This window comes from Equus quagga, chromosome 15 (assembly GCF_021613505.1).
Source record: "Equus quagga isolate Etosha38 chromosome 15, UCLA_HA_Equagga_1.0, whole genome shotgun sequence".
Classification (NCBI taxonomy): Eukaryota; Metazoa; Chordata; class Mammalia; order Perissodactyla; family Equidae; genus Equus; species Equus quagga.
In genome coordinates, this window is record NC_060281.1 from 90065650 (window position 1) to 90196430 (window position 130781).

At 50.2% G+C, this 130781-nt stretch overlaps 6 protein-coding genes, 1 long non-coding RNA gene and 1 pseudogene across 25 annotated transcripts in view; 5 read left to right on the forward strand and 3 right to left on the reverse strand.

Annotated features, from left to right (window-relative positions):
- The window catches only part of SNAP29 (synaptosome associated protein 29), a 24287-nt gene extending 19169 nt beyond the window's left edge, over positions 1–5118 (forward strand). Inside the window, exon 5 of the mRNA XM_046640120.1 lies at positions 1928–5118. Coding sequence (XP_046496076.1) covers positions 1928–2085 — 158 coding nt within the window. The 3' untranslated portion in view covers positions 2086–5118. The remainder of the gene's footprint in view (positions 1–1927) is intronic.
- Positions 5119–22046: 16928 nt separating this feature from the next.
- On the forward strand, positions 22047–57486 carry CRKL (CRK like proto-oncogene, adaptor protein). Its single transcript, XM_046639884.1, has 3 exons — positions 22047–22838; positions 33198–33663; positions 53929–57486. Exons 1-3 carry the CDS (start codon positions 22528–22530, stop codon positions 54061–54063), a joined length of 912 nt encoding a protein of 303 aa, XP_046495840.1. The 5' UTR covers positions 22047–22527; the 3' UTR covers positions 54064–57486.
- A 7575-nt stretch (positions 57487–65061) lies between these two features.
- Positions 65062–79853, forward strand: AIFM3 (apoptosis inducing factor mitochondria associated 3). Of its 16 annotated transcripts, none has more exons than XR_006885318.1 (20): positions 65062–65101; positions 67642–67814; positions 71584–71797; positions 72033–72142; positions 72391–72500; positions 72590–72634; positions 72883–72979; positions 73052–73164; positions 73450–73536; positions 73989–74080; positions 74190–74320; positions 74435–74550; positions 74651–74722; positions 74816–74879; positions 75478–75774; positions 77057–77155; positions 77417–77492; positions 77718–77840; positions 77999–78103; positions 78966–78999. XR_006885318.1 is itself a non-coding variant. In XM_046639871.1 (20 exons), exons 2-20 carry the CDS (start codon positions 67784–67786, stop codon positions 79446–79448), a joined length of 2316 nt encoding a protein of 771 aa, XP_046495827.1. In that variant the 5' UTR covers positions 65062–65101; positions 67642–67783; the 3' UTR covers positions 79449–79853. The 16 variants fall into 16 exon arrangements, 13 of the variants coding, with proteins under 13 accessions (XP_046495827.1, XP_046495828.1, XP_046495834.1 ...); XR_006885319.1 differs by having other exon boundaries at positions 77999–78098; positions 78966–78994; XM_046639871.1 differs by lacking the exon at positions 77718–77840 and having other exon boundaries at positions 75478–75554; positions 75657–75774; positions 77918–78098; positions 78966–79853.
- A 311-nt stretch (positions 79854–80164) lies between these two features.
- Positions 80165–95384, forward strand: LZTR1 (leucine zipper like transcription regulator 1). 3 transcript variants are annotated; one of them, XM_046639864.1, is made up of 21 exons: positions 80165–80509; positions 80979–81041; positions 83864–83920; positions 85377–85456; positions 85881–85989; positions 86558–86641; positions 87551–87608; positions 88279–88418; positions 89071–89272; positions 89682–89837; positions 90239–90349; positions 90724–90816; positions 90998–91093; positions 91183–91348; positions 91615–91784; positions 91908–92064; positions 92898–93024; positions 93114–93263; positions 93954–94059; positions 94147–94227; positions 94516–95384. In XM_046639864.1, the coding sequence occupies exons 1-21, from the start codon at positions 80310–80312 to the stop codon at positions 94630–94632; spliced, it is 2523 nt and encodes an 840-aa protein (XP_046495820.1). In that variant the 5' UTR covers positions 80165–80309; the 3' UTR covers positions 94633–95384. The 3 variants fall into 3 exon arrangements, with proteins under 3 accessions (XP_046495820.1, XP_046495821.1, XP_046495822.1); XM_046639865.1 differs by having other exon boundaries at positions 91953–92064; XM_046639866.1 differs by lacking the exon at positions 80165–80509 and adding an exon at positions 83415–83529 and having other exon boundaries at positions 81027–81041.
- Positions 95385–96933: 1549 nt separating this feature from the next.
- Positions 96934–99490, reverse strand: THAP7 (THAP domain containing 7). Of its 2 annotated transcripts, XM_046639882.1 has the most exons (5): positions 99392–99490; positions 99140–99219; positions 98568–98723; positions 97850–98008; positions 96934–97649 (listed from the first exon to the last, which is right to left on the reverse strand). In XM_046639882.1, the coding sequence occupies exons 2-5, from the start codon at positions 99217–99219 to the stop codon at positions 97085–97087; spliced, it is 960 nt and encodes a 319-aa protein (XP_046495838.1). In that variant the 5' UTR covers positions 99392–99490; the 3' UTR covers positions 96934–97084. The 2 variants fall into 2 exon arrangements, with proteins under 2 accessions (XP_046495838.1, XP_046495839.1); XM_046639883.1 differs by lacking the exon at positions 99392–99490 and having other exon boundaries at positions 97850–97990; positions 99140–99385.
- Positions 99474–102063, forward strand: LOC124226524 (uncharacterized). Its single transcript, XR_006885321.1, has 3 exons — positions 99474–99589; positions 101004–101155; positions 101944–102063. It is a non-coding gene; the product is annotated as an uncharacterized LOC124226524 (long non-coding RNA).
- On the reverse strand, positions 101164–105032 carry LOC124226523 (tubulin alpha-3 chain-like; annotated as a pseudogene).
- Positions 105033–130023: 24991 nt separating this feature from the next.
- Positions 130024–130781, reverse strand: part of LOC124227194 (cationic amino acid transporter 4-like) — a 45139-nt gene continuing 44381 nt past the window's right edge. Inside the window, exon 5 of the mRNA XM_046641050.1 lies at positions 130024–130301. Within this exon, the coding sequence (XP_046497006.1) occupies positions 130024–130301 (278 nt within the window). The remainder of the gene's footprint in view (positions 130302–130781) is intronic.

The following is a 130781-nucleotide window of genomic DNA, read 5'->3' on the forward strand; positions in this document are numbered from 1 at the left end:
AGTGCCAAATATTTGTGTATTCTGACCTTTTTTTCTCCTAGTGTTTTATCTTTAATTTAGCAGTAAGAAGGCCTAGGATGCAGCACCTCTTCTCTCTTCCCTCTGGCTCTTTCCTGGCCGGCTGTTCCTGGTAAAGGACAGAGAGCAGCTCTGGGCATGACCCTGTTCCCACTCCCCGTCCACAAGTGCGTGCACGCACACTGCCATGAAACCCCGGAAAGAGGCCGTACCGTTCCCACGGCAGAATCGGTTAAATCGGGACTCATCTCTGCAGTGAGCACAGCCCTCTTAGGGGACCCTAGGATCCCTTCAACGTGTCTCCTCCCCCCACACCCTCAGTTCTCTTTATGTAGTCTCTGCCCAGTCAGCCTTTTATGGACTCCAAGGGCTGCCCATGTCCTTGATCCCTCTTAAAAAGGAATGTGAGATTGATTTTTGCAAATTTTTAAAAACAGAATTAAAATATTTATTACAAATAGCGGAAAAGCCTAAGGAAGGAAATAGAATGAGCTCAGAAGGAAACCGGCACCAGAGAGGCTAGTTGTGGCCGGGGCCTTCCTCTTGCAGGGGCTCACCTTGGCTGTGGTCTGGGTCCTGGGCAGGCCAGAGCACACGTAAGGGACAGGGGCAGAATTTGAACTTAGACCTGTTGGAGTTGCCCTGGATTCCCCCCAATACCACACTTCCCCTGGGTGGGAGTTAGGTTCTCACACATCGCGTTTGAACTTGAATTTCAGCAATAGTCATGCAACCTCTCACAAGAGCTGAACCTTTGCCAAAAGTAGTATATTCCACAGTTACCTGGGGCGCAGCCCAGATGGCACCTCTGAAGGAACTCAGCACCTTCAGCACTCTGTTCCTTCTGACACGGGGACCCTGGGCTGCAGGGATCTCTGCACCCAGCTTATGCAGAGGCCACTGTCTTCTTCGTGACCACAAAGTAAGCGAAGGAAGTGGTGCCAGTCCGGTTCTAGGAATGCAAGCTGATTGTCATACCCCAGAACGTGACAGCATCGATGTATTCCTGGATCTGGGAAGTGGTGGCAACACATGCGTGAATGTGGGGAAATGTGAATCTTTGGAACATAGGTGAAGGGACCTCGCGGCCTTTGGGTCCAGTGGGAACATTTGTAGTTCGTGTGTTTTCTGGGAGAGCACCCGAAGTGGCAGGGCGGGTTCAGGGCCCTCATTGCTCCTGCCATCTGCAGAGTGGACTGGGGGGTCCTGCCTTCTCCAGGGGAGAGCCTAGTGCTGGAACAACCTGGATGCAGGGGCTCCCTTTGGACAGGGCTTCCTAGGTCTGCCTCTCAGATATGTTTCCAAATGGCAATCCTCATATTTGCCGCTCTGGATCTGTGCTTGATTTAGCTTTGGGAAGCTGGAGATGGAAGGAAGGAAAGCACTGTTAAGTTCTCCCTACTGACGTGGGGTTTTTGCTCCTGAAGAGCAGGCCAGCGGGTCTGGCTGTTAGTAACCAGCCTAACTCTTCAAGGTACTCACTGTGGGGTCTAGGAAGGCAATGTGTTTTCCAGGCCCTTCTGTGCTTCTCTTTTCCTTAGGTACTAACTGATCTTACGATATGCAGCAACCTACTAGAGGTTCAGAGGCAGCTGAAAACTTATGTAGACCTTTATGTATTTTTTAAAGCAGTGGAAGGACAGACACCATTATATGAACAGTGGTTATCTTGGGTGTGTGGCAGTGGGAGGAGTGGCTTTCACATTAAACACTATTACTTTTTGAGTAAGCAGATTTCTTTTACTGGTATATATTTTGGAAAATGTAACCAAAGCCCTGGATTTAGCCTGTCTTATGAGAAAGAGGACTCAGTAGTCCAGATGTTGCTGAGCATCCAGGAGGGAACAAGAAGCCGTTTCTAATGCTGTTTCTGTATGCTCAGGCCTGTGTGTGCTTCCCTCTCCCACAGATGAGCTGTCCTTAGGACTGGGCCGGCTGAAGGACATAGCCCTGGGGATGCAGACGGAAATTGAGGAGCAAGATGACATTCTTGACCGCCTCACAACCAAAGTGGACAAGTTAGATGTCAATATAAAAAGCACAGAAAGAAAAGTTCGACAACTTTAAAGACACAGAATGATTTTCACTCCATTGTGATGAAAAGATTTGAACGATCCTCTTTTAAACTCCCAAGAAATTTCATGTATTATTTTAGTATGTAATTTAACATGTGTTTGCAAATGTTATAATAGAGTGAGTCTTAAGAGATTTTGTTGTGATGAGGAAGTTGTGTCTTACTTTTTCTTAGAGCCAACACCTCTGTCAGTTCTGAACTGAGTTCGCAGAGTTTTAATCTGAGCACAGTAGCCTGGCCCTGAATATCCTGGGCCTTTGATTACCATGCTGGAATGAGAAGGAAGAGTTGCATTTCCCACTTTAATGAGCATATGGAAAGATATGAGCCGAATTTAAGTCTTGGAACCACCAACCTCTGTTCCCCTGTCTGCTATATTTCTCATTCCTAGGCCTTACCGTGAGTCAGTACTAAGGGACTGTGTGAGCCGGTTGTTTGTGGGAGGAGGGTCCTTCCCACATCTTTGTTTAGCAGTCATCATCTGCTGTGCGCCCCGCCTCCCCCTCACCGCACACACAACCTGAGCTCATTGTGATTCTCAGAACCTCCTGGAAAAGGATCAGCGTGAGATTTAGGGATGGAGTGTGTCGACATTCTTTGCTATTTTGTTGACAGATGTCACCTCTTCCCCTCCTGCCCTCTGGCTCTGGCACGTATTTTAGTAGGAGGAGTTTAGACCAGCACTGCTCACTGTGCTGCTTGGAAATGTGTAGGGAACTGGGTGAGCCCTTCTTCCTCGTGCCCTCTCCTCTCTAACTCTGTCCATGGTTAGGAACAGCTTCTCCACTGGCTCGAGGCTGCCTGGCTGGCTGCCCAGGGGCCCTGTTGAGTTTGTGGGATGGAGCATCACACAGACTGTGGCCAAGGGGTGGTCTTCCTCCACTGAGCTCTGCACCCCTGTGGGGATCACAGTCACCAGGCCTTGGGTATGACAGTGTTTCTTCAGTGCCTGGGGTCTCCAGACCTGTCCTGGATTCCCACCTACTCTTCTTACACTTCTTGCAAAATGATGACGCATCACTTGGTTCTCTGCCACCTAGTTTTAGGACTGGCACTCCACAAATGATGCTGACTTTGTATGGAAGGATTTAGCTGAAAAAAAGCCCAGACATTATCACTATAACTAGCCCAGCTGGTTCTTTTCTTTCATTTTATAAAAAGAATCATTTAAAAGCATTAATTAAAATTTATTTCTATAATTAAATTTGTGTTGGTATCGCCAACAAAATAATTGAAGCCCCAAGGCTCTTGTCTTTTTTAAAAGCAAATTAAAATATTTTGAAGATGGTGTCTTTAAAAAGAGAGGTTAGATCAGACACTAAAATAACAGTGCCTTTCACCTTGAGGCATGGCACTGGCTATGTGACCTTCACCACCTATATTCTATAGCCTATCAGCAAAGCAAAGGAAACCTCTCTTTTTAAAGTGCTACAGCAATGCATCAATATTTATGTAGCAATTCCATCCCGTAATGCATGACTGTCCTGAAAACACTGACAGCCACCATTGGCAGACACAACTTTCCATCCTGTTCCAGCCACCTCAGAGAGTCTGAGCCATGTCACCATGAATATCCCAGGACGTGAGGACACGTTAAAGGTAATCAAATTAGATGTTTACCAGATGAGCTCATCATGATTATTCTCTTGGTAACTGGTAAAAGGAAAAATTTTAAGTGTATACCCAGCCCAAACTAAACGAATTCACAGGGCTTTCAGCAGAAAGGCAGCTCAAAAGCACGAAGCCAGAGTGCGGAGCAGCTGTGTGTGCATTTCCGCTCATTCTAGTTGTTTCCATTTTTTTCTCCTAACACCTTCTTTCATGCTTCTGTTTATCATCATCAGGTATAGAGTCATGGAGATGAGTCATTATACCTCAGACCTAAACTTATTTTTTCGCATAAATACATGTGAAGGCCACTGCCAGACAGTCGCTTGGCGGCCTGCCATCTGCATAACAGGATTAGTAATTTAACCGACTTGAAGCAAAGTAGCACCTTATTTTATGTACCTGCCCGGTCTTTTGTTGGATTTGTGAAGCCAGTCACCCCTCTTTCCCCTCAAGCGTATGGAAGGAGAAATTTGTCTTCCTCTGACGCATTAGTGGGCCCCATGCATGTTGTTCTGTTCCTGTTCAGACCCTCTTATTCTAAGGCCTTGGCCGAGGTACTGTCACTAAGCAGTGTGCTGGCCAGCAGCTTCTTTCCGCTGGGTCTTCACCCCTGCTGCCATGCCCACCAAGGACCAGCTGCTAATGCTACTTTATAAAGCAAGGTTGCTTGCATTTGCAGAAAATGAAGACCTGAGGAGCGTCCAGAATCTTTGCACATGATAATTATGACCAAAAAGAAAACACTCTACCCTCTAGACTTGTCACTCAGAGGTGCCTGGGCTGGGGTTGGCTGTAGGATGGGCTTTGGTATGACAGACAAGACCAGTGAACTTGTCCTTGCCAGATGGGGTCCCTAAAACAGATTTTTATTTCCGCAATCAAGCTGGAAACAAGCTGTGCCTTCAAAAAAGTGGCTTTTCTAACTTTAGTTTTATGTTAAGTATGCTACTAACTTAAAAATAAGTGCATTCTCCTCAGAGGAAACTATTTCTAACATCTGGTGATGTGTAACTCAGCAGTGAGTTGCCTGTGGCTGTCTTTTTTTGTATTCTGTAGGAAAGGAGACCTGAATTTAACTCAGGTGGCAAGAAAAAAAATACTAAGTGCTTTTTAATTTCTCTGACTTCTTTTTGTGAATATGTAATTTTAAGTGTACACTACACCAACTTAGTAAAACTCTTATATTTTGCCTATATAGGCCTTTTCTGCAGAATTTTTAAAGTTACCAATGTCTTTAAGCATCTTCAGCTCTGATCAATGAAATGTCTTGCGTATGGAATGATGAGCTAGTCATTGGAAGTGCTCATGGGAGGGGGCTTTTTGTTCAGTCTGTATCAGAACAGCGTTTGTGCTCCATGCCTTCAACTCAACAAATGACCATAATCCATAAAATAAAATGTGAAGTTTTTAAATCAGATTCTGTCTTCTACGTAGTCATTTTCAAAGAGTTGGTGGAGGGGATGCTCCTTGTTGAGTCTTCATGTGTTGGGTTCTCACTGCCCCATTTAGCCCTATGAACAAGCTTCCTTCCTGAAATCTTCATCTCATCTGTCAGAGTGCTCTTCCAGTCCGTCTCCTGCCTCCCTGCCCGCTCTGCAGCACTGTCTAGATCAAGGCTTGGGAAACTGTAAAGGGCCAGAGAGTAAATGTTTTAGGCTCACAGGCCGAACAGTCTGTTGCAGCTACTCAACTCTCACCATCGCAGCACAAAAGCAGCCAAAGACAGTATATGAGTAACTGAGAGTGGCCATGTTCCAATAAAACTTTATTTACAGACACTGAAATTTGAATTTCACATAATTTCCACATGTCACAAAACACTATTCTTTTGATTTCTTCCAACCACTTAAAAATGTAAAAACCACCCAGTTCATGAGAGGCACAAAGCATGGTGGGCTGAATTTAGCCCATGGACCATACTTGGCCACTCCCTTTGTAGATTGCTGATGAATAGATATGCCTGTGAGTAGGGGCATGAAGGATGGCTGGCCACTTTACTCTGCAAGTGAGTTCCCCATCAAGGCTCTAGGCCACTCTCCTGGGCAACACTGCAGCCCACCAAGAAGAGAGAACAGGCTGGCCTGGCTTTGGCTCCACTCTCCTGCTTCCATCTTCACATCTGACCACAGGACTAGGAATTGCTTCTAGATCCAAAAGCTCTGAGAAACCCATATAGGTGGGGTAGGCCATCTTGGAAATCTTACCTGTCATTGGACTAGCTGCCCATGTTCCAAAGGCCACTCTTGTTTTAGTGGGTATCATTTTGGGGCATCATTATAAATAAAGAATGATGAAGGTCTGAACATGGGCAGTGGACTTTTCTGGGAAGACAAGGGAGAGAACTTTACATAGAAAGAAGCACAAATGAAAAGATCAGGGTGGCTCACATTTGGGAGCTGCTAGTGCAGGAAAGCCAAATTTTGGGTTGTGGATGGGAGATGACATGAGAAAGGTAGGCAGGTCCCAATATGAAAGGCTCTATGGGCCATATTGAGAAGTTAGAGCACTGATCTTCAATGTTGGGGGGGGCATTTAAGGATTCTAAGCAAGAGAGTGACATGATCAGGTTTGCATTCTGAAAGGTTCATCGTAATTGTGTATTTCGGCGGGGGGGGGGGGGGGGGAATCACCCAGGGGTCCAGCCCAGTGGCGCAGTGGTTAAGTTCGCACGTTCCACTTCAGTGGCCTGGGGTTCGCTGGTTCAGATCCCAGGTGTGGACCTGTGCACTGCTTGTCAAGCCATGCTGTGGCAGGTGTCCCACATAAAACAGAGGAAGACAGGCATGGATATTAGCTCAGGGCCAGTATTCCTCAGCAAAAAGAGGAGGATTGGCAGCAGATGTTAGCTCAGGGCTAATCTTCCTTAAAAAAAAGTATTTAAAAAAAAAAATCACTCTTACACGTACTGGTTTGCTTTGCCACAAAGTTGGGACCCTACTGTGTAGTTATGTTTTTAGTCCATTCTTTCCCCCATAATGTTCATCTTGCAAGCATTATCCTATATGCTCTTTGAAAACTTTTCACAGCTGCAAGTGTCTATTGCAGCTATGGGTTTTCTATCATTTCTTTAATCACTTAGGTCGTTTCTAGCTTTTTTTGCTCTTATAAATAACGTTGTGATGCATCTTTATAGTCCTTTCAGAGGACAGAGAGCATTAGGCGGGGCAGGCTCTAGGATGGATTTGCCAGTGAGGGAGGTATTGGAGATAACACTCAGGTTTCTGGCCAAAGGAGCTAGTAGCAGACAGTTTTATTTCACCAAAGGAATACAAAAACAAGCAAGTCTAGGGTTAGGGGCAGAGGAAAATGACGAAGTATTGGACATGTTGAGTTTGAAGAGCTTTGGGACATCCAGACGGATTCCAGGTGCCAGGTCAATGGTTGTGCACAAAGCAGACCACAGACCCTGCCCTCATGGAGCTTACATTCTCATGGGACAGAAGACAATATACAGGACGAATAAGAAAATTAATAGGATGCTAAAATTGACCACGCAGGACTGGGGCTTGGGAGAGACGTGGAGAGGATTTTGGAGTTGTCAGAATACAGATGGTAGTTACAGCCGTGTAGGTGAAGGACAGTGTCCAGGAAGATGAGAGGAGAGCCACAAGCGAGTCCTAGAAATACAGACATTGAAGGCCAGAAGCAGCACCCAAGAACCTAGCTCAAGAAGGGAAGAGAAAAGTGATCAGAAAGCAAAGGCAGAGTTACAAAGAGGGGGTAGTCAGTGTCCTCAAATATTGTGGAGAAGTGTACTAAAACAGAAGAGTGCTTTCAATGGAGTGGTGTAGGGGGAATCCAGATTATAAGGACTGTGGAGTGAATATGCACCAAAGGGGGAGAGTATTCTCTTAAACTTGGCTGTGAAGGAGAAAAACGGGGTGAGAAACTAGGAAGGGGGTGGAGGAGGGGATCAAGGGAGGGCCTAGACCTTGTGTAAGGGCTAAGGAGAGCGAGCAGGTGAGAGAGAGGAGAAATCTGCCACAGAAGGAGAAAGGTCGCCACAGACCCAGGAAGAGAGGCCTCTTTCCAGAGAAAGAAGTAAAGAAAGAAGGTGTGCGTAGACACTCTTAGTTTGCTAGGGCTATTGGTTTGCTAAGCCACCAGGTGGCATAAGCAACAGAAATTTATTCTCTCAATTCTGGAGGCCAGAAGTCTGAAATCAAGGTGTTGGCAGAGTTAGTTCCTTCTGAGGGTGATGAGGAAAGATCTGCTCCAGGCCTCTCTCCTTGGCTTGGAGGTGACCATCTTCATGTTCACATGGCATTCTCCCCGTTTTCTTTTTTCTTCTTTTTTTAAAGATTGGCACCTGAGCCATCCTGATGGCACAGCAGTTAAGTTCTTGTGTTCCGCTTTGGCAGCCCAGAGTTCACCAGTTTAGATCCCAGGTGTGGACCTATGCACCACTTGGCAAGCCATGCTGTGGCAGGCGTCCTGCATATAAACCAGAGGAAGATGAGCACGGATGTTAGCTCTGGACCAGTCTTTCTAGCAAAAGGAAGAGGATTGGCAGCAGATGTTAGTTCACTGCTAATCTTCCTCAAAAATAAATAAATAAATCAATAAAGTGTTAAAAAAATAAAATTAAATAAATAAAGATTGGCCCCAGAGCCCACACCTGTTGCCAATCTTTTTTCTTCTTCTTCTTCTTCTTCTCCCCGAAGCCCCCCAGTACACAGTTGTATATTCTAGTCGTAGGTCCTTCTGGTTCTGCTATGTTTGACGCTACCTCAGCATGGCTTGATGAGCAGTGCTAGGTCCATGCCCAGGATCTGAACTGGCGAAACCCTGGGCCGTGGAAGCAGAGCACGCGAACTTAACCACTCGGCCATGGGGTCAGCCCAAACTCCCCATTTCTCCATGTCATCTTCCCTCTGTCAAACTCTCTGTGTCCAAATTTCCCCTTTTTAGGAGAACGTCAGTCATAGTGGATTGGGGCCTACCCGAACCACCTCACTTTAAGTTAATTACCTATGTAAAGGCCCTATCTCCAAATAATGTCACATTCTGAGGTACGAGGGCTTAGAACTCCAGCATATTAATTGGGGGAGGATCCACAATTCAACCCGTAAGAGACACAAGTAAGTGTGTAACTGGGAAGGAGCTGACATCTGAGCGCCTTTACTTTCTTTGTGAGGCTGAAACTGGGGGGAGCTGAGAAAGAAGATGGGAGAGAGAGATTATCAAGGGGAAGGACTGTTGAAGACCCACTGAGATGGGGTACTCAGGAGGATCCTGGCATTTAACACATTTCACAGATTTTAAAAAATAGAGTAGCAAAATGCCTAGCCCTGGAGTCACTGGTCGGTTTCAAGGCTGCTTGGCAGCCAGTAGGAGAGGCCCCTGCAGTGCGGGTGGAGTTCAAGAGCAGGCCTCCTGCCCCATGGCCAGCTAGCAAAGCCAAGGAAGGAAAGGTAGAAATCAGAACTCTCTGGGGCCAGCCCCGTGGCCGAGTGGTTAAGTTCGCACACTCTGCTTCAGCAGCCCAGGGTTTCGCTGGTTTGGATCCTGTGCACAGACGTGGCACTGCTCATCAGGCCACTTTGAGGTGGTGTCCCACATAGCACAACCAGAGGTTCTCACAACTACAATATACAGCTATGTACTGGGGGGCTTTGGAGAGAAGAAGAAAAAAGAAGATTGGCAACAGATGTTATCACAGGTGCCAATCCGAAAAAAAAGCAATCAGAACTCTGGCCTGAGACCTAGAGCAAGGGTCTGGTTCCTTGATCAGGGCCACAAGGGTGCTAATACCAGAGCTCAGATCAGAGAAGGACTGGGAACAAAGATTACTTGACATTGATCTGTACACCCCACTTCCTTAAATTCTCCCAGAAAGATGTCCCAAAGTCTAGCCAGGACTCAACTTAAATGTAGGCTAAGAGCAGGGAGTGAAGCAAGTCGTTATAGATGTACAAGAAAATGCTTACCCCACAGAGGCAGCATTTAAAAGAATATAGCACCCACTGAGGCCAGAGACAAACCTCTGAGACCAAGAGCACCTCCAGGCTGGCTAGAAATTAAGTCAAAATCAGGCTGGCTCCATGGCATAGTGGTTAAGCTCGGTGTGCTCCACTTTGGCAGCCCAGATTAGTGGGTTGGATCCTAGCAGGGGACCTACACCACTCATCAGCCATGCTGTGGTGGCAACCCACATACAAAGTAGAGGAACATTGGCACAGATGTTAGCTCAGGGCTAATCTTCCTCAGCAAAAAAGAAAAAGAAATTAAGTAAAAATCAAGTTCTGCTGTGGGTTGATTTGACTTTTTTTTTTTTTAATGTGTTTTGTGTTTAAGTTCTCTGAGACAGGCTAATGCTGATCATATCATTCCACCACTTAAAAGCTTCTCTTGGCTCCTGTTGTGTTTATGACAGAAGTGTCATTTAGGGAAGACAGTTGGCCAGCTGAGGCAGCACATGACACAACCTCCGTGGCCCCAATGCAGCGGTCCCCAGGTCCAGACATGGCTGGTTTCTTACAGATACTAACCAAAATTACGATGAACTTTAAAATGAAAAGGAAGGCCATAATCATTTACAGTAAGAAATATAATTGTCAAATAAACAGGTTAAGCTAGAATGTATGTTCTCTGAAGACGGGACTCTAAAGCACTGTGCTTGGCACAGAGTAGGCACTCAGTAGGTTTTTGTGGAATGGGTGGGGGGAAGGAAGGGAGGAAAGAGAGAGCCAGACAATGGAAAGTGAAATTCTCAGCCAATAGACACATGAAAAGATGCTCAACATCGCTAGTCATCAGGGAAATGCAAATCAAAATCACCATGAGATATCACCTCACACCTGTCAGAATGCCTATTATCAAAAAGACAAGAAATAACAAGTGTTGGCGAGGATGTGGAGAAACTGGAACCCTTGTGCACTGTTGGTGGGAATGTAAATTGGAAAACAGTATAGAGGTTCCTCAAAAAACTGAAAACAGAATTACCATATGATCCAGCAATTCCACTTCTGGGCATATATCCAAAGGAAAGAAAATCACTATGACAAAAAGACATCTGCAGTCCCGTGTTCATTGCAGCATTACGTACAGCAGCCGAGACATGGAAGCAACCTGAGTGTCCACCAATAGATGAGTGGATAAAGAAGATGTGGTGTATATATACAATGGAATACTATTTAGCCATAAACAAGAAGAAAATTCTGCCATTTGCAACAAAATGGATGGACCTTGAGGGCTTTATACTAAGTCAGTCAGAGAAAGACAAATCCTGTATGATCTCACTTATATGTGGAATCTAAAAAAAAGCTGAGCTCAGATACAGAGAACAGATTGGTGGTCGCCAGAGGCAGGGGGTGGGGGTTGGGCTAAATGGATGAAGGTGATCAAAATGTATCAATTTGCAGTTATAAGAGAAATAAGTTCTGGGGATACAATGTACAGCATGGTGACTAAAGTTAACAATACTGTATCATATATTTGAAAGTTACTAGGAGTAAATCTTAAAAGTTCTCGTCACAAGAAAAAAAAATTGAAACCATATGTGAGGTGATGGATGTTAACTAAGCTTACTGTGGTAATTATTTTCAATATATACACATATCAAATTATGTTGTACACCTAAAACTAATATTACAATGTTATATGTCAATTATAACTCAGTAAAACTGGAAAAAAAAAAAAAGGGAAATTCTCATCACAGCTGAAAAGCCCATCCTCTTTCTGTAGGAAGCTGTTTGAGGAGCCAGGTTAAACTGAGAAGCTCACTTAATGCTTATTCCTCCTCTAGACTGAGCACCACCAGTCAGGGCCCCAGAGTAGTCACCTCTGCATCCCCGATCCCAGTTCCCAGAAGATGCTCAGTACAGGGAGCTTTGGTCCACGTTAGCTTGAATGTCTACCCAGAAGTCATTGTTCCTTCTTCCCAATGCCAAAACTAGTGTCCTGTTCAGTCTGAGTCGGGCCTGGGTGGCCCCTATCCTGCCGGCGTTTGCTTTAGGAATGGGTACGTGACCTGACGTGGTGGAGATGGGAAGGGGAATCTCTTGGAAGTGTTTTGGAGGAAGTGCTCTTTGTTCTTAAAAAGGGACACAAATAACAATCCTTCTTCCACTGGGCATTGCCATGGCTGGATTGGGCGAGACCTGGGGTGACTGCAGCCATCTAGCCACCAGCCTGAGGATGAAGCCAAAATCTGAAGGTGATCAGAACTGAGAAAAATCACAGAGAAGCAGACCCAGGGTCTGGATATCCTGCATCTTGAGCTGCCCTACTACAGACTTCGTGTTATGGGAAATGACAAATGCCTTTACTACTTAGACTATTTTGAATCAGGTTTCTAATTATTGCAGCAGAAATCTTGCCTAGTTAAGACAGTTACACCATGAATCTGTGGTGAGTAAACTTGTGAAAATCACTGAGTCACTCTCGTGTTGCAGGTCTGGACCGATCTGATTGCCTAATCTCAGGAGGGTTAGACTCTGACCTAAGTCAGATGAGTTTTTGAATAGACTTTGCACTAGGAATTGAGTAAGAGGATCCCAGGTGATCTCGGGGTTTAAACAAAAACAAAGTCTCCATTTTCAGAAGGACAGATGTTCACAGGAACTGCTATCACGATGGGTAGGAAATAAAAATGTGGAAGCAGGGACCTAAGTGGGAAAAAAAGTGTTCATGCTTTTACACCAGCTTTTGAGGTTTTAGTTTTGTATTAGGGAAGAGGGACTTGGGACTGAAGACTTCTAGCCATTGTCTGCAACATTAGAAGGAGATTTTACCCTTATAGAGATGAGAGTACAATGAAGAGCAATTATGGGATACTTTCTCCCTCAAATAGAGATGGTGATCACAGGGGTTGATGCAAAACCCTCATAACGTGTAAGCATTGAGTCTTGGTCATTTTTAGGCAAAGATTTCTAGTTCTGGCTCTTGATTATTACAGAATGACCGTCTGCCTCCTTATGGTACCTAAGTTATATGGCATAAATGCTATGGTTATTGATTGAAAGTTATTTTATAATGAGAATCAAACTATTACAGTAGTCCCTCCTTATCTGTGGGAGGATATAAAGACCCCCAGTGGATGCCTTAAACCATGGATAGTACTGAACACTGTTTTAAGTAGTAAGCACTTATTATGCACTGTGGCCATAACTTTTGTAGTTTGAGGTGTGACAGCAAAACTAGCATGAATTTCTTTTTTCTTCTTCACAATTTCATAGATAGAAGATTTGTTCTTATTGTAGATCTTAGCAACGTCACCATATGATTTTTTTTCTTTCCTTAAGAACTTTTACCTTTTCACTTAAATAAAGCACTTGACAACTTCTCTTTGACAAATCCGAATTGCCAGCATCACTACTCTTGCACTTTGGGGCCATTATTAAGTAAAATAAGTGTTACTTGAACATAAGTTCTTCGATACTGCCACAGTCGATCTGATACCGGCAGGGCTACTAAGTGACTACCGGACAGGGAGCGTATACACACAGCATGGATCTGCCGGACAAAGAGATTATTCACGACCCCAGCCAGACCAAGCAAGACGGCTTGAGATTTCATCATGGTACTCAGAACGGGAGTGCAATTTAAAACTTATGAATTGTTTATTTCTGGAATTTTCCATTTCATATTTTTGCACCATGATTGACTGTGAGTAACTGAAACCATGGAAAGAGAAACTGCAGATAAGGGGGGACTACTGTACTATACTTAAAAGGCAGGGTCTCCGCTGTAGGACAAGTTCTCACAGGGTCAATCACCACCGTCCTACTAATCATGGAGGGGAAAAGACGTTTCTTTCCAACGGCAAATCTAAACTGAGTAGGAAGTCTCCAGGAGGTGCAAGTCTGATGGCATATGAGAATTAGCTAGGAGTTTTAAAAAATATTGATCATGGTCCTCAAACACATGAAAAGATGCTCAACCTCACTCCTAATAAGAAAAATGCAAAATAAAACTATTCTGAACATTTTTTTCACCTATCAGGTTGGCAAGAATCTGAAAGCTGGATATATAATTTCACCAGTGTCTGGTTCTCCTCTCCTTCTGGGGATATGGAGAATGCAATTCCCTGCTCTCTCTTGGGCTTGGCATGTGACTCATTCTCGTCCATAAAATGCAAGCACAATTAACATACTTCCTCTGGGTTGAAGCATTTAATAGCTAATGCTATTAAATTAAAGAGACTCTCCAGTTCTGTTCCCCAACTCAGCTACTGAGGGAGAAAGTCAAGCAGCCTCAGCACACTGGCATTTCCACCAGCCCGGACTGCTGAGTTGCTGCACAGAGGAACATTGCCCTGCATGAGTCAGAAATAAACCTTTGCTGTGTTAAGTCACTGCTGCCTGAGCCCAGCCTAGTCTGACACACACTGTTGATGAGGCTGTGGGGAGATAGGCATTCTCTTACCTTACTGCCGAATTACAAAAGGGTCAACCGTTAGGGAAGGCAATTTGACCATATCTATAGATGTGCATTCATCTTTTAATATGCAGTCCCATTTCTGGAAATTCATTCTACAGAAAAACCTGACGTTATAGATTGAATGTTTGTGTCCCCCTAAAATGCATATGTTGAAACTTAATCCCCAATCTGATGGTATTTGGAAGTGGGGCCTCTGGGAGGCGATTAGGTCATGAGAGTGGAGCCCCCATGAATGGAATTAATGCCCTTATGAAAGAGACCCCAGAGAGCTCCCTCACCCCTCTGCCATGTAAGGACACAGGAACCAGGAAGTGGGCCCTCACCTGACACTGAATCTGCCAGCCCCTTGATCTTGGACTTCCCAGCCACCAGAACTGTGAGAAATAAGTTTCTGTTTACAAGTCCCCCAGTATACAGTAGTTTCCTATAGCAGCCCAAACAGACTAACATACCTGCATACATATGAAATTATATATGTACAAAGTTATACATTGTGGCATTGTTTGTAACAACAAGAGTTCGGAAATAACTTGCATATCCATCCAAGGAGACTGATTAAACTATGGTATATCTTCACAATGGAATAGTATGAAAAGGTAAAAACAAACAACGAGGAAGCTCTCTACATACTGATATGGAAATATTTCCAGGATTTCTTACTAGATTTTTTTAAAAAGCCACATGCAGAAGAGTGGATATAATGTTTCCTCTAGTGTAAGAAAGGAGGAAAATAAAAATATTCTTATTTATTTTCACTTGCATAAAGAAATCTGTACTACACAAAAGAGGCAAATAAAAGTGGTAAACTATAGGGGCCTCCAGGATACATGGAGTGGGAGTTAGACTTCTCAATGAATACCATTCGTATCATTTTAATATTGAACCATATGAATGTATTACCTATTTTTTTAAAATATAGTACTCAGGTCTTCTCAGGTCTATTAGAGACTCCTCAGATGGGGCCTGGACATTTTTTTTATGCTGCCCAGGTGATCAAATGTTCAGCAAGTTTTTTTTTTAATTTTTATTTTTTAATTTTTATTTTTTGAAGAAGCTTAGCCCTGAGCTAACTGCTGCCAATCCTCCTCTTTTTGCTGAGGAAGCCTGGCCCTGAGCTAACATCTGTGCCCATCTTTCTCTACTTTATATGTGGGACGCCTACCACAGCATGGCGTGCCAAGTGGTGCCATGTTCGTACCCGGGATCCCAACCAGTGAACCCCAGGCCGCCGAGGCGGAATGTGTGCACTTAACCACTGTGCTCCCGGGCCAGACACCAGAAAGGGTTAATCACCACTGCTTTATGTCTCAGTGTCGGATGAAACCAGGGATTAGAGAAGTTTTGTGTTGTGGCTGTGAGTAGTATTTGGCCTTTGTTCTGTGTTCTAGAACCTAACTCTAGTGGCTCAAGTCACCCCATATGGATGGAATACTATATCTAGATGAGGGAGCTCCATCTGGGATCAATGTCGACAGTCCTGTGGGATTAACAATGTATCATGTGCCAGGCTGACTGTGGCTGAATACCATGAAAGAGGGAACTGGCCAGACGTCGAGATGGAGCAAGATGCAAAGCAATACTGAATTCATTTATTAGGGGTGTGTGCTTGTCATCAGGGGCCTTTTTCAGGGACGAGAAGTTCTATTAGAAGTTGTGGTAGTGACCCTAAAAAGTCCTAGGTCACACTGGGAACAGGACAAAAGGCACACATTCCATATGGAAGATTTTTGGTTTAAAGATGGCCAACAATGGCCTATGGGCCAAATCCAGCCCACTGACTGGTTTTGTGTGGCCTGTGAGCAAAGAATAGTTAAACATCTTTAAATGGTTGGAGAAAAAATCAAAAGGATATTTCATGACACATGAAAATTACATGGAATTCCGATCTCAGGGTCCATAAATAAAGTTTTATTGGATAAAGCTACACTCACACCCATTGGAATAAAGTCACATGCTGTCTATGGCTGTCTTCCCACTATAATGGCAGAGTTGAGTAGCTGTGACAGAGACCACATGTGGCACTCTCATCCCTTCTCACTGCTGCTTGACTCAGCATACTACACATTGCAGTTACGGAGTTATAACTCAACAGTGTTTCGAATGCCACGTGTTGTCATCACACCACAACATTTTATTTTTTTTATTGCCAGTGCACATCTATTGTCAAAAGAAGAAAAGTGGACTTTGAATATCACAAAAGCATTCTCTTATTGAATTAGATGGCAAAACATTGGGTTTATTATGCAATGACACTCTATCTGTGCTAAAAGAATGCAATATATATCAGCTTAGACTAAGCAGTCATCATAGCACCTAATAGCATTCCCAACGCACAGGACAGCAACAGTCAGGAAAAAATAGAAAATTTCAGACGGACTATCTCACCAGAATTTCTTCACAAAAATAAAAAATGAAAATGAAGTTGCAACTAAAGTAGGTTTCCAAGTGGCTCATTTGATAGCCAAACAAAGAAAGCTGCTTATTGATGCTGAGTTAATTAAATTGTTTGATTTTAGCAGCCAAAGAAATCTGTCCAGAGAAAATAAATTTGTTTTAGACTCTTAGTCATTCAGTGAGAACAGTTAACCAAAGACTTGAGAACATTGTGAGCACCATCAATAGCCAATTACAAAACAAGACGAATGATTTTGAGTGATTTTCCTTGACTATCAATGAGTTGCTCAGATGCTGTTGTTTATTTGAGGTGTCAATGCCGAGTTCGAAGTCACTGAAGAATAAGTCTTTTTGAAGAATCTGCATGGAACGACCACAGGCAAGAATATTTTCAAAATAGTTGAGAAAACACTAGTTAGATACAACCTGAAGGGGAATCTGCTAAGATGTGTTAAATAAAAATGTGCGAAGCAGAAAAAGGCTATCATGTAATATTGAATTAGAATTATCCTTAGTGAACTTCATTTGCTCTTGTATTTAACCATCAACAGATCTATGAATTTCTGTCAGAAATAGAAGCTGAATATCCTGACTTGCCCTGCCACACTGCATTTTGATGGCTTAGCAGTGGTAAAGTTTCATTGCAATGTTTTTCAGCTCAGAGCCAAGACTGAAATTTTTCAGAACAGAGAACCATTCTAAACCATTATGACTGAATGGCCTTGGAAATTAGCTTTTGCTACAGACTTGATAATGTTTCTTAATTAACTCAACCTAAAATTACAGGGCAAAACAGTGCATATATGTGAAATGTCTACTGCATTTTGACAATAACTATTGTTTTGAATCACATATAAAGTTGCTTTATATGCTTCCTGTGCTGCCAAAAGTTAAAACAAGCAAAATCTCTGTTCCCAGACAAATCTGCAGCAGATATATTTTCTGAGCTCAAGCTACAGTTCCAGCAGCATTTTTCAGACCTTGATGCCAAGTGCAAGGGAAATTTCCATATTTCAAAATCTATTTAGTTGTGCAATTGAGGAGCTTCCACCTAACCTTCAATTGAAGATGATTAAATCTGCAATGTAACGACAAGCTAAAAGGCAAATATCAGAAGAATTAAAAAAAATTCTTTACATTCCTTCCAACAACAAATATGCTCAATTAAAAATCATGCTCATGGACTGATAGAAGTATTAACAGTACCATCTGGTGAAGACATTTTCAAAGATGAAATGTGTAAAGGCCCATCAGCAGTAATGATGATAGGGAACACTAACATTGAGCACCAATTAAGCAAAATATTACCCCAAACAAAAGAATTCCATTCTTCTCATTAGAATACCTGCATTACAAAAAAGTTATACTCAATTGCTATTGTATTTTGAATCTCATTTTTTAAAGATTTGTAGAAAAATTTTTTCTTGTTATATTCATACCTACATAGTATTCTTGATTTTCCTCTTGGCCTGCAAAGCCTCAAATACTTACTCTCTGGCCCTTTACAGAAAAACCTGGGTGACTCCTGGTTTAAAGGGTTGCATAGAACGCTGTCTTTGAGATAAGTGTGAGAGGGAGTCAGTATCCCCTAGTGGAAGGATCATCCTGCTCAGAATTTTACTAATGACATCCAGAGTGCTCCGAAATCCAGGAGAACAGGAAAATTTGCCTTTTAGCCCACAAGTAGCTAAGTGACAAGAAAGCGGACATTTTATAAAAGAGGTGACAGAGCAATTAAAACTACATTAGAAAATGACAGGGGGAACATGAGCACACTTTAAAACACTGGAATAAAGTAGGCCAATGCTTTCTATAGTAGTCAACAGAGCTGCTGGATACTGTAGTTAAGCCTAGTTCAGAGATACCATCCTATGAAAGAAGCGATTATTAAGTTGATATTTTAAATAGTTTGGTACAGAAAATTATAATGGGGATATGAACACTATTCTATTAGTATTAAAGCCACAAAATAATAGGAGGGAAAAAAAGAAAATCATCAAGGGCAGGAAGAAAGGACAGACACTTGTTCTCCTGGTGTCCTCAGTAAGGCAGCAATCTAGGAAGACTGCCTGGCTTTAACCACCACCCAAACGGTTGGACCTACTTACAGGAGAACAAACAGTCAGTAGTGGGCCCCAGTTGTGCTCTCTGTACAGAGGCAGCCTCAGGGCTAGGAAGTAAGGAATCTGGGCAAGTTGCTTAAAAAGCCTTGTCAATCCTTTGAGTCTAGCTTGTAAATATCTTATAAAATGAGTAAGTATAATGCCATCTGGAAACCCTGGGAATGAGCAAGCTAAGACAGAATCACAAATCTTTCTGTTAACAGCCCTTTTTTAAATGCTTCCTTGTTGCTTCTCCATTCATTTTCATTTTGGTATCTCAACATCTAAGAACATTTTTTGGAATTTTTTTTAAGGCTGTCTCAGATGTGCTAAGGAAGAGTAAAGGAAAGTACTTAAAAAAAATTTTATTGTGAAAAATTCCAAACATACACAAAAGTAGAATAATATAATTAAACCCCACACACATACACATCATGTCACCCAGCTGTGGCAATTATCAACACAAGGCCATTCTTGTTCTACCTTTATCTAATCCAAACCATTTTCCCCACTGGACTATTTTGAAACAAAAGGAGAGGTATTTTGACTCATTTTTAAGAGGAATTTTTAAAGAGGGGAGCATGGCCCTTTGGCAGCAGAATGGTGGTGGTATCTGAAATCCAAGCTGGGGGACAAATCCAACCACTCCTCCCTATTCCAAGATTGATATTCCTCTCTTGTGCTAGAATTTACATGGGAAGGCCTCAGTTTCCCTATCAGCAAAACAAAGAAAGGGACTAAATTATAGGCAGTTTGTGTAACAGTGAGATGAGACCTTGACTTCTAGTCAGAAGACTTTGCTTGAGTGCCAGCTCTGCCTCTTGCAAATTACATAACTTAGAATAACTTATGTAAGCAAGTCACTTAACCTCTCCGAGCTTCTGGACCATCTATTAAAGGGTACTTCATGGGACTTCGGTTGGATTAAGTAAAACAATCTATTATGTGAAGTTCTGTGAATTGAAAAGCAGTATATAAATTAGGTATTATGGAGTTCTTCAGTTAAGTAAAAGATGACAGATTTGGGTCTGCAAATTAGGAAAACAGTGATGCTATTGACAGAAAAGGGGAAGCTTAAGAGGCAAAATTTAATCCAAATGGAAGATTAAACAGAGAGTGATACGGGGCTAAACCTTGGGTCCAAATATCTACTTTGAATACATTATGTTAATAACAGGAAACAATCACATAATCTCCTTACCTTCACTAAAATAAATTTTTAGTTTTCTCTAGCTTCTTCCCATCGTTATCCACCTACATTCAAAAACCATTTACTAGGTATATATTATGCGCTAAGCACTGGGAATACAAAAAATAATACTACAGTCTGTCTTCAACATGCTCAGATTAGGAAGGGAGACACTTATAAACAATTACAATAGAATATGATAAGAATTAATTTAGGCTGTGACCACAGCGTTTGCATAGTAATCATAGGGTGCGGTCAGTTTTCGTTCTACTTTTAGAATATATGTCTTTGGAATCACAGACAAGAGGCCAATCTTCATGAAGACTGGCCTAGCAAAGGAGAAGCTACCACAGGAGAGAGGTTAAGGACTGAGTTTCTACACTTTGAGGCTGGAGACAAAAGTGCCAGAAAGAGACTGAGAAAGTATATTTGGAAAGGTAGAATAAATTATGTTAGTGTCCCAGGAGCTTAAAAAAAGAAGAAGAAAAAAAGGAGTACTTTCCAGAAAGAGATTTTCAATATAAACACATAGGGTACAGGTAGCTCAAAGAAAATGATGGGATCAATGGAGATCAGAGATGGTCCCCAAAGGCAAGTTTCAGGCAAAGTAAGGGTAGAAGCCAAATGAAGAAGTCTGGGCAAGCAGTGGGTGATGATGAAGTGGTAAAACCTGGCAGTGAAAAGTAGCTAGAAAATCAAATGGAGATTTTTCTCCCTACCCTCACCCACCCATCTTAAGATCCCCATGCTTGTAGGCAATGGAGGTATAAGCCCAGGGAGAGGCTGAATAATAATAATGAAAAACTCTTAAATGATGCTTAATATGTCTCAGGCGCTATTCTAAGCACTTTACATGTGTTAGCTTGTTTAATAATATATGAGGCACGGATGCAATGATTAAGTAACTGGCCCAATCAGCTAGTCAACTGACTAAGCCAGGATTGGAATCTAAGCAGTCAGTTTCAAAATCTGTGCCATTCAAACTGTACCTGAGACTAATACAACATGAAAGTATTTGGGGGGGGGGGAATGAATACCTGTTATACTGAGTCACAAAAGGCACTAGACCTTGACATTTCCCGGATAGTCTACCCTAGGATGGACATCACCTATCACACTACACTCTAGGAGGGTGCAAACGGCCAGAAGGGAATTCCATTGACACAGGGATCTAAGCATGGGTTTGTACCGCCTGCATTTCCCTTTTTGGACATACTTTCTTGTCTGTCCAGTTTCGGGGGGTGGTGCTACTAATAATCGGACACCAGTAGCCTGGAGGTTTTTTCAAGTCATTCATTCAACAAATATTTGAGCATCAACTCAGGGCCAGACATTGTGCTAGGCCCAGAGCTGAACGAGACAGACAAGATTCCCGCTCTCTTAAAATTTACATTCAGGGGCAGGGGCGGGAGCGGGGCGGGACGGGGAGGCGGCTAGGAGGGCGCTGCAGGAGCCGGGTAAGCAACCGGGAGCCGAGGGTGGTTAACTCAGAGCCGCGGGCAGAATCCCGAGCAGGCGAGGCCTTCAGGCCACGCCCGAGAGGCGTTTGCATTTTACTTACAATAACTCGGCGCCAGCGATGGATGGCCAGAATACCCAGGCTGCAGACTTCCTAAACCACTTAATCCTGCCAATACAACCTTCACACCCTATATCTGCGTCTGTCGGGTCACCTGGCCACTCTAGGTCCCTTAGCCTACCAGGCTGTATCGGGCCTGGGCCACCTCGTGCCCATCTGGTGGTCACCTTTGCCTCCGCAGTCATTTCCCTCCTGAGCCACCTCGACCAATGAGGGCCTGTCCGCCAGTCGGTCTCCTAAGGGCCCCTCGGCCAGCCAGGTCACCTCAGTGCCACGCCTCCCAAGCCGGAGATTCGGCCTGCACGTTACGCTTTGTTCCCAGAGCAGGTTTTCGAAATGCCACTCCCTCTGCTCCAGCTGTTTTCCTGCCAGCTCGAGGAGACCCAGCAGCGGCAGCGCCCCCGGCGGCACACTGCCGCCCAGAAAGGGAGTGCCGGCCGCCGCCGCCGCCGCCGCCGCCGCCGCCTCCGCCTCCTCCGCCTCCTCCGCCTCCTCCGCCTCCTCCGCCTCCTCCGCCTCCTCCTCCGCCGCCTCCCGGAACGCGGGAGCTGGCGAGAGCGGCGCACGCCCGGCGGTCACCACTGAGTTCCTGATTGGCTGCGCTGCTTGACGTCACGGGGAGGGCCCCGGCGGCCGCTGGGAGGCAGAGCCTGCGCGTGCGCAGACGGAGCGCGCTGAGCGGAGGGGGAGGTGGCCGGCTGCTTCTCCCGCGTCCGCCATTTTGTTGCTGTGGCTCTTGGGAACGGGCTGGGCAAAACCGCTCGGGAGGCGAGACGCTCCTTGGAGTCCGGTGCTTCGCGTGGCGGCGGAGGTCGGTGCAGAGCCGTAGGGGCGCGAGGCCGGCGCGTTCCAGGTCAAGAGTGACTGCAGGCACCACTGGTACGCCGGGCAGTCCGAGAACCCCGGGGCGGCCTCCGCGGCGGCTCAAGCTTCGCCCGCCCCGACCCCGGGCTCTGCCTTGCATTCCCCGAGCCGGCTTCCTCCGTGAGGCAGCCCCGGAACAGGCGGGCGGCGGCGGCGGAGGATGCTGCGGGCCCGGAGCCGAGAGGAAGGTGCTGGCTCGGCCCTCTAAGCGCGCCTCGAGGTGTGCCGAGGCCCCTCTTCGGCCCCAAGGCCGTCTGTCGGGCAGAGGCGTCTAGAGCAGGCGAGAGCAGCCGCAGGGCTCCGGTCCGACACCATGTCCTCCGCCAGGTTCGACTCCTCAGACCGCTCCGCCTGGTACATGGGGCCGGTGTCGCGCCAGGAGGCGCAGACCCGGCTCCAAGGCCAGCGCCACGGCATGTTCCTGGTCCGCGACTCCTCCACCTGCCCCGGGGACTATGTGCTGTCCGTGTCCGAGAACTCGCGCGTCTCCCACTACATCATCAACTCGCTGCCCAACCGCCGTTTTAAGATCGGGGACCAGGAGTTTGATCACTTGCCGGCCCTGCTGGAGTTCTACAAGATCCATTACCTGGACACCACCACCCTCATCGAGCCCGCGCCCAGGTACGCGAGCGCCCGCCCTCCCCGGCGCGCAGCCCACCCCGGCCGCGGAGGAGGGTCGAGAAGGGCCGGGTTGGTTCGCTCGGGGTCAGTCAAAGAGGGGGGAGGGGTGATTGAACCTGTTTCCCCCATTCTGAACCAAGTTATTTCCAGAAGGAAAGCTCCGAACGGAAAGCTCGTGTCGGGATCTGGGTCACTGGGTGAGGGGATGCATTTTTAACATGCTTAACGGCGATTGCATAGTTAAAATGTACACTTTTTACTTTCGTTACGTTCTCTATTTGGCTATAATAAGCAGCGTGGTGGTGTTGATTTTGGGCTATAGACTTCTTTGAGAATCTGAAGATAGCCATGAAGATAGCCTCCTCCCCCCCAAAAATGCACGTACACATAGATGTGCACACCATTCGGGGTTCTTGGGACTCTGCAGATCTCTGAACTCCAGGTTACTGCAGATCAAGAACTGGACTGCAGCCTTTGGAACAATCGACAAATGAAAATGCTGTAGCGTTTAGAAACAGAAACCTTTAACTGAAATTTCAACTATATATTGATATTTTGGTGCCACGTTTGAAATAAGCCAGACACGTCCTTTTTTATAATAAATTAATTACAAAATGTTAAAAGAAGGTTCATTGGCTTCAGCGGGAACATTTTTTTGAAATTATTATTTTTTAGTTTCCCCCCAAGATGGACCATTAATAAGCTAGAAATTAATTTGGTTAAATTCCAAGGAGGAATAAGGCTATAGTGTTACTAAGGGAAATTTTTGAATGACACTTATTTTAATTCTATCCTATTTCAATTTCAGATGTCCTTTTTGTATTAGCTCTAATGATTTAATATCTGTTTTAAAGTTAAGAACCCAAAGTGATACTGAGCATCAAGCATCCTCTTTTCTAAGTAAAATGCATTGTTTTGTTTGATTATTTGCTTTAATTTGCCTTAATCAGTATTCTATCAGAGGTTTCTTTTATTTAAACTATACCAAATTTGAGCCGAAAAAATTGCCTCGAAATTTACAAATAAAAGATATTTCTTTGCTCCCACAACTAGAAGGACCTGCAACTAAGATATACAACTATGTACGGGGGGGTTTAGGAAGATAAAGCAGAAAATAAAAAAAAGAAGAAGAAAGATATTTCTTTGCCTAATTTGTTTCTTAAGCATCTATTTAAAAGGACAGGATGCTAATAAAGATTTTTCAGAATGAGATGTTTCTGACTTTATACATTTGCTAACAAGATACTACTCTGAGCTTTAAACATTGAAAGCTATTATAATTAATTAAGGAGCACCCACTGGGTGCCTAAGTGTTGCTTCTGTGGAATGGAGATAGAGAGGAAACAAAGCCATGACAGTTATTATGACTAGAAGATTAACTGCTGAACTAAATGGACTTTAAAAACTGGGAGAAAGTGATTATAAATCAAATACTGTGTAACAAAGGCGTAGACATCAAGAATCTGATTGGTGAAACCTCTAGGTCCCCAAAGATACTGGTAATTGGAGTCAACTTTGAGCACAATGTAATTCCAATATAAGGAGAATTATATTGGAGAGAATTTTAGAACCCACTGTAATGAGATTTTTAATATGTTTACTTTCCTGACTTGCGGAGGTGAGTTATAGCATTAATTTCAGGCATTTATTAAGCCATATTATGTGCAGGGCATTGTGCTTGCTTTGACGTGACAGGTACTGTAATACAGCTGTTTGAAAAAGTGTGAGTAAGTGGCTTGATTCCCTTCTAAAGGGAGAAAAAGGGATATGCTGCAGTGGCTTCCCAGTACCCACAAAAACGACTCCAAATTTTCCATACATGCATCTTCCCAGGCAGCAGATGTAGCTTTCTGTCTTTGATGCCTGTCCTCGCCCCCTCTCGTCCTTCTTTTAGTGCAGCCTCACTAAGCCACTCACTCATTCCCTGGTAGCCATTCCTATGCAGCTACTCACAGCTTTGTACCTTTGCTCAGGCTGTTGGCTCTTCATTGACTGCCTAACTCCACTCCTCACCAATGAAATCCTACCTGTTGTTCCAGGCCCCTCACAAATAATGGGGCCTTTCCCTGACCCTCTCCCTCACATTCAGCTTTAATTGTCTTCCTGCCCCCCATGTTGCTGTAATTTAGTTTTTAATTTTCCCTGGTATCTTGGAGGGCAATCGCAATGCTGGCTGAATTAGATCCTGACTGTGTTTACTTTGTTATACTGAATCTTTGGATTGCCTCTAAATTCATGGATTTGGAACTTATGAATTTAAATTTCAGGAAAGCCTGAAATTCATGGATTTGGTTTGAAATATTATTAGCCTTTGTAGAAAACTAGAGGCTAAAAAAGCCTTGGCCAGATGCAAAAGTCAACATAATACTTCTTCACACCCCAAACAGGATAAATTAAGTTGTTTAGCTTTAAAAAGTTTCACGCCTCTTGGCTAATAGTTCATTTTGCTTAGTGAGTGGTCATAGATGTATGACTTCCTTAGAGTTTAAGTACTGGTGCTTGTTCTAGTCTCATCTTTTTTATCACAATGTTCCTTAACTTTTAATTTTTTATTAAAGTATTTACAAGAGAATTATATCCCAGTGATAGGTACTGGGAAAGATGGGTGACAGATATACTTTCTCCATGATGGAACTTATATTTTAGTGGAGGAGGCAGACTAAAAAGTAGAAAAGTAAATAAAATAGTTATAAGATTAATAAATGCTATGAATGAAATAGACCTAGGCTGAGGGAATATACTAGAAGGGACCTACCTGAGGTAGTGTGGTCAGAGAAAGCATGAAGGATAGAGAAGAAGCAGGCCTCTGGAAGGCTTGGGCTAAAAGGAAAGTGAGAGCCTTCCACGCACAGGTAAGAGCTTACTCAAAGTCCTGAGGTGAGAAAGACAGTCAGTGTGTTGGGAGTGTGGTTCTTAAAGAAGGGGGTCATATAAGAAGAGTTTGAAGATATGATGGTCAAGGCAAAGAAATTGGATTTTATTTAAAGCGCAGTGGGTGCTGTGGACGGAATTTGAAGCAGGGGATTGACCTGGGACTGTTACTGTAATCCAGGTGTAAAATGATGACTGATTACGTGTACATCATAGGTCATATAGATATGTAGACTGACAGAGCTGTGGCTTGGAGGTGCCTATTTTGATGTTTCTGATGGGGGGGGATGATGGGAGAAGAGAAAGGAAGAAACAGGTGACTTGGTATATTTATTTGTAACTTTGAGTACTCTAGGTTTATCTTATTAATTGCTTTTTGCGTTTGTGGTATTCCTTAGTGGATTTTAAGTTTAACCCCCGAAAGGCATCATATCAGGTGGCTTTTGTTGATTTTGCATGACCCTAAAGGATTCTCTTTCTGCACATGGATGTAATTTTTATATTACAAATCATTTGGTAAATCCTGTGGTGGTTTTCACCTCCATTTTATTTGAGTATAAACCTTCTTAAGATTCTGTTTATTAAGTTACCTTTAGTAGGTAAGCGCTAGTGTTTTTTTATTTAATAGAGGCTATTTCCTGTTTAACAAGAGAAGGTTTCAGGTTTCCGAGTGGATTATTTAGATATGAAATACATTTTCCCATGGTTTAGAAACTTGAAAGTGTTTTGCATAGTTTGCTTGGCTTATAAAATTTTCCAGTTTTGGCTTATGTAGCTATGTGAAGGCTAGGAGGAAAATTAGGAGAAGTAAAAATTTAAAAACAAGCAGGGGCCGGCCCCGTGGCCACGTGATTAAGTTTTCGCGCTCCACTGCGGCGGCCCAGGGTTTCCCTGGTTCGGATCCTGGGCGCAGACATGGCACCGCTCATCCAGCCACGTTGAGGTGGCGTCCCACATGCCACAACTGGAAGGACCTGCAACTAGGATATATAACTATGTTCGGGGGGAATTTGGGGAGATAAAACAGAAAAAAAAAAAAAAAAGATTGGCAGCAGTTGTTGGCTCAGGTGCCAATCTTTAAAAATAAATAAATAAATAAATAAAATGAAATAAAAACTGAAGCAAATTGAGCCTTAGAGAAAATTTTGTTTTTTGCTCAACATTTGTAGCACATCACACGTACCTGGAAACATGGATCTAACATTGAATCAACATTCCCTGTCATGCTCTTGCGGAGCTTACTGGTTACTGGGATTTTTTAAAAGGCCATTTCCATGCTATCTAATATGGTAATATTAGATAATTAATATGGTAAAGTAGGCTGTGGGAGAAGGGAGAAAGGATGCTCAGCCTAAGCTAAGTGCCCGGAGGAGGACCTTCACACCTGTGAAGCAGAAACCAAGCCTTGCGTGGACCAGAGGATGTCACAGGCCACACGGTCACACCTCCTCCCACATCCCCTGTTGTAAATATTTAAGGGAACTCAAATCTGGACTTTTATAATTAGGAGTAGGGGAGAAGGATTACCGATAGTTTTGATTATCTTAGAATTTAGCACATAAATAAACCTTTGCATTTCTTCTTATCAGTAGTTTAAATCACCTGAATTCAGCTCAGATGAGATACAAGAATATTGTCATCATGCTGGCAGTGGAAGCTTGCCCAGTTAAGAGTTGTGTTCCCATGGCATGTAATGTACTCGTAGCTGTCTGATCTGTGACTTTTCTTGTTTAAGACTCAAAATTCAGAATTTTTTACCCAAGAAAGAATTTTCCCTTTGATCTGAACAGTTAGACTAGATTATTTCTAAGGTTCCTTCAGACTAAAATATTTTAGTTCTTTATAATAAGTAAAAGGGGGCAGTGCTTATTAGTGGGAGTTCAGATTATCCTAGAGTCTGAGCTAAGATCATAAGTTAAGGTGGGGCCACCAGGCATGTGGCAGCTAGTCTGGAATGATGGCTAAGAGTGCTTGTGAAGCAGTGGTGAGGTGAAGAGGCTTGGATGGCACACCAAGCGGCACACAGGATTTGTCTGTGTAACAGAATTAAACCAGGTTTAGGGAATTGGAGTGCTGAAGCTTTTGTGTTTTCAAGAGGAAAAAAGGATAGAAATAGGAATGGGAAATGCTTCTCTGTGTCTTTGGCATTTTAGTTTTATTGGTAGGGATTTTAATATATTGATGCCTACGCTATACCAAAGTCCAATCTGGGAGTAAACCATGGTTCTACACTTTGAGAAGCTCAGTATATTGAACAAATTAAAATAGAATACCATGGGAGCTTAAAAGAAAGGATGATCAACTAAGAGGTCAGGGAAGGATTGAAAGAGGAGGCGCTCTTTTAACTGATTCTTGAAGGATGAGAACAAGTAGATGAGGTAGAAAAGGTGGTGGCAGTACCTGTCAGGAAAGGCAGAGAATTGTAATTATTGTGATTGATGGGCAGCAGCTAATGTAATTTAATGCTGAATTGTAAAGGGCCTCCTGTGCTTTGTAAATGAATTTAACAGTGGGAGCCATCTAGAGTTTTTAAGAGAGTATTGTCATGGTCAGTTTTGCTTTTTAGAAACTGCTCTGGTATGGGACTGGGTAGGGAGAGAGAGAGTCTGGAGTGTGGGACTAATTAAGGGCTGTTACAGGAGAAGGGATTGTGAGAAGCTGAACTAATATCAAATGTGTTGGAAATGTAAAGTCGAAACTGACAGCCTTCACTTGGCAATTGCATGTAGAAGATGAGGGAAGAGGTATAATTTCAGGGATGCTTGAATGGTGCCTTTAATGAAGAGAAGAGAAAGGATCAGGGTGAGGGAGGTGATTGTTTACAACACGGAAGCCAGGTGATGTTTAGCAATCTGATGGGTTTGTTATTGAGAAAAGAGTTGAGGCCTAAATATACAGATTTGGGAGTCTAAGCTTAGATGGTATCCCCAGAATGAGTATAATGGGAATAAGCAGAGGAGCTGTGGAAGGAGGTGGACAGGCAGCGACAGACATAGAAGGAGAGCACAGGGGTGGAAGGGAGAGGTCCTCAGTATTCAGTGCCACTGAGTCATGAAGAAAGGATTACCTTACCTAAAAGGAGTTTCACTAGAGAGGTACTTAGTCTTCTTGGAATTGATTCTTTTACCAGCTGTTTTGCTTTCCAACTTTTTATCGTGAAGTATTTCATACATACGAGAGAATATGTATAGACATGTATACAATTTTTAAAAATCTTCAATATCCAGGTACCCCCTTTAAAAAAGCAGAACATCACCAGTACCTTTGAGACTCTCTCCCACCAGAAGGTGATTGTTTTACTACTTTAGCATGAATAAGGAGATTTTAAGCTTAGAAGGTATTAACACTCAGATTTAAAGAAAATGTTTTTTGTTTTTTTTTAAAGATTGGCACCTGAGCTAACAACTGTTGCCACTCTTCTTTGTCCCCCCCCCCCCCCGCGCTTATTCTCCCCTAGTCCCCTCAGTACGTAGTTGTGTATTTTTAGTTGTGGGTCCTCCTAGTTGTGGCATGTGGGGCGCCGCCTCACCATGGCCTAATGAGCGGTGCCATGTCCGCGCCCAGGATCCGAACCAGTGAAACCCTGGGCTGCCAAAGGCGGAGCACACGAACTTAACTACTTGGCCACGGGGCAGCCCCTAAAGAAAATGTTTTATCTATGGTTTATACATGAAAGTGAGAATGCTTTTAACCAAAAGAAGAGAGAGGTTCATTGTTGTTAGCTAAGAAAAGCCAGTTACCAGTTAGTCATCCAGGCCCTGCTACTCAGTGTACCATGGACCATAGACACGTGAGAAGGAGAAGCATGGGTCTAATGTGTTTGAAGGGGCTTGGAAAACTCTTAGTATGTAAACTTTAAAAGGGGAGTTGATGGGTGCTATTTACAGTCTTGATCAAGGAATAAACTGTGAAATGATTTAGAAATGATGAATTGTCCTACTCTTATGTTTCATATTTCTTTGGGGAATGGGGCCTAACCGAAAGGGCAAGCATATCTGACCTGTGATCATGGTTTCATCTCTACAGTGGAACTCATATGTAATTTGCAGGGGATTTTGATAAATACATGAGTTGAGAACATGGGGTGGAAGGCTTTGAATTTATGTCAGGAATGTGGCCTGAGAGATTGATTTTTATGTCACATTCAGGGAAATATGTGCATGTACTGAGTCAGAACGTGAACCCCAAGGTCGCGATAGCAATATAGTGGTGGAGAAAGTATAAGCTACCCTCCATCTTTATGAGATTTGTACACACCCCCCTCACCTGGGGAGAGTTGACAGTGGAAAAGTCCTCTCTGGCTCCTTTAACCCAGTTATCTAGACCAGGAATCAGCAAACTTTCAGTGTAGGGCCAGATAGTAAGTATTTTAAGCTTTGTGGTCCATACAGTCTGTCACAACTACTCAGTTATGTCCTTATAGTGCAAAAGGAGTCATAGATAATACGTAAGTGAATGGGCTTAGCTGTTTTCTAACAAACATTATTTACAAAACTATGTGGTAGGCCCTGTGGCCTACAGGCCGTAGTTTGTGGAACCTTAGGCTAGACTCACAGGTAGTTTTTGTAGAGTGTACTGGAGCTAAGAATGGTTATTACATTTTTAAAGGGTTGTGTAAGAATAGGAAAAATATACAACAGAGGCCATATGTAGCCCTCAGAGGCTCAAACGTGCACTGGCCCTTCAAGTTTGCCAACCTCTGGAGGGCGTCACCACCAAAAGCTCCTGGTCTCTGCTTGTGGAAACCAGCTCTGTGCCCTGTGAGCTGTGGGGAAGTTGGGGAACGGAGCGTTTGGACCTTTGGGCCTCTAGTCGTTTTCTGATGCAGAACCAAAATATATAAGCATGTCTTCCACAAAATCTTTCAACTTCACAGGCGTAGTCTTCAGGTTGTTGTGCATCACCTCCTTGCCTGTTCTCCTGAGTCTTAGCAGACGCGCTCCTTCCTTTGAGTGCTCCTTGACCCCTCACCTTCTGTCGTGATACACATTAATTCCACTTTGTGCTCTCGTTTTGCCTTCCAGTCTCTGCTTCTACTCAATTGGCAGTCTGTTGAGAGCAGGAACTGGTTTTAATTAATTGTTTGTCCCTCACGTTCTTGGTGCATAGTAAGGCCAGTGGATACCTGGGTAAATGGATTACTAGTGTTAATCCCCACTGAAGCTATAGTAGTGTCCTGACAGTCTGTGTTGTAGAACTAACTGCTTTTTCCTTTTCACTGTACAAACAGTAAAATACCCTTGGATGGGGTCTGAGATGAACCAGTTGTACTCTTAGTAAAGTATCTGAGACTTATGTACTACAACCCAAACTTTTCACAGACTCTCTATGGCCCTTGAAATAGGAACAGAGGTGTACTTTAAAGGGGGTGGGGAGCTAATTGGATGCTCGGTGCTAGTCAGGAACTGTCGTGAACATTTCACACACGTTGTGACGTGACTACTCATACACCTGAAAGGTGCAGGGTTTATCCTTGAGGTTGACTAGCTTAGAGGTTATGGCAAGGACTCTGGGACCATACTGCTTGAGTGCAAATCTAACTCCTGCTTTGGCTTCCTCATCTGTAAAGTGGGGATAATAACAGGATTGCTGTGAGGATTAAATAATTTAATGTCTGCACACAGTGCCTGGCACATGTCATAAGTGTCAGCTATTACTGTTGCTCCTACTACTCCTGCTCTCTCTTTTTTAGATATATTGATATTAAGCAGTTTTCCCCTTAGTTATCAGGTTGTTAATAAGGTCTTTGAGGTTTTAAATCAAGCTCTAGATCACCATGGTATTCTGACTATTGTGAAGTTAGTCATTTACATTGACAAGATGTAAGTTTTGCCAAATTATGAAGACTACCTTTTGTAAAGTAGTGTGGCAGTATGTATCAAGGGCTGTGAACATGTTCCTATTCTTTAATCTGGGAATCCAGGCTCTACAAAAAATCTAACATAGGGAAAATATGCTCAAAAGAATTTGTGACATTGGTGATTAAATAGGAGGAAGAAAAACCACATATCCAGAAAGACAGGGATGCTTCATTGCAGCCGGCTCACAGAATGAAATGTTGGCTGGCTGTAAAAGTGATCGTGAAGACCAGTGATGTGAGGAGATGCCTGTGGTGTGATGTTAGGCAGAAAAACTGCCGCAGGCATACACAAAACTCTCTTTTAAGAAAGCTATAAACTCGGCTCTTGGGAGGGGAGAAGGAGGGAAGAAGAATTGTAGTTACGTTAGGGTAGGCACTATGGGATTTTTTTCTCTCGTTTTCCTTTTTTTTTTTTTTTTTGCTGAATGTTGTAATCTGGTGACACTTTATAAAGGAAACTTTAAAATACTTCAACGTAGGAAAACCTGTCCTTACATGAAATAACTCTTTAGATCATTTTTTGGGTGAAAGAAAGAAAGAGAATGGCCATGAGCTAATTAAAGATAAAACAAATTGGAAACCATAGTCAGTGGGAAGGCATATCCTATCCTGGCATACTCCCTCGGGACTGCTCTAGGACTGAGCGGACCCTGGTGATGGTCCTGCAGGCTGTCACCTCCTGAAGAGTCGCAGGCTCTTTGGATGAAGCCCATGGTTTGTTAATCTGCTGTAGATTCTATGCTTCAGAAAAGTTGGAGGGGGGGGGGAAGGCTAATGGTAAAATAGTTTTTTCCAAAACTTGGTGTATTTGCAACTTTTCAGAACATTTCTTAGGTGAAGAGAGACCTCTATACTTCTTTTGCAGAAGTGTTATTCAGATGAGGTGTTGCTGGAGAGCAGGGGCTGTGCTTTATAACTGACTCCGGGAGCGCATCCTACAGCGTACAAGGCAAAAACATGTTGAATCTGTGAGCGCAACAAAGGGTGTGGTGGTGTCTGTGGACTGATGCTTAGATGAATGCTCTTGCCTGTGAGTTTTGCAATGAAAACTTTCACGTTTTCATTTTGGTGCTCAGATGTGATTCCTGTACAAGATGCAATATGGGTCTTAATTTTTTTTTTTTTTACTTGGCAAGTGTATGAACCCTTTTCTGGTTTGTATATTTTGAGGGACACAGACAGAGGCCTTTGTCATCTCTCTGGGTGCACAAGGAGCTTTCCTGTGCAGGGTGCATGCCATAGATTAGGACCAGGAGGAAGAGGGTGTGGTGGAACGTAGCTACTGAACTTATTCCAGATTTTAAAAATAAATTCAGACCAGGTATCTCTGTGTGTAAGCAAAAGGTTCCTATAAGAGAGATATGGGTGTGTGTGTGTGTGTGTGTGTGTGTGTGTGTGTGTGTGTGTATGTATGTGTATACACTCGACATGTGATTTAAAAAGGCAAATTGAGGATATTAACTTCTCTTGCAACACAAACAACAGAAAGTAAAACAGTGTGACAGAACCTTCTTAATTGAGAATATGGAGGGAAATAATTTGTTATAGAGGAGAATGGTTTATTAAAAAGTTTGAAACACTCGTGTTATAGAGTAAGATTTTTCTCTTAATTTTCTTTCTCTCTTAAGGTATCCGAGCCCACCAATGGGATCTGTATCAGCACCTAGCCTGCCTACAGCAGAAGAAAATCTGGAATATGTACGGACTCTCTATGATTTTCCTGGGAATGATGCCGAAGACCTGCCCTTTAAGAAGGGTGAGATCCTGGTGATAATAGAGAAGCCTGAAGAACAGTGGTGGAGTGCCCGGAACAAAGATGGCCGGGTTGGGATGATTCCCGTCCCTTATGTTGAAAAGCTCGTGAGATCCTCACCACACGGAAAGCATGGAAATAGGAATTCCAACAGTTACGGGATCCCAGAACCTGCTCATGCATATGCTCAACCTCAGACCACAACTCCTCTACCTGCAGTTTCCACTACTCCTGGGGCAGCGATCAACCCTTTGCCATCCACACAGAATGGACCTGTCTTTGCAAAAGCAATCCAGAAACGAGTACCCTGTGCTTATGACAAGACTGCCTTGGCATTAGAGGTAAAATCCACTAAGGCTAGTGTTTTGGGTCCTTTGACATTCGGTTTTCGTTTTTAGTTTTAATGTTTCTGCAAAGTAATGACTCCTCATTTAAGGTTATATTCATGGGAATAAGAGAACTGGGTGATTTTGGAAGATCCACCGTGAGTGTTCCGCATGATTTTTTTTTGTCTTTTCCTATTCCTTTTTTTTTTTTTTTTTCTTGAGGAAGATTAGCCCTGAGCTAACATCTGCTGCCAAGCCTCCTCTTTTTGCTGAGGAAGACTGGCGCTGAGCTAACATTCATGCCCATCTTCCTCTACTTTACTTTACTTTTTACTTTACTCTACTTTACTTTTCCATCTTCCTTTACTTTATATGTGGGACGCCTGCCACAGCCCGGCTCGACAATGCATAGGTCTGCACCCGGGATCCGAACTGGCAAACCCTGGGCCGCCAAAGCAGAATGTGCAAACTTAACCGCTGCGCCACCAGGCTGCCCCTCCTATTCCTTTTTTCTCCCAAATTCTCAGCCTGCATGCTCTTTTCTGTTCCCAGAGCCTCATAAAGTTAGTCTCACAGTAGTTGGTTTTCTTTCCAATAAGGAAAGAAAGGTTAAGACACCCATGATCTAGAGATAGACTCAACATAGCGACACATAGCCACTTGTATAGTTCCATGTTTCTAACACTGTGATCAGTTGAGGAGAAATAGAAATAAATGTCTTAGAATTCCTCTTCAGCTAGGCAGAGGAATACTAATTAAAATATCTCAGACTTTACTTACTAGAGATTTTGTAAATTATAGTAGCATGAAATAGAACTTGAACATTTTAATTGCCAAGTCATGTTCTTCTAACTAAACATTAACTACCTTTTCAAAAAAAGACTCTTGGAAAGCTTAGCATATTACGGTGGCTTGCCAAAATACAAAGGAGTCCTGAAGACCAATGTTGATGCACCTTTTGGGAGGGGTAAAGCTGTGTATCACAGAAGGTAGAAGTTTGGTGAGACCTCTGTTAAGTCCAGAGTGACCACCCCGTGGTGGGCCTGGGGAGAGAAAGGACAGAAGGATCTGAAAAATAAAGTAGATTTAAAAATTTTATATTTTTAGAGCAGTCCCATATATTTTTTGTGGTGGTGTTTTTTACTGAGGTAGTGCCTAAATCTTGTATCAGAACATGGGATTTGGTGCCAGATTCCCAGCTCTTGCATTTATTGATACCTTGTGAACCACAAACTACAATGTAAGTAAATATCATTATAATATGATTACAGTTGAATACTCTTTCTTAGTATTTTCAAATTGCACGTATGTCAGAGAAACAGATTAAGTTAGTGATTGTTCTCTGTGTATTCACCCCAAGGTCAAAGTAGGACAGGTTTGGGTGACAGCCCGGGTACATGGCAGAAGGATAAAGCCTGTTGCTTCCAAAAAGCAAAACTTAACCTACAAAACAGCCTGCCCACAGATGAAAGCTAGTGATAATTTTTGTGTGTGTGTTTCCATTGTTTATCCTCAGTTTTCTCTGGGCCAGCAGTAATATCTGAGTGAACTGCACCTGAAGATTTATTTCAGAGTCCGTGGTTACTTCCCCCTCTCGTGTTGGCTGTAAGGAAAGAGTGAGCATCTGAGGCTAGTAGTAGGGACCAGGGTCTGAGGAGAGTCTGGGTGCTTTCATACTTCCAGGGGAACATCAGGGAAGAAACCAGAAGAAGCTGCTTCCACGAACCAAGCCTGGCTGAGGAGGCCTTCCGGCTTTTTCATTCCACACACACCTGCCCCTGCATAGGCACATGTCTCTGGCCTAGTTCACACCTCAGTGTTCTAAAATAGCATGGAGTGTTCTGGGCTCCAAATACCTTTCAGTTTGCATAGTGGTTTCAGCCTTTTGAGGCATTTTCACATCTGTGGTCTCATCATAGGAAGAGGGTGTTAGGATTCAGAGTTTGTGTGACTTGCGTGTGTTAAGCAGCTGATTGTCTACACACCAGGGTGAGAACCTTGGGGGTTGAGGTTCCCAGTCAGAATTCCAAGCTCCATAAAGGAAGTCAGTGGGGCTGGCTCCGTGGCTGAGTGGCTAAGTTCGCGCCCTCCTCTTTGGCGGCCCAGGATTTTGCTGGTTTGAATCCTCACTGCGGACATGGCACCACTCATCAAGCCATGCTGAGGTGGCATCCCACATGCCACAACTAGAAGGACCCACAACTAAAATATACAACTATGTACTGAATGGCTTTGGGATAAAAAGGAAAAAGTAAAATCTTTGGTAAAAAAAAAAAGGAAGTCAGGAACTGGGTTCTTATCCAAGCTAGGGTTTAAAGCTTCACTCCATTTAGGATGCTTACCTGTCAACCTCTGTCTAAGACGTGCTATTTAGAAACCCCTATCTCTGGGTGTTCCTTGGAGTGTACACAGGGAGTTATAGAGAGGAACACCAGGTACCGTAGAGGGGATCACTTAGAGCTTGGTGAGTGGATATGTAGGTAGATGCCTTAAACCAGGATGAGGAGAAAGCCTGGTTAATGATGCATATTTTAAGATGACCCAGGTATCTGGCCATTGTGCAGCTCTCCTAGTCTCTCATACCCCAGAGAGAGGCCTCCACACCTGAGCCTCCTCATGACACTTATCCAGCCATGTAAGCCTGGTCAAAGGCTCGCTTTAGTGCTTCACCAAGAGAGTGTTAGTGGGACCCGAGAAATAGACCTTTGCCAAATTCCACTTAATGGTATGTCTCCTTCTGTATGTTTAAATGAGACTTTCAGCTGTAGAAGTACATATTTTTATGAATTATGTTACTTTCTAAAACTTAGAATAGTGGTGCCTGTCTGATCTTGTTAAAAACAACTCTCTTGGGACTGCTGCAATTAGGTTACCAGGAGAAGTATAAAAATTAAAATGAGAAAGGTGAGACAAGTAGGACAAAATGTGCCAGTAATTGAAGCTTCGTTATTCCCCTTGCGGTGGTATTACAGAGAACGGTGATGGCTTAGGTGAACTTTATTTCTTGAATTATTTCACAAGGGTTTTTTTCCATAAAACTGGGTTTCCAAAAGAACATTCCTGCAGGTATTATAAAAACAAGTCTGTGTTTACCCACTTTCCTCTCTTGCTCACCTCTTTTCAAGAAGCAAGTTGATCCATGGGATTTGATTTGAAAATGAACACTTGGTATCTGTGTAAGGTGAATCGTGGGGAGTCTCCCCACTCCTTTAAAACAGCAGAGCTCTGCCATGCCCTTGGTGTAGTAGGGCCGGAAGGGCTCCTGGGAAGCAGAACATTCTCAGGTTGAGGGAAGTGATCTGGCCCTTTCCAAAAGTAGATCATTGGTCAGAAGAGAATGTTTGGAGCTAGGCTCCTATTGTTACACAATACCTGTGGCCAAAGTTGCATTGTTCTCTGACACAGCGGGGAAGCAAGATGGTTAGGGAAAGATCATAGGCCTGCATTCAAGTCCTGGCTTTTCCTAGTGTGATTTTGGGCAAGTTGCTTAAATTCTCTAAGCCTAAAAGGCAGTCAGCTCCGCAGGTTGATATGAGTTTGCTCATTAATCATCCATTCGTGCAATTAACCTGTGAGGGGTGCCTTGTAGGGTCCTGCTACCAAAGAGTTTACCAACTAGCGAAAATAGAGACAGAAACCAGCAGTGTATAAGTGCTCTGATAACACAGAGTAGGAGGGAGAGTGGGGATGGGGGTAGGAGATGGAAGTGTGGGTGGGTATTGGTCTGGGAAGGCTTCCTGGAGGAGGTGACCCTTGAACTGAGTTTTGAGGGATGGATAGAAGTTAGCTGGGTGAAGTTGGGAGGAAGACATTCCTGGCCGTGGGAAGAGCTTGCGTGAACAAGACTAACACCACTGAGTAGCTGCAGGTTAGTAGGAGCACAGGGTGTGTTGGGCAAAGAGCAAAAGTGGCAAGAGACAAAGCCGAGGCAGTGGGTTGTTACCATACCACCAAAGGGCTAGGCTGAGGAGATTACCAGTTTTCTTGTGTTGCCTTCATTGAGGCATAAAATAGCCAATTTCTCACAATTGCTGGAGGTTCTGAAATTTGTGGGCAATTCACCTTTTCACTGATTGATTTTTAAATAATTTAGAGCAAGTGCGTGAGTCTTCCTGTAGAAATGTTGTTCTCACACACTCATATTCCAGTATACTTAACTGACTAGAAAAGAAAGGGAAGAAACTTCTTAGCACCTTCAGAACTGTACTTAACTCTGGATATACACACCCATGAGTATTTATTGTGTGAAAATTTGTATCCTCGTGTCTATGTGGAGCTTCAGTGGAGCATTCCCCTGTGGTATGGGTTAAGAAAACAGTTGGTGATATGAGGTAGGGGTCTGTGGTAATCAACGTCGGTGGAACAGAGGCTGTGTAGGAAGAATAACAGTTTCTCAGGCTGCAAATGAGGCTTAAAGTGATTCAGGATGGAATTGATGTAAATCAAGGAGAAGGGCAAGTTGTAATGATACTTAGATCATTTAGTCTAACCAGCTTTCTAAAGCTTTTAGCTTTCTATAGCATCTAAATCCATTGGGCTTCCAGCTCAACCTGGACACCTCCAAAAACATTCACTCGTTCAGGAAAGGTTTATTGAATGTTTATTATGTGGCCAGCATTGTTTAGGAGTTTGACATACAACACTGAACAAAACAAAAGTCTCTGTCCTTGTGGAACTTCTGGAACATACAGTCTCATGAAATGGTTCCTTCCCTATTGGATGACTCAGGTAGTTAAGAAGTTCCTTGGGGCCAGCCCTGTGGCCTAGTGGTTAGGTTGGGCACACTTCCCTTCAGCGCCCGGGTTCTGCTGCAGGTGTGGACTTGCACCACCTGTAGGTGGCCATGCTATGGTGATGACCCACATACAAAACACAGGAAGACTGGCACAGATGTTGGCACAGAGCAAATCTTCCTCAAATAAAAAGAGGAAGATTGGCAACAGATGTCAGCTCAGGGCAAATCTTCCTCAGCAAAAACATAAAATATTAAAAAAAAAAAGTTCTTTGCGTTCTAGCCCTTCATCAGAGAGAAACAAACCGCTACAATTGCCCTTCCTGTATTTGCGTAGCCCAATGTTTAGACTTCAGTGTGTGGCCCTATAGTTGTCTCTCTTAAGGTTTTTGTTTGTCTTTTTGATTTGTGTGTGCGTGTGGGGGGGTCTTATACCGTCTGTAACTTCTCTGAATCTTTTAAAATCCTAATTGTGTCATGTAGCATATTAATTACTCCCCTCAGTTTCATGTTAGCTGCAAATTTCATAAAAACACGATCCAGATCTGTATACTAAAGTCCTCCTCTGTAGCCTCTCCTGATCTATGTTTAATATCTAAAAAAAGACAGTGAGGTTGGTCTAGCATGACTTGTTCTTGATTGAGTCCATGCTGCCTTTCAAATACCCCATTTCCCATTCTAAATCATAGTAAACCGTCTCTTTGCTAATTGCATCCAGAATTTTGTCCAGGTTTGATTCCAGACTAACCTTTTACATTTTATAGAATTTGCCATCATCCCTGTTTTAATGGAAACCAAAAGACTTGACCCTTGAAGGTCCACCAGTGTCCCATGATGTAGTTCTCCATGGCAGGCGACCAGTGTTGGACTCTTATTCCTGCTTGCTCCTATGTTTGGTCAATACTTGTCCTTACTGGTATTGATATTTGTCCTTACTGGTATAAGGCGTGCTTTCATCTTTGATGCGTGTTCTTTTTAAGGAACTCAGAGTTCCTTGTGTGAGCTCACCAGCATTCTCAAAATACTTGCTCTTTGCTCTCATTGGGCTCGTCTGTTGATTGTGTTGTTCAAATTTCTTCTTGGATTGTCTTTTCCCCATTTTGAAACTCCTAGTTGTTGGATTACATGTGGTCTCGGACTCTTGAATTGGCCTTCCTAGGACCCATGGTACCACTTCCTTTACTGACTGGCCTGGAGTTCTCAGAAGTCTACCTCAACTACTTTGTTTTGCTTCATTTATTAGAATTAAATTCACATAAAGAGATTCTTTATCGCTCCTTCTACTTACTGAGATGAGGTTGTGTGCAAACTAAGTCGGGGTTTTGGGCCCAGCCTCGTGGCCGAATGGTTAAGTTCGTGCGCTCCGCTGGGGCGGCCCAGGGTTTTGCTGGTTTGGATCCTGGGTGTGTACATGGCACCGCTCATCAGTCCATATTGAGGCGGCATCCCACAGACCACAACTAGAAGGACCTGCAACTCAGATATACAACTATGTACTGGGGGGATTTGGGGAAGTAAAGCAGAAAAAAAAAAAAAAGTACATCTAGGTTTCAGTAGTACTAGTTGTATTTTTTAACCTCAGGGATCATCTGTGAATTCTTCTGGCTGGGTGACCTGTAGTTTATACAAACCACAGTGATGTCAGGTCTGTACATGTTTGTTATCAAGCATCCAGCTCAGCTCTGGAGATCTGTACAGAGTCCTAGCTTCCTAACCAACAGGACCATTCTGTCTCACCTCCTGTCACATTCCAGCAATGACCCCACCCCCTCACAAGGCTTGTCAGAGATGGCTTCATGCCTGACCGGCTCCTCCTCTGCCCTTTTGTCATTGATATTATGTCCTTAACAGCATCTAGTTTTCGGAATTTGATTTATTCTACTTCTGTACTGAAAGTGCTTTTTTTCTTAATCGCAGACCGTGTCAAATCCTTAGAAATCTTTAGAAAGTCCTATAGAATTTTAGAAAGTTCTCATATTTTTAATAACATTTTTTTCTTGTAGCATATCATATTATCATTGGGTTATGAATTAGAGAAGATCATTCTTAAAAAAGGTTTCGTTCCTTCCATAATATGTAAATTGGGAGAGAGTACCATGAAATTGAGGCCCTAGTGAGGTTCATGCAAGGCCTGTCCCGGCCTGATCAGTATGCCAACCTCAGTTTTCTTTTTTTCTTTTTTCTTTTTCTCTTTTTTTAAAATTTTTTTCCTTTTTCTCCCCAAAGCCCCCCAGGACATAGTTGTATATTCTTCGTTGTGGGTCCTCCTAGTTGTGGCACGTGGGACGCTGCCTCAGCGTGGTTTGAGGAGCAGTGCCATGTCCGCGCCCAGGATTCGAACCAACGAAATGCTGGGCTGCCTGCAGCGGAGTGTGCGAACTTAACCGCTCGGCCACGGGGCCAGCCCCTAACCTCAGTTTTCTGTATGTAGTAATAGCTGTTGAGTAAGAGGAACCATCTGCTAGGGGCTTCACAGAGTATTCTAGTTAATCGTTATGGCTGCCCTATGGGGTAGGTGCCACCAGTCTCGTTTTATGCACAAAACTGAGGTTCATGTAATCTGCTGACAGTCTCACAGGTGGTATGTGGCAGAGCTAGAACTCTTTTTTTAACAGCTTTCTTGAAATATAATTCACTTATTATACAGTTTATCCATTTAAAGTCTACAACTCAGTGGTCTTTGGTACATTACAGTATTCATTTTCTTTAAAAATTGTGAAATACGTATAACAAAATTTTCCAGTTTTTTAAGTGTACAATTCAGTGGCGTTAATTACATTCACACTGTTGTGCAACCATCACCACTTTCTGTTTACAGAACTTTTTCATCACTCCAGACAGCAACGCTGTAACCGTGAAGCAATAACTCCTCATTCCTCCTCTCCTTAGGCCCTGGTAACCTCTAATATACCTTCTCTCTATATGAATTTGCCTATTCTAGATACTCATATAAATGGAATCCTGCAATATTTGTCCTTTGGCTATGGCCTATTCCACTTAGCATAATGTTTTGTTTTGAGGAAGATTAGCCCTGAGCTAACATCTGTGCCCATCTTCCTCTTCTTTGTATGTGGGATAACTACCACTGCATGGCTTGCCAAGCGGTGCCATGTCTGAATCGGCGAACCCCCGGGCCACCAAGCAGAATGTGTGCACTTAACCACTCTGCTACCTGGCCAGCCCCAGCATAACGTTTGAAGCTTCCTCCATATTGCAGCATATATCGTTGTCGTCATCTTTTTTTTTCCTGAGGAAGATTTGCCCTGAGCTAACATCTGTTACCAGTCTTCCTCTATTTTGTATGTGACTTGCTGCCACAGCATGGCTGCTGATGAGTGGGTAGGTCTGCACCCAGACAACCAAACCTTCGAACCTGGGTCACTGAAGCAGAACATGCCAAACTTAACCACTAGGCCACAGAGCTGGCCCCTCTTCATTCCTCTTATAGCCACATGTTCCATTGTATGGCTATACCAAATTTTGTTTATCCATTCATTAGGTGATGGGCATTAGACTTATATCCACCTTTTGGTTATTGATAATAGTGTTGTTATGGACATTCGTGTACAAGTTTTTGTTCAAATACCTGTTTTTGGTTCTTTTGGGTATATGCCTAACAGTGGAATTGCTGGATCATATGGTAACTCTATGTTTAACTTGTGGAGGATAGCCAAACTATTTTCCACAGTGATTGCACAATTTTACAATCCCATCAGCATCAATGCACAAGGGTTATGCTTCTCCACATCCTCACCAACACTTATGTTCCTGTTTTTTGTTGTTGTGTTTTGTTTTTGTTGTTTTTTACTATAACCAGAAAATTCTACTGGCTGTGAAGTGGCATCTCATTGTGGTTTTGATTTGCATTTCCATAATTTTACTAATGATGTTGAGCATCCTTTCATGTGCTTCTTGACTGTTTTTGTATCTTTGGGAAAATGTTCAAGTCCTTTGCTCAATTTCTAATTGGGTTATTTGTTGTTTGTTGTTGAGTTTTAGGAGTTCTTTATGTACTCTGGATATTAAACTCTTATCAAATACATGATTTCTAAATATTTTTTCCCATTCTGTAAGTTGTCATTTCACTTTCTTGGTAGTGTACTTTGATGCACATCCTTAATTTTGATGAAGTCCAACTTATCTATTTTTTTCTTTTGCTGCATGTGGTTTTAATGTCATATCTAAGAATCCAGTGCCAAATTCAAGGTCATGGAAATTTACCCCTGTTTTCTTCTAAGAGTTTTTATGGTTTTAGCTCTTATGTTTAGGTTGTTTATCCATTTTGAGTTAATTTTTGTATATGGTTTGATGTAGGGGTCCAAATCTTTTCTTTTGCAGGTGGGAAATCCAGTTGTACCAGCACCATTTATTGAAGAGATTTTTCTCTCCCCTTGAATGGACTTGGCACCCTTGTCAAAAATCAGTTGGCCAGAGATATATGGGTTTATTTATGAACTTTCCATTCTATTCTATTGGTCTGTATGTCTCTCTCTATGCCAGGACAACACTGTTTTGATTACTCTAGCTTTGTGTAGTTGTTTTGAAGTCAGGAAGTATGAGTCTTCCAACTTTGTTCTTCTTTTTCAAGATTGTTTTGGCTATTCAGGGTGCCTTGCAATTCCATAAGAATTTGAGGATCAGCTTTTCCATTTCTTCCAAAAATAAAAAGGGGGCTGTTAGAATTTTGATAGGGATTGCCTTGGATTCGTAGATCACTTTGGGTAATATTCCTGTTAAGTCTTCTTATCCATGAACACAACGTGTCTTTCCATTCATTTAAGTCTTCTTTAATTTCTTTTAGCAATGTTTTGTAATTTTTGGTGTACAAGTCTTTCACCTTTGTTAAGTTTATTCCCAGTTATTTTATTCTTTTAGATGCTATTATAAATGGAACTACATTCTTCCCCCCCCCCCCCCATTCTATTTTTGGTGAGGAAGATTGGCCCTGAGCTAACATCTCTTGCTAATCTTCCTCTTTTTGCTTGAGGAAGATTGTCACTGAGTTAACATCTGTGCCAGTCTTCCTCTGTTTTTTGTATGTGGGACACAGCCACACAGCTTGATGAATGGTGTATCGGTCCATGCCTAGGATCTGAATTGGTGAACCCTGGGCCATTGAAGTAGAGCATGCAAACTTAACCAATATGCCACCAGGCCAGCCCCTGGAATTGCATTCTTAATTGATTACTGGTGTATAGAAACAACTAATGGTTGTGTGTTGACCTTGTACCCTGCAACTTTGCCGAATTTTATTGGCTTTAATAGCTTTCTTGTGGAATCTTTGGAACTTTGTATATATAAGATCATGTCATCTGCGAATGGAGATAGTTTTACTTCTTTCTTTCCGTGGCCCACATTTTCTTGCCTCACAGCATACTGGCCTGTGATACCTCTAACCCCTGGCCCATCCTAAAATAAAATCCTTGTGTTTTCATAAGAAGTGTTAACCAGTAAGCAGCCCTCTTGAGCCAAGTTACTGCCCTGAAGATAGTGGGAATTTTAAAGACGAGACCAAGTCTTCAGTATTAAAAACCAGTCAATAACATCTGATTGTAGGTGAGAGTACATGAAGCTACTTGACTGCTACTCAAAACACTTGGGGGCTGGCCCCGTGGCCAAGTGGTTAAGTTCGCACCCTCTGCTTTGGCAGCCCAGGTTTTCGCCAGTTTGGATCCTGGGCATGGACGTGGCACCATTCATCAGGCCACGCTGAGGGGGTGTCCCACATAGCACAACCAAAAGGACCTGCAACTAGAATATACAACTACGTACTGGGGGGCTTTGGGGAGAAGAAGGAGGGGGAAAAAAAAGAAGATTGGCAACAGATGTTAGCTCAGGTGCCAATCTTTACCAAAAAAAAAAAAAAAGACACTTGCACAAGGAGGGTCTTGGCCCTCTGAAGCCTTTCCAGCTCCAGTAGCTTTGACTCAGGTACAGTTGTACAGAGAACAAGAGGGCAGCTGTTAAAACAAATGAAGGGGGGCCAGCCCAGTGGCCTCGTGGTTAAGTTCACAAGCACTGCTTTGGTAGCCCAGGGTTCGAGGGTTTGGATCCTGGGCATGGACCTACACACTGCTCATCGAGCCATGCTGTGGCAGCATCCCACTTACAAAATAGAGGAAGATTGGCACGGATGTTAGTTCAGTGACAATCTTCCTCACCAAAAAAAAAGGTGAAAGACCAGGGCAGCTCCATGAAGATGGGGCTGTCTGCCTGTCTTGTTCTCTGTTGTATCCTTCCGGGGCCTGGCACATAGATATTCAGCATTTGTTGAATGAAATGAATGAAAGCCACAAATAGTAGGATGAAAAGTGCCTGGTGATTATAGTACATTGGTTTCTGTTTTTTATGTCTTTTTTGGGTTATGGACTGCTTTGAGAATCTGGTGAAAGCTGTGGAATCTTCCTCCAGAAAAACAGCATACATGAATGCATTTACATACAGTTCTGCCTTTACTTTCAGGATGTTCTTTGCTGTCTGAGACCTATTTATGTCACCCAAATTAGAACTTCTCATTCCCATGTAACCTGTTGTGCTCCTGATCTTATTTTTATGTAACCTGAGAGTGTGCAATCTCAAAATATCAGTATGGGAAATGGAAACTGATTGGGGAAGCAGAAGGCTGCTGTGACAACCAGGGCATGGACCCTCCAGGGCTTTGACTGCTCTTCGAATCAAGTGCCAGAAGTCAGGCAGTAGAGTTATTTCCAGAGCCCTTCTGTTCACACTGTGGACAAGTAGAGCTATAAGAAATTATTGTCAGCATCAGGAAGTGCCATCTTGCCATTTAACTCTTACCTTCTCGGTGCATGGTCCTAGACACAAAGAATGGGGCTGACTAGTGTCCTGCCAGTGTGCACTTAATTTTAGAATTAATGTGTGCACTCCGCATGTACTAAGTGCAGCCAGGCACAAAGATAGTACTGTGGCAGTTCTAATAATGATTAGGATTGTCATAGGGTGACAGTTGGTAAACATGGTATGTAAGATATGTGTCTCTTGTTGCTCTGTTGATAGAGTCAGCCACATCTTCTAGGCTTAGAGTGCTCCTTGAACCAAGTTGATACCCAACCACTTAAAGACTGATCTGCCCTCCAAAGTGAGTGCTGCTTTGTGCTCAGTCCTTCTACCATGAAGGGCACTGTACCAGAACTGGGAGTGATGAGCAGCAAGATGGCTGTGAAGCTACTGACAATTTAGGATGTGAGCCCACACGCTCTTCGGTAGGGCCATGGAAGAAGCTGGTCCACAACCTGGCGTGTAACTATGGGCAGCGGGCAGCATAACATAGCCAGGGCATCCCTTCTGTCTTGGGTTCTGGGGCTTGTTCCTCATATAAAGGGCTTTGGACTGAGATAGAAAACAGCATGAGGAATAATGTGCTATGTGGGTTTTTTTGTTTGGTTTTGTTTTGTTTTTGCTGAGGAAAATTAGCCCTGAGCTAACATACCTTGCCAATCTTCCTCTTTTTTTTTTTTTTTTTTTTTTTTGCTTGAGGAAGAGTGGCCTGAGGTAACACCCATCTTCCTCTATTTTTTATGTGGGACGCCTTCACACATGGCTTGATGAGTGGTATAGTTCCGAACCTGCAAACCCGGGCCACTGAAGCGGCGTGCACTGAACTCAACTACTACCCCACCGGGCCGGCTCCTGCTATGTTTTGACATGTGAGAGCTCCTGCAAGTCCAGAATGAGGCATTAATGGTCAAGTGGCCATCAGAAGTCTCCCAGCCATTCTCTCTTCTTAGGCTGTACCTTGACCTTTCTGTGCTGGTCAGGGTTCCCTCAGTTGAAGCAATGGTTCTTTACTCCTGTGCTCTGCAGCATTGACTCAGTACTGTTTTTCTGTCACTTGCTGCTTTTTTTTTTTTTTTTTTTAACTATTTTTGTTATCTGACACACATTCATTGACCATCTACCATTTCTGGGCAGTGAATCATTTATTGTCTATCTCACAATGAAAGTAGAATTTCCTTGAGGATAGGAACTGAGCTTCTCATTTTCCATGCAATAGATATGCAGTAAATCTTACTAAATTGATTAGGTAGAATCGTGTGGAAAGTACCCTGTAAAGACTGTCAGAATCACAGGTTAATTGGAAAGCATGAGGTTTGAATGTTCTTGGCAGTTTTCAGTACTTAGCTCCCCTTCTCCATCTTCCCATTGTCTTCTTCAGCTGCTTAGTATCCATCACAGTAATTTATTAGATTCCCAGTTTTCAGGCCTGCCCCTCATCTCCTCTCCTTCTAAAATGGCATCCTTCCCATCCCCTCATCAGTTTTGAGAGGACCCTTGTTACTCACAAGGTTGAAAACCCACTTTAATACAGTGCCTCTGCATTCTGATTCCACTTCTTCCCAGAGTGCTTCCAGAGGGCAGTGACCAGCCAGGGGCATGAGTGTGGGGCTGGAGGCTGGGTTCTGTTCAGGAATCTCTACTCTGATAACAGCTACTGTTTACTTAGCTGGGTGTTCTGGTTAACAATTCTCATGTAGTACTTCCTTTAATTATTGCAAGAACCTTTCAAAGTCAGAAGTGAGACTTGGACAATTTGAGCAGTTTGCCACGGTCATGTAGCCACTAAAAGTGGCAGAACTAGGACATCAATCCAGTTCTCCCATGCTCCAGAGTTCATAGTGTGAACCACCACACTGTGCCACCTTATACCTGTTTTAAGCAGACAAGAGATTGCTTATGTCCTGTTGTAGATCTTAGATCTTAGTTTTAGGTGAGTCCGATATTTGAGTTGTGTTTTTATGTATCCTAAGTACACAATATAGAGCCTCGCACAGTGCTCTGAGCAGAATAAAAACCCCATCTAGAGTGGCTACCACCTGGAGGTCCTTCCTGCCCTCATTGTCTGCATGTGTAGCTTTATAAGGGGGCTTGAGTTGTCCTTGGGGTTTACTTGACTTTGATCCGGGTTGCTTATGTTTCTTCAACTGTGAAAGAAGAGCAGAGGTCCAAGGTTTCTTAGGACCAACTTGGTAATTAATAGCCTGGAATGTGATTTTTAACATCTTAAGCTGTGCGGTTGTATAATTGCATTTCCAGCACATTGTGTTCTTCCATCCGTCATATAGTCCATATCTGGGAAAGGGCTCGGCAAGTTTGACAAATTGAAAGGAAGTCAGTATGATTGGAGGGGAAGGACAGAGAAGCATGAAATGAGGTCAGAGATGGGAAGAGTAAGGAGCCAAATCAGACAGAGCCTTGAAGACAGGAGTTTTGGGTGTTACTCTTGTGCAGAGAAAAAGTGTTGGGGATTTAAAAGACAGCAGTGACCCAATTCTATTTATATTTTTAAAAGGTCTGTCTTCTACTCTCATTATGCCCTTGTGCCTGTCACTTCTGTCCTCAGATTATCACTCCTCTGCTTGGCCATCTATCCCTAGCATGTGGGGCCATCAGCCTATAGTTTTCTCTTTTCCTTGATTCTGCAGGCTTCCTGTAGTTTCTGAAAGTAATTTACAAGAGACCTGTGACAAGGAGTGCAAAATGAGCGAAGCAACTTCCCTCCTAAGGAAAGTGCTGTATGGTGGTAGTATGTGTGTTGGGGGCGGGGAGGTGACAGGAAGAGCAGAGAATGGAGCCTCGGTGGATGAGTCGCTGGAATCCTGGAGAGCCTTGCTTTCCACAAATATCAAATGGGAAGTACCCACCCGGCAGGGTTATTTTACAAAATCCCACAAAAAGGCGGGGTGGGGGCAGTCTCCCACTTCAAGTGCCATAGAGCATCAGAGGTAGAGACTTGGACTTGGGCCATCGGGAGTTCAGTGTGGTAGGTAGGGTTTGGCTGTAGGAGAGGAGGGTGATTGGGCGTTGGACTGATTGGCCTGGGGTGACATAGATGATGGAAGGTGGCTTGGCGCAGGACAGCTGGGCTGGTAGAGCCAGGTAGTGACAGGCTGGGGAGAACCAGAGGTGGGGGCATTAGCAGGAGGTCATAGCACGTTGCTAGCCCTAAGGCTGGAGGGATGAGCTCACCCAAGATGTGAGAGAGGGCTGTCTGGGGCCAGGATTTCAGGAAGGTGAGACTGTTTTCTTCCACATTTATCAGACGTCAACTAAGGCAGACTAAGATTACAAGCCTTAGGCAAGATGTATGCTCTCTGGGCATCTGGAGTCCAGTTGAAGATAGAGAAGGCATAGCCAAATACACAGAATTCTCTACACGTTTTTTGTGGAAGATCAAATGAGTGGGGCAAACAAAAGCTTCAGTCTCATTGAGAAGCCTTTGATCTCAACATTAGTTTGTTTCTTTTTAGTCTTAGGTCATTCTTGCTTTAGTCTTTTTTCTTTTAACATCTTGTCAGGGTCGGATCTGGCTCTGAATGCTGGACTGCCCAGGTGCCCACGGGCTGTTGTCCCTTCCATACAGCACAGAGTTCCCCTGGGTGTTGGCTCGCGCGATCCCTCTCCCCTTTCCTCCAGAATCCTCTCTGCAGGTGTACGCCCACACATGCTCTTACTTGTCCTTCCCTTTTTGTATATTTATTATTGTATTTTCTGTGTTTGTAATTATTAACAATAAATAGAAGTAAATTTGGAATGATATCAATAGTTTTCTACTGATGAGTTTTCATTTCTTTCCTATTTCATTATTTTAAAAATAAAGACAGAGGCAGTTTGTTTTCTTAGGTGAAAAGGAATTGAGGATTGTGATCATATACTGAAGAGAAAGGCTGGACAGTGAAGCTCCTCGTCTCGATGGCCTCATTGTACTCCAGACATGAGACAGCAGGTTCCTGCACTGAAAGCCTCAAAGAGGCCAAGGGTCTAGAGGAGACACAGTGCAGAGTTTGAGGAAACCAGGGGGAGTGTGGTCCAGCTGCAGGGGCCTAGATTTGAAGCATCCCAGTAACTCCTGCCTACGGAAGGATTTTCTGCTCACCTAGGCCTGATTTTAATTGTGTTAAATGTTTCCTTATTATGTCTTATGTTTGTGCTTAAATGTATGTATATTTAGTGGAATAAGATGATCAGATTGGACACAAATCATGATTCTAGATTTCTGTTGACTTCAGCTTCCATCTATGTGATTTCTGCAAAGTCTCTGCTATAACTCAAGGTTCTCATTTGCAAGAGAGCTTTCCTTATATGCAGATCTGAAAAATGTCTTTACTGGAAACAAGTGTGATCATAATTAGAGTTTTCCTGTTTTATGATTTCTGTATGGTAGAAAACGTGTGTACAAATTATAAAACTAAATCCTTGGTCCACTTTGAAGAATATGAATTTTTCATAATTATCAAAAACATTTATGTGATTATCTCAGTTATGAATAAGAAAGACATTTTTCTACCACCTACAAATAAAAACATTGTTACTTGGAGAGAGGGAGTAATGCTAGAACTCCAAGCATTAATCTTAAAACAATCTTATTTCAGACGTCTTTAAAACTTAGTTCTTATATTAAGTCAATTTACTCTCTCTCCCAAATTTTTATATCCTTTTAAGGCAAAAAACCAGAGAAAACATGTCTTTTCAATTGTCGGTTTTTTTCCCCACTGAAGTATTTTACAGCTTAATTTTTAATATAAGTCTCAAAAATAGAATTCTCCATTGTTAACCTTCAAATTTTAGTTCACCCAATTTAGGTGTTTCAGTTGAGCCTGCGTTAATTATTCAAAATAATTAACTATAATAATTTAATTTATAAATACATGCAGTTGGCTTTTTACCTTGTTTTTCTTTTTCTTTTTTTTTTTTTTTAATTTTTTTCCTTTTTCTGCGCAAAGCCCCCCGGTACATAGTTGTATGTTTTTAGTTGTGGGTCCTTCTAGTTGTGGCATGTGGGACCCTGCCTCAGCGTGGTTTGATGAGCAGTGCCATGTCCGCGCCCAGGATTTGAACTGACGAAACACTGGGCCGCCTGCAGCGGAGTGCATGAACTTAACCACTTGGCCACGGGCCCAGCCCCTACCTTGTTTTTTTCTTATACATATCTAGTACTTGGCTATAAAAATCTAAATATTAAATTGTTTTATTTTTGTCTTAGAACTTTTCGTTGTATATAATCTAATTCTTAATTACCAGATTAAAACTCTTCACAAGCCATCCTACAGTTAAGTTGAATTAGTGATTTTTCTAAATAGAGGAGTTTGAGTCAGAATTCAGACAGGGAATTTAGGGCAATTTTTTTTTTTTTTAACTGAATTTATACTGTGTTCTAACCAGGGAGTCTCAGGGGATAAAGTTTTTTCCATTGTCATTTTGGCAAGTACTCAGAAATAAGCCAGTTTCCACAAGGTAAGAGGTTCCATTTGGTAATAGTGCTATTTCCACGTGTAAGTAGTGACTCATGCGGGGTCGGTGAGCCGAGGAGTCGAAAGAAAGATTTCTTGGACTCTCAAGATCTGGCAGTAGTGCTCTTTTTATTTAGAGAATAGTGTGGAATAGCATGGGGACAGGACCCATGGGCAGTCAGAGCTCCTGCTGCTGCCCTGAGTTGAGGATTAGGGCTAATTTTATAAGGCATGGGTACGTGACTTATTTTTACTGGAAAAAGAAAAGATGATGTAAAAAGTCATTAAATGATTTCAGTGCAGATGCGGTCTGGTTATTGTGTGGTCATATAACTTTTAGATAAGAATCTGGCCATATCGATCGACATGTAGGTGAGGATGCCCTGGGCTTCTCTCCCTGGGGCAGCCCTAATTCATACCATAAAAAAAATCCACCTGGTCACCTAGGGCTTCTCTAGCTGGGGCAGCCTTAGTCCATATCAGTGACTGTGTTCTTACTTCTCAGTAGGTTTGGGGAATTACAAGTAGTTTGATATGGCTGAGCCTGTACATCCCAGTAAGCTAGTAAAATGATCAAAAATGGAGTATGGGAAGGTTAGAAAACTCATGGCCTGTCTACATTCACAGGGGGAAGTGAAGAGGATAGGACATTAAGGGCAGAGGGTGGGTTGGTGAGAAGAGAGGGAGATTGAGTGGTCCTTCATGTGGGTGGGCCATGCTGCCTATGCACTATGTGAGGTGGCAGTGACACAGGCAACCAGGACTGGTGCTGCCTGGCTTTGTACTCCTGCTCCATGGTGGACCAGCTTGTGACCTTGGGGAGGACTCCAGCCTTTGGCTCTGTTATCCCAGCTTCCCTTACAGGAGGTTGGTGTATGTTGAGGATCAAGGGTGATAAAGGGTCTGAAAGAGCCCTGCAGGTAAGAAACCTCTGTGAAAACAGGGCTCAAGGTCAGCTCCATTGAATTGGAAACCCAGGCCCACGCAGCATACTCCACAGGGGCTCGTTTCCTTCTCCCTCTTGTTTTGGCTTTTCCCCTAGCTCTTTGCAGCATGAGCCCTTTTCAGAAATGTTATGTGGTCACATCAAGATGAAATTAGCAAGTTTACAAACTTGGTAGACACTGGCAAAATGTTAAGTTTCTGCTTCCTGGTGGCACTTATAGAGGTACTCAGAGTCACCTAAGCAACATGTCTCCAAACCCCCCTGTAAAGGCAGTTATTGCTTGGTGCTTGCTTAAAAGTTGCTCTTCTTGGGTTTGGGCCATGGGCCATGTTGGAGTCTGGAGTTTGGGTCTCTCTTCATTGTGGTTTTCCTCATCTTAGATACCTTATGTTTAAACAACATTATTACTGGATTTTGGTGTTTCTGCTTGAACCCTAGACATCTTAACAAAATTCAAATGAATCTGTCTCAGAGACAGCATCCATCCTTTGGATCCACCTCAGAAAACACGCCTCCTTTTCCTCAGAGTGCAGTCACCCGTTTAGGAAAGGCATATGTGGCTATGCCCAAAGCCTGTGAGCGCCAGCAAGTTGGAGGGGCAGTGGCAGGGGCAGGAAGAAGTCTGCCTTCACACGGATCGTGGCAGCCTCTGTGGCCCAGTGCTGTGTGCCAGTGGACTTGTCATTTCTAGGATTTTCTTTTTTTTTTTTTTTTTGAGGAAGATTAGCCCTGAGCTAACTACTGCCAACCTCCTCTTTTTGCTGAGGAAGACTGGCCCTGAGCTAACATCCATGCCCATCTTTCTCTGCTTTATACGTGGGATGCCTACCACAGCATGGCTTTTGCCAAGCGGTGCCATGTCCACACCCGGGATCTGAACCGGTGAAACCCGGGCCGCCTAGAAGTGGAATGTGTGAATTTAACCGCTGTGCCACTAGGCCAGCCCCTAAAGAGTTAATTTTTCCTTTTTCTCCCCAAAGCCCCCCAGTACATAGTTGTGTATCTTCAGTTGTGGGTTCTTCCAGTTGTGGCATGCCGCCTCTGCAGGGCTTGATGGCGGTGCCATGTCCACACCCAGGATCCAAACCAGCGAAACCCTGGGCCACTGAAGTGGAGCACTCAAACTTAACCACTCGGCCACGGGGCTGGCCCCACATTTCTGGGATTCTTGGTCACTCCAGGCCAGCAATCAGCTTGATAGACCAGTAGCTTTAGCAGAAGACCCCGTTTTTCCAAATGCATGAAACCCTAAAATGTATCAGATTAAAAGTTTTTTATAGGTATAAATGTATTTTGTAAGTTGAGATTTATAAGAAATACTTAAAAAGGCAATGGGGGGGGACAGTTAACTGTTAGAATGGGCAGAAAAAATATGAATGACAGATGAGGTCTTGTGTTAGCCCCAACATCTAGCTCATTTTTTAATGTACTTTGTTGCAAGTGGTGATAGGTGTCATTTAGCCTTTTCTTTGCCATTTTGAGAAGTCTTCAGTCAGACACACGTGGCAAAAGAAGCTTCATTCCAGGGAAGGTCTGCATGAAAAGCAGCTAGCAGGGCAGCACAGGTTAATGTGGCAGTGGCACATTCGAATGTGCTGTTAGAACTTATTTTACAAAATACAAGTTTAAAAAATTCAAGTCCCAATTAGACATTTGTTGGACCCTTAAAGCACCTCCCTAGACGTCTATTGATCTCCAGAACAATTTGAAAATGACTTCCAAAATAAAATTCCTGCTTTCCCCTTGATGAACAGAGCAGCCCTTGACTAGTGCCTGTCCTCTGGCAGTAGATAGAATTCCTACCACCTTGCAGTTGAAGCTAGACCCGAAAAGATGCTTGTAGCTGGGCTTCTTTCCCCCAACTGCCCCACAGATGAGGTGGGGAATGGGCAACTCAGGGAGATGTTATTGCTGCGCAGGGGAGGGGGCATGGTCAGTGAGGTCTCGGTGACAGCAGTTCCATCCCATGTAAATTGGAGTGGAGACAGGTTTTTTAATTCGCTTTTCTTGTGTGAGTTGGCTTGAACCGTTCTCAGAAAGTCAAGTGTTCATTTCTATTCTCTTGGAGTTGGTAGCCTGTATGGTGAGAAAAAAGGTTGCTTTTGTGCTCAGAAGTTGCTTTACTTGACACACATTCTCACCGGCTGAGGAGAAGCACTCTGGGCTTATTCGTAGCATGTTGTGTCTTTGGCACTGCTTGATTTTAGGTCTAGGCACTGAAAAAAAATGAGCGAGTCCTAAAAAAAATGTATAGGTTCTTTGGATAGCACAGTGTGTGTGATTTAATGTAAACTTTCTTTTTCTCTAGTTTGCAGAGAAAATGCTGACTCTGTCTTCTTTCTCCATCCTTACAGGTTGGTGACATTGTGAAAGTCACAAGGATGAATATAAATGGCCAGTGGGAAGGCGAAGTGAATGGGCGCAAAGGGCTTTTCCCCTTTACACACGTCAAAATCATTGACCCTCAAAACCCGGATGAAAATGAGTGATTGCTGTTGCCCTGTTTCCTGCTGCTTCGTTGTTCTGCCTGTCATAGTCTCCTTTGAAGTGGGAAAGCATTTTCTCATAGGCAAGTTACACTGCGTTGCTGGCGTCCAGCTTTCTGCAGACTGATGGTCTCTCATACACATTTGGAATGCACACAGTGGCTGCCTCGGCATTTGTATCATAGTCGTATTGTCAAAGAATAGCTGATTTTAGAGTTCTTTTGGATCATAAACTGGAAATACTAGTGGAAGCACACAAGTGGAGAGAAGTTGACGAGGAAAGGGTCTTCCTTCTCATCACTGCCCTGTTTGTACTTGTGACTGATTCTGTCATGTTCGTCGGAGAAAACTTGAGGCCATGGCGAGACATTGCACGTTGCTGTTCCACAAAGCAGTGGCTCTGTCACCATTTTGTTTTTCCTTTGAGGAACAGAGGAAAGGAACCTTAAAGACAGGGAATTCTGTTTTAACTCCCCAAATCTGGCTTTTGTTTTGGTTTGGTTTTGGAAGATTTAACTAATAAGAATTGTGTGTTCTGAACAGATTTTTAAGTGGCAGGTTGGATTTTTGTGATAATACAAGGAATGACACGTGCCTCTGGGCTTCTAAACTGAAGCTTCTGTAACTAAAGGAATATGAAAAAAAGCAGCCCTGAAGTGGAGGCCTTTATCGTCCATGTCGCCAGTAGTACCTTGTGTATAGCAGGTGTGGTGTGCCAAGCCGTGTGCACAGCCTCTTGGATTACATCGTCCCCAGAAGCATGAGAGTGGTGGGTGACTTGGGAAACCTTTGCTTGCCGTGTTTGCCAGGGACAGGAGCAGCGGGGGGAGCACTTGGCCGCTTTTCTGTCCAATGTTGCAGTGAATATACCTTTAGGGTGTAGGTGTAAAAAGCTTGTTCATAGAATCATTGAATTCGTGAGGAATGAATCTTTGAACTCCACTCGCTGCAGCCCAGTCCTCCCTGCCCCAGCCTCACCAGGCGGCCAGAGAAGGAAGGTGCTGCTGATGCCGCTTCCACAGTCTGTGTCCCTGATGCTCCCAAGCAAAGCAAATGCACGCTCTGGAAATTGGGTGATACATTTGATGTCTAATGTTTTTCCTGACTTGGGAGAACCATTAACCAGTTTACCATTAACCATTTACCAATTGAATGTTAAAATTTCCCTGTTAGCTAAAAGAGGTGTGTTCATAGAAGCTGCCTGGTGCAATTTGTGACCAATCCCTCATCTGCTGGATAGCAGACTAGAATTCTGGAACCTTCATGCAGTTCAGTCTGCTTTCCCCCAGACACTAGTGAAGACAGGCCTCTGCTCAGAATGACTATAACAGACCTAGAAATGTAGCAGCAACCTAATGAGTAACTCTGTCATTTACTGAGCATCTGTTCTATGTGGCCCTGTCTCCCGAGGGGCTTAGGTTTTGAGGGTTAGAGCAATATATTCTGGTGACAGAACCAAACAACTGTTTTTCAATTTCTCTTTAAACCAGTGTTCCATATTAAAGAATCTTGAGAGTGTTCCTTTGACAAAGTGAATGGTCCGTTGGAAACATCACTGTGGCTGCCCTTCTGTGGTTTTCCTAAAAAAGGCTTAGTGATCAGCCCTTCATACTCAGTGAGAACTGTGCCCACCTCCTGCTCCAAAGGTGCCTGTTGATCACAGTTGCCTCTTGTTCTGAGTTTAGGCCCAGCCTGGTGCCCACAAGAAGTGGCACGTGTGGCAGGATCCCCACACCCTGCCTGGCAACGCTTGCCTGGCAGCTAGTGACCCAACCCCTGAGGGGTGTTTAGCAGAGGCGGAATATGTGCCTCTTTCAAAGAGGGCACAAACCCTAAGGTCTTTTTAAACCAAATTTAGCTGAAAGGCTTGTCACCTTTTGATGACAGTAGTTAGCATAGAGCACGGGAGGTATATGGCCATTTTAGAAAGCAGTTTCCTTTCACCGTGTCTACTAATCAGTATAGCAAGACCTCCCTCAGGTGGAGCCCTTCAGAGTCAGAACACCCCACAAACCTAGGTTTGGCTTCATCCTAAGCCTGCTCATCTCTTAAGCCCATGTGCATGTCTCCATGTTTATGGGCTCCAGGTTCGGAACCCAAAAGAAGGTGAGTCTGAGTTCTAAACTCTCAAGATAGGTGCCAAAGGTAGTACCTTTCTGACTTTGAACCACATTCGTTTTTTAATCAGGCAGGGAAGTTCTCTTTTTCACACTAAATATACAAAAAAACCCCACACCCCCACTTCAGCTTTGTGCCCAGTGGTCTGGGAAGACAACTTCAGAAAGCAATGCAGATCTTCCCGAGGAGCTGCCTTCACTCCTGGACGGGTTTTGCTTTTAGGATTGTTCATGACTGCTATGTGCTCTGCTCTACTGTGTGTCGTTTAAAAAAATATTTGGATGTTAAATTAACACTTAAGAAGTGAACAAAGTCCGTACTGAAGGGCATTGAGAGTTTGATTCAAAACTTACTTATCCCAAGAAGGCCCTCCAACACAGGAGGCGTCCTTGTCATTTCTGTGCGGGGTAGTACCACCTGATGACTTAGTTAACGAAGAGGAGGACGCATTGACTGGCTGCCATTGGACGACTTTGGTCACCCAGATGAGACACCTTCTATGCTCCTGGTTGGAGAACAAAGGAGGGAAGGGCAGCTGCTCCGTCTTTGGAGCTCAGCATCCCTGGAAGTGCGCTCACCTTCTCCTACAGCTGTTTACAGACAAGGCGGGCCCGGACAGACGGCCACTGCTCTTGCAATGTTTGCTCAGAGGAACAGGAACATTTTACTTTTGAAAAGGGATGATGTGTTTTTGTGCCAGGTGTTTATAATTTAATCCTTTAATACTACGTTCATTAACCTCTTAAAATGAGTGAATTCTTGATTGATTTAACACAGTACCTAAGACTAATGCTTTCTGTGGACACCACTGAGCTCTGCCTCAAACTCCATCCACCCTCTGGGACAAGAGACCTACGTCCCTGGTAACTTCTGTCAGCATGGACACTGACCTGGTTGTATATTCTAAAAGAGTAAAAGGACATTTCTCTGAGACAGGGTCGTTGTCTCTACAGGAGGAACAGTGGCCTTGCTTCTAGACGGTCTTCACTGTGTGTTTTAAACCACCACCACCACAAAACTCTCTTGACCTGTAACTTAAAGATCATAAACTTCAGGCAATAATATTTTCTGTGTAAGCTTTTAAAATTATTTTTGGGGATCATAGCTTGTTTTATTTTGTGCTATAAAATTAACAGTATTAAATGACTTATATTCTTAGAATACATTGAGTGTCTTTTCTTAACAGATTAGTGCCTTTTTATTTTTGTATTCCATTTTACGTTACTGGTCCCAGCATCAGAACCCTTGTTTCCATGGCCTGTTTGTACATTGTCTCAATAAAACTTGCATCAGCCGGTGGCGACGGCGGCTTTGGTGTTTCGGTGTCTCCTCAGTGGTGCCTGGAGGCGCTCAGCCCCCACCAGTGCCCCCTCTGCCCCCCCAGCAGTTAAGCATCTGGTGAAACACTTGGTGCTCCTCCAAGGATTCGACCTGCCATTCAGCTGTGCTACTGCTGACCACAAAATAGAGTGGGATCCTGCACTGGCCCTTCCCCACACTTGGGGCCTCCCTACAAAAGAGAAGCAGTTGGTTCCAGGTGTGCGAGCACAGCGGGTGCTGTAGCGGGGGCTGGTGCTCAGTCTCGGCCTTCTGAGGATGAGGCAATGGTTGCCACACTTTGCACCACCAAGGAAAACTTGGATGTTTTCCCTTCTAGGCACCCATATCTGAAGGCTTCTATTAAATTGTTAAATATTTGTTCAACACGAGCTAGCCAGGGTTGAATGGTTTCAAGTGGAAGTCATGGAAAATGAGCAGCCTCTTCCCAGGTCAGGGTGCATCTGTCTGGCTTTCTTAAATCCTTTTCTGTTCCTGTCTGTATCTGGCCCTCCTGATGAACTCTGGGGACCTTCAGGTGGACACCTTGAGGTGTTTGGGGCCCACAGACGTCCCCTCAGCCAGAGCCCTGTTCCCACTCCTATTTGTGTGTGTATTGAGACGTCCAGATTGCCTTGTAAAACCTCCAGAAATGAGCTTTGGGAAGTGATACCAATCCATATTTATACAGAACTGTGCTGCTAAAATGTACTCCCTGGCTCTACTTTCAGGATTCTGCAGAATTTAAGAGAGAATTTTGTCTTGAATGGGAATATCAAAAGTGTCATCATTCTAAAATAAACAATGCACCAGACACCTTTGAAAAATATTTTCTGTTTGAAAAGATGTCTTTTGGTTGGCAATGCTGGGCTAGGTTCCTCCGTGGCAGGGAAACGCTTGGAAATGGGCCCAGGTGTCGAGGGTTGCCTCTCCACCTGCCTCCCACTGCTAGTTTAGCGTTAGTGCTCGCCCACGTGAAACCTCACCTCGCATCAAAGCCTGTGACACTGCCGGGCTTTTCATGAGGGCTCCTCCCCGGCCCGTCTTTCTGGGAGGCTCTTCTCTAGCCGAGTCAGTGGTCCCCAGGCCCCTCTGAAAACCTGACCCTGCTCTTGCAGTCTTCCGTGCACACGCTGGTTCCCTGGGTCGTTCGCAGCCAGAGCTGGAGCACAGGAAAAGCCCTGGCCTGCCCTGGAAAGCTCCCGGAGCAGATGGTGATGATGGCTCCGACAGTGGGGGGCGCTGTGGAGCCCAGGGCGGGTTCAGGAAGGCTTCCGGGCTGCCTAGGGGAGGGGAAATAATGGTAATCCAGGCCAAGGGAGCAGCTCAGGGCTGGAGCACGCCCGGCTTTATTTTAGCCCCTGTTCCCTTGCTGAATCGTGAGGCCCCAGGTGACCTGGCTTTCCTCGACCCCTCTGGTCTCATCGACACCGCTGGCCCTCCATCCGCGCTGCACAGCGGAGACCCTGGGGTCCCACCCTAGGTTCTGCTTTCATGAATCTGGGCGCTGGAGTTTAAAAAAAAATTCTCCAGCCAAATATGCAGCCAAGTTTGAGAACCACTGTGCCAGCGAACCCCTTCTCTCCTGCGCCTCTGGCTCTCGGAAGCCCTCCGGCCAAGGGGCTGTGCTCCACCTTTTGCCGCGTGACGTGAGAGCCGAGCCGGGTCCGCCAGGGCGCGGACGGAGCTGGCGGGAGGACCGAAGGCGCGGGCCCGCATCCTCCCTGCTTCGCCTTTATGCGAGGGGGCGGGGGCGCCGTCGGCGGGGCAGCGCGCACGCACCTGGTGCTCCGCGGCGTCCTCAGGCTCGGGACCCCGCCCCTACTACCCACGCCGAGCTGCAGCCCTCCGTCCCCCGCCGTGGGGCCGAGGAGGGGGCGCACCAGGGCTGAGTCGGGGGTAGGCGGACATCTCACGGGGAGGGAGGACCTGGCGGGGGAGAGGTGGAGGACGGAGAGCTCTGGGGCCCCCGGAGGCTCCCTTCCAGCCCTCGGGTCCCGGAAAGGGCTTGACCCTTCCCCGACGTTCTCCGGAGCTCAAGGCTCCCGGCGTCCGCAGAAGGGCCGGACCGGGTGAGACCCCTTCGCGGGGCGGGGGCCCAGCGGCTGCAGAGGGCGGGGGCGGCGGGTCCGGTGGCCACGCCCTCTGGGCAGCGCCCGCACTTCCGACGCCTGCGCCTGGTCTGCCGCCCAGGGCTGAGCGGGGTACGGAGCGGGAGGCAGGGAGACAGGGGGGGCTCTGGGGCTGTCAGCGCTGCCCTTCTGCGCACGGCTCTGCCCTCCCAGGGGTTTCGGCCCTAAGTGACCTGCGCCCTTGTGGCTCCGGAGGGGAGGGGCGGGAGCGTCCCAGTTCTGCCATCGCTAAGATGGGGGCGGGCGCCGCTCAGGAGGAGGGCTGGAGCGTTTGGCTAAAGCGGCGGCCCAGGGAGGACAGCCACACCCACCCGCCGAGAGAGCCCTGGGGAACCCTTTGTTCAGGCTAAGGAATCTGAGGAAGGGGGTCGGGAAGGGGAAGTCCTCTGAGAGACGGCGGCCGGAGATGCCCAGCAGCCAAGTCTGGGACAGAGGGAGTAGGCGACCTGTCCAGTAACTGCGTCGAGGGCGAGCTCCAAGAGAAGTAGGGACCTGGGCAGGGCTGCGCCAGGCCGGGTGACCAAAGGAGGGGGACCCAAGCCCTCCCCGAGTGGCGGTTTGCAGCCTACCTGAGCTCACCAAGACAGCTCTGAGGAGTTTGGGGAATTAGGCTTTGGCATCGGAGGTGGAAGAAAAACATCCATAGGATGCAGCATTCAAAAGACGGGCATCCCATGAAACGTCTCCCTCCCTGTCCATTCCACGCCCCGTCTCCCTGCCTTGAGCTGTGTATGTTATGTATGTATCTTTCCAGAGTTATTCTATAACATACAAGCAAGTATATCTGTAAATATTCTTTTCAGTGTTTTCCCTACAGAAAGGTAGCATAGATGACTTACTTTTCCGCACCTTGCTTTATTCCCCCTATCTGTTTTAGAGATTGTTGTAAATCAACATATTGAGTCTTTGTTCTTTTTTGTCGCTGTATAGTATTCCACGAGGTGGATGTACTGTCATTCATTTAATGATCCAGTACTGATGGACAAGTAGGTCCTTTCTAACCTTAGGTAATCACGTGCATTAAAAGTGAGTTCCTTCCAGTGGCATTGCTGGGTCAAAGGCTCTGGGCGTTTGTGATTTTGAGAGCTGTTGCCAAATTGCCTTCTTTAGGGGCCGGCCTGGTGGTGCAGCAGTTAAGTGAGCACATTCCACTTCGGGGGCCTGGAGTTCTCAGGTTCGGATCCCAGGTGTAGACATGGCACTACTTGGCAAGCCATGCTGTGGTAGGCGTCCCACATAGAAAGTAGAGGAAGATGGGCATGGATGTTAGCTCAGGGCCAGTCTTCCTCAGCAAAAAGAGGAGGATTGACAGCAGATGTTAGCTCAGGGCTAATCTTCCTCAAAAAAAAAAAAAAATCAAATTGCCTTCTTTAGGGATTGCCTCAATTTACACTTTCACCAGCAATGTATAAGAAAACATTTATAACATTTTTACAAACCCTCTGTAGACACCTTTGTTTTTGCTGAGGAAGATTTTCCCTGAGTTAGCATCCATTGCCAATCTCCCTCTTTTTTGCTTGAGGAAGATTTGCCCTGAGCTAACATCTGTGCCAGTCTTCCTCTATTGTTTTTGTACGTGGGTTGCTGCCACAGCATGGCCACCAAGGAATGGTGTAGGTCCGTGCCTGGGAACTGAACCCGGGCCACCGAAGCGGAGCGCACCAAATTTAACCATTAGGCCACAGGGCTGACCTATAGATGCCTTTTTTATGGCTGAACAATATTCCATTATGTGGCTGAGGCAGCTTATACTAGCCCATCTGTCACTGAGGGTGTGGAAGTTATTGCCAATCTTTTGATGATAAAAAATCCTCAAGTCTAAGTAAGGGCTGCATGGGAGGGCCCACCTTCCAGCCCGTGGGCTGCTTCTGGCCCAGTCCTTGCTCCAGGCACTTCCTGACCTCCTGGTTCCCCTGCCCCGTACCAGTCCAATGCCAGCCTTAGTTGCTGATGTCTTTTTCCTAAAGATGCATGCAATGAAAAACCCTAACCCAGCTCCTCCCTGGCCCGTGACACACCTCCATGTCATACCCCTACCCAGAACCCAGCACTCAGACCAGACTGGACTGGCATTCTCTGAGTTCCCCGGAATTTGGCACCTTCCTGCCTTGCCTGTGCCCACACTTCCTTCTGCCTAGATGCCCTTCTCCTCTGTGACCTCCTATGGGCTTGTCTGTCCTCAGCTCTTGCCACCTCCTGGTAAAGCCTTCCTGACCTTTCCCTCCCACTGTGAGGACTGGAATTAGCACTAGTCACTTCATAGCCTGGGAACAGGATGTTGCTGGCAGCAAGCCAACAACTTGGGGAGGGCCAAGGGGAGGCTGAAGAGCTTGGTAGGAGCTGGAGCAGAGTCAGAAAGCTCCAGAGAACCCAGCTGGGGACATGGTTGTCAGGCTCTGTAGACCGACCTGGGCTTGGGGGAGGCTGGGCTGCAGTAGCCAGAGCAAGGTAGGGAGTCAGGAATAAGGCCGGGGATGGGGGCTTGGCCCAGGCTCTCTCACCTGGGGCTCCCCCAACCTCTGCTTCCATATGAATAAATCACTGTGTAGCTCTGGGCACTACTTGCACCCATCTTGCCCCTCAATACAGCTGGCTCAGGTGTTGGTTGTGCTGTGTCAGCCTCCCAACATTTCCCGGGGTTGGTTAGTTAAACTGAGCTCTCCCCTTCTGGAAATCTGCCTCACTGCAGCAGGAGAGAGTCCCCTACTCTCAACCCCTGCCCTCAGAACCCCAAAGCTCAGGGAGGGCCCTGCTGATCCTCAGACTGGCCTTCAGGGGGCGCCAGTGTCAACCCCAATGTTAGATATTGACCCTATCTTACTTTCTTACCTGAAAAAGGACCATCCTGTGCAAGCTGGCTTGGAGACCCTAGGCTGAGGGGAGTGGGGAACAGGGGAAACTGACAGGAGGGGGCAGATGTAAGGAGGACAGGGACAGGCTTGCTGTGTGGTTGGGGTGTTCCAGGGTGGGATCGGAGGGCAGGGGATCACCCTCCTCACCTGCTTCTCAGATCTCAGCCACACCCTCCCTACCGTTGGGGTGTCTGCCAGCTCTGGGACTCTCACCCACCCCAGGTTGCGTCACTACATCTCAACCTGGGGCTCAGTTTCCCTGTTTGCTATCACCCCGTTGTCAAAGCTGGCAGGGTGGATGCTGTCTCCTTGCCAGAATCATCCTCGGAACAAGATCAGGACCTCAGGCTGCTGAAGCCTCAGAGGCTCCTGGGTATCCCTGATCCCCCTGTCCACTACCCCCGAGTCTGGGGGCCCTCTGTGAGAGGCAGCACTTTCAGCTACCTTCGCTTTTAGCTTTTGCTCTGTGGAGATCTTGCAATTTCTGCCCCACTATGAGGCAGCCAGAGCCTTGAGCCCAGTCCCCAGGGCTAAGGGTCCCATGACAGACTCACCCCATGTCGGGGGCTGCACTCCCCCTATGTCAGGGCATCTCCATACAGCCCCCAGGCTGACCTGTGGCCCCCCAGTCTCACTGCTGGCAACCCAAGCTCAGCAGCCCCCACCCCACATCCTGAGCTACCTCTGTGTCCCATGCCTGACTCAGCACCTGTCATGGTGCCCTGCAGGCAGCCCCAGGGGAGGGCACTGCAGTTACCCCCATGTGTCCCAGGGAACCTGGGACAGAAGAGTTCACTGACTGCAGGACTCCAACTCTCCATGGACACCCTGTGGCCGAGCCAGGCAGGCCTCTTCCCTCCCACTCCCGCGCCTCCACCTCATAGCCCAGCAGCATGGAGCCAGTCTTCCAGAGTTCAAGTCTCTTCTCTGCCACTCACCAGCTGTATGCCTTTGCAATCTCTAACTTCTCTGAACCTCAGTTTCTCCATCTGAAAATGGAGGTGATACAGAGCCAGCCCTGATGACCTAGTGGTTAAAGTTCAGCGCTCACCACTTTCGCAGCCTGGGTTCATTTCCCAGTCACAGAACCACACCACCTGTCTGTCAGCAGCCATGCTGTGGTGGTGGCTCACATAGAAGAACTAGAACCACTCACAACTATGCACTGGGGCTTTGGGGAGAAAAAACAAACACGAAGGTGATACAAAAAGAACCTTGTTCCTGAGGCTGTTGTGAAGATTAAAGGGATAAACACATGTGAAGCCACAGCCATGGTTATTTATGGGGCACACTGTTGTCCTGGCTAGGGGAGTTGGAGGTGGGGTTAACACGTGTGTGGAATGGGAGCAGACTTGTTGGAGGCCAACGGCACCGCCTGAGCAACGCCATCTGCCCAGTAATGGGGCCTCTCCTGTGGCAGGGGCAACAATCAAACTGTGGGAACCACACATGGCCACAGAGGAAGGGCCTGAGCAGAGCCACACATCCCCTCCAGGCCTGGGCCCCATGCCCACAGGCATGAGTGTGACCCATGCAGGCCCTGGTCCTGCCCCTGGGTGAGACAGCCTCCCTGAGCTTCACCATCTGTAAAACGAGGTGGGAGTTGTGCTTGCCCCCCTGGGTGGGGTGGGTCATAAATAAAGAGACCCTTGGAAGGCTGGATCAGCCTGGCACAGGGGACTGTTACTGCTGTCGTTATTGTCATTCCTACAGGAGGAAAGTGAGGTCCAGAAAGGGATAAGATGGCAAAAAAAGAGGACCCAACATGAGCCACAAAAAGAGCAATAATAGGACAGCAGAGTTGGTGGGCCCCCATATGTTTAATGATAGATGTGACATCACTTCCCTGGAGTGTGTCATTCATGCATTTCCCACATAGTCACTGAGTTCCAGTTTGCTAGAGGGACAAGCTCTACCTGACCACAACGCAAAGATCTGGATAGTCAGGACAATAAAACATTGGAGCCAGAATATCCAGGCAGGATGGAGTCTGGGAAGGCTGGTCAGGGGGCGCTTCCCAGGGTGCACCATGATTTATGGGGACTCAAGTTCTCCTGGTATAATGGCAGATGGGAAAGAGAAAATGTAATAAAATATAACTTAAAATAGATCGTATTGTGTTGGGGGGTTGGGGGAGGGAGCTTCAGGAGACCAACAGCCAAGCGAGTCAAGCTACCAGTGGGGCAGTCGGAAGTGGCTTGGGTTTTATATTTCCTGGAGAGGTTTCGGGCGGTTCAACTTCCTCCACGCTGCCCACGGATGGTGCGAGGACTTAGGAAAGAAAAGGAAAAATTCCGCCCGGTGCGCAGCGCCCCTCGTGGGCGCCGCTCGTGGGTCGTGAGCATCCCCGGGGGCCAAGATCCCGCCGGGGCGTCCACACCCAGGAGGGACCCTGGCTGCCTCCCCCGCCCCGCGACCCGTGACCCGCATCCAAACTCCGAGGCCCCCGGCCGGACCCCTGACCCCGGGCCGCCCCACCTGCCCGCTGTGGGGCTGGGCGCCGCGGGATCCCGGCCGCAGTGTCTCCGCAGCGCCGGCCCCGCCCCGCTCGCTCCTCCCCGCCCCCGCGGCCGCGGCCCTGGCCCCGAGCGGCTCCAGAGCCCAGGCCCGCGCCGAGCCCAGGTGAGCGCCCGCCCGGTCCCCGGTCCCCGACCCCGCCATCCCGGCTCGGCCGCTGGTCCCGGCCCCGCCGCCTCCGCGCCCGGAGCCGGTGCGCGCGCGCTCGGCTCTCGCACCCGGGGCCGGGGCGTTGGGGCTGGGGTCGGCAGCCGGGAGGTAGAAGAGCCGGGGCTGGAGAGCCCCTTCCTTCTCCCCTCCCCCGCCGGGTCCTGCCGCTCGCCACGGGACCCTGCTGTGTGCCAGTCCCCTTCCTGGGACGCCTGGTGTGGTGGGGGACCTGGACAAGCCGGGAAGGCTGCTGGCACCGGCTTCCTAGACAGAGCCAACTGCACGTGCAGAGGCAGGGAGAGTGCGCAGGAGGTTTGCGCCTGAGCCCGAGGGGAGAAGGGGAGGGCCGATGGCCCCCTCAACTGGAACGCCGGGCTGAGGAGCTCGGATGCCATCCGGAGGAAGGCTGAAAGCCACTGAGGGTCCCAGCTGGGCGGCGGCCTGCGGGGGGAGGGGGGGGGGGGGGGATGGGATCCTTGATGGGGGGGCCAGGCGGAGGAGTGGGGGAGGCTTCCGCCGGCCTGCACCAGCTAGGGGGGTGGCCGGTGAATCAGGACACAGGCTTCTGGTGGGTAGTTAGCACTTGGGCACTGTTAGAACTTTTTGGCATTGGGCAGCTTGTGGTCAAGGGACAGCACTCTGCAAAAACTTGGGGGCCCCTCCTGCCGTGCCCCTCCTGCTGTGCCGCTAGCAAGGACCTTTGCCTTTCAGTAGGGGTGTCTGGGTCTGCAGGATGCAGGAGGGCTCCAAGCCAGCCTGCACACAGTAGGCCTGGAGAAGGCTCTTTCCCCAGCAAATCTCTTTCCAGGCCCAAGACGGTAAAATACTGGGGCACCTGGGAAGGGAGAGAGCAGCCTAGACAGGCCCCTGGTGGCAAATTGAGGTTCCACCTTTTCTGGGATCTGTGGCCCAGCATGTGAGGCCTGAGGCAGGCAGGAAGGAGGCGGGCAGGGCTGAGCCAGAGGTGAAGCTCGTCCCTGGAAGGGATGGGGTAGGTGGGGCAGGAGGTGGCCAAGTTTTACAGACCAGTGAAAAACCTGGGGAAAGAGCATGGGTATGCCCAGGCAGCCTTCGGGTGCAGTGCCTCCTTGCCTGTAATGGGCGCCTCTAGGGCAAGTAGGCTCAGGTGCTGGGCAGTAGATGGCCCCTTCCCAACCTTCCCTCCCATCTCCTCGGTCCCCTCGCTCTCAGGCACCTACCCAGGGCCCTTGCTGGGATCGGGGCAAGACCAAGTAGACCTCAGCCCCACCTCGAGTGAGACTTGAGGAAGAACTTCAGGGGGAAGCAGAGGAGATGACAGTGGGATGGACTGTGGGGAGGTCAGTTGTAAACAGGGCAGCTGCACTTTTGTCCCAGGCCTTCCAAAGTCCAGTCTGTAAGCTGCATCTTCCGGAAGGCCCACCCTGTGGCCTTGAGGGCTCCTTGGCTGCAGGGATCTCTTTGCTGACCAGTGACCCCTTCCCCCCGCCCAAGCCCGGTGGCTTGCAGGGTGGTATGGGGGCTGCCTGGGTCCCTGCCCATCTTGGAACTGATTAAGGTGAGAGGGGGGTGGAAGGCCACCCAGGTGCCCCTGCCTGCTGCTTGACCTTGGCAAGCCCTTGGCCCCTTGGTTTCTCCATCTGCTGTTGGGCATGACCTCAGCACCAGGGGCCTGGCAGGCATTTGTGAAGAGCCGGAGATAGGCGGGTGGGAGCCAGGGCTGTGTGCCTGGCCGCCCTTTCCCCCAACCCCATCAGGCCGGGCTGGCTGCCCACTTCTGTTCACCATGGAGCTGGGTTTCCCTGGGGACCAGTGGACTGACCCAGCCCCGCCCCCTCAGCCCCTCCTGGCCACAGCTCACACTGGGAGGAGGGGTGGAGGCTGGGCTGCCTCCTGGACCCCTGCCCCCCTCGGCCTGCCTTCCAGAACCTGGGCTGGGAGCAAGAAGCAGTGGCTGCCCTTGGAGGAGGTGGGTATTCAGGGGCTGCCTGCCAGGGTAGGGGCAGGGGCCAGGGAGAACTAAATGTCACCCTCATGGTAGGAAGGAGAAACCTGAGGACCAAGAGGGCTCTAAGCTGCCCAAGGTTAACTGGGGTTTGACCCCAGGCATGGTGGCCTCCTGGGATTATGGAGTGTTTCACAGATCCCAGGCTTCGGGATTTTGAGTGGGCAGCAGAAATCAGGGAGGACTTCCTGGACAAGGCAGCTGTGGGGCTCAACCTAAAAGGGTGACTGAGGTTGGGGCGGAGGGTCGCCCCTAGCAGTAGGCACAACCTTTGCAGAGGTGGGAGCGGGGAGTGAGGGTGCTGAGCCTGGAGGGCCTCAAAGGGGAGGTGCCCTCCTGGGTCCTCTTATTCCTCTGGAATCTAGCTCTGCTACATGCAATGGTTACCCGTTCAAATGTGGACCTCTTCCAGAAGTTCCCTGCTCCGCCATCTGTCTGTGTCTCTCTGTGTCTCTACACACACCCCCTATCAAAGCCCAGTCCCCATAGATGCCCTGTGTCTCTCCTGCAGGTCCTGGAGGCAGCTCTAGCTGGGATGGTGGCTCCAGCATCTCTAAGGGCCGTGGGGGGTCCAGCCCCACTAGGGGCACTCTAGGCCTCCCACAGCCCACCACCTGTTCCCCTGCCCTCTGCCCATCCACGGGCCACTCGCCATGGGCGGCTGCTTCTCCAAGCCCAAGCCAGGTACCTCCTCTCTTCTTGCCTCCACCTTCCCTCCCTCCTCCCTCCTCCCTCCTCCCTCCTCCTGCTACCTTCCTCCTCCCCCTCCCCCTCTGCCAGCGAAGTAGGTCAGGCTGGGCTGGGTGGCAGCTGGCTGCGGCTCCGAATGTTAATGCTGTGCAGGCAGGAGGGGGTAGGGGGCCTGGAGCCCTTTTCCTGGCTCCTCTCCAGTGGGCCCCCCTCTTTATTTGGGGCTTTGGGTGCTGGTCGTGGGAATAGCAGCTGAATCTTTCTCAGAAAGGGGAGGGGAGTGTTTCTCCTGCTGCAGAGTGGGGGAGGGGAGCTGTGTCCCCTAGGGCTGGGGAAGGGGGGCTCTGGGGTCACCCTCAGCCACTGTGTGACCCAGGGCACATAAGTTACCTCTCTGAGCCTCAGTTTTCCTTCCTACAAAGTGAGCCTGACTTCTCAAAGTTGCTGTGAGGGTGCAGTGGACAGGTCCCGGCCCTCTTCACTTCTTCAGACCCCCTGTGTGACCTTGGGCCACCTCCTTAGCCTCTCTGGGCACACTTCCCCATTTGTATAGGCAATGCCCACCCTGCCTGGCCCAAGCAGTTCCAGCTGGGGTGGGGTATTCCTGGCACTGGGGGAGGCCTGGGTCTACTCTCCATGGAGACCCTTGTCTGCTGGGCTCTGGCTTCAGCCCCTACTCTCGCTCCTCACTACACTTAGGAAGGCAAGGGTGTGCAGGCATGTCACAGATGGAGGAACCGAGGCTGACAGAAGCGTCTCTAGGGCCCAGTCAGTGCCCGCCCGCCCTCCCGTCCAGGCCACCCTGCCCTGGCCAGCTCGCCCCGGCTCCCCTTACCTGATACCCTTTGGCTCCATTACCTTGGAACGCATGAGCCTTTTTTCCTTTTCCTGGGTCTGAGGGGGAACTTGGGGGCAAGAGGAGGCTTGCATACCCCACCAGGCTGAGGGACCCTCCTGCACCTGCCCCAGGAAATAGGTCTCCTTCCCTGACACCCAGCCCTGGGCCTGATCTCACCGCCCTCCCTGCCTCGATGTATGACTTGGGCATACATAATTGTCCACTATCTTGACCTCAGCTTTCCTCCATCAGAAGTGGGCAGGAGGATGCCAGCTGGCCTGGTAGTGGGCTCCTGTAGGACTGCTGGGCTAGCAGCAGACCCTGGGCAGAAGATGCCACCTGCAGCTTCTTTTAAAGGCTCCTAAAGTGCTGGTCTGCCTGGGACCCCTGGTGCCAGGTCTCCTGGTCCAGGGGTAGCCACTCTTACCACCCCAGAGGCAATGCCAAGGACTTGGGCTCTTAAGTCCAACTCCAGCCCTGCCACTTTGCTGTGTGGCCTTGGTCAGGTGACTTCACCTCTCTGAGCCCCTATGTTCTTATGTGTAAAATGGGGCTGTTGTGCTTAGCACAGGGCCTGCCACACAGGAGGCACTTGCGGAACGTCATTATCCCCTCTTTAGGGGGCTGGACTCCCTGCCGCCAGGACTCCCCTGTGTGGCTGTGGCAGAAGGGCAGGAGCTCAGGCCCCAAGTGCCCGTGTTGGGCAGGTCAGGGGTGAGGTTCAGGGAATTTCGGGGTGTGGGAGTGAGAGCATTCAGCCGTGAGGTTCAAGGGGGTCAGGAGGGGCTGCAGGGAGGCTAGAATAAGCAGAAGAGTTTTGTGTAAATTCTTCACTTTGTACTTGCTCAACTCTGGCTGGGTGTGCATTAGCACATGCTTCCTGAGCTCCCTCTGTACTCCCCATGGCTCCAGTGGCTGTGTTCCTTATAGGAAGTGTTCCAGGCCAGACCTTGCTAAGCTCAGAACTAGAAGGAAGTACACCTCTCTTGGCATCTGGTCATCTGCCTTTTCTTAGCCTACAAGTGCTACCTAACGGCTTTCCCTCTTCTCCATGGCTGCCAGGAAGCTCAGAGCTAACCAATAAAACACCACTACCCAACTTTGTCTATTGAGTTTCTACTCTGAGTTATGTGTATTATCTCCTTCCACATTCACTATTGCCAAAGAGGTAGGCACTGTTCTCTCCATTTGGTAATGAAGGCATCTGCCCGAAGGCGCTAAGTCAGGGGCTGGTGGTCACATGGGCAGCTGGGAATCATGGAGCTAGGGCTGATCTGGCTGTGTGGGTGAACAAAGATCCCCTTCCCTGGCTGCCTTTCTGCCACTGCTCCTGACTTAGTGGCTTCCCATTAGACTGCATCAGCAAGTGCCTTGGAGCCTTCTGGAAGGAGGTGGCAGATGAAAACAGCCTGGCTTGGTTGTTATCTGGGCCCCTGCCAAGCTGTTCCTGTGAGCTCCCTCTCCACAGCTCACATAGCTGGTGTCAGCTGAATCTGAAGTATTTTTCTTTTTAATTTTTCTAAAAACATTCTAACACCATTACATAAAGTGTGGAAAATGGAGGAACAAACCTACTCTCCTCATAAGCCCCCTACCTGACACAGCGGATTCACGTGGTGGTGTGCTCTCCCGCCCTTCGTGCCCCCGCCATGCCTGGGCTGGGGCTGGGGTCCTTTGGGTGAGGGGGTAGGGTCTTCCTCCCCCCACACAACCCGCTGGGGTCCCATGCCAGGCCAAGGTGGGGACTAGCCAGCGAGATGAGGGACATGCAGGGGCTGGGCAGCCAGGGGAGGTGACACCTGAGCTGCGTCTAGGTGGGTGGACGGGAGCCAAGGCCGGAGAGGTGACTCCGGCGCTTTCTTTCTGAGGGTCAGGTCTGAGGTGGAGGGGGGAGATGGGAAGTCGGTAGAGGTCCCTCCTGCCCCCACCTGGGCCCACGCTGTGCCCGGGGCTTAGCTTCCATCGCTCAGCTGCCCTCCCTGCAGCCACAGCCCAGGAGGCCGGATTATCGCTGCAAAAAATTCTGTTTATTGTTCCTTTCTAATTAGAAAAATACCCCAGGCACACTGTAGGGAATTTGGAAAATGTGGAAAAGAATAAAAAGGAAATGACAATCTCTGTCTAACTCCCCCTACAGTAGGTCCCATGTGGGAGAGGGGTCTTCTCTGTGGAGGCTGGGGGGCCCGTGCCCCCTCTTGGTGGCCCACATGCATCTCCCCCACCCCCCACCGTGGGGTTCACCCCCAGGGCCCCAGACCCCTGCACACAGAGACACTGACAGACCAGCACCTGGTAAATGAGGAAGGATTCTCAAAGTGGTGAGAATAGCTATTTTAAGAAGTTGAAATTACGTTGTGTACACTTTTATTTTTAATTTTGAAAACAATTTCAAATCTATGGGAAAGTTGCAAGCATAAAACAACGAACCCTCCACATCCCGTCTCCCAGATTCCCCAGCCGGGGACCGGGCTGCCGCAGTTGTGGAAGCCCTGATGGCACTTGAGTCAGACCCTAAACGTGCTCCTGACCCGGCAGGGTCAGGGATGCGTCGTCCTCCCCCGGGGACTGTGCCCTGGGAGTCAGAGCGAGACTCGGGGCACCTGGGTTCTTTCCTCCACAGAGATTCCTGGAGAAAGGGCCATTTCAGGGTCAAAGGAGCTTTGCTTTGTGCTCCCTCACTGATTTTGTTATTGAAAAAGAGAACATGCAGAAATTAATTCAAGCCCACCCCACCACCCCCTGCCGTCCCTGCTCTGCTTTTTGCCTGGTTCAAGGCTCTTTGCCGGTGGTGCAGATGGCTTTCTAGAGAGGTCAGGGTGCAGGGGAGAACCCGTGCTCAGAGGCGCCGGCCCACCCAGAGCTTTTGGGGCAGGCAAGGAGGTGGGCCGGGCTGGGGGCTCACCAAGCCACCTTGCCTGCCTGCAGTGGAGCTCAAGATCGAGGTGGTGCTGCCTGAGAAGGAGCGGGGCAAGGAGGAGCTGTCGGCCAGTGGGAAGGGCAGCCCCCGGGCCTACCAAGGCAATGGCACAGCCCGCCACTTCCACACTGAGGAGCGCCTGCCTGCCCCTCACCCCTACCCGGGCACTCAGGACTGCGTGGAGGCCGCCGTCTGCCATGTCAAGGACCTAGAGAATGGCCAGTGGGTGCTGGGTCTGGGAGGGGGGCCAGAGAGCGCCAGGTGGGAGGGCAAGGTGCAGGCCATGGTTGGGGCTGGCAGGGTGGCCCATAAGGGGCCCATGGCCAGCTCCTGTCCTGGCCATTTGTGGCTTCTGCTGGTCTGGGCCTGCTCCCCAGAAGGCTGGGCTCTAGGAGGAGGTGCTGGCAGGAGGGGTGCCTGGTGTGTGGCCTGACCTCTGAGTGCAGCCCCTCCCTAGGATGCGGGAAGTGGAGCTGGGCTGGGGGAAGGTATTGCTGGTGAAGGAGAATGGGGAGTTCCATGCCCTGGGCCACAAGTGTCCACACTATGGTGCGCCCCTGGTGAAAGGTGAGCTGTCCTGGTGAGCTGTCCTAGTGCGCGGGAGGTGGGGTGGGACCTCCATGCGGGGGGTTGGCCATCACAAGGGGGCTCTCTACCCCAGCTCCACCGGGCCCCAGTTCAGCTCGGACCCTCCCGGACCTCCAGGCCCTGCTCTATTAATGGAGCCTCCTGGGCTGTGGGGAAGGTGCTGGGACATGGGGATCCTTGGAGACGGCTCTGCCTAGTGGCCCCAACCTCACACTGCCTCCTCCCAGGTGTGCTGTCCCGGGGCCGGGTACGCTGCCCGTGGCATGGCGCCTGCTTCAACATCAGCACTGGGGACCTGGAGGACTTCCCTGGCCTGGACAGTCTGCACAAGTTCCAGGTGGGGCCGGGTGAGCAGTGGGGTGGGAGCCTAGGGGTCAGGGGCTGGAGCACCCCAAAGCCTGGTCCTGATTAACTCAGCCCTTGCAGGTGAAGATTGAGAAGGAGAAGGTGTACGTCTGGGCCAGCAAGCAGGTGAGTGGCTGACTGGGGCTCAGGCAAAAGGGAGAGGCAAGGAGGGCGTCTGGGCCCAGGGAACAGCATGTGCAAAGCCCCTTTCGTGGGACAGAGCCTGATGTGTGTGGCTGGGAGGCAGAGTGCAGGGCTGCGTGATGGGAATGGGGTGGATGGAGCAGCAGGACCTGGCCTGTTGGGATGATGGCGTAGGAAGCATGGCGATGACTCCAGCTCCCAGCTGCCCCCTACTCTGCGGCCAACCCCAGGCCTTGCAGCTGCAGCGAAGGACCAAGGTGATGGCCAAGTGCATCTCTCCAAGCGCTGGCCACAGCGGCAGCACCAACGTGCTCATTGTGGGCGCAGGTTGGTGGCAGGGTCGTGAGGGGCAGGGTGGGGTGGGGGAGGAGGGGTCTCTGACCCACCGCCCCCCCTCAGGTGCAGCCGGCCTGGTGTGTGCGGAGACGCTGCGGCAGGAGGGCTTCTCAGACAGGATCGTCCTGTGCACCTTGGACCGGCACCTCCCCTACGACCGGCCCAAGCTCAGCAAGGTGGGGCCAGTGGGGGCTGGGCAGGGCCCACACCCCTACCCCTCTGAGTCCCTGTTAAGCCCACTGGGAGCCTTACTTGTCTCCCCTTGGGGGTCTGGCCAGCTGCCCTCTTCGCTCATGCCAGGCCCACCAGTTGTCCCCCAGAAAGATATGGATTTGTTGAATTCTGTCCTGCAGCCCCCATGTGACCCAGGGCTGGCCCTACCCTCCCTGGGCCCCAGGGCCTCTGTTGCAAAGTGGAACAGTGGCTGTCTGACCCTCTCTCAAGTTGGCTGTCTCCTGCAGTCCCTGGATGCACAGCCTGAGCAGCTGGCCCTAAGGCCCAAGGAGTTCTTCCGAGCATATGGCATCGAGGTGCTCACCGAGGCCCAGGTATGGGGCCGAGGCTGGGGAACAGGCCTGGGGAAGGCTTCATGGGAACCGTGAAGGGAGTGAAGCATGGGGCCCCTGAAGGTGTGGAGAGGGCTCGGCCCTCCTGGCCCCGCTGCCCAGGCCCCGGGGGTGCTGCAGGCCGGGGAGGTGGCACTCGAGCTTCTTCCTGGCAGGGTCTGGACACATGTGGAGCCCCAGGGTGTGGGGACACAGACTATCTGCTCCAGCCTGGGGTGGGAGAGCCTGGTGGGCCTTGGGAGTGAAAGGAGGGTTTTGAATGGAAGGTGATGTTTGAAGCTTAAAGAGGGAAGAGGAGCTCCAGGAGAGAGAGGGAGGAGGACCCCGATGGCAGGAACCGCCCCTGAGGAGCTGCTCAGAGGGTCCTGCTGGGCTCCGGGCATATTGCAGGACCTGGGAGTGGGGGGCCACACTCTGCCTTGCGGGGGTTGCAGGTGGTCACAGTGGATGTGCGAAACAAGAAAGTCGTGTTCAAGGATGGCTTCAAGCTGGAGTACAACAAGCTGCTGCTGGCACCAGGGAGCAGGTGGGAGGGTGTCTCCCCCCATCCCCTGCTGGACATCAGTTAGGGCACCAGCCAGGATGGGAGGGCTCAGGGTACCAGGAGCTCCTCACTGACACTGGCTACATCTCAGCCCGAAGACCCTGAGCTGCAAAGGCAAAGAGGTGGAGAACGTGTTCACTATCCGGACACCTGAGGACGCCAATCGCGTGGTGAGGCTGGCCCGGGGCCGCAACGTGGTGGTCGTGGGAGCCGGCTTTCTGGGTGAGCAGCTGGGGGTGATGGGAGTGGTTGTCAGGCTGTCATGGCCGGTCCTGCGGTAGTGCTGGCCCTGGGAGGTGCAAGGTGCCAGCCTGCCACCCACTGCCCTGGCCCCAGGGATGGAGGTGGCCGCCTATCTGACTGAGAAGGCCCACTCAGTGTCCGTGGTGGAGCTGGAGGAGACGCCCTTCAGAAGGTTCCTGGGGGAGCGTGTCGGTCGTGCCCTCATGAAGGTGAGCCCACCCCAGCACTCAGCCCTTCAGAACCCTGGGTGCCCAGCTCAGCCCGCACGGGGCTCTCACCCACTGCCCACCCGCCCACCTGCCCTGACAGATGTTTGAGAACAACCGGGTCAAGTTCTACATGCAGACGGAGGTGTCGGAGCTGCGGGCCCAGGAGGGAAAGGTGGGCCCTTCTCCCTGCCCCCTGCTCCTTTCTGTTCCCGCTCACCTGTGCCTGGGAGCTGGGCCTGCCTGCTCACCTACCCACTCCCCACAGCTGAAGGAGGTCGTGCTGAAGAGCAGCAAGGTTGTGCGGGCCGACGTCTGTGTGGTGGGCATTGGTGAGTGGGTGAGGAGGCAGGCGAGAATGAGCAGAACTACACACACGTGCTTGAGTGACGTTGGGCCAGTTCCCTCCCCTCCCTGAGCCTGAGTTTCCACATCTGTATAATGGGGACCCCAACCATACCACTTTACAGGGCTGTTGGGGAATATGCGTGCCAGGCTTAGCCTGGGCCTGGCATGGAGGATGCTCCCAGTAACCGCTGGCCACTAATACTCAACTCCATGGCCTGCCCTACGCAGGCTGCAGGACACAAGCCTCTAACTGGTCCCTGCTCCCGCTGAGGTGCCAGTTTGGGGAGGGACAAAGCTGGGAGGTGGCAGCACAGGGGCTGGGGAGGCGTGGCATGCTGACCCCCACCAGGAGGCTTCATGGAGCACTTCTCAGAGGAGGTGATACGTGAGGCCTAAGGGGAGACATCGGGGTCTATGGGGGTCCAGGCAGAGGGTACAGGACGCATGAAGCCACAGGGCGGGCAGCCGGTTAGACGATCAGTCTGGGGCTGGATTGTGGTGTGTGAAGGGTGTGGGTCATGGAGAGCAATGAGGCAGAAGGGAGGGACCAGGGAGTGGACACAGTGGCCCCTGTCCTGTCAGGCGCGGTGCCCGCCACGGGCTTCCTGAGGCAGAGCGGCATCAGTCTGGATTCCCGAGGCTTCATCCCTGTCAACAAGGTGGAGCTGGGTGGGCTGGGCAGGTTGCTGGGCTGGGGGTGGTGGGAGGTCCAGGTCAGGGCCCCCGTCCCACCCACGGAGCCCTGGGCCCTCTCCCCACAGATGATGCAGACCAACATCCCAGGCGTGTTTGCGGCTGGTGATGCTGTCACCTTCCCCCTGGCCTGGAGGAACAATCGGAAAGTGAATATCCCACACTGGCAGATGGCTCATGCACAGGGTACGGCCAGCCCCACGGAAGGGTGGTAGGTGGGAGGCTGTCCCAGGGTCTCAGCCTCCCCCAGGCCCACCCCTCAGTTGCTGGCCTTGGGTCCTGGTCGCTGGGTTAGCCATTCAAGGCTCTGTGGTAGCCTATCTGGCCAGCCTCACCCAGGTGATCAAGCCAGCTCACAGAGCACGCCCTGTGGCCCATCTCCAGAGACCTCCCTCCAGTCCCTCTGGACACCCCAGCCAGCCAGCCACAGCTCCCCACCCCAGTTGTCCTTCCACCAGCCTCTCTTTTCCTCATGTCTTCAAAGACACACGTTCCGCAGAATTCTCCACCAACCTGTGCAGTCACCCAGGGAGAAAGGGATTTAGTGGGACATGGGCCAGCTCCCCATTCAGTGCCTCTGTCTCCCCTGGGCCGTTGGACTGGCTCTGTGAAGGCAGTTGCCTCAGGCAAGCCCCTAGGAGGCGGCCATCTGGGCCTGGAAATTCAGACTCAGCAGGACTGTTGTGTTCTCTGAGGAATAGCATTCCCCCCACATTTGGTGGTTACCGTGCCTCTGAAGCCTCACTTGACTGCACACCTGGGCTGCTAAGCTGCAGGTGCCAGCAGGGTAGCTGCCTCACAGGGAGGACCACCAGGCCCCCTGCACCTCCTCCCCTTCCCTCTGCCTTCACATTATCTGGGCATCTGCTGCCTGAAGCACCACTCCTGGTCCAATTTCTTTCAGGTCCTAGGTCTAAAGTTGGTGCTAGGTTTAAAGAACCAAAGGCCACTCATCAGCCAGGCGTAGTTCAGGTTGAACTGGGAGGGTCCAGGGGACTCTCACAGACATCCAACTACCTGGGTCCAGTGGGGCCTCACATGAACTGGGAAGCCACCCCCACTATTCTCTGGGTCCACGGGTGTGGCTGTCCTCTCTGCTTCTCTGGGCACTTGTGCCCCATTCTCCTGTCTCCCTCTTCAGACCTGATGTGCCTGATTAGTTGTCTGTGTGCACAGCTGAAATGGCTGGCTAGCCCCACAACCCCAGGAAGCAGACCTCCCAGACCAGGACACTTCTTTCAAATTCTCCAGAGAAGCAATCTAAGCGGCTAGCTTCGACCCAGGTGTCCCCCTCCGCACCCATCAACTGCAACCCATGGTGGGCAGTGGGCTGCGAGATGATGCCCTTCTTGACCTCTAGGGAGGCGAGGAGGAATCCCCACATCTCAGGGTCCCCAGAGAGCCCTGGCAGGCGGTGTAGGGGCGGTGAGGGCTAGGGTCGGGGCTCTCACGACCCTGGGTCCCTCAGGGCGGGTGGCGGCCCAGAACATGCTGGCGCAGGAGGCGGAGATCAGTACCGTGCCCTACCTGTGGACCGCCATGTTCGGCAAGAGCCTGCGCTACGCAGGTAACAGGCGCCTCGGCCCGGGGCGGGGCCAAGGTGCCAGCGGAGTGCGGGGCTACGAGCATCCTAGGGGCGGGGCCGAGAGAGCTATAGGAAGGAGCGAAGAACTCGCTGGGGGCGGGACCGGGACCACCTGAAAGGACAAAGGGAGCGGGGTCTGGAGAGGGTGCGGGGGGCAGTTCGGAGGGCACAGGGCGTTGGCCCGGTGGAGCTTCACCCCCTCCGCCGGGCTCACTTGGGCGCCGCCCGCCGGTCGGCCCACAGGGTACGGAGAAGGCTTCGACGACGTCATCATCCAGGGGGATCTGGAGGAGCTGAAGTTCGTGGCTTTTTACACCAAGTGAGAGCAATGGGGCGGAGCAGGGGCGCGAAGCAGCAGGAGCCCGGTCAGGAGGGGGAACTCACCCCAGAGAAGCTCTGCTCCACAGGGGGCTTCCCAGGGAGCTGGCCGAATGGCAGGGGGCGGCAGCTAGGCGGGAGCAGGCCGAGGAAAGGTGAGGGGGCGGGGCATTTACCTTCAGGACAGCTCTCTGAGGCTGGGCTGACACCCCACTTTTACACTGAGGAAAGTCACACAGATAGACAGTGATGATCCCTGGACGGAGCCCAGCCCGGAGCCCCACTGAGGAGGAAGGGTGGAGCCTCCCTGGGGTCCTGCAGGAGCCGGAAGCCCATGCTGGGCCAAGCGGTAAAGAGCCCAGGAGGGAGGGCTGGGTGAGCAGGACATTCCTGTCGTCTTCGGTAACATGCCGCCCTGGGCCCCAGGTGGACAGGAGTGTGTCAGGCTCTTCAAGAAGGGGGCCTGCTGCTGGGCAGTCCTCCGGCTCAGCCGCCCTCTCCCTGCAGAGGTGACGAGGTGATCGCTGTGGCCAGCATGAACTATGATCCCATCGTGTCCAAGGTGGCTGAGGTGCTGGCCTCAGGCCGCGCCATCCGGAAGCGAGAGGTGGAGTGAGTGTGGGCATCAGAGGCCTTGGCCGGGGGTGGGGTCTCTTGAGGGACTGGCTCAAGCTGCCTCTGGCAACCAGCTGCCCCCACAGCCCTCCAGGGCCCTTCCCCCACTCTTGGGTCCCACAGCCTGAGGCTCCCAAGGCTATGGGGCCCTGTGGGGCAAAGATTGTGGTTTGGGAGTGGGCTGGTTATATGTGCTTCTGGGGGATAGACGGGACAGGGGCCATGTCCCAGGGCAGGGCCATGCTGTGGGGAGGGGTCAAAGCCCACTGCTGGGGCAATCACTGGACCTGGGATACCTGACTGCACGTGGTTGTGTTGAGTCTGGCAGAAGCTAGGTGGGGAAACGCAGCTAGAGATGCCCCTGGGGCCACCCTGCACAGAGATGTGGGGTGGTTATTCAGGGTCTGGGGGACACTGAACGCCAGCCGTTACCCTCATCCTGGTGTGGTGGCAATGAGAGCTCTGCCTACAGAGAGCCCCCAGGGACTGGGAAAGCCTGGAGGCCACAGGACAGGGGTAGGCCTCAGGCTGGACACAATGGAGAACCAAGAGGGGACATGATGAATGACATGGTCTCTCCTTGGCCTTCTCTCTCTCTCTTGCCTTCGAAAAGGCTGTTTCTGCTGCACAGCAAGTACGTGTGTCCTGTCCTTCCTGTTGACCGTTCTGAGTTTTCCCCACCTCAGCCCAGAGCCTGCCCCCGATGGTCTTCCCTCCTCTCCCCAAGTACACATCCCTCCTGGGCACCAGGGCCTGACACACAGCAGGTCCCTGCTGTCCTCAAGGGCCAGCTGCTCATGGTGCCGAGTGGGGAGCCTGCTCTCTTCTGCCCTGACTCTTCTGCCCCTCATTCCTGCAGGACCGGCGATATGTCTTGGCTCACAGGGAAAGGATCCTGAGCTTGCATGCAGCAGACTTGGGCAGGCACGCTGGAGCACCAGGGACAGAGGCCAAGCCTTGGGGGCAGGTGCCAACCTCCAATTTCCCAGGATCCCCCACGCGAGAACCTGAGTCCTCCCAGTGCTTGCCTTGGGCTGCCTGGCTCACCTCCAGAGAGGCCTTGGCTGCCTCCAGATGCTCACCACCCAAGGCCTCAGCTGCCACCAAGGGCTGGCCATGGAGGCAGGACAGGCCCTGCCTCTTCTCCTGCTATTGGGACTGGTCCCCTGTAGGGGCCGTGCAACACATCAGACATTATCTTAAAATTAAAACGCACACATTCGCAGATCTGTGTGACTTCCACTGTAATTGGGCAAACACTCGTGAAGGGGAGACAGGCACAGCCACAGAATGCTCCATGCCACACCAAGAAGTCTGGCCTGTGAGCGCCCAGCGGAGGTAGCCCTGATTCTTTGCCCCTCCCGGCCCCCCGCCTCCCCCTACTCCGGTTAGGAAAGGCTTTTGAAGGAAGGGCACTCCAGGTAGAGGGGACAGCACATGCCAAGGGCTGGAGACAAGAAGTGCTTCTTCAGAGGTCAGAGGCAACTCCCGCTTGGCAGTTTGGGGGCATTCGCCCACTTAGGGCTGTAGAGGCTGGGTCCTGAGACAGACCCCATGCTCCTCAGGGCAGCCAGAGCTTCCGGAATCCCCATTTCTCAGGTAAAGAAGCTGAGGCTCTGCTATTAAGTAGCAATGACAATCCAGAGCTTCTGCGCCACTCTACCTCCCAGCCAATAGGAATGCCGAGGGGAGACGCTGGGGGCCCGAACTGAGGGCGCAAGCAGGAAGGGGAGAGCTAGGCTCCCTGGTAGGCCGCTGAGAGCCCGGAACCCTCCACCTGGGATCCCGGGAGCGGCGGACCATCAAGGCCGGAGCCACACGCAGACAGGGCATGCTGGGAACTGTGGCCGATCTCCGGGCAGCGTGGGCCTGGCAAGCACCGGGGAAGCGCAGTCGGGACAGGGCTGGGGACCGGACACTGCGTTCACTGGAAGGGGAAACCGGACCCTCATACTTAACAGGAAACGCTTCCCAGAAAGTTACGCGCCAGCCACACAGTCCAGACGCAGGCACCGCCCAGATCCGCGGCGTTACGAGGAGCGCTAGGATTGCTGGGAAGTGTGGGCCGGCTACAGTGGGGCGCGGGCCGGAAGTGCTGCGCCATCGGCACGAGGCTTGCCGGGAAATGTAGTCCTTCGGGGGCGCCCCGGGGCGGTGGCCGTACGTCCCGCGGACCCGGTGGCCGATCGGGCGTGGACCCGAGATGGCTGGGCCGGGCGGCTCGGGGGGCCCGATCGGGGCCGGGGCCCTGGCAGGCGGCGCGCGGTCCAAAGTAGCCCCGAGCGTGGACTTTGACCATAGCTGCTCGGACAGTGTCGAGTACCTGACGCTCAACTTTGGGCCCTTCGAGACAGTGCATCGCTGGCGGCGCCTCCCGCCCTGCGACGAGTTCGTGGGGGCCCGGTACGGGGGGCTTTAGGGGACCTTGGGGGCGAGGGGCTTGTCTGAGGGGGTCCCATGGCGGGGTCCAGGGGCGAAGCTGGGGCGTGATGCCCCAGAACGGGATCTGGTAAAGGGCGGGGGGAGTGGTGGTGTCCAGGACGGTGTCCAGGGCAGGGTGGGGGTTCTGAGGGAGTCTCGGAGTGGGGTGGCCCGGGGCAGGGTACTAGAGTTAAGTTGTGTTTTTGGGTCTCGAGCTGGGGTCCCAGGTGCTCTGCAGTGTGGTGCGGAGTCCAGAGCATCCCAGGGCAGTGTCAGGGCTCCCCACATGCAGGGTCCTTTGGGTACTGGTGGAATTTAGGGGTCTCTGTCAATCTTGACAGTTGAGAGATATTGTCTCGCTTCTGTGGCAGCCCCGGTGCTTAGTCTCATTCCTTGGGTGCCCCCAAGAAGGTCCTGGCCTCACTGCCGCGCACCCCTCCTTTCTTTCCAGGCGCAGCAAGCACACAGTGGTGGCCTATAAAGATGCCATCTATGTATTTGGTGGAGACAATGGGTGAGTGAGTCTGAACATCGCGGTGTTTGGACCAGGGAGGGAGAAGCACGGTGCTTCAGACTGGGTCTCTTTAGCTCTGCTGCTATCTTTCCAGACGTTAGCTAAGCACTCAGCCTGTTTCCCCATCCGTGAGGTTCCCCACACTCAGGGCCCTTAGCACAGCACCGAGTGGGTATCACATGCCCAGGAGACAGAAGCGTCCCGCTGGTTCTGAGTGAGTGGACACAGCCTTGAAAGAAAAACAGCTGCCCTGGCTGCCACCCCTGCCAGGTGCACTCCCTTCCCTGCACTTCTCTCTGGGCCCATCCACATGCTCACATGGCAGCCGAGAGCTGATGGAGGACACAGTTTTATTTATTTACCGTGTTTTTCACTTTTTGTAAGAGTTTTCCCACGTTGCTATAAATTCCTGGCAAATAACTTTCCTGGCAATGATCCAATCTTCTGTTGGTGGGCACACCTCCATGCCATGAATTGTTCCCAATTCAGTTGTGGCTGGTTTTCTTTGGTGAAAGGTAATGGCCAAGATGACCCCTTGGTTTCTGCAGCCACTTCCTTCTCCTGGCATGTTTCTCTGTGACCCATCCCCCAGGAGCTGGACTCACCCAGAGCGAAAGAGCTGTCTTAGGGTGGGCTGGGCCATGTCAAGTCCTGGGTGCAGGCACAGCAGGCATGCTTGTTCTGGACCAGGAGAGAGGGGTCTTGTCTGGTCAGAGAAGCTTTCCTGGAGGGGTTGATGACCTGGAAGATGAGTGGGAGTGAGCCAGGCAAAGAGGAAGAGTGTGCCAAGCTGAGGGATCAGTGTGGTCAACGGCCTGGAGGTGAGAGTGTGCAGAACAGCACTGGGTCTGGAGTCTGGGCAGGACTCCTCTCCCTCATTCTTTGTTGATGTGCCCAGAAAAGGCCAGGGGTGCCCAGCAAGGCTCGGGGAGGATTGCAGGCCTGCTGGATGTGGTGCTGAAGCTTGGTCTTCTGGATAGACAGGGTTCAGGGCAGGCAGCTTGATGGCATGAACTGCACCCTGGTCTCCTCCTCTGTATATGGGGGTGGCCACATGCCTGCTTTTCCAAGGGTCAGTGAGCACAAGGCCATGAGGGGCTCAGGACAGAGGTTTCCTTGTGCTGAGGGTGCAGTGCTTGCACATGACCGATCCTGCCTCCGAGTCCTATCCCTGCCTCTCAACCACACGACCTGGCCTGAAGCCCAGGAAGAGCTGGCTTCTGATTGCTGCTCCAGCCTTGGTCCTGCAGGACTCCCTGGGGGAGCTGACTTGGGGCTGGTGGGGTACACAGGGCCCCATGAGGACCTGCAGATTGGGCAGAACGATCTCTTTGGGCATGGCCTGTGGCTTCCAGCCTGTCTCCCCCTCGGTCTCTTTCCCTAGGAGCAGCTAGTTGAAAATGCGAGTTGGAGCATGTTCCTCCTCGGCTCGTAACCCTGAGATGTCTCTCCACCTGCCTCTGAGTAAAAGCCCAAGCCCTCTTGGCAGTCTCTGTGTCCCCACTGCTCCTCTGCCCTCATCCCACACTGCACCGGGCCACACCGCTGCCTTGCTGTGTTCTGATTGGACCAAGCATCCTCCTCTTCAGGCCCTTGCACTGACTGTTCCCTCCTTCCCACCCTTCCTGCCCCTCTTCTGAATCCCCTGAGTGAGGCCTTCCCCGACCACCTGGACCAACTGGACCGACTGGCGGCCCTCCCCTCCCCTTCTGCACCTCTTACAGGCTCCGTTCGTCCCCAGAGCACACAGATGTTTATTATCTGTCTTCTCCGCCAGGGCGGGACCTATATGCCAGCACCCAGAGAATTCAATAAATGTTTGTCACACGAAGGAATGAAATAAGGGAGAGGCATTTGCCTACAGATGTTTACTGCAATCCACCAAACTAGAACAGGCCTGGTGTGCAGCCCAGGGCAGTGGGTGGGAACATCCCCGGGAGTGTTCTGTAGCAGGTAGAGTTTGCTACAATGTGAGACTAAGAAACAGGATAGAAATTTGTCTCACTCTAGTTGCAACTTTGTAAAGACTGACTAGGTAGAAAGAAAGATGGCCTCCTTCAGCCGGAAGCAGGAAGGACAAATGGGAGGGGGCTGGACTTGGGGTCACACCCCTGCTTCCTTTTGATCACCCAGGCTGGCTCTGTAAATGGAGGTGGAGAGCACGGTTACCTGGTGCAGACATAGCAAGGCAGGGCAGAGGGCACCCGGTGCAGGCCTGGCCTGGCGTCGCGTGCAGGGGGTGCCGGGCTCCTGCTGGGTTGATGCCCTTCTTCCCTCTGACTGACAGGGGAACATGCAGGTCTTCTTAGATGGTGCGATTGCTGGTGGATTTGTTTTCCAAATATTGTATCTTTAAAGTAGTTGTTATGCTAGCTTTGTGATAACGAGGTGCCAGGAAGATCAGAGAGAAGGGAGCGGGCCTCCCCTGAGATGTGGGCGTGCATCTGCATGGTGGCGCTGCCTCGCCTCGGAGAGGGCACTGAGACATGTGAGTGGGACTGCAAGTGAGGATTCTGGAGCCTTGGGGGAGCTGTGAGCCCTCAAGTCAGTCACTGGGTGGCTGGGATCCTGCTTTGGCCCTGACCCCAGGCAGGCTGGTCCCACCTTTGTAGCAGCCTAAGTGCCTGCACCAGCCAGGGAGCTTCCTTTGTGGTCACCTCTCTGGTCCCTCAGGCATCAGCTGGTTGCCTGGACCTGGCGAAGTCCCTCAAAACAGCCCCGCCCCGCCCCCTGGGCTGCAGTGTCCATCTCCTGGGTCTGGCTGGGCAACGCCCTCCAGAGCAGGTGGGGACTGAAGCCACTTCTCCCTGGCTGTCTTTCAGGAAGACGATGCTCAACGACCTCCTGCGTTTTGACGTGAAGGACTGCTCCTGGTGCAGGTGGGTGGCCTCCCGAGCTCCAGGTCCCCTCTCTTTCTCCTAGGACATGGTAGCACTGTGCTGGGCCCTCATTGCCTGTGGAGTCGTGCTCATCATGGAAAGCTAGAGAGAAGCTTCAAGAAGCATGACAGTGCCTCAGGGATGTCATGCCCGTAGCTGCCCTTAGTGTTTCCCTCTCTCCTGGGTTTCTTTTCTAGTCCAAGACTGAGATTGATTGTTCTGAATCCTGTTAATTAAGGGGATCTGTTTGATCCAGTTGCAGGTCCTCAAATTCTGCCTCAAGAGAGCCCTTCAGTCACCAGGCCTGTCTCTTGGGCCAGGGGCTGGTGTGGGAGTCAACATGGGGGCTATCGGTGGGTGGGTCCTTCCAGGATCAACTCTGTTGCTGCAGGGTGCTGCCCTCCTTCCTGCCCTGTGGGGCCCATCCTCAGCCAGTGGGTCTTGGCTTTCCTCCCACAGATGGCCTTCCCCAGCTGTGTGGCCTTGGGCAAGACACCTGCCCTCTCTGAGCACTGCATATTTGTGCCCACCTGCCCCTGCTGGGGAACAGCTTATAGCCGAGGGGGAGAAGTGGATCCTCGGATGAGGAGATGCTGGACCTCCTCCTGAGCTCTGCCATCTGCTGGTGCAGGAGCACAGACCCGCTGAGCCACTCGAGTGCCACGCTCTATGCAGGAGCTCTGCGCGCCACCCTCTGGTCCCCAGCAGCCCCCTGGGGTGGGGTCTCACCGCCCCCTTTGATGGAGGAGGACGTCCAGGCCCAGGACTCACAGCTGCTGAACCTGGCACACCTGGGCAACATCACTCCAGGGTGCCCACCCTCTGCCCAGGAGACCCGGGTGGAGCTGGGATTGCTGCAGAAATTGATACATTGTTTCTCTTGCACTTGACTTTAAAATATGGCGCACAGTTACAGATTAATTTGCAGGGTTCTCTGAAGGCTTTACAATTCTTTGTTAAAAATTCTTAAGTGTAAAACTCTGAAAAGGAGCAGCCCCAGGAAAGCTGTATAACTAGGCTTTGAATTCAATAAATAAAATATGTTGCAGAATACATACTGTGGAATACAGTGCAGCTGTGAGAACGTGGGTATAGATGATTCTAGAGTAGCATGAAGACCTAGTCACATTCTACAGGTCAGCTGAAAACGCAGATTACAAAATACCCACCACATGATTCCATTAACAAAAATTACTCAGAGGCATAAATATGCATAGCAGAGATGTAGGGGGAGACCTCAAGGTGTGAGCAGTGGTTTCCGGCAAAGGGATTATACAAAGTTTTAGGGTGGTTTTTGTTTTTTCCTTATTGGCAATTTTTTTTAATGTTTCTATAATGAAACAATTATTACCTTCAAAATGCAAAATTAACAGGAAGTGTGGGAGTGGCAGGGGCTGCCCATGTGGCGTGGACCACACAGCTGGCTCCTGCTGACCTCACACCCCTGCACCCCCAGGGCCTTCACCACCGGGACCCCACCGGCCCCGCGCTACCACCACTCGGCCGTCGTCCACGGGAGCAGCATGTTCGTCTTTGGTGAGCGCCTCTCACGTCCGGCCCACAGCTCCGCGGCCCTGCCCACCAGCCTTGGGCGTGCTGCCCGCCCTCAGCTTCTGCTGCCGGAGTCCTCGGAGTTCTTGTGCTGGGTCGGGGCCTCTCCTGTGGGCCCCTTTCCCTAACAGTTCTGATCTCCTGGGATTGGAACTGTCTGCTCTGTGACTGGGCCGGAAGGTAGCTCCCCCACCCTCACCCTCCACCGGGAGCAGGGAATGGGGTTCTGCTCTTCCCTGTGTCCCCAGAGCCTAGCACAGAGGGAGGCGTGCAGGAGGTGCTCCCCAAAGTTTGGAGGGGGAGTCCTGGAAAACATTTTAAATGGGCCAGATTCTGCCCCACCTCCTGAGGTTTGAAGACTCTGAAATGCTGCCTTTGGGTGTGACAGTTTTTCACTCTCTTTACCCAGGGGGCTACACTGGGGACATTTATTCCAATTCTAACTTGAAGAATAAAAATGACCTCTTTGAATACAAGTTTGCAACTGGCCAGTGGACGGAGTGGAAAATTGAAGGCCGGTGAGAGACTTTGCTGAAACTTTTGGGGTTGTCCTGATGGCCCCTACTCTGGGTCCTGGGTGGCAGCAGGCCTGGGATCTGGCCCCTGTAGCGTTAGGGGTGAAGAGCCCGAGGCTCAGAGGCCTTGGGGGTACACAGTGGCGGGGAGCTGGGTGTTGGTGCTAACTTCCGCTGCTCCCATCCATGGCCTCCTCCGAGCTCTCTGATGCCCTCCTTTAGGAGGTAGAAGGGACTTGGGCGTCTTGCTGATGGGCGCTTCACTGGGGCTGTATTGCGCGCACCCCCTTTGATACTTTGGTGGTAGCTGGGAGCGGGCTCTGTGCCCTGTGGACGTATGAATTCCTCATCCAGCTGCCCTGTGCCTCGTGAGCTCAGCCTCTGGTGCTGCTGCTTATTCCCAGTGCCCCGGCTGGAGTACCCAGAGCCGCAGTGTCAGCAGATGTGGGCATGACAGCCCTGGAGCCCTGGTGGGATCTGCAGGGCTGTGGCCCCTGCACTGGCTTCGTGGGGCTGTGAGGCTGGGTCTATGCTGGGCGGTCTCACTCCCCACCCCCTCTTCACACTCCAGGTTGCCAGTTGCTAGGTCGGCCCATGGCGCCACGGTATACAGTGACAAGCTGTGGATCTTTGCTGGCTATGACGGCAATGCCAGGTAGGTGGTGGCCTGCCTGTGCACCCCACCTCTGAGCGCCCCGTGAGTGTACTGAGGCACAGAGTGGGCCTTCCTGGTGTGGGAGGGCTCAGGCTGGGGGTTTCTCAGGAGGGAGAGTGTGTGGACGGGGTGGCAGGAAGAGGGTGATGGGCACTGAGCGGAGCCCTGCCCGACCCCCACAGGGGTCAGCAGGACCAGCACCCTGAGGCGTCTCCTGTGGCGTCTGAGGAGGTGGCAAGCCTGACAGATATCTTGAGGGTGTGCTGGTCCCCGCAGCAGTGGGGCCATAGCCGGGTGTCATCAGAGCCAGGGTGGGGGAAGTGGACCCTTGAATTGCTCGGGTGGGAATACTTGGCCCACAGTGAGTGACCCTGAGGGCTGAGTGGGCAGGTGGGTGGCAGCGGCAGGGCTCAGCCTGGTCCCCGACCCCGAGGAGGGCCACACAGGGTTCTTGCCTGCGGCACAGGCATTTTCCTGCTTATTGTAGAAAATTGGCTTCGCTCTATTTTTCTGATTACAAAAGTAGCGTGTGCTCATTCCCCAAAATGTCAGCATTACAGAAACTCCAGCTGGTGTGGTGTTGATGGTGGTTTCTGGGAGCGTCGCCTCTCTGAGGTCCTCTCCTAGCCCCGGGGGTCAGCCGAGGGAGTGGCTGAGCCTCCCACACTGCCCCAGATGTCGTGAATGAGGCCACTCGTTCCTGTCTGGCTGGCTGGGGCTCTGGCACGGCAGGGATTCCATCCAGCTCCCCCTCAATAGAAGCCCCCACCTCATGGCTGCTCTGTAGTCCCCTGGGCAGAGTCCCACAAGATGTGTTCTTCCCTGGAGCCATCCCTCCTGGCCAGGCCCAGGTGCACCCTGACAGCCAGCCCCAGCTGTGGCAATCCTGATCCCTCTGTTCTAATGCAGGTTGAATGACATGTGGACCATTGGCCTCCAGGACCGGGAACTCACGTGCTGGGAGGAGGTGAGGGGTGTGGGTGCTGGGGTGGGGCGGGGGAGGCAGGGAGGTGAGGGCTTGGGGGGCTGGGGTGGGCCCAGGGAGGTAAGGGGTGCAGGGGGGTGGGGGAGGGGAGGCAGGGAGGTGAGGGGTGCGGGGGGTCTGAGGTGGGGCTGGGGAGGTGAAGGTGCAGGGAGGCCCTGGGGGTGCATGGGCCGACACGGAGGTAACTTTCTGCCCCTTGCCAAAGCCCAGCCTTGACCTTGGTCTGGCTGTACCCACTGACCTCCCACCCCAGCCCCACGACCAGTTCCAGCGGCAGTTATCCAGTGACTGAGGGCCCTGCCTCGGTTGGCAGGGCGTCCCAGGGGCTGATGCAGTGTGGGTATAATCCACCCTTATTTGAACGCAACAAGGTGTCCTGCTGGCTGCTGTTTCTGGGTGATCTGACTGACTGCACCACTGTCTTTCTCCTTGGGGTTTCTTTCCCCTGTAATGAGGATTTTGGCCTCAGCTGTTCTAAATTGGGCCCATTTAGGTGGGCAAGGTGGTGCTTTCAGCTGTTTTGCAAAATTAATCTGTGAACCTTCTTTCATGGAAGTTTCAAGAATTCAAGTAGTCCCACTTGAGCAGTGTGGGCCGCGGCCGGGTGGGCTGGTCCAGGGACGCCCCGGCTGAGCCATCCTCCCCATGCCAGGTGGCCCAGAGTGGTGAGATCCCGCCATCCTGCTGCAACTTCCCCGTGGCTGTGTGCCGGGACAAGATGTTTGTGTTCTCGGGGCAGAGCGGAGCCAAGATAACCAACAACCTCTTCCAGTTTGAATTCAAGGATAAGACGTGAGTGCCCTGGTGGTGGGGCCCACGGTCGGCACCCACACCTGCATCTGGAGGTGTTCTCGCAAGCTCCCGCGGACTGCAGGCCACCTCCCTGTGGCAGTGGCAATGCACAGGCACCTCGTGAGCCCAGCATGTGCGGGGCACGGGGGTCAGCATGGAGCCAGATGGCATGGCTCTGCCTGGCCAGGATCTGGGTGGGTTCTTGGGCTGACTTAGCAAAGAGGATTTGCTGGGAGGTGCCGGGAAGCCCTTGGAGGTGGAGAGCACTGCAGGAGTGGCATCGGGGGGTGGGGTCCCAGCACCTCCTGGGGTGGGGACTTGGCTTTGGGGATCATCCCACACGTTCGGGTGGTGGACATGCCCCAGAGAGTGGTCCGATGCCACCCCTCCTGCCTTGCCACTGTTGCCTGCTCCATGGCTGGAGAGACAGGAGCGGGCTCGGGCAGGACCCCGTGGTGGGCTGCGTAGAGCCAGGAGAGCTGCTGCCAGGGCAAAGTGGGGGGTGTGATGCTGGGCACACGTGCTGCAGGCCCTCCCTTGGCCCAGATTGGTCTCCCCAGGGGCCACTGGGGAGGGGGCCTCCGAGCCCAGGTGGAGGCTGGGGGGAGCAGGAGCCACGCCCCGGCCCTGGCTCACTGTCCTGTGCCCCCAGGTGGACACGGATCCCCACTGAGCACCTGCTCCGGGGCTCCCCGCCGCCTCCTCAGCGGCGCTACGGGCACACTATGGTAGCCTTTGACCGCCACCTCTACGTGTTTGGAGGCGCAGCCGACAACACGCTGCCCAATGAGCTGCACTGCTATGACGTGGACTTCCAGACCTGGGAGGTTGTCCAGCCCAGCTCAGACAGCGAGGTGAGTGCTGCCAGGCCAAAGACAGCGGGCAGAGCCCACCTCCTCCCCAGCTCCTTACAGCCTCAGAGGGCTCCCAGGGCTTCAGACAGCAGCAGGAGGCAGGCCAGGATTCCCGGGCCCTCGGCCCTGGACGCCTGCCCTGGCCTGACCCTGGGCTGGGGGCCCCTCTGGCCTGTTCTCCACCTTGCAGCCTGCGAGCGTTTAGCATTCCACTTCCCATGATTTCTGCACCCGGCTGCCTGCCTTGATGCTGGTTCCCCTCCCAGCCTGGCTGCAAGTGCTCTCGTGCTGTGGCTCTTCCCCCTCCCACACTTGTCCCCACAGCACCCAGGCAGGGATGGCAGGAGGTCTTTGGTGCCTGCCCCACCCTTGTTGACTGGTCCCACCCCTGCATATCTCTCCTCGCCAGGTCGGCGGGGCTGAGGTGCCAGAGCGAGCGTCTACTTCCGAGGAGGTGCCCGCCCTGGCCTCCGAGGAGCGGGGTGGCTTCAAGAAGTCCCGAGATGTGTTCGGCTTGGACTTTGGCACCACCACAGCCAAGCAGCCCGCCCCGCCGGCCTCAGAGGTGAGGGCTGGTACCCTCGTTACTGCTCCATCACAGCCTGAAGCCGGACCTGTGATCAGCTCCTCTCACAGAAGGGGAAGTGAGGCTCATAGAAGTACTTGTAGGGGTCATACAGCGAGTGAGGCAAGGGCCAGGAACCCATGCCCTGCTGGCTGGGCCACGTCGGTGCAGCATGCGAAACCAGGCACCTGCTCTGTCCACTCTGTGGGCCCATAGAGGCCCGTCCTGTCCACCACCCACACAGGCCCCGCCTCCCACCCTGTGCTCTCTGGCCTCTCCTTCAAGGCCATTGGTGCCACATCCTTGTCCACAGCCTGGCCAGCTCCAGGCCTCAGCCAGCCCTGCTGCTGGAGACCCCCCCGCCCCCCCTCACCTCCTGACTTGTCCTGCTCTCCACCCAGCTGCCCAGCGGAAGGCTCTTCCACGCAGCTGCTGTGATCTCGGATGCCATGTATATCTTCGGGGGCACTGTGGACAACAACATCCGCAGCGGGGAGATGTACAGGTTCCAGGTGGGGCTCCCAGCCTGCAGGGGAGGCGCTACCTCACAGCTGACTCTGCAGTGGGGCCAGCCAGGCTGCATGGCCCCGGGGACAGAAACTACAGCCCAGTGGGTGGGGTGGGGCTTGTCCCAGAGCAGCCAGAGCTGGGGCTGCGCCCGGTGGGACAGTGGCCTTTCTGAGGAATCTGGCAGCTGGGATGGGGCCTCTAGGCTGAGGGCAGTCTGAGAAGCCTCAGTGCAGGGGGGCGTGGGGGCTCACAGCAGAGCCAGCGGAGGCTGAGCTGGGCTCAGCACGGCAGCCTCGAGCATCTGTGCCGTGGAGGGTGCAGGGGGCAGAGCCGGCCGACAGTGGCTTCCCTCGGCAACACGGGTCTCCTCCTGCAGTTCTCCTGTTACCCCAAGTGCACGCTGCATGAGGACTATGGGCGGCTGTGGGAGAGCCGCCAGTTCTGCGACGTGGAGTTCGTGCTGGGTGAGGTGGGTGCCCTGCCCATGTCCGGCCCTGCCTGCGAGCTGCCGAGTGGGAGCTTTGCACCCAGAGGCACGGCTGGCCACCCACTGGTGCCTGGAGCCCTGGGGCCCCGCCCTGGCTGGCTGGGCCTTGGCCCCCTTGGGTGAGGGTCCTGTGCCCTCCACCAAGGCATCGTTCTTACCACAGAAGGAGGAGTGTGTGCAGGGCCATGTGGCCATTGTCACAGCACGGAGCCGCTGGCTCCGCAGGAAGATCGTGCAGGCGCGGGAGCGGCTGGCCCAGGTGAGGTGTCTGCCCCACCCCACACCACCCCACCTCACCCCACCTCGCATCCATGGGGTGCCCTTGAACTCCCCTTCCTCTCGCCACAGAAGCTGGAAGAGGAGGCAGCCCCAGCTCCCAGGGAGGCCCCTGGTGCAGCTGTGGGTGGGGCCCGGCCGCCCCTGCTGCGCGTGGCCATCCGCGAGGCCGAGGCCCGGCCCTTTGAGGTGCTCATGCAGTTCCTCTACACTGACAAGATCAAATACCCTCGGAAAGGTCTGCCTGGCGGGGGATGGAGCGGGAATTTGGTGGGGCGTGGGCAGCCCTGCCTAGCAGGTGGGCAGTCTGAGGCTCAGAGGTTGCAGCCACTCCTGACCACCCGCATGTGGCTAAGCCGCTCCTTGGGACCCCCAAGGCCTTATTCTGGCCTGACAGCCCCAACCCATCCTCATCCATGGAGGGAGCCCAGGGCCCTATCCTCCCTGCCCTGTCCTCTGGTCCCTCACCCCACACTTCCCAGGCTGAGGGAGCTCTTGGTGCAGGGCACGTGGAGGACGTGCTGCTCATCATGGACGTGTACAAGTTGGCACTCAGCTTCCAGCTGTGCCGCCTGGAGCAGCTGTGCCGGCAGTACATTGAGGCCTCCGTCGACCTGCAGAACGTGCTGGTTGTGTGTGAGAGCGCCGCCAGGCTGCAGCTGGGCCAGCTCAAGGTGCGGGGCAGGGGTGGCACGGCAGCCCACCCTGCCCACCGCTGCAAGCCCCTTGCCCAGCCTGTTGCCTTGTCCCGGGCCGAGGCCTGACCCCACCTGCCTGCCCCGGCCTGTCTGTCCCAGGAGCACTGCTTGAACTTCGTGGTGAAGGAGTCCCACTTCAACCAGGTGATCATGATGAAGGAGTTCGAGCGCCTCTCGTCCCCACTGATTGTGGAGATCGTGCGTCGGAAGCAGCAGCCGCCCCCCCGCAGCCCCTCGGATCAGCCCGTGGACATCGGTAGGAGCCCCAGTCCCCTTCCCTGAGGGTGGCTGGGCAGGGCACCGTCTTTCTGGGGTGGAGACTTGGGAACCATGGAAGCACCAGCCAGGCCCTCAGGGAGGGGCTGGATGTGGGGGGACCGCAGAGCGCTCCCCACCGGGTGCAGGGGCAGGGGCAGACAGGGAGGCAGTTCAGACTCAGTCAAAGCAAGAAATCCGATGCACCGGGCTTTCCACAGCAGGCGGTGTGCCCAAGGGCGGGGACTCTCCTGAGTCTGCTCCTGGACGTGGCCACAGGCACCTCTCTGCTCTGACTGGGATGGCAGGGCTGAGGGCTTCTGAAGTGAGCAACTGCTCAGGGTCGTGGTGATTAGACGCTGAGCTCTTTCAGGCCCACCCTGTCTGGGGCCTAGCGAGGGGAGAGCACAGCCTGCAGACTTCAGACGCTCCCAGTGCCTCTGTGTCCCCGCTCAGCCAGGGAAGGGACATCATAGATTCCTTCATCCCTTGACTCTCCCTGGGGCCTGTGCTACCCCTGGTCACTGGCTCCAGGTGACACATGGTGGGCGCATAGGGCATGCCAGGCCCAGGAGGGCTCAGTGGGCTGAGTTTGGGAAAAGATCAGACTGTGGGGGGCCATGTTTAGGGCCGAGGGGAGAAGAGAACAGGGCCTGGCTGTGCCTCAAGGGCCAGACTGAGGCCTCTGGCCTGGGGGAGGTTCATTCAGGGCGGCAACACGGACAAATGTGCAGGAGGTGGTGCCTGTGGGGTCCCGAGTCAGAAGCTGGCCTCTGGCTCAGGGTCTGGTGGGAAGTGGGAGGTGCCTGCTCAGGTCCTTCTGCCTCCCCCCAGGAACGTCTCTGATCCAGGACATGAAGGCATACCTGGAGGGGGCCGGTGCGGAGTTTTGTGACATCACGCTGCTGCTGGATGGGCACCCACGGCCGGCCCACAAGGCCATCCTGGCTGCCCGCTCCAGGTGGGTGGGGGTAATGCTGCTGGGCAGGGCGGGCCCTGGTGCTGGTTGTGTCCACTGAGAGCCTGGTCTCTGCTGCCCTCTGTCTGCAGCTACTTTGAGGCCATGTTCCGCTCCTTCATGCCGGAGGATGGGCAGGTGAACATCTCCATCGGGGAGATGGTGCCCAGCAGGCAGGCCTTCGAGTCCATGCTGCGTTACATCTACTATGGCGAGGTCAACATGCCGCCCGAGGACTCGCTGCATCCGTGCCTCCAAGGCTGCTCCTGGGTCACCACTGGTGGTCCCAGTGCCCACCGTGGGCGGCTTTGGGACCCAGCTGGCTGGTCCTGGCTGGGCGGTTTCCTGAGGGTTTCCTGGTGCCAGTGCTCTCCCAGGGTCCCTTGCAGCAGGTGGTTGGTCAGCACGCTGGGGTTTGTAGCCAGGACGGATGGGTGGGTTCTTAACCCTCGCGACTGCCCAGAGGAAGGGGTCAGTCGTTGCTGTGTGTGCTGGGTGAGGGACTCCTGGGGGATTCCTGGTCACGTCACTTCAGTGGGGTCTGAATGTGGGGTGTGAGAGGTCCTGCAGGCCTCTGTGAGGCTGGGACTGTTCTGCAAATGTGCTTGTGGGTATTTTCCTGGGGAGAGAGTCCTGTGGTTTTCGCTGGATCTTGAATGGGGCCTTTGACCCCTAAGTCGTTCAGAATCCATGTAGAGAGCAAATCTGTCCCACCTGGATTGCCGCCCTGGTCCCTGACTCCCCATGGACCCCATGCCTGTCCCTCATATGGGGTGGGTCCCCCTGGTTTGAGCAAGCAGAGGAGGCAGCCAGGGTCTCAGGTTTTCTCCGTCCCCTGTGAGCAGGGGGTCCAGTCGCACCGGCCTGGGGAGGAGGGCAGGGCAGCAGGAGCGTGGGCTTCTTTGAGTGGCAGCTCCTTAACCAGCCCCCAGCTACCTGTTCGCGGCCCCCTACTACTACGGCTTCTACAATAACCGGCTGCAGGCGTACTGCAAGCAGAACCTGGAGATGAACGTGACGGTGCAGAATGTGCTGCAGGTAGCTCGCCTGGTGCCCGCGGGCCTCCTGGCACCTGGGTGGGTTGGTGAGAGCTGGGGCAGCACCTCAGGAAACCTGCTGTTCCAGATCCTGGAGGCAGCTGACAAGACGCAGGCGCTGGACATGAAGCGGCACTGCCTGCACATCATCGTGCACCAGTTCACCAAGGTCAGGGCCCTCCTGCCCAGTGCTCGCTGCCCATGCTCGTCTTCAGGACCCACTCCCCCTTGGAAGGATGGCCAGGTTGTGGGGGGTGCTTGCAATCTGGCCATCTTCTGCAGCAGTGGGCCCTGGGGATAACAAACAGAGCCACCCACCCACTGGCCACTCCTCGCCCTATCCTCAGAGCCAGCCTGCTCCTTGAGCTGGTGGAGCCCCCAGAAAACTCCGCAGCCTACCTGGGCCGTCACGAGAATCCGGTTCCAGCCTGTTTTGGCCTTTTGGGTGTCTCCACAGGTCTCCAAGCTGCCCACGCTGCGCTCCCTGAGTCAGCAGCTGCTGCTTGACATCATAGACTCCCTGGCCTCCCACATCTCTGACAAGCAGTGTGCAGAGCTGGGTGCCGACATATGAGGGCCCACGTGGTGCTGGCCCACATGCGGAGGATGACCATGCCTGCCCGTTGCAGACTGCACTAGCCACACTCGGCCCTGCTGGCTGAGGGGCAGGGTCCCCAGAGTTTCCGAAGGGAGCTGGGGGAACTTGGGGGGCTCTGAATGTGTCATTTCACTGCTGAGGACACGGGTCCCACAGAGAAGCAGGCCCCCAAGTCAGCACCCTCTGCCGGGGTGGAGGTGTGGGTGGGAAGCCAGGACTCAGGGATGAGGACATGGCAGAAGGCAGGGGTCCTGGCCGGGGCCCAGTGGTGGGGAGAGTTGAGCTCACCAGGGAGCTGGTTTTGGGCCCTCCAAGTGGGAGGCACCTGGCATCGCTATGGATCCGGCCACTGGGTCCTTGCCAAGGCTCCTCTGATGTGGGGGCTGCACAATACCCCCTCAGCCTCATCAAAGGGTGTAAGGGACCCCTCCAGCCACCTGGAGTTTGTGCTTGGGCAACAGTGATGGGCAGATGGAGTCTGGCTCAAGATGAACTTTGGTGTATGAAGAGCCCTGAGGTCAGCTCTTAGCCTGTGGGGTCAGCCACTTTGGACTGGGCCTGGCTTCCAGAGGGACTGTGGGATCCCATTGGCCTGTGTGCACATTGGGGCCCAGTGTGGGCTGGGGGAGAAGTCTGTGGAGATGCCCCTCCAAGTCCCTGCTGTCCCCAAGTATTTATTCTCTGTCACAGACTTGCCTCCATTAAAGCCACAGCAGCGCTCCCTCCTACACGTCTCCGGTGTAGTCCCCAGCAGCAAAGTCCTCTGGAAGCCCTCTGCCTTTCCAGAGCTGAGGATGGGCCATGTGGCCCATCTGCTTGAGATCAGCCAGTCTTGCCCAGTTCTCTATCCATGTGGGCAACTCCCCACCCCACCTGGGGTACCAGTCACAGGGCGGAGGGTGGGGGCCTGTGGGAGGAATCCAGGCACACCCCTCCCCTCCTGAGGGGAACCCTGGGGGCCTGGAGTGGGCTCTCTCACAATGCACTGTAGGCTCCTGCCTGGACTGGGAAGTTGGGGACAGGCTGCTGCATCCTTCCTTGTCCCCCAACAGAAGACCCTATGTGAGTCCACCCAATGCGGAAGGCACTGGTCTGCCTCCTTTCTGGGAACAGAACCCCAGGGACCCTTTAGCCCTGGCTGCTAGGAAGCCACTCGGGGGGAAATGATCTCTCTTCCTGGTCTTAGAGCTCCCTTCCTTCCTCTGGTTGTGCCCACACAAACGTACCTGTCCCTCCTCAGACTTTGCTGAAGAGCCCCAGGTGCTGTGTGGAGGTGACAGGGAGCCCCAGTGGCAGGTGGACACCCTTAGGCAAGGGGAGCCCATCCATAAAGCCACTAGCAAGATAGGAAATGGTCCGTTACGAGAAGAGCCTCAGGGAGCCTGGAGGCCTCAGCGAACAACCTGCAAACCCTGCTCTGGGCAGAACTTCATAACCGTTGGTCACTGGGCTCTCCTCTAGACGTAAGATGAGTAAATGGAGTTACACACCAAGGGCCCTGAGAAGCAAATTTCAGGACGTTGTGGGGCAGTTTCCAGGAGTAGAGAAAATTCAGCTGCGCTCTTGGGGCTGTTATGGCCAAGGCCCAGCAGGGAGGCCACGCGTGTGCCTAAACCTCCCCCCACCCTGAGCTGCTCGCCACAATCAAAGATGCAGGGAAGCCACGCATGTGCCTAAATGCGCCCCAACCCTGAGCTGCTCGCCACAATCACAGGCGCAGGGAGGCCTTAGAGATTCTGTCAAGTTGAAGGAAAAAGGGGCTGCTTGCCTCCATGCTTCCCCCACCTCCAGGGACTAGAAAGGTCATCTGTGGGGCCCTCACTAATTGCCAAGCATAGCAGCCCCAGGAGGTCAGAAAGCATCATCCTTGTCCCTGTTTTTCAGATGAGACAGGTGTGGTGGTGGGGGGAGAGAGGGGCCTGCAGCCGGGGCTCAGGCACTGTGCCAGGTTGGCCCACTGCTGGGCGGATTGGGCCTGGGGAGGGAAGTCTGTTGTGTCCCCTCAAAGGAACTGAGTCTGCCTGGGTTTTGAGTGTTTTCAAAGGGGTCAGGTGCCTGGTGCTGCCCCCTGACCTCTCCACACCACCCTGTCCCTCAGAGAAGCCCGGGGGGCGTGGTACTACATGGGAGGGGTGGGCAAGAGCTGGGCTTTCTGCTCTCCACAACTGAGAGCTCGGACTCCAGGGTCTGAGCCCTCCAGGGGCTGCGGTCAGTCCAGGGGAACAAGCCTGGCACCCAGGGCCGGGGTCCTGCCCCCAGATGAGCCAAATAGGAGGGCCTCCTTCTAGAATCCACTTTATTATGGCATCTGCTGGGTCTGATGGATGCAGCTCAGATCAGGTCCCTCTCCAGATGGATTCTGAGGCAGGATGGGATGGAGCCCTGATGGGCAGCCCCTCCGTCAGCCCGTGGTCCGGCAGCCTCTCACTCAGGCCATACTGCTGCTCAGCTGCATGGCAAAGTCCTGCACATGTTCCTTCAGAGTCTGGCGAGCATCCGCCTGTGCCCGCTTCTCCCGCGCCCGCTCCTGCTGCAGCTTGGTCAGCCGCAGCCGCAGCCGCTGCTCCCGCCGCTTGCAGGCCTGCAGCTGGCGCTGGGCCTTGTCCAGGGCGTCAAGCGCAGCCTCAGCTCGCCGCTTCCAAAGCAGGGCACTGCCCACCTGGTAGCTGTGCTCATTCTGGATGTAGGCTCCAGCAGGCGGCGGGAGGCGCAGCATGTAGGCTGAGGGCGAGACGGGCCGTGGCTCGAGAGGGGATGGCTGCCGCTCTGGCTCTCGCTCCGGCGAGGGCTGGGCACTGCAGCCTGCTTCATCTGCCTGGGCACCCAAGGGCCCCAGGAGATCTGAGAAGGGGCTGCTGAGGCCGGGCTCCAGTCTCCCAGCGTGCGAGGCAGGCAAAGCAGCGGGGGCTGAGGCCTCTTCCACAGGAAAGCAGGTGACATCAGCAGGTGGAGGTGGAGAAAATGGAGTCGTGGGTCCTCGGCCCTCAGAGCAGCTGCGGGGGAGAGAGAGAGACTGATAGGCCAGACTAACTGCTTACCAAACCCCACTTTACCAGCCCACCTGACCATCCCCATCCCAGAACCCACTCCACAGCCTCAGAACCCGATCCAGCAAGGCTGCAGGCAGACACCCTAAAGCCCCATCCCTCAGACTCAGGGTGGAAGGGGAGCATCCCCCAGCCACAGCACATACCGCTTCCTGCATCGCCGGAGCCGGCTGACATCAGGGGGGCCAGGTGGATAACTGTGCCCCTTGGTCTTGGTTGTCCGGCGCAGCTTGGAGAAAGACTCAAATATCGTGGGAACTGCCCCCTCCTTCAGCCTGTGATATCCACTGTGGGGAAAAAGCAGCCTGCATGGGATGGAGAACAAGCACTGCCACCCTAGCTGACCTGCACGGGCGCGGGGCCAGCAGGTCCCCCAGCACCCTGAGCAGGCTCCCCAGCGCTAGCAGTGTGGGAGGGGGGAAGGCACAATGTAAACAATTAGTTGGGGACATGCCAAGTCTGGCAGAGTTACCCCAACCTCTTCCCTGCAGGACTCCTCAAAGTTAAGGTGTGTGGAAAGGCTGCACCAGAACTGGAGTGATGAGCCCCCCCAAAATTATTTCATTTGTGGACTTGCTGGGAGGAGTGGGGCCCTAAGGAACACCCTCTGGAAAGCTAGTGTTTTTCTCCTGTGACCTAGCACAGTGACCTTGAGCGGGTGGGTCTTACTGTCCTCATCTGGCAGAAGAGGAAACTGAGCTACGGAGTTTGGAAGAGGCAGCCACCCCGGAACCAGGTGTGCTTGTCTGCCCGTCCTGCGCCAGCCGCCCCTGGGACCCCCTCACCGGGCCCTGCAGCTGCCGCTATCAGCCCGCTACTCAGGCCCCACAACCTGTCCCGATGCTGGCTGGCAAGGAGGCTCACCTGATTCCCACCAGCTCAAAGCAGTTCTCCTCGAAGTGTTTGGAGCAGAAGTAGATGTACTCGGATGCCGGGTCCCACAAGCCCTGGCCGCTGGGGTCCAGCCGCTGGCAATTGGCCAGCCACAAGCCTCGCCTTGGGTTGTCCTTCTTGGGAAGTCTGCAGAGCCACGAACCCGTGAGCCCCTGGGCAGCGCCGCGCTCGTGCCGCCCGAGCTCCCGGGACGGGACGCGCTGGCCCCATCCATGCTGCCAAGAGACCTCCCCTCCGCCCCACCGGGAAAGCACTGCCCGCCTGGGGGCACAGGGGAGGAAACAGGCCTCAAAAGAGAAATCTGCTCAGCGTCAATCAGCAGATAAGAGTCAGAGGGGCCCCAAGGCTGGCGGACCTCCCGCCCTTCCCTTCCTTTCTAGGCCCAACCCACCCTGCTCTGCTCCCTCCATCTTGCTCCACCCACAAACTCAAGGCTCGCCTCAACCAGAAAAAGACGCATGCGCAATCGTGGCTCCATGCGCCGGGAAACACGAGCGCATGCGCACGCGAATCCTCGCGCGCCAGCACGCACGCGCGCTGACCTGTGGAAGGAAATGCCGCGGTTGCGCGTCTCGCGCGTGTCCCGTGTGCAGCAGCCGGCGGCGGAGCAGTGACGCGGCATCTGGGGAAAAGGCGGGAGTTTGGTCGCGGGCGGTTGTCCGGGCCCAGAGGGGCCTCTAGCCCCCAGCCGCCGCTCCGCTCCAGGCGGCCGTGGCTTGCTGGGTCTTCCTCGGTCTAATCTCGCCCGAGCCCCGACCCAGCCCGTTCTCCTGTCTCCAGTCAGCGGCACTCACGGTCTCGCCATTGCTCCGCCGCCCAAATCTCGCGAGGTGTGGCGCGCGGCGGAAGTTGGTACCACAGAGACTCGGAAGCGCGAGGCGCTCGCCCGAGGAGCGGGGCGGGGCCGGGTTGCGTGGATAACGGAAGTGGCGGGAGCAGGCGATCGCCTCGGGGCGCGCGCCGTTCTGGCTGCCATGGGCGTCTGCGCTGAGGTACAGCCTTTGCTTTGTTCATTCGGGGCTAACGCAGCAGCCCGGCACCCGGGAACAGCCCCGCTCGGCGGCGCAGAGCCTCGAGGCACGGGGTTTCCGCGTCCCACGACGAGGAGAAGGGGCGGGACGCGTGGTCAGAAGCACCTGACGAAAACCAGCGCTCGCGGCGTAGTGCGGGAGCGGGGCCTCTGCTGGGGAGGGCGGGCAGGGCCGCTGACTACGCTGGGGCAGCGGGAGGGGCGGTTCGGGCGGAGCTCCGGGCTCTCGTGGAAGCGGGTCGTCCGGGGTTGGGTTCGGGCTGCGGCTGCCCCCCTGGCCCCCACAAGACAAGGTGCAGTCAGCCAGCCCACTACCTAGGAAATGAAGCCAGATTACTGTTCCATTCTCCAAAGAACATCCAGTATGGGGTGAAGGATTTACGAATGTTTATATTTATAATAATCAAAGCTCTTTTTCCTAATTCCCTCACCCATTTTGAACACCCTTTTGAAGTCTGTTTTCTGGGAGTAATGCAGTAACCAAATAGACATGCTTAGTTTTTTCTGAGACCAAACATGTTTTTTTCCCTAAAAATCCACTTGGAAAAGACAAGTATCTGGACATATCCACATCACCCATATAACAAGAGGCATAATGTATCTTGAATATGCATAGAGGATCGCTTGGGGGACAAACAGCTCTGGGGAAGGGGAAGAGGGCTTTAGCTTTTCAGCCATCTGCATTGTTTTAATATTTTGCCACATATATGCATTTTTATAATGAATTAAACATGGAAGAGACTCCTTGGAAATAGTGTATCCCTGAGCAAATAGTTGTTAAAGAACATATGGTGAAATCACACTCAGACTGACAAAAAGGAACTTAGAGCAATGAGAATTCAACATGGTCCATCTGGGGCTGGACTGTCTCTTCTGGGGACAGGAGGTGACTTCTTGGACTTTCGCACAGATTCCCCTCCCTCCTGAGACAGGAGAGGAAATCCGAGCGAGACACAGGACCTCCCACAGTGCCTTCCAGCCAAGGCTGCTCGGGTGTCCTGACCTTCCACAGGGCGTGGTGACTGAAAGAAAATTCCTCTATTCAGTCAAGAACTTGGTAACTAGACACAGGGAATGGAAGGTTTCAGCTCTGACCTATAACCCCTGAGGTCTGTAGACGTCCTCTGTAAGATGTAATGAATATTTCCAGATCGGTTGAAACCTGCTGTAGATTTTATTTTACCCTTTTATGTGAGTCACTTTAAATCCGTCAATTTTATGCCCTCAGAGATGATCTGTGTCAAGGTGTCTTAAAATGGGGCTGACAGGGGGCCAGACAAGCTCAACAACTTGTGTGTAGTCAGAGGCAAGCCATGGCCATTCCAAATGGAAACAAGATGACATATTTCAGCTACTTCTTGTCACTTTCAATCCAGAATGACCCTGCAACTTGGAACTCTCCAAACACCGTAGGAACTCATTGGAGCTTATGAATGCAGAGTTCACAGCTTTGTCTAATGAAGAAAACCAGTTGTGAATGAGGACTTTTAACAAACAAGAGGGCACAAAGTTAAGGAACCCAAGCATGGTAAGGCACTTAGCCTGATGATCACAGTAGGTCTAGAGCCTGACATTCTGTTATTTGGCTTCCAAGGACATGCTGCTTTTCCCTTGGTAGACATTTCATCATGACACTAAACAGAGTTGGGGGAGCCATCTAATAATTGTCAATGTGATCTTGTGTGTCAGGCAGTGTTCCCAGCCTGGTTTGGAGAAATGCCAGTGAACCACCCTTTGCCCCACTGTAAACATTGCATAATGAACTTAAAATTCTGTTTAAGAAACCTAACTGTGGCCTAAGACAGTGACAACAGGTGAGTGAAGTCAAGTAAAGTCTAAAAAACACTGTTTTTAACACACAAAATGATACCACAAACCCTGACAAACTCTTTTAAGTGAACCGTGGAGGACAGGCCAGACCTGCAGTCAGACTGTCTCTGAATGCTCTCCCCGTCACTTCCTGCTCCTGGGGCTTTTGGATGATAAAAAATGTCTCAGCCTGAGTGTCCAGGTGTAAGATAATAGTAATACTCTCCTTGAACATTAGAGTAGTTGTAAGAAATAAGGGTACATAAAGTAGTCGATAAAGAATAAGGCACTTAGCAAATTAATTACTAAACTTTTCCTCCCTGCAGCCTAGTTGCCAGGTGAATTCTCTGCAAAGGGGCCGCGTTCCATGGCAAGGTCTGCTGCTTGCCAACAGGTCGGCCCACTCCCCATCACCCAGTCCTACCTTAACTTCAGTCAGGCCCCAATCCACAACTGGATGGTGTGCTTGGTCTTAATGGTGGCGATGGCCGCGTTGATGTCTTTCAGGACCACGTCCCCCCTGTACAACATGCAGCAGGCCATGTACTTGTGAGTGTCACACTTGACCACCTGGTTGGCTGGCTTGAAGCAGGCATTGGTGATCCCAGTCACAGACAGCTGCTCATGGTAGGCCCTCTTGGCTGAGATGACTGGGGTGCAGGTGGCCAGGGGGAAGTGATGTGGGGGTACAGGACCAGGTCGGTCTGGAAGTCTGTCAAGCCTACATTCAGGGCCACATCGAATTGCAGGGAGGCCATGATGGAGGACATGATCTGCCTGATCAGATGATTGTGGTTGGTGCACAGGGGCTGCTCAATGTCCACGTTGTACCAACATATGTCGTAGATGGCTTCATTGTCCACCATGAAGGCACAGTCAGAATGTTCCAGGGTCATGTGGGTGGTCAGGATGGAGTTGGAGGGCTGCACCACAGCCATGGAAACCTGGGGGGCTGGGTAAATGGCAAGTTCGAGCTTGGACCTCTGGCCATAGTCCACCGAGAGGCACTCCGTGAGCAGAGATGCAAACCCAGAGCCAGGGCCGCCCCCAGAGCTGTGGAAGATGAGGAAGCCTTGCAGCCCCGCGCACAGACCCGCCTGAGAGAAAGCAGAGGACTGAGCCAACATGGGCAGAAGGCACAGTGCAACCTCCAGCCAACCCCAGTCACTTCTCTTCCTCTGCAAGATCACGAGATTCACACCCTCCACAGTGAACATGCATGGCACTTAGAGGCAAAGCAGACAGACGGTAAAGATGTATGGATGCACCGCAGCCACACTGGAGGGTAAGACTGTGGACTTGTGATTCTGGCCTCAGTTTTGACAAAATGTCCTTCCGGTCGCAATCCAAGGCCTACCGTCCTGTGCAGGACACTGTCCACAGGAAGCCTTCCCCGTGCTCTTCTCACCAGTTTGCAGATTGGGTCCAGGACCAGGTCGACGATCTTGCCGATGCTGCAATGGCCTCTGGCGTACTTATTGGCTGCGTCTTCCTTCCCGGTGATCAGCTGCTCTGGGTGGAAGGGCTGCCTGTGGGTCCCTGTGCACTTCATCTACAAAGAGGACACAGGGACCACGAGTCTTTAAGGCCTGTTGTTAACTCACCAGGGTGCTGGTCAGCTGATCGGGACTGTCCCCTTCTACCAAGCACATGCTGTTCCTTGTAGGTCAGCAGCATCGGTGTCTCACAGGAAACGTCTCTCTGTAATACACAGACCACAACTGCATCCAATGGCTCTAGGAGAGAGGAGTCAACACGCAGGACAAATGCCAGCGTGACTGGTTCCCCTAGAAGGGAGGAGAGCTCTCACACCTGCACACAGGCAACTCTACACATGCGTGTTTCTTCCATCCCCATAGCTACAGCCAAGGGTGGAATTTAAAAATCCCTTACAGGCTAGACAGTCCCCAGCATGACTGTTGCTGGGCAGTCCCATCAGGGCACCCTATGTGGCCTGGGTCTCACAGGCTTCAGGGTGACATTCTGTCATCCCCTGGTGGCCACTGAAAGGTGCTCTCTTTGTAGCTCTCCTTGGAAACTACCGCAGACTTCTAATCTGGAGGAACCCAACGAATGTTCTACACTGACCTTTCTATGTCTAAGATGCAGGTCAAGACTCGTTCCCTAGCCTGAGGGAGCACACAGCACTAAGGAGGGACCAGTGCCCAGGCGCCCTGTAGACAGGGTCTCCACAAGCACCTGACCGGGCCGAGGAGGCCACAAGTGACTCCACCCCCAGCCCATCTCAGTGCCGGCCAACCTCACAGCAGGTTTTTCTCAATTAGGAGCCTGAGTCCCACGGACATTTCAGGCACTAACCATCCAGTGTGTGACCTAACGTGACCATGAGCATACACTTGTACGTCTGTCCCTTCTGCAGGGGGATCCGAAGGAGCACATGGGGGCTTTAGCAAGGCTCTCCCACCCTCCCAGGACAGCCGCCCCGAGTGTCTGTGTACCTACCGACATGGTGGGCTCCAGGTCCACAAACACTGCTCTGGGCACATGCTTGCCAGCCCCAGTCTCGATGAAGAACACATTGAATGAGTTATCTCCACTGCCGACGGTTTTGTCACTTGGCATCTGACCATCAGGTGAATTCGATGATCAAGGCAGTACCATTCCGAGCAGGCATCGCCGATCTGGAGCCCTGCCTGCCCCACGTGGGTAGAGATGCACTCACACTGGGACCCAGAACATAAACATAAGACCCTCGTCTTCAAGGCAGTCGTCCCTCTATGGCATGCAGAACATACGTATGTGCTTCAGAGCATCTACGGTTTTCTCAAACCTTATTTCCCACAAGGCTTATGTGACCATTTTATGTGAAATTGACATGCTCTAACCCATCCTGGTACTAAGTGCCAGAGTCAGCCCAGAACCTGTGTTTGCCACTATAGCAAAGTTAGGTTATTTTACAACGTGGAAGCCATGTAATGTCAACATTAACTCCACATTATGCCTAGTCACGTAATTCTCTGAAGAATACAGCAGTTTTTGATTGTGTCCTACTGAAGGAATTAGGTAAATGGTGATGGAGTCGGGGAAGGAAAGTGGACTAGGACACAGGTCAACGCGGCCCAGGCACCAGTGGTCACTGTGTGTGTGTCTCCCAGCTCCCTCTAGGTCTCCCCTCTGTGCTTCTCCATCCAGCTTTGGGCCCACGGAGGCTGCCCCACGTGGACTGCCTGAAACGGCTTCCTTGCCCTTCGCGTCCGGGTGCTTTAGTGAGGGGCAGAGAAATTGCGGGCAGGGTGCCCCCTCCCGGGCTGCCTCCCTGCCCGCCTGCCATGGGTTGCTGGGGGCCGCTTATCAAGGCACAACTTTCAGCAGGCAGCGCTCCTCCTAAAGTGACCCTGTCCACGTCCAGTGACCACTCCCTCCCCTCACCCCTTCACGCCTAGGAGGTGATGTCTCCCAGACGTCACAGATGCTGGGCTACTGCGCTGTCCTTTGTGGTTTCCTGAAATTCTGCCCGTTCCTTTCTAAATGGTACCTTTTAAAGGTTCTCCTCAATGTACCTATTCTGAATGTACCATCTCTTTCCTGCCGGGAACCTAAGTGTACAGACACGAACCACGTGTTCACTTGTAGACACAGCATCCTTACAAATACAGAGAGGAAATCAAATGAAACTGGAGGTGTGCCGCCCACCCTAAATTCTAATGCACAGTCCCCAGAACTTGAAGTCCTGTGGTCTGTTATACAAGCAGCAAATCTCAGAGTCATCAGGGCGTCAAAGATGGACACAGTGCAGCAATCCCCCCACAGCATCCCGGAAGGAAGCATTCAGTTCCAGAAAGAACTTCTCCAATGACAAGGAGCTCACTCCTCCAGAGGAAAAGTTCATCAACACCCTGGGAAGAGCTTTGGGATCCAGCCAACCACACAGTTTCAAATGCATATTATTCATTTTGCCTTACTTAAATCCAGACACCCTGTAGTTCACAGAATGTGTTTCCCAGGAGGCCTGATGTGGCCTTCGACTCTGTCAGCCCCCATGGGATCAGCATCAGCTCTGTGACCTGGGAAATCCCGCAATTTCTGCATTTACAAGATGGGGGCCTGGGAGCCAGGTGGTCTGCAAGGCCACTGCCATCTCATGATCTAACCAGGATGCTAACCAGAGATATCGGGAAAATCATTCCTAGCTTTCAACAGAAAGCCTTAATTATAAATTCACCACCAGCCTCACCTGGGTCGTTAACATTTACATTTCTTTAGTCAGCTGTATCTGCTCTCTGAGAAAATTACTTGAAACTTCCTCTGTTCAACTCCAGACGAACTCCTCTCTTCACATTCTTGGAAGATGACCTTGCTCCCTTCCTACCTGGAAGATTCACCTTCCTGCCCTCAAACGTGCAAGCAGACCCTCGCTCTCCTCCTTCCTTCCTTTACAGTGAAGCTGAGCTCCCTCCTGGGAACGACCCCCTGTTTCTCCTGAGCCCCTACCCAGCCCCGGTCCTCAGAGTGACCACAGTGGAGTCCCCAGGCGCTGGGGGTCCACAGAGCTCTCCAGGGCGTGTGGAGGGACAAGTGTTTCATAGCAGGACTGGGCGGTTCCTAGTCCCTTCACTGCGCTGACGTTCGCACTGACGGTGCACAACCAAAGGTGAACACAACTGTTGGCGCCTGAGCCCAGATCAAGGTAGTGGCACTGGACCGTACCTGTGGTCACCGGACTCCTCACCACTAGAGCTCAGAGTAAAAGAAAGAAAAGCCAGTTGAGGCCAGGAAGATCATCACCTGTGTTCAGTCTCTCCCTGGAGACAGAGCTGGACAGATGGAGGCGCAGACGGAGCCCCGTGCGCAGCTGGAAGCAGCTGTCGGGAAGCGCGGGGCGGGTGTGGAGTCGCCGCTGGACCCGCTGCTTTTCCATGGGATGCGCGTTCACTTGAAGGAACCGCCTGTGGAGGATTCAGACTCCATGCGCTATTTATGTTCACGTGTTGCTTGAAAGTGAGTTTGTGAAGCATCTCAGTCTGAATTTCTACGTGACCAATCCCCGTAGACCTGACCCCACACACAGCTGTGGGATCTTGGAGAACCTTCCGTGGCAGGCCGGGCCTCCCGTGCTCTCCGCCCTGCTCCCCTCCGACGACCAGCGGCCCCGGCTCGACACTCCCGGGCCTGCCCCCGCCGCCCCACGTAGCGGCTCCATCCCCACTGGCCTGGGCATCCGGGGAACAGCGCCCGGGGTCCCCATCGCGCCGGCCCGCTGCGCCCCTTCTGGAGGGAGCTGTTCCTCGACGCGCAGAGTGTGGCGCTCTCTGATTGGATGCGGGTTTGGCGGGAAGGCTGTGGGTCGCGCAAGGTGAGGGGAGCCTTGGGCGCTCTGGTGCGTTCTCGAACCTTTGGTTGGAGCGGCCGCAGCGCCCCCAGGGTGGCGCACAGGACGTTACTGAGCACGTAAGCCCTGACCTTGTGCTGCTCTTTCCTGGTGCAGAAGGGCCTTTCCCATTCAGCGCCCGGAACCGGCGCGATCTGATTGCTTCTTGAAGGAGGAGTGGGATTCCAGGGATGGGGAGGGGGTGCCCCGCAGCCGTGCCACCCCCAAGAGCTGGGTTGGGGCACAGGGTCCCTGTTGGAGGACTTTGGAACAATCCCCGATGCCTCCATTCAGTCGAGATGGACTGAAGCTGCGTCAGGATCCAGTGTGTGGATCCTTCCGGGAAAAGCCGGGGAGGGGATCCAGGCGGAGCCCGCTCAGCGCTTGAGCGCAGCGCCGGGTGCTGCGACTCCGCAGTGGGTGTTCACGAGGACCCTTAACTTCTCCTCCGCCCTAAGGACAGTGGGGACCGACCCCTGCACGGGGACACAGCAGGCGGGCCTTGGGGAGCCTCTGGACAGTGCCACCAGGTCTGCCGTAGAAAGACGGCCTTGGCGGCGGGAAGCAGGGGACGGAGGAGGTCAGCAGAGAGCCAGGGACACGGGAGAAACCCTCCCTGCCCGTGTGCCGGGAGAGTGGGTCCTTCCTCTCAGTCAGCTTGGCTGCCATGACGAAATGCCACGGACCGCGTGGCCTAAACACAAGACGCTTACTTTCTCTGTGGACAAAATGGAGTCACATCTGTCAAGGCTGCTAACATGGAGCTGGGAGGCCATTAAGGAAACGGGGCTCATGCAGGCACGCCACTCTCTACCAGAGGGAATGTCACTTTTGAGCTGGGCTTCTCTGTTGTCATCTGGATCTCCTTTCAAGAAAAGTGCTGGCTCCTATAGATAAGAGCTTTCTGCCTTGGAAATGGCCTTAGCAACCCTTCAGTATGGCCAGGAAGTAACAGTTGTTGCCAGCGCCAATCACAAATTTTGCAAAACGACCTGTGTAATTTTTCTCTTTTTGCCTGTATAAACCCCTGCCTCCTTTGTCTTCCTTGGAACACATTTTGGGTTTCTGCCTGAATCTGTGTCTCCCGCATTGCAATTCTAATTGCCCAAGTAAATATCTGCTATTTGAACTGTGGTGAATTTTTCCTCAGTTGATATTTCTTGGTGTAGTCGGCAGATCCAGAGCAACTGACCACAGACCCTGGTGCTGCCATGGACACGTGGAAGGCACCTCCAAGATAGCCTTGTTCTCTCGCGTTTCCCTTGGTGAGCCTCAGGGTTCCAGCAGTAAGTTCTCCTGGATCCGAAGCTCCTATTTTCGGTTGAGGTTCAGAGCAGATTTTATTTGGGAGGACTGACTGGTTCTGTCCTTTGGAGGGAGGATTCCGTCCTTACCTTAACTAGGCGGAGAATTCAGGTTTAAGGACACTTCTTGGTGAGTGTTATTGGAGCTCTAGTAGATTTTCATTTTATTCAAGTGGCCACATTCTCTTACAATTCAAAATTCAGCTGTTTATAACCAGCACAGACCTCGTAGTTTCTCCTGTTGTCCAAATGAGGGTCCTCCGACTCCGAAGATGAGAGACATTGCTCCTTCCAACCCTTTTTGGGTTGTTTCTCGGTGACTGGAAATCCAGCAGAAGTGTTGGGACTGTGTCCATGACATGCAGTGGTCTCACAGGGCCTCCCAATGAAGAACATACCCTGTTTTGGGTCAGAGGAACTTGATAAGCTCATCTGGAAGGCACAGATGAAGGATTGGTCATCCTAGGACCTTGAGCAACCTGCCACCACTTGCTGCTCAGGAATCTCTGAGACACGTAAAAGAGAGACCAACGGCCCATTGGTGACACCCTGGGAAGTGGTCCTCACAGGCAGCACATACCTGACCCAAGACATAGACCCTCCTGCCGTGGTCATCTGAGAACAGCCCCTTCTAAATTATGGGGAACAATTGTTCTGAAACAACCATAAATAGTCACCTTCCTTTGGGAACCCCAGCTGGATTTATGTTGAAAGAGTATGGTCCCTCTTCTTGTAAATTTTTACCTCAATGGACCCATTTTACCCAAGGATGATTTAAAACTTTCTTGGTCCTAATGGGGCTTATTTGAAATGCCTAAACTAGCCCATTTGCATACATGTTTAGAAAATAAGAGATCTAAAACTAAGCAAGTGGAAATGGGTGAACTTTTGAAATAACTTGGAATGATAATGGCCACTCTGGGGAAGCTTTGTTTCAGATCCGTCCACCTTAAGGGTCCCCCTTAAAAGAGAGGATTCCAACCCCCTCAGAGACAATGGAATGTGTGCTTTGATTGCTATGCAGGAGCTTCCAAAAGACAAAAGGACTTCAACACAGCTTTTTAAAGGATCCTTACAGCCTGCCAAAAACCCCCCAAAACTTTAGTAAAAACCTCTGGCCGTCTGAGCAGGTAACCTTAATTTAGTCCATCTGCCAGAAAGAAACACAATTTGGATCCAACTATTCTTCTCAGATTTGTATCCGAGACATGGCTAAAATTCTTAAAGATGTCTGTTGTCTCTCTGTGTGTCTATGTATGTATCTCTCTCTCTATGTATATGATATTTTTCTACCTCCAGATAGTATTGCTAAAATTAAACATTTTTTTCTTGCTTTTTCTCCCCAAATTTCCTCACTACATAGTTGTATATTCTAGTTGTAGGTCCTTCTAATTCTACTAAGTGAGACGCCACCTCTGCATGGCTTGATGAGCGGTGCCATGTCCGTGCCCAGGATCTGAACCGGTGAAACCCTGGGCCTCCGAAGCAGAGTGCACGAACTTAACCACTCGGCCAGGGGGCTGGCCCCTAAACATTTAAATAAGTTAAGTATTCGTAAAACTCTCAGAAATATAGAAACTAACCCAAAGGTTTTTCAAGTTCAAGTGATTTGAGATAATCTGTGATAAAAAATTGTTTGTTTGTTGGTTTAATAGAAACAGACATGTCTTCCGAGTCATATATAAATATGAATATATAAAGCAAACATACAACTTTTTCTCCCTGGGGCCACTGGCCAGGTTGGCTCCTGCTGTTTCTGTTGCAGAATTTGTCTGCAGAGGGAATGACTTGGGATGATGATTAAATGTTTACTGTTTAATCCAAACACAGTTGTTAAAACAAGTGTTTAAAGAAATGTAAATCAGAGAAAAGTTTACACTAAGTTAAACTAAAGAATAGATATTGATTGAGTATCTAAACCATTTCGGCTAGGATGGTATGCTGAGACATTGATTGCTAAACATTAACTTTGTCTAGTTCTGGATTTCTAATTCTTTTTCAGAGAGACAAACAATATTTGCATTATCAGTACATATGTTTTTGCCACATTGAAAAGTTTACTGTAAAGAGAAATATGCTCCTGGAAATTATGAAACGTGTCTGTGGGTTTGCCAATCTACTACAGATGCCGCTCTGTGATAGACAGGTCACGGCCGCCTGCCTCCTAGTTTTCACTGGAAAGCAAAGATTACAAATAGTTTTAAAACAATTTGGTAGAAGAGCTGAGAATACAAATGAACCAAAGACGAAAGGCCAGAACACGTAGAGTAATGAGTGCAAATTAACTCTATGCACACTGTGCGCATTGATGCTGAGAGAACGCGGGCAGAGCAGCGGGCGCCCCTTTGTCAGATGAGAAGCAGTGGAACTTTCTCCTACTATGCAAGGATTCACTGTCACTTCTCATCTTTCAGACCGTGGTCAGAGACCATTGATAAATTATGATTAACATTTATTTAAGTGGAAAATGTACATGGTGTCTACATTTATCAAAATATATAAATGTAGGGGCTGGCCCAGTGGCACAGCAGTTAAGTGCACACGTTCCGCTTCAGCAGCCTGGGGTTCGCCAGTTTGGATCCCAGGTGTGGACATGGCACCGCTTGGCACACCGTGCTGTGGCAGGCGTCCCACATATAAAATAGAGGAAGATGGGCATGGATGTTAGCTCAGGGCCAGTCTTCCTCAGCAAAAAGAGGAGGATTGGCAGCAGTTAGCTCAGGGCTAATCTTCCTCAAAAAAACCCCCCAAAACATATATATATATATATATATATATATATATATATATACACACGCATAAATGGATAATATATCTTCAATTTTATAGATTAATTTACTATATATATAAATTAAAGAAAATTTCATAAAATGAAAAATAGAATACATGTATATACTAAAAATAGGAAATACATGTCAGTTTATTAAATTGTTATTTTAGTTACTTATACAGTTTTATTTATGTAAGTATATGCTGGACCATAATACACACTCTATTTCTTGCTATGGGATGATCTGAAAGCCACTGCTCTTAAACCACAGTAAACTGAGCAACAGAAGGGTCCATGTGCCAGATGGAGAGGCCCATATGAGATCACCCACCCTTTCTGTCCTGCACACGCACAGCGATGACTCCTCAAGGCCAGGCTGGAATCCCTCTCTGACAGCCTCCCACTTTGTTGCCTTGTCTTTTCATATTGACAGCCAGGCAGTATCTGTGTTAAAAAGAACTTCCCCCATTTCTTAGAACTGGATGTGAGGCTGAGAATTCTGGTGGTGGCTTCCAAGATATTTATAGCTCTGCCATCAGTTTAGAAGTTGTTGTTCCATCTTTCAAATCTTTCTTCTGCCTGCTCAACCTAGAGCAACCCTTTTCAGCAAGAATGTGGGGATCTTGTGACCTCTGCCTGTTCCGTTGTTCCCAGTCTAGCAGAGCAATGTCAGCATGAACCTGTAGACATGAGTGAGTCTCGTTCTGTAATCTCCAGAAAAGGTATGGTTTATATCATGTAGAAGGAGTTTATACTCACTTAGTGTGATGTGTAGGCAATTATGCTATCCTCTAAGAGTAAGATCTGTAAGTATTCTCTAACAACTGCCTTGCATCATTTTTTTAAAGATAAGCTTTGTAAGTTTTTGAAATTAAGAAAATGATGATATATGAAAAATAGACAAGGAAAGTAGGGTATGTGTTTTCAGTAAGAGAAGGTATGAGGAATGAAGATGCGTTTTTGTTAAAGGAAAATTAGAAAGTAATTTTGTCTTAAAATGATTGTTCCCAAAATAAGAAAGAAAAAGACAGGAAAAAACCTAAATAGACATAGAAAGTTGTAGGTTTATGAAAAAGGAATCCTCAAGAAGAAAGTGTGTTGTGTGATCAAGCTGGCTAAGATTAAAATAAATTTATTTAAAAATGAATTTTAATATCAAAAGTATACTGGTACAAAATTAGAATTTGGATTTTCTCTCTATAAAAAGACAAAGTCTTCTCAGATTATTGGTCTGCTCTTAAGAAGACCTTTAATGTAATCTTTACCTTTACCTTTACCTTTAATGTAATCTGCCTAGGGAACAGAGATTCTGTGTTTTATCTTTATCGAGTCTTCCTGATACCAACCCTGATACCAGTTTCCCTACATTAAACCCAGCATATATGGGGTTAAAACCAAAACACTCATTCCCTGCTTGCTCCCTGGCTTCCTGGCTCCAGAATCCACTATCCTCCATGGAGATAGACACCACCAAGGGCAAGCACCTGGATTCATTATCTCCTCCCACAAAGAGATACAGGCTGATGGGAAAGCTGCTGACCAGCAAGGTCACAGGCTCCCTCCTCTCTGCAAGTGTCTCAAGGCCAAAGACAGGCTGGTGGGAAAGCTCCGACAAGCAAGGTCATATGCTCCCCCTCCCCTACCTAAAACTCCAAATAAAAACCCTTCCTTTTAGCTTTTCAGAGAGTTTTGGATTTCAGCATTAGCTACCCTCTCTCCTTGCTCAGCGCTGTGCAGTAATAAAATTCCTTTCTTCCGCTACACCCAGTGTCAGAGATTGGATTGCTGCACAACGGGTGAGTGAACTCACTTCAGGTTGGATATCAACTTGGCGACCCAGATGGGACAATGTCCCAGATGGACGTTTCGCCTGTGGCACACCAGCCTCTGGCTAAAGGCCTCTCTTGGAAGCTGTCCTGCAGCTGCCCGAGCCCCTTGTCTCAGGGACAGCCCCAAGTGACTGACTGCTAACCAGACGTCGTTGGCCCATGGCGCTTTTGCTTTGGTGGTGGAAGAAACTAGGTTCAGGATTTAGGAAGGCGTCTCTTGTAAGTAGCTGGTAGTTTTTGTCTTTGTCTTTGTGCTAACTTTTCCCAACAAGACTGGCTGGAAATAATGGGTACCTGGCAGCCCTCTGTTCTCCATTTGTTTTGAAGTCGCGACACCTCGGCCGGATTTTGGTAGGTCCTCCGGGTGTGCACAACCGAGGTCCCTTGTCCTTGCTCATTTGGGAAGATCTGCGTAGCGGATCTTCATTTGTTGGGCACCCCCCGAGTGTAGGACGCAGACTAAGCTGGGACTGGAAGCACTTTGGTTTTTGGTTTTGGTCTTTTTCTGGCTTCCATTTGTGGCTGAGTGTTTTTTGGAAAGCGTGCTTGTTCAGTATTTGTTGTTGTTTGTCTGTTCATCTTTCCTTTTAAAAGTGTTAACATGGGCAGTGCCACATCTATTCCACCTAAGAGCCCCTGGGGAAACACTTTGGCTGATGGTTGACCTATAACTATAAGGCAATGTCTAAAGAGGGATGATTTTCCTTTGTAACACCACATGGCCACAATATTCTTTAGACTCCAGAGAAAAAAAATGACCAAACAATGGAACCTTAAGTTGGGAAACTTTTTAGGGAGCTCTCATCATAAACAGCTGTTTTATTGGTGCCTATGAAAAGACCAAATTAAAAGGAAAATACAATGACTAGTCTTAAGAACCTAATCAAACTTGGAGTCTCAGCTTCTTCCCTGGTCTTACAGATGCTAATGAAAACACTAAGTTAACAAAGGAAATTAGGAAAGGAAGAGTCACAGGACTCATCCCAACAGGATGAAAATCTTCAGCTAGTTATTAAAAGTGTTGAGGAAAATAATCCATAACCAATCTATAAATGAAAATTTGGGAGAGTTTATTCTGAGCTAAAATGTGGGGACCATGGCCTGGGACCTTTCTTCCTGAAGGAAGAAAGGGCACCGAAGAAGTGGGGTGCACAGAGTGGTTATATACCCCCAAACAGGATGTTTCACATAGTATTGAAATGTCCCTTTTACAATAGTCGCGAGACTGCTCTGACAGCACAGCAATTGATGGACACAGCAGGTAGGTCTGCTGTCTCAGTGTACACAGCAGGGTGGCAGGTCTGTTGTCCTGAGCTGGGTGGTCACAGGTGAGCTGGGTGGTCACAGGTGAGTGCAGCAATGAGTTCCTAGCCTAAGGAAAGATGCTTATCCCTAAGGAAATGCCAATGTGGGGGGAAGTTGCACCTTTATCTTAAGGCCATTTGTTCTTGCCATAGTAAGCGTTTTAAAGCAGATATGCAGTGCATGCTCAACGGCCACAGTCAGGCCCTTTTGGAAAAAACAAAGTCAGGCTGAATTAGGTTTACACCAAATGGCTTCCTCATATACTCCAGTGTATCCTATTGCTTGCCATTTCTATTTGTCAAAAGACAAATGGGATAAATGGAACAGAAACAAATAAAATTAAGACAAAGCTTTTAATAAAACACTGCCTAAGGTTGGATGGGCTAAAGGGACCCCCTTATGGCCCCCCAACATTAAAGGACATCAGACAAACCTGTTCTATTTACCCCAATTGAAAAAGTTTAAAAGATCAGGAGGCAAAAATCAGAGTGAGAAACCTGACCAGCAATTGTTTGAGTCAACAGTTAAACAGTTATGCTACTAATGTTAATAAGACGATAAAGATTCAAGTGTTCAAGCTAATATCATATGAAGAGGCCATGTCAACTTTGCCGGGATGTTTGCTGTGGGAATAAATGTTATGTCTAACTGGGACTGCTTGCCCTACACAATGTTGTAATACCAAAACTTGTTAATGGAATTCTAATGTAAGTTCTAATTAAAAGTATGAGAGTGAGTAAAACTAGGATAAAGTTTTGTAAAAATTGATATACTTAAACAGGCCAATTTTAGTTCACCCAAACTGATGTATGCAATTGGAGAAGCCAGCTGCAACAACGGGGAGACTGTTTTAATCTTTTGAGGCTTCTAAATAAAATTAGAAATACTGGGGCTGGCCCCGTGGCCAAGTGGTTAAGTTCGTGGGCTCCGCTGCAGGCGGCCCAGTGTTTGGTTCAAATCCTGGGCGTGGACATGGCACCGCTCATCAAACCATGCTGAGGTGGCATCCCACATACCACAACTAGAAGGACCCACAAAGAAGAATATACAACTATGTCCCAGAGGGCTTTGGGGAGAAAAAGGAAAAAAATAAAATCTTAAAAAAAAATTAGAAATACTTTACTGCCTCTTTAAGGGAAAATAATTAAATAATTAAACATGCCAGCAGCTGAACCCAAATCTGCTGCTTTTATCTACTCTCTTGCTGAGTTTCCCAGCAAGCTGAGCTTCACTTCAACTCCCCCAAAATTCCTGATCTAAAATTGAACAAGTGAAAATAAGTAAACTTTTGAGATAATGTGAAATTGTAATGGTCATTCTGGGAAACCTCTGTTTCAGAAAAGGGGATTCAAAATCTCTGATAGTGAAATTCAGTCTAATTAATATGCAAAAACTTCTAAGAGATAAAGTTATTTAACATGATACGAAATGATCTTTGATGAATGAAAGCCTGTTTAAGTTTGTTGATTTGATTTTTTTGTTTTTAAAGATTTTATTTTTTTCCTTTTTCTCCCCAAAGCCCCCCGGTACACAGTTGTATATTCTTCGTTGTGGGTCCTTCCAGTTGTGGCATGTGGGATGCCGCCTCAGCGTGGTCTGACGAGCAGTGCCATGTCCGCGCCCAGGATTGGAACCAACGAAACACTGGGCCACCTGGAGCAGAGCGCGTGAACTTAACCACTCGGCCACGGGGCCAGCCCCTTGTTGATTTGATTTTAAATAAACATGTCCTCAAAGTTATCAGCATTGGATATGATGCTAACATACAGCCTGGGTTTACTGGTCAAATGAGCTCATGTCATCTCTGCTACAAAATTTATCAGCAAAATATCAGTATAATAGCTAATTTTGTTTAATGTCTCATGAGATTTTTGTAAATGATCTAAATATAATTGTGAAGAAGAGGTAAACTAAATAAATGTAAAAAGATAAAAGTTTTTGGAAAGGCGTTTTTTTTTTTTTTCTTTTTGAGGAAGATTAGTCCTGAGCTAACATCTGCCAATCCTCCTCTTTTTGCTGAGGAAGACTGGCCCTGAGCTAACATCTGTGCCCATCTTCCTCTACTTTGTATGTGGGATGCCTGCCACAGCATAGCTTACTAAGCAGTGCCATGTCCACACCTGGGATCCGAACTGGCCAATCCCGGGCCACTGAAGAGGAACGTGTGAACTTAACAGCTGCACCATCTGGCCAGGCCCTGGAAAGACTTTTTAATGATAATTATATGTATTATGATGTATGTACTTAAAACAACTGAGGATGATAGTTAACTGCTGTAATGTCACATGAAGTTTTTAACAGTAATTGTTAAAACTGGGTAAGAGCTTTAAGCACAATAATTATGTTTTGTAGTCTACATACTTAAAAACAGCTTCCAAAATCTTTTTGGAAACTTGAACTTTATAGCTTTACTAAGTTAAGTTAAATAATAACAGTTTATTGGGTATCTAGGTCATTTCCACGTAAGATACAATATTAAAGGTTAACTGCTAATCATATATTTGTCTGCCTTTGGTTTGTTATATCAAAGAAAATGAAAAGTGCTTAGGTTTATTGATAAACATGTTTTATGTATGGTGAAGAATTTTCTATGAGAAAACATATATTTCTAAAAGGTCCGTATACAAGGAAAGCAAAATATATGTTTTCAGTAAAAAGATATAAAGAATAAAAATATTTTTGTTTCTTGAGTTAAAAAAGATAAATTTATCCTAAAGTACTGGGACAAATTCTAAATGTAAAAAAAACAACAAAAGGTTTGTGAAAGTAAAACCCTGTAAAATTTTGTGCATGGCCAAGTTGGGTAAGACTAAAATAAATTTATTAAGTAAATAAATTACAATATCAAAAATAAACTGGTAAAAACTTAAAACTTGGTTTCCTCTTTATTAAAAGATAATTTTCCTAAACTTTTAATCTGCTTGATAAAAAGATTATAAAAAGGTTTTTTTTTTTTTTTTTTTTTACTGTTTTAATTCTGTTTCCCCTTGATTGTTTCTGTTGTCACTTCGAATAGATAGTTGAACGTGGTTTTGCAGTGAACCTGATTTCCTATCTGAACAAATGTTTTAAAGCTTTTAATATTTTTGACAAGCTTCCCCCCCAACACACAAATATTCAAGTTGTGAGTAAAAGCTTTCCTTTGACCTGGAAGAGGAAGGAAAGTTTCTCTGGGGATTTTCAGAGGGCCCCTGGGACTTCTCAGAGAAATTTGCTCTCTTTCTACAAGAAAAATGCTAAACTAATAAGGCTTATTTTGTATGTTAAATTACATAAGAAGCATTGTCAAATAAATAATGATATACTTTCTTAAGTGTTATTATGTAAATGAGTGTTATTGATATAAGTATTTTAAAAATTATCTAAACTTTTGTTCTATTCTGATTGTCAGCCATAATTTTGGTTATTATCTCAAAGTGTTATACGTCACAAGAATGGTCAAATGCCTTTTCGCTTACCATTGTTGAATGTTTTGTTATTTGCAGACAGTTGCTGTTTTACTTTGATGTCTTTGCAAATATGTTTCATCTTCAGGGAAATATATGGAAAGGACTGTGACACCCTAGAATACAGGTTTCCAATAAACTTTGAGATTATAAAGCTAAACTGGGTAAAAATTACAGAACTATAACAGAAAAACTGGTGACCTCACAAACTACTAACAAGATTAAGATCAAGAACCAATTACATAGGACTGAGTAAACCAATAGGGATGATTATAATTTTTATGGCTTTCTACTTAAGATACTGCTGATTTTTGATGTTTTGGTTTTTCAGATTTAAGAAAAATTTTTTCTCTATTCTTTTAAGGAACTATGACTTATAGCAAGTTGTAAAGAAAATTGAAACATTTATCTTTTTCTCCCTATCTGAGCCCTCCAAAATGTAAAAACTCCTGATGAGTAAGTATTCTTATTTTTATGGCAATATGGTTGTTTGCCTAAGTCCAATAAGAATCTGTTCTTCTTTTAACAGGACACAATTGGAAACATTGGTTATATTACCAAGGCTTTGACTGGAACATAATATTTGAAAAAGACATACAGGCTTGGATGTAACAAGACAGCTTTTGAGGGGCAAAGGTTGACATTCTGGAATAAAGCCACTTGGAAATATTGGCCTGGTACTGTGCTTTTGGGTTCTATGACCTGGTAAGGTTGAATGTTACTCGCTCTGGCAGGTACATGGAACCTCAATATTTTGGGGACCTCGTGAAGAGAGGGATTCACCCAAATCTGTAGGTACTGCAGGTGGATCTGATGACAGGTCCTTTGCTTGGCTTTCCTTGAGAGGCATTTAAAGTTCAACCTGAAATTCCCTATAAGGTTCCAGCAAAGCAGATTTAAAAGAGCCTATATAATCAATTACTATTCTTGCTGTACTTATGTGAATAATTATGCCAAATTTATTAAAACTAGACTTATTTTGCAAACCAGTTAGTCTTAATTTGGCTATGTCTAGTAGAATTGAGGGTTATTTTAGAGAGAAAGATTGTGTTTCAATAGAAACCATAGTACACATTTGTGGATATTGGATTTTGGTTCTGTCAATTGTCTTTAAGATTTTTGTTACATCTGTTAACTAGACTAGATCCTGAATTCTTCTCATCTCCTGAAATACCTGGTTACAGGCCTCCAAATTAACATTTTCAGGATTTTTATTTTCCCCATAATTTTCATTTGGAGTCATTGAAAACTGAATCTGCCCTTTTTCCTAAAGCCTTGCAAGCTGAAGCTGAAGGACCTAATATAAACTTAAGAGAGATTCATGTCTACTGCTGTGTAAGCCACTCAAGAAGTTACCTGAGTGCCCAATGACACCATCAGAGACATTTCAAACTGCAAAAGATGCTTTGACCCTGACTTCTAGGAATCTTGATTGACTTCCCTCTGGGCTCAGAAACTGGTTTATAATTTGCTCCAACCATTAACCTTGTTTTTCTCTTTTTGTTTCTCTAGAAAAATTTCTTGTTAAATACCTGGTTACTTATTTACACAATACAGGCCTAACTTCAGGAGCCCACCAGCATCACCGCCTTATTAAAAGACTGGTTCAATGAGATGAAACACCCTACACCCCATTTCAGCAGGAAGTGGCTAGATTGGTTGCTGCCCCAAATCCCTCAAGATTGAGAGATGGACATAAAATAGGGGGGAATTGATACTAACCCTGATATCAGTTTCCCTATATTAAACCCAGCATATATGGGGTTAAAACCAAAACACTCATTCCCTGCTTACTCCCTGGCTTCCTGGCTCCAGAATCCACTATCCTCCATAGAGATAGACACTGCCAAGGACAAGCACCTGGATTCACTATCTCCTCCCCACAAAGAGATACAGGCTGATGGGAAAGCTGCTGACCAGCAAGGTCACGGGCTCCCTCCTTTCTGCAAGTCGTCTCAAGGCCAAAGACAGGCTGGTGGGAAAGCTCTGACCAGCAAGGCCATATGCTCCCCCTCCCCTACCCAAAACCCCAAATAAAAACCCTTCCTTTTAGCTTTTCAGGGAGTTTTGGATTTCAGCGTTAGCTTCCCTCTCTCCTTGCTCAGCACTGTGCAATAATAAAATTCCTACTTTCTTCCACCCTACTCAGTGTCAGAGATTGGCTTGCTGTGTGCAACAGGTGAACAAACTCACTTCAGGTTCGATATCATTCCATTACATAGAACAGCTGGGTTTTGCTCAGAACCATGTAACTTTCTGTGTTGGCCTTTCAAATCTCTTTGTCACTTTAGTTAAATAGATAATTAAGTGTTGTTTTGTAAATTTGTGATCCTTTTTGATCAAATGTTTTAAAATTTTGTGATAATTTTTAACAAACTTCCCCTAAATCAAATTCTCTATAAAATCTTTTTCTGACCTGAGAGATAGTAAACTAATTAGGCTTATTTGATATGTTAAATTACAAAGGAAGCATTGTCAAATAAGGAATAACAATTAGGCTTCTTTATGTTATGTCTTTATAAGTATAGGTTATAAGAGTTCCAGAAATTATGTACTTCCTGGGAGTCTAATGTGTCCTGGAATAAAATGTTGTCTGTCATGAAAATTGAGGCTTACAGTAAATATCAGGAAAGCACCTTAGCTGACTTTCCTGCAAAGGCAGCAACAACAGAGTCTATAAAGGTTGTGACACATGTGGATGAAGTCCATTCTGCTTCTCTTGCAAAAAAGAAAATTGACCTCTCATTGCCAGACGTTTGCCGTCCTGATGTCCTTGTGACACAGCAACAGTCTGCTCCTGACTCAGGGAAATTAAGGAGGGTGAACAATGGCTGTAAATTCAAAAAGCAGTAGGGACTCTGGGAAACCCAAGATGGCTGCTTGGTTCTTCCTGGCTCCCTAGCAAGCTCCATTTTAAAATTTTTACATTCGTTCCCCCACCACGGTGCATTAAGAACAGCTATTCTGTCCCAGAGGTCTCAGAACTCCTCCCTCTGGGTCCTTTGAGCACCTGCAGCTGGACGTCATTCAGCTGCCACTTCCTATGGCTCATCAATATGTTCTTGTTGCTGTCTGTGTTTCCTGGATGGGTTAAAGCCTTTCCCATGCCACAAAGCTGATGCCCTCACAATGGCAGAGAAACTGACAGAACACAAGCTTCCCACTTGGGATGTACCTTCCACAATCCCCAGTGATCGAGGCACCCGCTTCACTGGGCAAATCATACAAACCTTAAAGAAAACTCAGCAAACTTCTTGGGATTCTCGCTGTCCCTGTCACCCTCAATCATCAGGCAAAGTCAATAAAACGAATGAAAAACTGGATTCAAGCAGAAGAAATAGTAAGTTACATGAGACTACACGAGCTGAGAAAGATGCCCTAGGTTTTTTCCCCAAAATTAAAAGAAATTTTTTCTCTTAAGCCACTTTGGAAGACATGCCTTTGCGAACAAAGATGAAACATTGACTTTCTCTTATTACCTGATCCATCCAAAATTCAGAAACTCTCAGTGAATATTCTTATTTTCACTTTTTAATTAATCAGGACAAATTTTTAATATAAACAAATTAGTTTTATTGTGATTATTTTTGGTGAAAAATGAGGGCAATTGTAGAGAGAAAAATTCTGTTTGCACCTTTGTAGACATTAGATTCTGGTCCTGTTAATTATTTTGAGGTTTGTTACACACTGTGGACTGGACTCCCCTGGCCTAAGGTATTGCCTTCGGCCTTGCTGACTGTTGGCAGTGCCCTCTTTGGAAAACATGGACTAACTCCACATGGGACAGTCACCAGCAGATCAGAGTCTGTTGGTCCACAACCTTCTGCTGCTCCCCTGTTGTCTTATGTGAGTGTGACCAGCTGCTGTAAGTCTCTACTGTCTTATCCCCAGCCCATCATCAACAGGTTAAAGATGCTTTCCTGGATCCCAATATAAAGGATCCTGTTGGTCACAGTCTCGAGCCTGGTGACTGGGTATTCTGGAAGCATCATTAGAGGACAGCCCTCGAGCTCCATGGAAAGGACCTTACCAAGGCTCCCTGACCACTGACACTGCTACACTGCATACTATGTGCCCCCTTTTGGGTACACCTTTGTGTGTGATTACTATGGGGAACCATGGGCTTATGCATTGATGGATCAGCACTTGGTCCCAGGCCTGTCTGATGCCAAACCCTATGGGATTTCCATTATACTAATGCTTCTGACAGTAACCGTACATCATATTGAACAGGCCTGTACTGTTGCAGGACAATTTCACATATTCCGTTTGTGTTAGAATGATGGAGTCCAGTGCTGAGCGGCCTTCTCAGAGCAGAAGGGCATGGTCAAGGCAGCTCATCTCTGGCTGTGGAGCCACACAGACGAGGCAGGGAGAAGGGAGAAGGAAACAAGGATGTTCGACACCAGGTGTCCCGAGCCTGAGGGTTGGAGCTGTGAAGACAGATCTCTGGAGGGGCTTTGACTCAGGTCTGCACTGAAGTGAATCAGGGTTGGAATAAGCAGGGATTTGGGACTTGACTTTCTTTTAATAATTCGTACTTGGGGTTCTCTCCTCAGTGTTTAACTGCCTTGGAAAAGAATGACATTTTTCTACATTAAAAAGGCAAAGTTGAGTGAAAGGGATCTTGATCTCCCTCACACCCGCACAGTGACTCTTTCAGGACCACGATCCCCCTGCAGGCAGTGCGGGCGGGGGAGGGGCCGCCCCGCGAGTGCTGGACCTGCAAATCCAAACATCAGTGAACAGGGAGCATCGTGCCCCTGAGCCAGCTATTCTCTCTTAGCCAGTGAAGAACCCAGGCAGGGGTCTGAGGAGAGGCCAGGGCGGCACCCCAATCAGGAGCAGGAGTGGGGCCGGAGGGGCTTCAGGACCCACATTCAGGCCTGGGCTGGAACGTGGACTCGGCCGTGCCATGCATCTGGGCAGGATGCTCTAGTTCTCCCATCCCCACTCTCTCCCTTAAATGACGCCTCACAGGGCTGCTGGGAGGACCGAGGTGGGGTTTAGGAAAAGCTCTTACAGATAATCCAGCAGTTCCGGGGCAGACACTGGGTCCCCCTGCACAGACTGGAGAACACCAAAGCAGACACCTAAGAAACACATACATGACACTGAGAGCAGCTGAGCCCAGGGAGGCCAAGAGAGCAGCATGAGAGGGAATCAGGGACTCCTCATCTCTGCTGACAGGGCCAAGGACGGCCCCACCGCCTCTGCTCAGAAGTGTCTCCATGGGACAGAATGCCCTGGGTGAGGCTGCAGGGCCAGGAAAGAGGAAGGGGGTGGATGCTGGCTGAGTGCCCACCCAGTGCCCGGCTCTGTGCAGGAGACAAAGACACAGACACATGAGACACACTCCTGCCTGTAAAGGGATCACCCACTGGGGGAGGAGAGGAAAAGGAACATCACAAAAATGCAGAGTGATGCGTGCAAGGAGAGAGTGTGCACCAGCTCTCCTGGGGGTAAAGGTCGGATGGGGATAGAGCCCCTGAGCTGAGCTCTGCAGGTGAGGTGGGCGGAGCTGGGCATTTCAGCAAGAAGAGCAGCAGGAGCAATGCAGAGGGAGAAACCGCCCCGTGTGCATGGAGACTTCCAGGTAGCTTGGAGTGAGAGGATGGATTTCAGAGCGGGAGGGAAGGGGGGGTTGGCACAGCCCAGACATTGAGGGCGTGCTGTGAATGACACACTGCTAAGCCTGGATTCATCCAGAGGGGGTCTGCTGACGCGTTTAAAGCAGGAGGGACAGGGGCATGTTTCTGGTGTAGAAAGATCACCTGGGAGCAGGTGGGCAGGAAGGGCCAGAGAGGAGGAAGTAGCAGGAGCACAGGCCTGGAGGAGGGGAGTGAGAAGGAGGAGCAGGCAGCCTGAGCTCTCTGCAGGAGGTGAGATGGAGGAGGGAGATGTGGGAAAGAGGGGGACAAGTGCTGGGCCCAGCTTCTGATGGGAAGGAGGCTCCTCGCCAACAGGCAGCCCTTAGAGGGAGATGGTATGTCCAGGTGAGACTCTCAGAATCCCATGTGCCTATGCGCCATCTGGGGGACCATCCAGCAGGTGGCTGGAAATGGGGATCCAGAGCTTAACAGAGAGGTCTGAGTTCTAGCTAAGGTAAGGAGAGGTGTGAGCCTCAGGCTGGGGATGAGGTGCTGCAGGGGGTGCCTCTGCCAGTTGAGGGATCTGAGGGCCAGGCAGGCCTGGATCCCCTGGAGCTGGTTGTAGTGTCCTCTGAGCACATGCTGTTGGCACTGTGGTCCCCGTGGACCTGCTCCACCCTCTGATGCACCCTCCCTTCTCTGTCATCTGCTCTCAGTCCTGCTTAGCTCCTCTCTCCCCACTGGCAACCCTGGAGGAAGGAACCCCTGCTGTGCACACAAGGGCTCAGCTAGGTCTGAGCCTGTGTTCCAGAAAGGCCAGAGGAAGAGCAGGGGAGAAGATGAAGGGGAAGCGAGGGTGCCCCGGCCATCACAGCAGAGCAGCTGTCCAGTGGGCTGAGGAGGAGGAAGGACAGCTGGGAGGGAAGGATGGAGGGGAGGAGTCTGCAGAAGTGCATGGGCCGGGTCATAGGTGGGTGAGTGACGGCAAAGGGAAGAAGTGGTCACAAGAAGAATCCACGAGGCCTCCTCCCCATCGGGGCTCTGGAACCTGTGCACACTGCTGCCACTGGGGTGGGGAGATGTGACAGAGGAGGGATCTGTGTGGACAGGCACAGGCACGTCTGTGCTGGGGCCTCCCCCATCAGGCCAGCACTCTCAACAGGAATCCTCAGTGTCTGGTTGACCCGGAGGCTCAGGCCCAGGCTCAGGGCTCCCGCTGCAGATGCGGTTGTTTCTGCAACAGAAAGACATGAGCATTGTGCTGCCTTGCACACAGATCGACCCAGGGGCCAGCTGGAGGTGCTGGTGCATTACTGGGTCAGGCTTCATATTCCAGCCTCCACACGCCCTGGGGACCCTGGGCAGGTCAGTGAGTAAAAGCTGGATGATGATCCTGCTCCATCGGAGGCCCCAGTGTTGAGGAGATCACCCAGCAAACACGTCTAGAGTACACCCCCCACCCTGCCCCGGAAGGAGACCAGCCACTGCTCCCTGGCCCTCAGAGCTCATCAGGTGCTCCCCCGTTGTCTACCCCAGCTGGCACCCTGTCCCTATCACCATGACAGCAGCTGTTCCGGAAAACCACCCAGCTCCCTCCATGTCCTCTCTTCCTCCTCCTCCTGCTGGACCTGAACTCCAGGCCTCAGCACTGCTCTTGGCCACTCTCTCCTGGAGCCAGTCCCACTTCTCTCTGACTCCTCAGACCCCAGCTCTGGCCTCGAATTTCAGCATCTCTCAGGGCCTCCTCTGGTCTTGGTTCCTTCCATGGGAAGCAAAGGTGGGCAAGATCACAGTGGGCAGGCCCTGCTCACCCCAGCAGCCATGACCTGTCCGGCCTCTGCCTCTTTCCTTCCCTCTGGCTTGCGGCCCCTGCTCTGGTTCCCTGCTGAGGCCTGGGACCCTGCCTGGGCCTGGAGGAGCAGCCCACACACAGCAGGATCCCAGCAACCATGAGCTGAGCAAAGCATATGAGCACCTGCCCTGCACCAGGCTCTCTGAAGACGCTTCACACACACGTGTGCAATTCCCAGCCCCCACCAGTGCTGTGGGAATCATGAGCCCCAATGTTCGAATGATGAACTTGAGTGAGAAGGACGGAGCTGGGCACTCTCGGATTGTGGCTCAGGCCCCATCATGGGTGGTAGTTTTGGGAATTAAAGTGTTGAACAGCAGCAAGATCACAGAGCCCCTGGTCCCTGGGGTGGCTATGGGCCCAGAGACTGTGACAAGAGGTCACCCAGAGCTCCTTACCTCATGTTGAGTTCCTCCAACATATCGTTGATCTTAATGCCTCACCCATCGTGGAGGCTCCAGGATCTCCAAGGCCATTGTGCGAGATGTCCAGGACTCTCAGGAAGATGTCTGCCTGGAACACAAAAGAGTGAAGCCATGGGACCACATGTGATGGTGGAGAAAGTCATGGGCCACAGCCTCAGTGCCCAGGATGCCTGAGGTGCAAAGACCGTGGACCAAGTGTGGAAGGACAGAGTCCAGGTTAGAGTCTGTGGCTTGGATGTTGGCGTGCAGTGGAGCTGAACTCCTGGAAGCACAGGGGAGAGAGGGGTGTGGACGTGAATGACCCTCAGGGCCTGGGGTCACAACACAGCCGCAGGCCCCAGAGACCCATGATCAGGCCCCATGCCCACTTAGAGGCCTCGCAAGGGCAGGGACCCTGAGGTACAGAGCAGCCCAGGGGCCCAAGGGGGCTCCAGTGGATGGCTGTTGAGGGGCTGTGATGGGGAGAAGGGTGCAGCTTGTGAATGTGCTGGGAAGACAGCCTGACCTTGTGGGCAGGAGCCCAGGTCAGCCCCTGTCAGAGGGCAAGGCAGTGGCTGCCATTCCTTGACGAGGACCCTCACAGGGAGTTGGCACCAGGAGCACTGCAGGCGTCTTGGGCCACCCTGGCAGGGGTGACAGCCACCCATTCCCAAGGGCTACAAGCCACAACATCTAAGGGAGTAGGTAGGCTTTTTGAGAGTGTGCCGGGTCCCATGGGTGCCAGGGTGTCATCTCAGGACCCATCTGCATAAGCCTAACAGTGAGCGTGTGTCACTGGACTGCACCATGTCCCCACCAGCCAAGTATCTGTGATGTCTGGGGAAGTTTTGTGGCAGTCAGCCTCATAATCCTCAGTAAGTCATGTCAGAGTGGGCACAGGGAGTTCGAACATTGTCATCATTAAGTGGAGCTTGGAACATTAAAGTCACTTAAAGATATATTCTTTAAATTCTGCTAAAAATGTCCAAGGTTCCTTTCTGAAGAGCTGCAAAGACGGGGACTAGCACCTGGGAGACCTGCCCCCAAAAGACAGGACAGAGGGGCTGGGGGGGCCTCTTACCTCCAGTGCCCTGGCAAAGGCCATGGATCCTGGGCCTCAAAGGTGATTCCAGCTCATGTCAACCTCGGTGAGTCCTGTGTGTTCTGCCAGGGCTGGTCCAGGCAACTCCCCTTCAGAAACACTACGAGAGATCTTCTTATTCACTGTTTACTCCTTCATAAAATGATACTGATGCCCGCTGTGTGCCAGGGCCTCTGCTGGGCATGAGGGTCATGGAGTTGAACCCAACATGGGCCTGTCCTGCCCTCAAGGATTTAACATTTAATGGGGGAGACATAAATACAAATGGATGGGATGTGAGCTATTCTAGACTACAAACAGGGAGGCGTGGGAACAGAGAGGGGTTAACCCTGCCTGGGAGGGTCTGGAAAGTGAGGACTGAGGAGATAATCTTGAAGACTGAGGGACTCTCTACTGATGTGTGCATGTACATTGGAGAGCAGATGCAGGAAAGAGTGAGTGTGTGGAGGTCGAGGGAGCACAGGGAACTTGCGGAAATGCACGCAGGCCTGGTGCTGGCAGTGGGAGTGGGGAAGCCAGTGAAATGAGGTAGGAGCGATGGGCACTTGAGAGATGCTGGGAGCCTTGAATGCTAGGATAAGCGTCTTGGGCACCATGCTATGGATGGTGAGGAGGCAGGGACGGCTTTAAGAAGTGACAAGGCTGGACTCCTTAGCGGTGGGTGTAGGGGATGGAGTGGGGTCAGCAGGGGCAGAGAGAAGAGTCCAGGGGACTATTGGGAGGCTTGTGCTCTAGTCTATAGGCAAGAAGTGACAAGGCCAGCACAGCTGTGGTGGGAGGAGGCAGGGGTGGTAGAGAAAGGAAAATGGGGGCCATGTGGGGTTAAGAAACCCTGAGAGCCATTCATGTAACATGGGCAGAAGCCCCACCCACCCACCCACCCTGCTTGCCACTCTGTCAGCACCCAGCCAGTCTGACCTGCATCCAGTTCTCAAAAGTGCAGGGACCAATATGCCCCCGGGCTGGTCCCACTGTGTGGAACTGTTGACCCCCTTCTCGACCTGGCTAACACCTCCTCCTCCTTCTAACCTGCGGTCACGGTGTCAGGAAGCCTTGCCCACCTGGCTGGGCTGGGCAGTGTCAGGCCCCATGTCCACTGTGCTTCCCTCCTCCCAGGCTCTGGCCATCAGACCTCTCTGCCTGGCCAGTCTCTCCCAGAGCCCAGGGGCCCTCAGGGACCTGAATTTGACCCCTCTCCATGGTCCCAGCACCCAGCACAGGTCTGGGAAGGCAGGTTTGAAGAAATGCACAGAGGAAAACAGATGCACTGACTGGGCAGAGGGCTCACCCAGCCCGCGGGGCCTGACGCGCCTGGGCGGGCACTTTCAGAACCGCGGAGAGCTCCCTGCAGGAGGGGCGGCCCCCGCGCGGCCTCCCTGAGAACAGCGCACAGATTCCAGGCACACCGCCGGGGATGAGCCCCAGGCTCCCAGATGCGGGGACTTCCCCTTCCCCAGACCCTTGCAGTCTGGGAGGAGAGGGCCGTGGTCTCCCGCTGTGTAGGGAAGCCCCTTCCTTGCTGAGCAGCTGGAGGGTGAGAAAGTTCTTCTACAGGCAGGAGTCGGCCTCCTGTGGTTCCCAGGCTTGGTCTTCGTGACCCCTGCAGCCACCCTATGTGGCAGGTGCCACAATCGCCATGGGTCAGGTGGGGAGACTGGACCCAAGCTCCTCCATCTCCAGGGAGTCGGACCCACCCACAGAGCCCCACTTGGGGAAAGAAAATGGCCCTGCGGAGTCTGTCCTTCTCCAGGCTGGAGACCGCCCTTCCTGTGTTTGTGCAGCCTTCACAAGCCTTGGCCTCCAGCCCCTCCCTCCCGGCCGCCTCTCTGGCGCCTGCCCTCTGACCACGCAGCCCAGAGAGACGCCTACACTCGGTTTGTGGAAAGTCTGAAATGAGCTTCTCTCGTAATTTCACTGACTTCCCATGGCAATTTTCTTAGAAGGTAAACTGGCTCTCTGGCAGTCAGATCCTAGGGCTGATTCCCACAGGCCAAGGCTGGTGCCAAGCAGCTTTCAACTGCTCTAAGCAGCTTGAGACAGAGCACAGACTCACAGACTTTCTCAATCAGACAAATCTCCTGGGACACCTGCTAAAATGCAGGTGTACAGGCATCCCCACCAGGAGTCTGGTTCAGCAGGCCCAAAGCCCAGGAATCTCTATTCCTAATCCAGGGTCCCAGGTGATCTTTATAATTGATTGGGGTGGTTAAGGACAGGCAGGTAGACTGCCTGTACCTCACAAAGCAGACAGCCTGTGCAAAGGCCCTGGGGCATGAGAGAAAGTCGTGAGATAAAGGAGTCCCACTGATATCTTACACAGAAGGCATAAATAATAAAATATCATTATTTTTGGAATAAAATCTTCAATGTCACTTCCTCACAGAGGCCCCCCTGACCACCCGTCTAAGCAGGGATCCCCATTCTTCTCTAGAATCACTGCCTGTTTGTTTCTCTGTAGCACCAAGAATTATGGAGAATGACCTTGCTAATGTGTGTGCCCTGAGGCCAGGGCCTCTGTTTTGTTCATGCTGGGTCCCTAGTGGCTAAGTCAGCACCCAGCACAGGGAGCAGTGGGCAATGAGACATCCAGGGCATGGAGTAAGAGCTGTGTGTTGAAGGAGTGGGCAAAAGGCAGGGCGAGGTGGGATGTGGGGAGAGGGGCCAGAGCACGGATGCTCAGAGTGGTCCTGCCAACCTCCGCCAACCCCTGCCCCAAGAAGACGGGCCCCACGGTGGCCCAGGCCAGATGGGACCTGCTTGGTCACTCAGCTGGCTGTAGCTCAGTCCCAGGGGTTTCAGGCCCATGGGGGCCAGCAGGAGTTCAGCAAGGTACTGGGCCGCTTGCTCCCAGGCCGTTCCCTTCCAGCTGTACCCTCTGCATGGCCGCAGCCACTGTGAGGGTGGCACACACAGCCTGGGCGCCCACCGCTCCCAGCTCGTTCTCCGACAGGTCCACATCTGGGGGCCGGCGCCACTCCCCAACCAGTGGGATCCAAGTCAGGCACCACCCTCCTCCACCTTCCTCCATCCCCCAAACTCCAGGCCGAGGCCGTGGGAGGGGCTTTGCAAGCGGACTATCCTGGGGTTGCATGGCAACTCTGCAACCCATGGGCTGAATACCCAGCCCCACCCCATGTATCCACGAGCTTCTTTGTCAAGCGGTTAAGGCCACCTCCTTTGTGGTGCCGTGGAGGATGCTGGGATGGAACCAAGCCCGTTGATGGCTCGTGCCTGGCAGCAATATAACCCCCACCAGAACCCCCACTGCTGCATCTCTGGGGACTGGCAATGACAGCCCAAGGGGCCAGGCATGGAGCACGTACATGGGCAGACACTCTGCTGAGCATTTAATGCTCATCACAACCCCGAGGGCTGAGTGGCATCGTTGGGTCCATTTCACAGATTGGAGACTGAGGCTCGGTGAGGTTGAGCTGCATGCCCAGGGTCACCCTGATCTTGTGTGGCAGAGATGACATTTGGATCCAGCCCCACCAACTCCCACCCAGCCCTCCCTCCTCTCGCACTGCCAGCCCCATCTCTCTGTGTGGAAGGACTCTCCCACCCTGTATTCTGGCCACGGCGCAGAAGGGGCCAGTGAGTCCCGCATCCCCCCACTTCAGCAGACTGAGGAATGGGCCTGACTCCAGAGCTGTTCTCAGTTCCTGCGCTTGCTTGCCGGGTGGAGCAGCTCTACAGGAGCATCCCACAGGAGGGCCTGGGGGACGTTGCAGAGCCAGCCACCCTCCTCTCTGGAGCCAGAGTCATGCTCTCTCTCTGTGGGTCCCAGTTCTCTCTCCTGCTCCAGCGTCCCATGTGCGGCTTCCTCCACCGGGAACATCCCTCCCCAGCTTCGCTTGTTGAACTTCAGAATCTGCAGTGTCAGCTCAGAGGGCCCTTCTTCCTGAAGCTTTCCTTGGTCCTTCCTCTGGGCTCCTGCAGACCCCATGCCACCCTCTCAAAGTACCTATAACACCTGTCACCCACTCAGCCCCCAAGGAAGTGAGGTCAAAGGGCAGGGGAAAGCAGCTGCTCCTGTCTGTGCCCCAGGAACCAGCAGAGGGAGTGTGGGGAGGAAGGGAGGCCCAGGGCAGCTGGGGGTTGGGGCTGAGCCCAGGGCTGGGGTGGGGCTGGACCCTGCCCCGAGTGTCCCTTTAACGCTGCTGGCCTGGCCTGGCCTGGGCCCCTGCTTTGCCTCCTGTTCAGCTGGGGCTGCAGCTGCTGTGCTGACTCCTGCTCCCAGCAGCCAGCAGGAGCCGAGAGCAGGGGCTCCCCAGGGACCTGGACAGGCTGGGGCTTCTGGATTACAAAACTGAGAAGTAGGTGATGACCAGGAAGTGGCGGGTGGGCGCCCTGCAGAGGCTGCTGCAGCTCGGGGTCCTGGTCTGCGTGGTGGGTGAGAGAATGGCTCCTGGG

Excerpts from the sequence above, each read along its gene's own strand:
- THAP7 (XM_046639882.1), bottom strand. The coding sequence starts at position 99,219 with ATGCCGCGTCACTGCTCCGCCGCCGGCTGCTGCACACGGGACACGCGC. Across the intron at positions 98,009-98,567 it reads TTTGAGCTGGTGGGAATCAG|GCTGCTTTTTCCCCACAGTG; the intron begins GTGAGCCTCCTT and ends CATCCCATGCAG. Across the intron at positions 97,650-97,849 it reads CTCCGGCGATGCAGGAAGCG|CTGCTCTGAGGGCCGAGGAC; the intron begins GTATGTGCTGTG and ends TCTCCCCCGCAG.
- LZTR1 (XM_046639864.1), top strand. The coding sequence starts at position 80,310 with ATGGCTGGGCCGGGCGGCTCGGGGGGCCCGATCGGGGCCGGGGCCCTG. Across the intron at positions 80,510-80,978 it reads GACGAGTTCGTGGGGGCCCG|GCGCAGCAAGCACACAGTGG; the intron begins GTACGGGGGGCT and ends CTTTCTTTCCAG. Across the intron at positions 91,094-91,182 it reads CGCGGGAGCGGCTGGCCCAG|AAGCTGGAAGAGGAGGCAGC; the intron begins GTGAGGTGTCTG and ends CTCTCGCCACAG.
- AIFM3 (XM_046639867.1), top strand. The coding sequence starts at position 67,784 with ATGGGCGGCTGCTTCTCCAAGCCCAAGCCAG. Across the intron at positions 74,081-74,189 it reads CTGCTGGCACCAGGGAGCAG|CCCGAAGACCCTGAGCTGCA; the intron begins GTGGGAGGGTGT and ends GCTACATCTCAG. Across the intron at positions 77,156-77,416 it reads CAAGAGCCTGCGCTACGCAG|GGTACGGAGAAGGCTTCGAC; the intron begins GTAACAGGCGCC and ends GTCGGCCCACAG.
- CRKL (XM_046639884.1), top strand. The coding sequence starts at position 22,528 with ATGTCCTCCGCCAGGTTCGACTCCTCAGACCGCTCCGCCTGGTACATG. Across the intron at positions 22,839-33,197 it reads CTCATCGAGCCCGCGCCCAG|GTATCCGAGCCCACCAATGG; the intron begins GTACGCGAGCGC and ends TTCTCTCTTAAG. Across the intron at positions 33,664-53,928 it reads AGACTGCCTTGGCATTAGAG|GTTGGTGACATTGTGAAAGT; the intron begins GTAAAATCCACT and ends CCATCCTTACAG.